Genomic DNA, 144,179 nt, shown 5'->3' on the forward strand with positions numbered 1-144,179 from the left:
TATGTTGCTCATTACACTATAATTTTTCAATTGTGTGTAAAACTGGAACATTTTTAAAAGTTCATTCCCTTTGAACGTAGCACCTTGTCCTATTCCCACCCCAAACTTTGGGACCCCATCCTGGACCCACTACCCTGTAATCTGAAAAACCCTTTTTAAATTTTTCATGACAAAATACCTGGGGTTTTCCCTTTTTAAATGTGAGTTCTTCCCTTTTTAAAATTTGTAATTCATTCCCTCTGTAACTTCTCAGCTATCAAAATTTTGGAGCCCAGCCCCTGGCCCAAATTTTTACCTCTTAATCTTTTACTACCCCACAGGATGGGTATAAAGTTTAAACATAAAACTTAAACCTCCATAAAAGCTATTTCTTTCCATTCCACTTTCCTTCTGTTCCTGGAGCCCCCCATTTCTTTGATTAAACCTAATTATCCCCATTTTCGGGCTATATCCCCCTTACGAGTCAATCTTTTCCCCTATAAATAAAACAGCAGTAATATTTACAAATCGCAGTTCTACAGACATCACGATCATTAAACACCAACTGGGAATTTCACGGGAAGATCGTCTCAAAATAAACCCCTTGAATAAGTCTTAGCTGGTCCGGGCTGTCAATTTTTACTAAATCACATTTTGGCCCCAAGGCATGTGTATCTGTTTAATTTATATAAAAAAATCCCATTTTTTTTTCCTTTATGGAGGAAATTTTCAAACAAGCTTTCATTGGGAAAATGATAAACTCTTATAGAACTTTGTCAGATCTTAAAGATAAAAATATACATGTATCACAGGATTTTATCCTGACGATTTAGCGCCTCCCATGACTTTTAAAATTAAATATTAAAATTTCCCCAGATCAGTAAATTTTCAAAAAAAACATTTTTTTTCTCTGGGATTATTATTATTTTATTTTTTATTTTTATTATTTTTTTTTAAATTATTATTATTATTATTATTATTATTATTATTATTTTTTTATAATTAATAAAAAGTCACGGGAAGGTCCGGATCAGAACCTTCCAAAAATATAAAGGCCCTCCCCCCCTTGATGGGTGAAAAGGGGAATGAACATGCAAATGAAACGAATATGGATGCAATTTGCGGGTCATGGGTGAGGGGGAGCGGAGGATGACTATCTTACCCGGGTTCCTGAGATCATCGCGTTGCTGGGCCGCCGCCTTTAGTTCAACGTCTTGCTCAGTCGGGCTGTTGGTGCTGGTGGCAAAAAGTCAACAGAGGGATGTTTTTGGCCCTTTTTTCCCCAAAAGACCATTTGGGTCCCGATTTCCCCAGGAAAATGTTCAATAAAAATACAAATAAACACTATTCCCCCTTCATCCAATTTTTGGTGTAAATTTTTTCAAACTTTTCTTCGTCCCCGCAGGATTCGAATCCCCCGGATCAATCACATACTTTCTCCGCAACCCAGATTCAGTCCCGTTGGGTAAAAATCTGTGTCTCTGACCCCCAGTTTTCAATCAATCCCCTAGACCAAAATAATTTTCTAAAAAATTTCCCCTTTTGCGAAATTTGATTGTTTGGGGTAAATTTTCTTTTGCTTTCACCAAGTTCAACTAAATTCAACAGACTGGAAGTTTTTAGAGAATTTGTGAATTTAATCTTAAGAAAAATGTAAAAGGGGTTAAATTTTTTACATAACTAAATGATGGGCTTGAAAAATCTTATATTTTTATGTAGAATTCTGTTATTAAACCTGATTTCATCTGTTTTTTTTTTTCACAACCCTGTCCTCCCCCTCCAGTGAGGTTATTTTATGAGATTTGTAAAAAACCCCCTAATACTAACCTTTGTTTACCATTTGTAATAATCCTCTAAATTTAAACCCTTTTTTTCTTCAAAGGAATCCTCTAATAATAACCTTTTTTTACCTGCATTTTTTAATCCCTCATTTAACCTTTTTTTACCTGCATTTTAATTCCCTCTAATATTAATTTGTTTACCTGCTTTTGAATCCCAATTTCCTTTGTTTCCCAGTAAGTAATCCCTCAATATTAACCTTTTTTACCTGCATTTTTTAATAACCCCCTTAACCTTTTTTCCCATTTTTAAGTAATCCCTCAATATTTAAACCCTTTTTTCCTGCATTTTAAAAAAATCCTCTAATATTTAAACCCTTTTTTACCTAGTAAGTAATCCCTTTAAAATTAACCTTTTTTTACCCGCATTTGTAAAAAAATCCCCCTAATATTAACCTTTTTTTACCAACGTCCAGGGGGTACGCGAGGTCTTCAGGGGCTACAATAAATTTTGGATCTTGAATTCATACTGTAAAAAAAAATTCTCTTCTTTTCCAGCCCTCTTTTAGTATACTTTGGAAGGGGTTCCGGTCAACCCCGCCGCCGCCCGTCCCTGCCGGGGTTTTTTTTTTGCAAAAAGGAAAATTAAAGTATAAACCACCGTGACTCGAACAATAAAAATTACCCGACTTTGACGACGTTGCGGCCCGGCGGGCCGAAACTGCGTATACCCAATATTAGTATTTGAAGGGTATGTCCTGGCGTCCCATTTTGTTTTGCGTCTTTTTTTTTTTTCGCAAAGGGGTTCCGATGCCGGTGATGGGGGGGGTTCTGATCCAAGGCGAAACCCTTCCCTTCCTTGAATCAAACCCCGATTTCCTCCCAAACTTCCCCCCCGGGCGCCCCCCACGGGTTTAGACTTCCCCATGAATGTAGTAGTAGTAATAACTGCAACAATAAAAGTTAAAGTGATAATTTCTTTTCAAGGGAAATGGACATAAAAAGAAAAGAATCTTAAACAACTTATAATGGATTAAACTGTATTACACGTTATAATAAAATTTGATATGCGCCGATGTCTTTTTGGGACTTGTCTCCATCCTATCATCCCACCGCCTTTCTGTCGGGCTTTCTCCAAGACCCATCTCCTAAAACTCTTTCTGCGGACTTGTCTCCGTACCTATCATCCCCCATTTTTTCTGTCGGACTTGTCTCCTCCTATCATCCCGCGCTCTTTTGCCGGACTTTTTCAGTACCTATCTCCTACGTAGCTCTTTTTCCCCCACTTTTTCCAGTTATCATCCTACGCAGCAAGTCTTTATCAGGGGCGTTGGGGGCTCGAACTGACCTGAAAATGGTGAACTTGGGGAAACTTGTTAAAGTCTTTTTTCTGCTGTAAATGTCTTTATATACAACCTTATTTTCCATCTCCCACTTTTAACAAAACAACATTTTTTTCCTTTTGGTTCAACTGCCCGGGGTTTCAACACCTGCAGGCTCATACAGCGCCTGGGGGGGAATGGGGGGAAAAACAACAATGCAGGAAAAACTCTCTAATTCCTTTAAACAAAAGCCCTCCTGCATCAAGGAACCCCCCCCTCCCCACCCCCTTGAAGGCAAAATCCCTAGGTTTTTCTCCTCTTAAAAGTAAAATTTTTTTTTCGTCTGGGTTGCTGCCTGAAGGGGGCAGGCCTCCTCCAAAAAGGCATTTTAAGGTCAGTAAATGTTTACATCAAGGGAAAAAGTGATTGTATATTATTTTGAAAAATTTTTTTAAAAAAATATATTTTTTATATAAACTCAGTTTCAAGACCTAAAAACTGTGGGTTTTTCTTTTGGTTATTTACAGGTAATGTACATCCCGTTCCCCGAAAGGGCAGAGAAGCTGGAAAATCATCTTTGAGATGGGGAGGGACAAAGGATGTTCATGATATCTAAAACCCCCGGTAAAAAAACCCCGGGAAAGCTGTACAAACTTGGAAGGGGTGGGGCCCGGGCGGAATTGCAACCACGGGGGCTGGGCCTGGGCCCCAAATTGGAAAGTTCGGGAAAAGGGAGTTTCCGTCGAGGTGGGAAAAAACCGGTGTAGGGGGTTTTTTCCGCCCAGATCATTTGGGACAGCCTTGGCGGACTGGGGAAAAAAAACCCCATGGAATCGATTTTCCCAGCAGTTTTCCCCGGGTGTCTTGTACAGGGGGGGTAAGCCCTCTGGAACAGCGAAGCAGGTCTGTTTTAAAACCCTGGGACGGCCACGGAGGAATACTGCTTCAGGAGGGGGCTCTCGGGAGGGGAAATTTCCCGGGGACTTCTTCGGGAGAATTTCTCGGGGGGTGACTTGAGGACCTTTCAGGGGAAAACCCCAGGGGGAATTTCGGGACTTTTCAGGATGGTATTTTGGGTACTTTTGGAGGAAAGCTCTCGGGGTGATTTCGGGACTTCTTCACGAGGTGGGGCCCCTCAGGGGGAGGACTTCGGGGACTTCTTCAGGATGGTGACTTCCTGGGCTTCTTCAGGGGGAAACCTCGGGGAGTGCCCCCGGGACTCTTCAGGGGGGTGCCGTGGGGATTTTTCAGGAGGAGTCCCCGGGGGATTTTCCCGGAGGTGGGGACCCTCGGATGGTGATTTCCCTGGGTGACTTCTTCGGAGGAAAACTCCGGAGAGTTTTGGGATTTCCCCAGGATGAGTGATTTCGGGTGACTTCTTCAGGGGGAAAGCCCAGGGGGGACCCGGGGATTTCCACGGTGGGGACCTGGGGGAGAATTTCGGGGACTTCTTCAGGATGAGGACCGGGGGATTCTTCGGGGAAGCCCCAGGAAGGATTTCCCCGGGGACTTCTTCAGGGGGGTGACTGTGGGGGATTTTTCAGGAGTCACTTGGGGGACTCTTCAGGGGGGGGGGGCCCCCGGGAGGAGGTTTGGGGAAATTCTTCAGGAGAGCAATTCCGGGGCTTCCCCCGGGTGGGGACTCTCAGGAGGGGGAAAATTTGGGGATTCTTCGGGAGGCGTGAATTGGGGGACTTCCGGGGTGACTTCCGGGGGGATTCCAAAAGTGGGCCCCTCAGGGGGAGAGACTTCAGGGGACTTCTTCGGATGATGATTTCCAGGGGGATTTCCCCAGGGAACCTTCCGGAGGACTTTTTAGGAGGAAGGCCCCGGGGGGATGACTTCGGGGACTTCTTCAGGGGGGTGACTTCCGTGGGGATTTTTTCAGGGGGAGTCATTTCCTGGGTTCTTCAGGGGGGGAAAGCCCAGGGAGTGACCCCGGGGACTTCTTCACGAGGGGGGGACCCTCAGGGGGAAGACTTCGGGAATTCTTCAGGGGGAGTAAATTTCGGGGGCTTCCCCACGGGTGGGGACTTCGGGAGGAGAGATTTCGGGGACTCTTGGGAGCGTGAAGGGGGGATTTTTCGGAGTGATTTCCCCGGGGACTTTTCACAAGGGGGACCCCAGGAGGAGAGATTTCCGGGGGATTTCCCAGGATGAGTGATTTTGAGGACTTCCAGAAGGTCACTTGGAGGTTTTCCGGGAGGAAGGCTCTCGGGGGATTTCCCGGGGGGACTTTTGGGGAGGAGTGATTTCCGGGGGGATTTTTGGGGGGTCACCCCGGGGGGATTTCTTCAGGGGGAAAACCCGCAGGGGGACCCCCGGGGGATTTCTTCAGGGGGGGGCCCCCTCAGGAGGAAAAACTTCCGGGGAATTTTTCGGGGGAGCAATTCCGGGGGCTTCTCCACGGGTGGGGACTCCAGGAGGAGAGATTTCGGGGACTTTTGGAGGCGTGTTCCGGGGCCCTTTTTCAGGAGTGACCCCCGGGGACTTCTTCACGGTGGGGACCCCGGGGAGGATTTCCAGGGGACTTTTCAGGATGGTATTCCCAGAGGCCTTTTTGGGGCTTCCCGGAGGACTTTTCGGGGGGGCCCCGGGGTGATTTTGGGGACTTCTTAGGAGGCCCCGGGGGGTTTTTTTTGGGGAGTCACTTGGGGGGACTTTCGGGGGAAAAGCCGCGGGGGGATTTTGGGGACTTCTTCACGGTGGGGCCCCTCAGGAGGAGAGACTTCGGGAATTCTTCGGGAGGAGCCCAATCCGGGGGGCTTTCCACAGGTGGGCCCCAGGGGGAGATTTTTCGGGGGACTTTTGGGGGGGCGTAAATTCGGATTTCAGGGGACTTCCGGGGGACTTTTTCCCAAAAGTGGGGCCCCTCAGGGGGAAAAATTTGGGGACTTCTTCAGGATGGTGACTTCCAGAGGACCTTCAGAAGGAGTCATTTCGGGGGGACTTCTCAGGGGAAGGCCTCGGGGAGTGCTTGGGGTTTCTTCGGGAGGTGCTTCCGTGGGACCAGGGGGTCATTTCCGGGGGGACTTTTCAGGGAAAGCTGCGGGGGGTGATTTCGGGGATTTCCCGGGGGGGGGACCCTCTGGGGGAGAATTTGGGGAATTTTCCCGGGAGGAGAAATTTCGGGGCTTCCACGGGGGGGGACTCTCAGGAGGAGAGTTTTCCCGGGGGATTTCTTCAGGAGGGGGAAATTTCGGGGGCCCTTTGGGAGTGACCGAGGGGATTTCCAAAAGTGGGGGACCCCAGGAAAAATTTCAGGGGATTTCTTCAGGATGAGTGACCCGAGGATTTCCCAGAAGGAGTCCCTTAAGGGTTCTTCGGGAAATTGGGGAGGACCCCCGGGGATTTTTCACGGGGGGACCCCGGGGGGGTGATTTGGGGATTTCTTTGGGGGAAAGCCGCGGGGAATGATTTCCCGGGGACTTTTCACCAGGTGGGGACCTCAGGGGGAAAATTTCCGGGAATTTTTGGGGGGTCACTTGGGGTTTCCCCCGGTGGGGACTCTCGGAGGAGAGATTTAGGGATTTCTTTGGGGTCATTTTCGGGGGATTTCTTCAGGAGGCTCTGGGGGGGACTTGGGGACTTCTTCAAGAGATAGGATTCAGGAATACGGGACTTCATCTTTGGGGAGAATTAGGGGATTTGGTATCTTCATCAGAAAGTGGGTAATCAGGGGGGTGGTTTTGGGGAGACCTTCTTCTAGGTGCTGAACTCTTGGGGAAACTTTGGGGGAACTTCTTCATTCAAATTCTCAAGAAAACTGGGAGCTTTTAGGTGGGAAACCCCAGGAGTATTTCAAAGAACTTAAAGGGGGGGGCTGCAGGAGGGTGTTTTAGGAATGGGCCTCTGGAGGAGTGATTTGGGAGGACTTTTTAGGATGTGACAAACCTCGGGAGTCACGTGGGATTTAATTGGTTCTCTCGGGGCAGGTCTTTTTCGGGGTTTTTTTGGGAGGAGATTATGAAAACTTTACGGTGGTTTTTTCGAGAAAAAGGGTTTCTAGCAGGCCTCAGCGGAATATCTGGGGGGGGCATTTCCCCCCTGGTTGGGGCGGTAAAAACCATTAATTTGGGGTTTCCACTTGTCTAGGGGAAAAAGGGGCACACCCCCAAAGAAGAAAAATTTAAAAACCAAAGGGGGCTTTTATTGCGGGAATGCTAGATATTGTAATTTTATATTTTAGACTGGACAAAAAAAAAATTTGGGAGGTTTTTGAATGTGTCTTAAAAAACTCGTTCTTTGGAGAATATGATTGGGGCAGATTCTTAAACTTTTAAGTGGGGAGAGGGATCTTGATTCTGGGGAAAACTCTTTATCGGGGTTGAAACCTTTTTACCTTCTAGTTAAAAGATGTTTCCCCCCCCGAAACCCCCCACGGGGGAACGTTCCTTGGTTAAAACAATAGAGGCTTGAATCCATTCTGTTGTTACCACAAAACCCTAAACAGGTGATACTAGAAGATTTCACCAAATTAAAGATATTTGTTACTCATTTTAGTGGTTTTAAACCAGGGCAAATATACATATTTGTATAATTTTTTGTATCTGTCACAGAGGCACAAATACCCTTCTTTTATTAAAAAAATTTTGGGATTTAATATTAATTTTATGGTATATGGCTGTAAAGTACAAAAGGCGCTCGATATCACCGTCATCTTCCAAAACGGACGCTTTAAAAATTACAATAATTAAATAAAAAAGACTTCAGCTTCTCCCCTTGCTTTAAAATTAATCAACGGGGGCTTTTTTACAAGAAAATTATTAATAACCTGATGATACCCTTTTTTAAAACTAAAGCCAATCGTGAAGTGGGAAAAACAAAACTTTATGATAAAATGATAATCTTTTCTTAAAAATTCAACAGGGGAATTCGTATCTAGTGTTTAATTTTGGCTCTATAAACTTGTTTAGTTCAATTTTTTGACTTTATCTTTATTCCTTTCCCTTTTCTAAGGGGGAAAAAAATGAAAAACGTTTTAACCACTCATATAACGTGATTAATAATAATAATAATAAAAATAAAAATAATAATAAAAAAAAAAAAAAAATAATAAATAAAAAATAAATAAACTACTAAATTTTTGAAACTCAAAATTATAGGGGAGGACTTACTTTATATAAATTTTGGAATGGGAGTGGACACAAATCGTCCAAAAGTGAAAAAAAAAAACCCCAAAAACATGAAACCCCCACACAAATCCACAAATCCCCCCTGCATTTAGATATAAATTCAAGCCACGAAAACGAGCCATGTGCATTTGTGGAAAAAACCATCCCCTCTATGTTGTTTTCTGCATAAATAACTTTTTTTTATTTTGCAAAACCAGGAACTCAACTTGGTATATACACAAAAATTTATACACAAAGTAGTTTATCACAGTATATACACTGAGTCGTCTAGCAAAGGTTATATACGTCTGTTACACGATATATGCACACAGTAGTCTATAATAGGGTATATGCACTGAGAGTCATCTATCAGAGAATATGTATACACAGGAGTTGTCCGTCACACAGTATATACGCAGTCGTCTTTCACATGTGTATATGGCTGAATTGTCTATAATATATATATATATATATATATATATATATATATATATATATATATATATATATATATATATATATATATATATATATATTTACGAGTCATCTAGCACAGGATATATACACCGAGTTATCAGGCACAGAATATATACACCATTGTTGAACATGAAGAACAAGCACCTCAGACGGTGAGTTCTGGGTATTTTGTGTGACTGTAGGCAGATAATCAGTCATGCAAAATAACTAAGAGCTGCTCACAGTGTAAATATATTGTCTATATTTAGACAATAAATACCTTGACTCAAATCCGATTAAATCCCAGTCCACAAGCACTATATGATTCCAGAGTTTAGCACTTGTGTATATAATTATAAGGTCACCGCTTCGTCTATCACAGAGCATATACAGAGAAAGCAATCTGTCTTAGACTATATACAACCGAGATTAGTCCATCACAGAGCATATTCACTGCGTCATCTGTCACAGGGTATAGTCACTGAGTCACCTATCACGAGGCATATTCACGGAGAAGTGCTTATTTATGGTATGTCAACTGTGACATTTCATTATTTCCTGCATTAGGAAGTACAGTTTTCATGATATTAAATATGAATTGTAGTAAGTCACGTGCACTCGACAGGCTTCAATCCTAACAAAAATAAAATATGTAGATTTTAAGATGAAGCTGAGAGAAAAGTTTGAAGTGACACTTACGAAGACCTCCATGTGTGGAGTTGTGGTGTGGGATGATGTGAAGAGAAGCTGCGCAGTCAGTTTAAATACCAGTAGGCTGGGGCGTCACCACACCACACCGCTGTCCAAGAAATTTTATAGCCTCCACTGCCCTCATGAAGACTTTTCGACCTCGCCGACGCCCGGGCGACGACCGAGGCACACCATATACGATACACAATTGCGTGTTGATATCATGTAACGCAAAGGCAGAATTTAAATCAAGCGTAATTTTGGAAAGAAGGTATCTGATGCAGACGGCCTCGGTAAGCAGGCGTGGCCAGTATTACTGGTTGCCAGTACAAGAGAGGGGCAGCTTGGGCCGTCTGCACACCGGTAGATTCCTGGAGGGTCACTTGGTCTGTGATCCGGGAGGAGGGTACATGAAGGTGCTGCGTTGGTTCCTGTATTATTTAAGCAAAAACTAGCTCAACTTACTACATGAGTAACTAGCTGATGGCGAGTTAAAAATTATGTAAGTTCCAGTATTATTATATATTATGAATAATAGATTAAGTATTTACTGTAATTAAAATATACATTAACTTATACTCATAGATATGTAAATATATACGTATGTATGCATCAAGACCACAGTAAACAGGTGATATCACAATATGCAAAACAAACACTGAAAAAAAATGGTAGGATCCCAGTGTTTCGTGATTTCTCACATTATCAAGGACACGTCACTGATAATGTGAAACTGAAATCACTGATTGTACTATTTTTCACGAGTGTTTTGCATACATATTATGCTTATCCATGTATAGCAAATTTTAAGAATTTTATAATAAAATTTAATATATGTATTTATTAAAACTAAGAAGTGAAGCATTTATTGAAAAACATAAAATTAATTTTAGTGGAAATTAAATGCATCATAGAGCAAGTGGAAGACAAGAACGAAGGAACACGTGCAGCAGGCCTACTGGCCCATACTAAGCACGTCTAATTCAACAATAACTTCCACTCGTGTACCCCTCAACCAATATTTGAAGCTACCCAGGTTCTCACCTCAATGACACTATCTGAAAACGTGCCCCATTTATTTAACTCTATTTCCAAACCAGTACTTCCCAATATCTTTTACATATAAATTTCTAAAACTTGAATTCGTTGCTGCGAGACCCTATCTTCGTTAGATAATTTCAACATGCTTCTCATGTCCCTTTATTTATTCCATTATTCCCATTAAACAAATAAAGGGAATTATATTATATTCTCTCGAGTTATACACATCTTGATGCATATATCCTTTGGAAAAGTAGGTTAGATCAAAATAACATGCACAATATTTGTGAACAAGCTAATGCTAAGAATTATGCAGAATTATTAATTTTTTTAGTACAAGTGTTACACAAAGTTTAAAGGATACGCTTCAACAATAAAGATACCTAACTGTTGCATGTGTATCTTAATCATCAACTTGTGTGTCTTAATCATCAACTTATACAACACACTGATCTGACTGGCTGAGATGAATCCATGGCTTGTCCTGTGTCATCACCTGAACAAAATCTGCTAGAAAGGACTTCTTTGTGCCTGCCAATGTGACATCATCCAGAAACCAGATGTTTAGTTCACTTGTTAATCTGACAGTCATTTTCTTAACTACTATGCAGAAGAAAATGACAGAGAGGATTTCCTTGACGGGCATCCTGCGATAAAATGATTTTATGCTCCCCAAATAGGAACATTGATTCCTTACTGTATCTAAGCTGAAGCAAAGGGAAAAGACTAGGGAAATGTTTTTGAACAGCTGTTAATATCACATCTCTTTTCAGAAGATTAAATGCGCTCTTGAAGTCATTTTATTACTGCATTGTCCTCAGGCAAGTTGTTGATATACACCCTCGTTGCATGAACCGCTGCTTCGCTGCCTTCAGAGATCCCAAAGTCAAGCTGGTTTAGTTGAAGCATCATGGAGAATAAAAGGCACAATACCATGGCTGGAACAATACACTGATAACCTGCAGTCTCCTGTGTGTTTTTTTTTTTTGTAATGAAGCATCATGGCCGCCTCTCTGCGAATACATTGGACAGTCACGGCAATTGGCTAATTTCTCCATCTTTCTTTTAAGAGGCCCCTCAGGAGGTTCCATGACCTGGTGAGGGCTCTTGATCAGAGGTGGATCTGTGCTTCAGTTCCCTGAATTGAGCCTGAATACCTTCCATCCCCCTCCTCCCCACGCGCTGTTTAATCCTACAGGTTTAGCTCTCCAAATAATAATAATATAATAATAATAATAATCTTTTAAGAGGCACAAAACGATGCGTCAAAGAAGAAAGGTTGAATTTTGTCAGGAATCAGACCAGGCAAGGAGTTGTTAACGAACATTGTGATCTCCGATAATAGTCTGAAATCTCCCAGAGAACTGGATTAACCCTCTCTTTTAAATGCTGGAGTTCTGTTCCAGTGTAGCCCCAGTACAGCTGACGTTTAAACGTCTGATTCTTGCACAGTGGTTCCACAGTGGGAAGAGTGGTGTTAGAACTGCTGGTTTTCCTGGCAGGATGCTTTTCTCAAAGTGTTGAGCAGTGTCAGCATCTCTGAGGAACTGTATCTTTGCTGGTGATTATCCTAATTACCAACACTGTTTGCCCTCTTCATTTTTTGTTCACCTGGACACTGATTTTCTTACTGTCAGTGGATCGATTAGGGATCTGCCTCTCCTGGCTGAAGATTTCGACCTACATATTTTAAACCATACCACGGGCGGGGGTAGGACCCGCGGGTTCTATCCCCGCCCGTGGTATGTTTGTTTACAATCGTGTCATTACGATTTCGTGAGTCATGCTACACATTTTAAATACGAAGGAACGACAGACTGCCATGAGTTATTCTGTGTTTTCACAGCAATGATTCGACTTTCCGTTTTCCAGAAGCGGAAGTGGATTTTGTGAGAGATAGTTGTTAGCTTTCATGGAAGTGCCCATTTACCCTTCCTTAATCCGTGATCTCACACCGTCTAGAGTACCTTGTTAGAGGTTAGGGAAAGTGTGTCTTTTTCTTCAAGCTCCTAGTAAACTGAAAGTTCTTGTGGAGAGAGTTTATCGGTACCTGATGTCGTGGAATACTTGACCTTTACTCTTTACTTACTGGTCTATATTCAAGTCTTGGAAAACAAGATCCTCCTTGAAGCACTCGGACAATTGATGGAGCTCTTGTTGTGGTCTCTGAGCCTTGGGGCTGAAGTATCAAGTTAATTAAGGCTAAATTTACATTGGTCTTTAAGTCTGCTCGTCGTGATTCCTGGTTCCGGTTAGAGTTTGCAAGAACTTCCTCAGTTTGGATCAGAGGCTGTCGCCACTGCTTTGGTACAACACTTAGTCTCTCAACAGGGAGGAATCTCTCTCTCTACACGACTCTGAACGCCACAGAAAGGAATATCTTAACAGATTTCAATTCTTGTATGGGTAAGCACTAGTATATGATGTAAGTCCTTGGTTGCAGGAAGCACTTTCGTCCTTTCAGGTCACATCTCCACGTCCTAATGGCTAACATTCCGTATGCCATGATATGTAGTCTCTCTTGTCTTACTGGAATTGTATCATGTGATACAAAGAACCTTCTCGACTCGATAAAGATCGTTACTGTATTTGCACTCCTTAATGAAAGGGAAAAATAATGTAATTCCTTGTTTTATTATTTATATTATACTCATAGAAACCACTAAACCTCCCTTATCTGTAATGCCAGTTCCATGGCTCAGACTTCTTGCTTTGCAGATCGTTGAAGAAAGTGACTAACGTCAGGCTGGTCTGGCCACCTTCAGCACTGTGGGTTTGTCTACTCTGATGGCGATTTCGGAATGTTTAGTGAAATTTCGTTTGTGCATAGAAAATCTCTTTGGATTTGACTTAGTTTTCCCAGTTTACTCTTATTTAATTCCTTTCACGAGATCATAGTTTGTCTCGCCATTACTAGACGCGGGTCTTAGTCATATGACGACCCACCGCTGGAATTTCGGTCACCTGACCAGGCCTTCCTGGCTTACTGATCCATCTCTTTAATAATTATGGTTATGATTATAACTATATTTGATTATACATGAAATAAATCTAGATGTGGAATTTAAAAAAATATTATATCGGATTCAGGATTTTTAGTGAAATTATGCTATGTAAAGATCCGTAATCAGGGTGCATAATTTATAGAAAAATGTAAATGTTTGCCAACTTTATTTGTAATACTAAGGAATAAAATTTAGATGTGAAATTTAAAAAAAAAAATACTGAACTTGCTTTAAAAAATTAGTGAATTTATACCGAGACAAGTGTGATATGAGAAGAAATAAGGGGAAGGGATGGACATAGATATTAGAAGCATTGGGAAATAGGAATGAGGTAAACAAGGAGCACAGGAATAAGAACACATGGATATGAGTGTGTGTTGTGAAGATGATAGAGGATGTGAGAGGTGTGGGTATCGGATAATCATCCCTCTGAGATGACTGGTAGGGGAACGCTAATTTTTGCGTCAAGCGTTACATCCTAGTGTGATCCAGCGTGTTGGAGCTTGCAATGAGGGTGATGTGATGGAGAGGGAACTCAATGTTGGGTTGTGTAGGTGGAGAGATGAGTCTTGGTCTTGTATGGACTCTAGACCCAGGGAAAGGGAGTCTGGTTGGTCTTGGAGTTGGAGTGCGATGGAGGGGGGGGATTGTAGCTACGTTATGGAAGGGGTTGATGGAGAGTAGGGGAGGGATGGTGGAGGATGGGTAATGGAGGGGATGGTGGAGGTGGGTAATGGGGGGGAGGGGTAGCATGATCTCTTGATCCAAAGAGTAGAGCATGTGTGGTCCTTAAGGTTAAGGGTAGATGAGGAGGGTAGAGGATATGGAGAGGAGTCTTGATCCAAGTGGTCCTGCAGGTTGAGGAAAGGTGTAGGTGGTGGGATGGAGAGGGTATGGAAGAGGAGTGGGTGATGCAGGTTTGGTCTTAGGTGTAGGAGGTGATGGAGGGATAAGACCTGATCCTGGTTGAGTCTTGATCCAACGCGTTGGAAATAGTATAGCAATTGGAGGTCGGGGGAGTTGAGCCGGGGAAGGGGCAGGGGTGGTCAACATTATAAATTATAAAAAAAAAAACGCGGTAAATAAATTCTTAAAAAAAAAACTGTGAAATAACCCCTGACTCAGCGCTTCCGCATTTCAGGTTCCCTCCCTCCCCAAAAAAAAACACCTTAGTGTGGCCCGTCATAAAAGCTGCCCCGTTTGGAGACCCAAAATTCCACTTAGTGTGATCCCCTCGATTATTATTATAATCAGAAAAGCGCTAAACCCGTAGGATTATACAGCGCCTGGGGGTGGGGATGTGGAAGGCATTTAGGCTTAATTCGGGAACTGGAGCACAGATCCAATTCCTAAATCAAACCCCTCACCAACATCAGGAACCTTCCTGAGAGTGTATCCCCCCCAACCCCAATCAATCTGAGAGGTTCCTCCCCTACCGAGTTGCACAAGTGAAAAAAGAAATTCATTGCCAGTTTAATTTCTAGGTGAACATGCCCAACGTTTCCATTCGTGCCGGGGATCGAGACTATGGACACTCAGTATGTGAGCCCAGTGCACTCCCTGACACCAAAATTTTTATCTCATAAATAATAAGCCAGTAAACATTTTTAAATAAGGAATAAAAAATAATAAACGCAAAATGTCAGTTGTATTTATGGCATTTATTATGAAAAGAATTAAAATATTTAATACCGAAAAACAGTTTAGTATCAGCGAAAGATTTTGTTTTTATTATGATAGCATTTACAGTATCAGTCTCATTTTCAAGAAGGCAGTCGTGTTCTACTCTTTGGATTTGGTCCCCTGGATGAAGGGATATCCTGGGAAGCTGTAAGCTCCGGGAAGCCTAAACACCAGGCAAGTTGTACACAGTTGGTAAGCTGTAGGTGTTAGCTAGACCAAGACCACTGTATGTCAGAGCTCCAGCAACTGGGCTTGCAGCAACCACTGGAGCGTGGAGACCATAGGCGCCGTATGGGAGAGGTTAGTGTAAAAGGGGAGAGAGTCGGCCGTCAACGCCGGAGGGGAAGCCGGTATAGGTAGAGATTTTGCCGCCCAGGTCGTAATCTGGTGCAGCCTCAGCGCGAGCTGCAGCAGCATCAAAAGCGGCCTGAACGTGGCTTTTGCGGCAGCGACTTCCGGGGTGTCGTCCACAGGAAGACGGCGCAGCGACCAAAGCTAAAACACCTGCAGACACAGAGAAACGTAATTTAATAACGCTGATGAAACTAAATTAGTCTGCTAGATAATTCAAAATTAATTTTACCTTGACACTAGCATCAGAATACTTGATGTTGTTGACCATTAGTGTTTAACACTTCCTTGTGAATATAACAATGATTAAGAATACTTTAGTATGTAAAACAGGATTAAATTAAGCTCTCGCATATTCACTGGGATACTCCTCTCAGTATATACACTGAAAATGAGATGCTGTAGCATTAAATGTTGATGTGGAATGGCCAAGTCGTTATGAATTATGACATTATGTCACAACTGTGGGAGAAATGGCATAAAATACAGAAACCATAGAAAGAAAGATAAATGCAATGTGATGAGATCTGCACCTCAAACCATACCAAGGATGGGGATCGAACTCGTGGCGAGTCGTAAAACTCCAGGCCAGGGTTTCTTTGTCTTAAAAAATATCCATTATGAGCCAAACATTTCCAGTAAGGATCTCATTACACTGCGTTTGTGTCTGTGTTTCCATGACAATATTATATTGGAGAATATTGTCATTGATTATCTTTATATTTTGATAAACAGTAGTTATAATCTAATGTTTGAATATTATTTTCCCGGGGTTTTAAAACTCTTGAGAAAATAGTACTCAACAGTTAAGAATATATCTGACAATAAAATGGTTTCAATCGTGATGTAATGGACCCCCTTGTGTTAAAAAACCTTTACCCAAACGTTTCGATAAAAGGGGGAGCTTTGTTCCCTTTTTTCGCAAAGGTGGACTTTCCCCAAGCTTTTGTTTAAAAAAGATCACTTGCGGGCAAACATCTAACCCCCCTCTGGTCAAAATGTCCCCCATAAATATGACCCCTTTTGCCCTCTATCCCCCCAAACTAAATGTGCCCCCTTTTTCTAAAATATTTTTCCCCGAAAAAAGCACAAATAACAGAAAAAATTTTTTCCCCCCAATGAAATACCCACAGTTTTTGGGAAGTAGATAAGATAGATTAACTGATAGTTTTTAGGAACTTGTTACCCAAAAAAGAGTTTCTTTTATTCAAAAATTTAAAGTAACCCAAGCCATTTTCAATTGAACACTGAATGCCCAAGTATCAAAATATATCAAAAATAATCAATTAGATTCGTTCCAAATTTCCCTAGAAATACCAAAAGTTTTTTTAACTCCAATCCCAAAGAGGCAATATTTTAATGGGCTTTGATATTTTTAACATAAGAACAAAGAACATAAGAAAAAGGGAATTTTTGAAGGCCTCGGGCCCCTGGGAGGGGCCCGTCTCCTCCGGCAAGCCAATCCCCAAACCCCTGGTCGGGTCAGGTCACTTTGCCCAAAGGGGGGAAACACGGCAACCACCTAGTGGCACAAGCTATCGGGTCTAACTCACCCCAACCCACATCCATATGTATTTATCAACCTATTTTTAAAGCTACACAACTTCTGGCCTCTAAAGGCGGGGTTTGTTCCACTCATCCAAAAACCTATTCCAAACCGGGTATTTTCCTATTCCCCGGGAAATCTTTTTTTTCCCAACTTAAAACCTTTTGTTTGGGAGCCCTTCTGGGCTGATATTTTCAGCCCTTTTTTACACCCCCTTTTTATTCCTGTCTTCCATTTATACACCCAACCCATACCCCCCCAAATTCCCCGTCTTTCTAGGGGTGCAGATTCAGGGCCTTTAGTCTATCCTCATGGGAAAGGGTTTTCCCGATCCCATGGGACCCCAACTTTGTCATCCTCCTTTGTACTTTTTCCAAAAAATTTATACCCCATTTTTGTAATGGTATTCCAAAACTGTAGCAAAATTTAAATAAAATTAACCAAGGATGAAAGGTTGAAGAAAAACCCTGAGGACTCCTATTATTTATGCTTCTTGATATAAACCCAAAAATTCTATTAGCTTTATTGCAAACTTATGCACTGTTGTCTTGGTTTAGTTCCCTTAACAGAACCCCTAAATCTTTTTCCCCAATCCTTAATATTAAATCCATTATTTAGTTTATAGGGGCATGGTTATTGCCCTGCCCAACATTTAGAACTTTGCTTTTGTCTATATTAAACTGCATCTCCCCTTCTCCGCCCCTGCACCCAGTCTTTAAAATCTTCCTGGGTGCTCAAAATGTCCTCTCGGGAATAAAATTCAGGCCCCTATTTTGGTGTCACCCAGCAAACTTGCCGATGTCCTCTATCCCCCTCATCTATTCTTTTTATGTAGATTGTTGGAACAGGGGGAAAACCTGCCCCCTGTGGAACCCCGCTCGTGACACTTCCCCCCGTTTCCCCCATTTTTTCCAAACTCTCTGCTGCCTTTTGTTCCAGCCATGCCTCTACCCAAAAAAAAATTTTTCTCCCCCTATTCCATGTGCTTTAATTTTCCCCCAATAGTCTCTGATGTGGGACCCCTTAAAAAGCCCCCCGGGAAGCCCCTTTACAAATATCATTTCATTCCATGATCTACCTCCTCAAATCCCTTAGTAAAAAAGTTAATAAATTTTAGGCGGGAACCCCCCTTTGTAAAACCATGCAGTTCGTTGTTTAAATTTTGTTTTTAAAGGGGGTTCCCGAACTGCCTCGGAAATTTTGATTCCAAAATTTTCCCCACTATGGATTAAAACTTTTGGTCTATGGTTTCAAGGTTTTGGGGACCTGCCCCTGTTTTGAAAATAGGTATAAATTTGCCTTTTCCATTATCTGGCACCATGCAGTTTGTAGTGATATGTTAAAAAGTTTGGGCCCAAAAGGTGTCTGGCTCCTCTTTCCCTTTCCTTTAAAACCCTTCCCTTCAGTTCATCGGGGCCTGGGGATTTGTTGGGTTTTTAAATTTATCTATTTCCCCAAAGGACCATTCACTTGGGGCCTAATAGTGAAAGTTTATTATCGCCCTTTTCCCCATAATTTATCATTCGGGAATACCCTTGGTACCCTCCTGTTTTAAAAACTGGGGAAATTGGGGAAAAAATTCTAAAATTTCCTTATCATTCATTAGGTGACCGGGGAACTTTTAGTGGGCTATCTTGCCCCTGATCTTACTTCTGTATCCTAAAAGAACCCTTTTTGGGTTATTTTCCCCGTTTCCCTCTTGCAACAACCTCATAATCTTTTTTTGTTTTTCTTTCCCTTTTTTTTCTCTTTTTTAACGAATATTGATTTCTAAATGCCCCTCTCCTTTTTTGGGTTTGCCTATTTTGCCTCTCTTTTAAAAAGAAAATTTTAATCTTTTTCCCATCCTTTTAGGATCTTTTTTGTTTGACCCTGTTTTCCCTTTTTGGGAAATAATTTGCCCGGGGAAAAAAATAGAACTATCCCGGGAAAAGCATCATATCGGAACCATCCCCCACCTCCCTGCCCCTTAGTCAGGTCATTCGTTCACCCCACCAAGAAATTTTTTCAGTCCTATGAAATAAAAGAAAAAAAGTCGGGGACGGAACTTGATTCCATTATTAAAATTTCCCATGATATATTAAAACTGGGTGATTTTGCCCATTTTCCCCAATCATCATTAACCTAAAGATTATTTAGTTTTTCCCTTTGGAAAGAACCAAGTCAAGGGGTTTTTCCCTAGTTGGCTCTGTCACAAACAAAAACAATCCTGGATCGTTGAAAGTCACCCGACTCTAAATTTCCTGTCCAAAATTTCTCCAGTTTCTTCATAGTTGAAATCTCCCATTAGCACCCCAAAATTTTCGTTTTAGATTCCCTTTAATTTCTCCCATGGGGGTTTACTGCACTCCTATCAAGATTTGGGGGGCCCGTAAATCCCCAAAATTTGTTTTCTCGGCCCCCGGAAACTGTAACCAAACAGTTCAGTGGTTTTACCTTCCCAATTTAATATCTTTGTCTAACACAACAATTTAAATTTTCTCTGACCTTTTCCTTCTCCACCACCTTTCCTGTTTACCCTGTCAGTGTGGGATAATTTTTTTATTATGTGACATTCAGGGCATTTTCTATCTTTCCCGATTAAGGGGTCTCTGTTATGGGAATAATATCTATGTTTTCCCGCACTTAATTAATCTTAGCTCATCTATCTTAAATCACCCTGCATTGGGGATTAAACCTTAGGAATGTCCTTGCTGCCCCCTGCTGTCCCCCTTTTTTTTTTGACCTGATCTATTGTCTTTTTTATAACTTCTGCTGAATGCCTTTTTTACATTTACTGTTTCCAACCCAATGTTGCCCCCTTTTTCCCACACACCCATACCTCTATCTTCCCTTTAGTTTTTTAAAAACTTTGGCATTTCCCTGGCCTTTAATCAGTCTGCAAATGCCCCCCCCAGCCCCCGAAAATGTACCCCCCTCCCCCTTCCCTACATATCTGTTTTTCCCTAAAAGTTTTTCAGTTGTCAATGAATGGGGTTCAAGTTCCTTTTTTGTATCTGTCTAGCCAGCAATTTTCAAGGCCCCAGACAACCATTCATTTTCCCCCCTTCTAGGCAAAATGCTACATTAATTGGGATCCCCTTGGGAAAAGGAAATCTATGGCCCCCCTGTACTTATCTGCGGGTCTTCTCTCCCCACCCTTCCCAATATTTATTTCCACCAGCACTAGGGCAGAAATTTGGGCCTTCCCATTACCTGACATGATATTATCCCCCTGTTGACAAAGTCCCCCAAAACCCGCACCAGGGGGGCACCTTCCCCTCTCTTTTTATTCCCCATTACCAAAAACACGGTCAATGTATCTTACCTGAGTCACCAACCACAGAATCCTTCCTCCTTTGGGGGCAATGGGACCCCCCCCACTGTGCAGGGGACATTCATCCCCGAAAAAAAAGGGAAACATTTCCTTCAGATCTTCCTCTTAACCTTTTCCCCTTACTCTGGGCCTTCCATTCTTGGGAAATTCTCGCCCCCTTGTGGGAGGTGCTGGGCTGCACCTCACTGCTGGGAACCCCTTTCCTCCCCCCAGCCTCCTTCCGCGAGAGCGGGGGGCCCCCCTCAGAAACCCCCATTCCCCCCAACTCCAGCCACCTCCTCTCTCCCAGACCCATTGGGGTGGACCTTAACCCCCTTCTCCTCCCGGGAGCCAAGACCTCCTCCCTTTAACTCTCCCCCTCAATTTTAAAACACTGCAGAAACCAACCATGCTTTGTAACCGTCCACACCCAATCCCAAAAGCTCAGGGTCTTTACCCCCATGACAGTCTTGGGGTCATGCAGGCACAGGAAGACAAAGGTTTCTCACCGACAAGCTGGAATCAGTCTTAAATATGAACTGTCATAAAATTTGGGGGGAATGTTAAACTGTCCCAAAAATTTAAAAAAAAAATTAAAGGGGTAAAACAAACTATTTGACCCGTTTTCCGTTTTGTATCACTACAGAATTAAGGGAACCTTCTTTCCAACTTAAATTTTTTTTTGGGAGTGACCCAAATCTATTATATGTCCCGTTTCAGTACATAAAATAATCTAGTATAAAATATAATAAATAGCATACGTATTATTATGTTATAGTCAGTAATAGCACATTCACCAACTCGCACTTAAGAGAGGAATCTTAATGGCTTGTCTTACCCTAGTTGCAACTTGATAATGATCCGTTGTGGATTATTATCAAGTTGCAACAAGGGTAAGACAAGCAGAGAAAACCTGAAAACAATACGGTAGTGATAGTAGACGTATAATGAGCGGCAGTGAAGGTGGTAGTAATAGTAGTAAGTAGAGTTAGCAGCGGTAGTAATGAGCCTACCAATGGCACAGCAAAATTAATATTATTACTCTGAAGATGCAACGGACAAAAAAATGGAGGGTTACTTACGAAGACCTTCATGTCTGGAGATGTGGTGTGAGCTGATGTGAAGAAGAGCTCTGTCGGCAGTTTAAATACCGACCAGCTGGGGCGTCACAACACGACACCGCTGCATCGTTTTGTCCATGAAAATTTCCAGCCTCTACTCCAAAACTCCTTTTCCATCCCCTTCTGCCCACTCCTGCAGTGAGGGCCTGATCCTCATACCACATACGTAACGCAAGTCCTAGTTTATTAAATGTAAAAAGGGTATTTTTTTTAATATGTCAAATGTAAGTTTGAGAAAATGGTATCTCATGCAGATGACCTCGAACGTTAGGCGTGGTCACTGATGGTCGCTATGGCTACAGGGAATCCTTGAGCATGGGATGATTGGCCGCCTGTAAACCGGGAGGATTCCCGTGCATCACTGTCCGTGCAGGTTAAATTTAGTCACCCGCCACAACAACACTGTTCATTAACAGTGGTAAGAATCATCATTTTGCCCCGAGGAGCGAGTTTATTGGGTAGTGTCACTCATTCTGTGAGTGAACATATCTCCATGAAAGTAGTGAATTAAAAACTAGATGTAATTCCGTCGCTGGGAGATCCAGTAGAGGTATCCTTGTATCCCACAAGCCTAGCCTCCTCCACCTCAGTGTACGCAAATGGAATAGCGTCGGGCGTTCAGGAAATCTGAATGTAGCAAAATAAAACAATATATGTGTGTGTGTAGGATTGCATGCACGTATATACACGTTTGTATATGTATGTGTATATATGTGTATGCATGTATGCGTGTTTATGTATTGAGTATACATGTACTCATGTACATTTGCGTATGTTTGCATGTATGTAGATGTGTCCATTCAAGTGTGTATGTATTCTCGTGTGCATATGTATGCATGTATAGATACATAATTTTTGCAAACGTATATATATATATATATATATATATATATATATATATATATATATATATATATATATATATATATATATATATATATATATATATATATATATCGTGCCGAATAGGCAGAACTTGCGATCTTGGCTTAAATAGCAACGCTCATCTTGCCATATAGGACAAGTGAAAATTTGTGTATGCAATAATTTCGCCAAAATCATTCTGAACCTAACGAAAAAAATATATTTCACTGTGTTTGTTTAGTATTAAATTATTGTAAACAAATCTAAAATATATTTAGTTGGGTTAGGCTAAAATAAATTGTTCTTGTTATAATAAGGTTAGGTAAGTTTTCTAAGTTCCTTTTGGTGCAAAATTATAAATTTTTACATCAACATTAATGAAAAAAATATATCTCAACGTATAAGAGAAAATTTTAGAAAGGACATAATTTTAGATGAGTTCTTGCTAATTGACCAGTTTTACATATTCGGCACGACATATATATATATATATATATATATATATATATATACATATATATATATATATATATATATATATATATATATATATATATATACATATATATATATATATATATATATATATATATATATATATATATATATATATATATATATATATATATATAAACACTGATCTCTGGCTGAAGGAGACTCGAACCTACGAACCTTAGAGATCAGTGTTTGTGTATATTTCGCATGCTCTCGCGAATTCCTTGCATATATATATATATATATATATATATATATATATATATATATATATATATATATATATATATATATATATATATATATATATATATATATATATATATAATTAAGTCTAGTGCCTCTCTTTACCCGAAATTAGAACAAATAAGTAAAAATGAAGACATAAGAGAGCTGACAATAACTCAAGGTCACATTACAGTTTCGTAAAATATTATCAACTAACATCAAGTCACTAAAATGAAATAAATAAATAAATTGCTTAAATGTAAGCAAAATAAGTAAAGTAATATATAATGGGCCAAAATTGAAGATCGAGTGTAAATTGAAAGAGATAAAGTTGTTGTGGGTTAATAACCCGGAATGAAGTGGAACCAAGAGTCAAGTAGTAGTTCCGGTGTCTTGACAGTAACGTAGCGTAGCAGAGGTGTGTGTGTGTGTCTTTCACCCGATATATACATTTGAAGGATCGTATCACACGGTATATACAGTGTACATACACCGAGAGGTGTGTATCTTTCACCCGATATATAGACTGGAAGGTTTGCATCTCGCACACATGGTACATGCACTGTGTATACACACCGAGAGGTATGTATCTTACCCCGATATATACATTTAAAGGTTCGTATTACACGGTATAAGCTGTGTACATACACTGAGAGGTACGTATCTTTCACCCGATTTATGCACTGAAATGTTCGTATCTCACACCGTGTATGCACAGTATATATACCGAGAGGTGTGTATCTTTCACCCAGTATACACAATGAGGTATGTATCTCGTAAGTGTATATGCCTTGGGTTTTCTTTTATCAGGAAAAACTGGAAAATGTCTTCTCCAAAGATCTCTTCGTTTTGAGAATTCAAATATTATTGTTATTATTGTCAAGGTAATGTCCTGCCTTGATGACTGTTTAGTCGATAGACCTTAAACCCAACAAAGTGAGGACACTGACAAGTACCGAGTGTGTGACAAAATAATTTAACTATGTAAATAACCAGTGAATGTCGTATTTCCTTGCTATATATATTAATATATTAACTTATTAAGTTATTATGTAGGTTAGTATGATGTATTGCTTTGAATATAATTGTGCTTAATGATATGCATTCCTTAAATACGTAATAATTCATACCCAGAATGATGAATAATTTAATTATAAGCATATACTCATAGTAGGTTCACTTGCAGGAAGTGTACATAAGGAAACTGACGACTTTTGTGTGTCTCCTCAGCACTGTAAGTTCAACTATTAACCATCGTTTTTGTATTAAATTCAGGTGAAGGGTTTTTGATCCAAGAAATTAGAGATAGCCCCCCCTTCCCTACCTTAAATCAAATTACCTCCCGTTTGTATACGATCCTTTATTGACGAGGTTTCGTCCATGTAGTCACATGGCGCCCACTTTGCAGGCGAAGCGTTGTCAATAAGAGATCACATTATATAGCATTTGTGTCTTGATCCATCGTGTCGGTAGTTTATGCCATTTCTTGCCAAATTTCCTCTCATTTCCCAGACGTTTACGGATTTAGCACTTCCCCATTAATAATTTTGCTTATTAAATAATATTCTGATGGCTTCTTGCTGACACTTCCGAAATCTAACTCCAACTACAACCTCATTCTGAAAAAGTACTTCCTATGAGAGAGCTGTGGTCGTATAATTTGAATAAACTTTCTAAATTTTACATTGGAAACTGTGGGGAAAATGAGTTGTATGGATCAAGGAGTGTATTTTGTGGGTGTGGGAGGGAGTTGTAGGGGCATGGGAGTGCGTCTGCAGGTAATGGGGGAGGTGAGGTGAAGGAGTGTGGGAGTGAGTTGTAAATGTTGGGATACTATTAATACCAGTCGCAGAAGATGGAACTCTACCCTGTGAAAGAGGTGAACAGGTCCAGAAAGTGGAGCTCAGCAGCATCTGGGCCATGAACTGCAAGTTCGGTGCTTTTAGGAGGCCCAGGAGCTCGAACTCAACAGATTTTTATTGCCAGATATTAGCTCTCCTCAAAGAGAGATGAGGGGCTCTTGATCCAAGGAATTGGACTCGTCCTTTCCCTTCCTTGGCTCGAACCTGAGTATCTCTTATTCTTCAATCGCTGTATCACCCCTACAGGTTTAGCGTTTTTCAAAGGAAATAAATATTTTACATAGACTAAGCTATGACCGTGGTAAAGTATACAGTGTGTAATTAAGACACACAATGCGGGTTATCGTGAAGGCGTTTTGTCCACGAGGAACTGTATGAACGAGACATTTTGACTGTATCTTTAGGGGCTAGAGAGAGAGAGAGAGAGAGAGAGAGAGAGAGAGAGAGAGAAATAGGGGGGGGAGTCTGAAGTGAAAAATTTGAGGCCATGAAGTCACATGTGATTAGCCCAGAGTAGCATGTGAGGTTAGGTTATCGCAGAATTATTGGTTGTCGGAAAAATAATCCTCGCTGAAACATGGAGATTCAGAATGATCCTGAGTTTTTATCGAGGTTGTGGTTGTGGCTGTTACTGCGGATTCTAATCATAAACTGCTGCGACGAGTTTTGCGACGGGTCTTACTTCTGGAAAGTTCATAAAGAGGCTTTCAGTGTTTCTGCGTCGAGTGCATACGTCTGTACCATACCATGTGGAGGCTGTGACAAAATTTATGTCGGTATAACATCTAGAGTTGTGGATGCTAGAGTCAAACGACGACACTGAGAGTACTAGATGTTCCAGACTATAAAGCTGAACTCTTATCTATAACTACAATAAAAATATCCAACTGTAACACATTATTTATATTAGCTTTCACAGAGAGGAGAGAATGCTGTTACACATCTATACACCGCATAATGCTCCTCAAGAGCGCATGCGCATTTATTTCTAATGAAATATGCTCGAGAAATTAGCAATGATTTAGTTCCTGTAGAAGGAGAAAAGAAAAATAATCAAACATATTTTAAAGTTTAATTAAGATAAATGTATTTCAGCAATATTTACACATTTTGCAGTAGTGTCGACATGGCTAAGTGGAAGTGATAACCTTCAGGTGTTTAGAAAATGTTCAGCAACAAATATTGCAAATTACCACAATTACAAAAAAGTGAAAACATCTTGTTGAGTGAAAGAAGATATATACCAAGTTAGGTTTCTATCTACACGTTCATTATTAGTACAGAAGAACAAAATACGATATCCACACACTGGGTCTTACACAAGGACATGTGATTCCACGCCACTGTGGTTATTTAATATGGCTGTGAGAAAGGTGATTGGTAGCAGTAGTGAGAGGTCTAGTCCTTTTAAGATAGTAAATCTCACATGAGGTGGGAGCTGTCACTATTTGCAGATGATACAGTGCTTTTTTTGGAAGATTCAGCATTGCGGAATATAGAAGCTAGACTGGAAACGGAGCTCGAGTGAGTATGCAACCCAAGAATGCAGAAAATTGCACAGTAGAGGTATAGGGAATTGATTTAGTGGCCTGAAGGCTCGGTCAGGGTATAGAGAGGGTGAAAACTTTGACGTGGACTGCAAGCCGATGGGATCTGTAAATTGATAAGAGAATGAAAATTTAAGTCTGTTAATGGAAGAAGAGAAAGAATATATCAAAGTATGAGTGTTTATCATTGTCTTAAAATGTCAAAATGTTGTAGCAAACAGAAGGATGGAGTGTGAGGAAATGCCTGAGATCAATGTATTGTGGGAATATTACGTAGAAAATAATGAAGAGATCAGAATGTTTTGGGGCGGGATGTACACTTAAGTGATCATATTTACAGCAGATTCCTTGTTTTTATTTCTAATTAGTATTTATAAGTCTCACAATGGCAATCCTAAACGAAGATTACTGGGCCTTGTTCAAGATTAGAGTAAACAACTGGACCCGGAGCACCCAATGGCGCAGCTACAGGGCCAGCGGCGACTACAGGACCAGGAGCGACTACAGGGCCAGGGGCGACTACAGGAGTTTGGACGCCGAAAGCTCCGTATGGGAATGTGTTAGTGTAGAGCGTGGAGAGAGCCCCATCTACAGCAGACAGGTAACCGGAATATGCGGAAAGTGAACCATCCAAGTCGTTGTCAGGGGCCGCCTCTGCAGCAGCGGCAGCAGCGTCGTAGGCAGCCTGGAAATCTGCTTTCGCTTTAGCAACCTCGGGAGTGTCCATCACTGGTATAGGAAGACCAGTTGAAGCTTCCTCCGCAGCTGGAGCCGCTTCCGCAGCTGGAGCCGCTTCTGCAGCTGGAGCCGCTTCTGCAGCTGGAGCTGCTTCCGCAGCTGGAGCCTCTTCTGCAGCTGGAGCAGCTTCTGCAGCTGGAGCAGCTTCTGCAGCTGGAGCCGCTTCTGCAGCTGGAGCCGCTTCTGCAGCTGGAGCCTCTTCTGCAGCTGGAGCCTCTTCCGCAGCTGGAGCTTCAGTGGGAGCCTCAGTAGCTGAAGCTGCAACAGCAGCGTTGTAGGCCTCCATGAACTCAGCTTTAGCAGCGGCGACTTCAGGCGTGTCCTGAACGGGTGCTGGTGCGACTAGAGCAGCTGCATCAGGCCCAACAGGCAAAGCATTGCTCCTCACTTGAAAGCCGTTGACACCGGCCGTGTACTCCACGTAGACCGGCTTGTTGTCAGCGCCGATGTAGGTGTAGACACCGGCCACATTCCCGAAGGCATCTCGCACCTCGTTCTTGGCCTGACCAGGCTCTGCAAAACCATAGTTGAATTGGCCTAGCTCGTCCTGGGCGTGGTACTGGCTGACGTAGGTGGCGGGGACCAAGGGCGCAGGCACGCCCACTACATCACCTGAGGTAGGTAACAGGTAAGAAGGCGCAGCGCAGGCGACGCCAACCACAACCAAAACCACCTGAGGCAGGAGAACCAATATCACTTCGTTATTTTATTAAGGTTCATTCCCAACAAGAATGTGCATAGAAATATTCCTTACTAACGTGTAGTACATACAGCATATCTAACATATATACATATACTCTATCACGAGAACTATATATTCCTTCAAGGCATCGGGGTAAGTACCTTGATGAAGGACTTTTAATACAATTGACTAGAGCTACCCCTCCTCTTCCTCGGATCAAACCTCATTACCTCCCATTCCCCAGAAGCTGTATGAGCCTTACAGGTTAATAATAATAATGAACCTCCTTAAATATATATATAATATTTGCTCGAGGTGGAGATATATGTTACGCTGCTTTAGAGGGGGAGGGGAGGGTTGCCTTCTGTTCCCCAGGCGCTGTGTAATTATTCGTGGTTACAAGAGCGAAAATGCTGGTGGTTGATAAATGCTGGTGATTGATAAATGCTGGTGGTTGATAAATGCTGGTGGTTGATAAATGCTGGTGGTTGATAAATGCTGGTGGTTGATAAATGCTGGTGGTTGATAAATGCTGGTGGTTGACAAATGCTTCCGAGAACGGACAGTGCTGGTGATGTCCCGTTTTTAAGCCAGCCACCATGAATATATTATTGTCATTAATGCTACTAATAATAATTATAATTAATAATAAATGACAATGACATGCGACAGAAATATCAGTCATTAATAAGAGATCACACATACATTTGACAGAAAATCAGAAGGAATAACATTTATGTGGTATTAGGATATATATTAAGGAGATAAAGCATCCGGTGGGAGAAACATCTTAATAAATGTCCAGTTACAGCAAATCTCTCACACTGTGTAAATCACCATTCACATAGAAAAGAACTGGAGCAATGCACAAATAACCGGCACATAGGACCAAGTCGGACCGAAACGTCGTCGTAAGCTCCTTTCTCCTATATACGGGTTATTTGTATACCATTCTTATCCTTGTTAATTAGTTGCAAAGTCTATCGAGACACGAGAATCATTGAATCTACGTCACCTGTTTACCACTAGTTAAGAATACTTTAATCCCAAGTATGGGCCTGTGAGATCAAAGTAAACTTTAAGTGTATATATATATATCAAGATATATATCCCCTCCATGTGTACATGCACTGTTACTCTCGGTACACATTCATCAAGGAAGGATATGTTCACCAGAATACATATGAGGTCTCACTGTTCCCTCTGAGTTGAACACGCTAAACTTACGAATGCCTTCATGATGCCAGTCCTAGGTGTGAGTGCATCCTCATATTCTGGTCAGTGTCTTATATACCCCTTTCTGTCTGGCACTCTGAGGTGCCACCTCTCGTAATTAAACCATAGAATACATAGATTTTTTTCTCTCAAAACCTGATGCGAAATTTAGTCTCTCTCGTTTTATCTCGCTGCTGTAAACGTTTACCACTAAGTTAGAGTAATCTGATATTGGTAATTTTCTGAGAGAGTAAAACAGTCCAGGAATGTATGGCAAGACGATAAAAAGTGACCTTTGTAGCAGGGTGTGGTTCATACCGCAGGTAGGAATGACAGAGGATGTCAGGATGGGTGGGGAAGGCTAGTAAGCTGGTAGTACGCAGCAGAGACTGACTAGTAATAGGTAGCATAGAGTAGCATAAGTGTGGAAAGTGGGCAAAATAGTGACATGGTGGGTCAGGTGGAGAGTAGACAGCACGGGGTGAAGGTACATCATGGTAGACCAGGTGGGGAGACAGTAACACGGGGTGGAGGGTTGGCATTGACGGTAGCAAGTCTTGCAGGAAGGGTTGAGTTGAAATTGAGGTCGCCTCTGTCCCATGCATTCTGAAGAGCTCCCTCACTTAATATTCTAACGACCGATGTTATTAATCACACCTTCACGTAACTTACTTCGTTTACCTCCCTCGTCTAATTAGGTACCCCTGGAGAGAGACGAACTTAAAGTCCTTGCTTGAATTTTTTACCCCTTTCTTCTTCAACTTTTCGTTTTTTTTTTCGTTCAGAACTCTCTGAAGCTTCATCCGATCGCCTTCGGATTTTTATTACATGTGTACGGTAACGTGGATCAAATTCTTTGAATAATTGGCTTATCCAGGTTCCCTATGAGTGAAGTTGGTGAACCCAGGATGATGGGAACAGCATCCTGGAATGGCTGGGTTGACTTCCTAAACCCTTAGTGGCGGCTTAAATGGTCAAAAAAAAAAAAAAAAAAAAAGATACTTCTTAATTCGATGACGCGGAGAGTGATATTCGAGTGTATAGGTGTAGATTTAACTATTTAATGTGGTTTAATAATTCAAATTTTCAACACTTAATATTTAACACCATTAGAAACTCACCCCGCGCACTGCGTTAATCCTTCTCGCGTTCATTGATGAATTGGGGTCATGCAGTACGGGGATACATACAGAATGGAAGAACGATGAAGCGCCCAGTTACAAATGGATATAATTATAACCTTAATTTTTAAAGAGGTGGAGGGGTAAGCTAGCGGAAGGCCTCTGTCAAATAACCGAGCTGGGGGTCATCATGTAACTAAGACCCGCGTCAGGAAACGCTCGTCCTGTTTCCTGACAAATCGTACCTAATGGAGAGCCCAGTCCACGATAAACCACTCCACTTGACCCACCCTCCCACAGGAGAAGCAGGGACGAAAAGCACGGAAATTTTGTGCTCGCTAGTCATTTTATTCCACACAACCTTATTTAATGGGGTTTTAAAGCCTATTACACGAGAGGTCATTAAGGCTGCATGAAACTTGTTCACGACCAGTCAAGACTTAATTCCTTAAGTAGAGATTAAAGTAAACTCTTGAGTGTGTATGTATACAATGAGAAACATACACCTCACGGTGTGTATATCCTGTGTTACTCATACAGTTTATCCCCCTACACCCCTATGGCTATACTCATACCCATATTTTTTAAAGGGGTGGACCGGTAAGCCAGCGAAAGGCCTCGGTCAGATGACCGAATGCTCCAGCTGTGGGTCATCATATGCTTAAGACCCGCGTCAGGAAACACTTGTCCTGTTTCCTGACAAACCTTACCTAACCTAACCTACAGGAAAGCTCAGACCTGTGGAACCGAATTGTCCTCAAACATTTGTTAAGTCATACCATGAATTAAGGAAAGATCCTGGACTTCACCTTACGAAAGCAGACAAAGCAAATGTGACGGTAATTATGGACAAGGTAGATTATAGTGGAAAGATGAACATGTTATTAGCAAACAGGGGAAACTCACCCACCCCTTAAGAGAAAGTCATAAGAAAAGTTTTATTCTCCAGGAAATGATATATTCTCAGTTTTAGATTGAACTTCTTCCACCTTCTGCAACCAAAAACCATCCAACAGAGCCTGCTGTACCTCACGCAGCAGTAGTCTGGCAACGAAGAAGCGAGTGCAAGAGACTGGAGCTGGCAGCCTTGGAATGATGTGCTGTGTCCAGTTAAGAGCGAAGGTGTTGTAGCACCTGGCCGGATATTACATAACGTCAGTTGCTGGTACACAAGTGGTTTTGCTAGAAGATGCAAGTTTTACATAGCAAGTTTATTTTGCACACCTATGTACCCATAATGTTTCTGGCAAACATGCACTTAACACAAAATCTTCCAGCGGATTTAAATGAAGAGCTTTGAACCTTCCATCTGGAAACACAGCTGCAAGACTTTAACCTCAAAACTTTAACCTTTCATAGAAGGATTTTTTGTTAAACATTATCAGAATATCACTGTTTTATGACTGATGTTTTATATCTTTATCTCAGTGCTACAGATTACTCTGTGCTTTATGTGGTGTATGGTAGAATGTAGCAACCATGCAATATATGGAGCAATAAAGTGTTAAAATTCAAATATCTTTACTTTAAGAGTATCATTATTGTATTCCGGTTTACTATCTGCCCTTCTGTTTTGTGACTTTAAAATATCGTCTTGAATTTCTGTCTTGCATATTTAATGAGCCTAAAAACACGTTGTACGGTCAATATTTAAGGATTGGTGCGCTGATTTGCCTTCATACATGAAATTTAGAACAGTTTGGGTTGATGTTAGTGACGGCTCGTACTGCTGTTTCTGTGGTGGATTAATAGAATTCACTGTTTTTTTCCAAAAGTGGCCATATATTCTGTATTCAGCATCTGAACTGCAGTAATAGTCAAATATGGCCAAATTCTACTTCCTTATGAACATAAATTCTTATTGGATTTATGATCATAAGGATACATCTTACTGTATTTCTGAAGATTTTACTAAATTCCTCGTGGTCAAAAAAAAAAAAAATGAGCTTAGTTTAGGCTAAGTAAGGTTCGTCGTCTTCTTGATACGCCAGTACTCTCCCGGCCCGGGTCTTTCCCAGATGGTAACCCGGTCTTGGCTCCCTGTCTTGGGAGTGTCTGAGACCTATGTCTGCCATGAGAGGAGGTACAAGTCCCTCCTCATCTTCTGGGACGAATTGTCCCCAGGTCTAGCCCCATTCATCGCCCTCACGGGGCTCGTAAGGAGCCCCGTGAGGGCTCCCATTCCCAAAAGTCCCAGGGAGGCTCCTGGGAATGGCAGTCTTGTGAGCTGCAGGTGGGTGGTAGCAAGCTCTGGCCATTATTAAGGTTCGTCAGGAAACAGGACAAGTATTTCCTGACGCGGGCCTTAGTCAGATGATGACCCACCGTTGGAGCTTCTGGTCATCTGACCGAAGCCTTCTGCTTAGACACCAAGAAGACCTTTATATTCGATGTAATAACAGAGACAGGGTAAAATATTTGGTGGACATGTGGACGGCGGCCATCTTGGAATAACTTAAAATTATTACCGCAGTTGGAACTCTGTGACTTTCCATCACTGACCTCAATAGCCGACCAGACCACCTAAAAAAAAATAAGCTTTCCTTATTTTTCCTATGACGTAAATTGTTTAAAAACCGACAAATTGAAGAATGAAACACTTTTCCAACATTTGGGAATCTCTGTTACGTAATGAACACTCCTAAAACTCACATTCTTTATTTTATCTTCGTTGACAATGTTCCTGGTCTAAATTCTCACCCATAGTAGGAAGAACCTAAACTTTTTCTCTTCGGAAGCAATTTTTGATAATATTTGTTGCTATTATGAACCATGTAAGTTATTTCAAACCTAAATGTATTTGGATATATTCACTCAAGAAATTAATTTATTAAGGAAAAGGATAACATAGGATAAAATAGTTTAAAATGATAAATAATGCTTCTTACCATAAAAATCAAAGTAGCAATTTGTGGGGAATTAGACACATGTTCCTCTAGGCTGAAGGACTGGTCATCTCATCTTCCACTGTCCGCTTATATCATCTCTGCACTGAACTGGAAAAGACACTAATGGGCGAAGCGTCTTCAAAGATACTCAGGTGTCGCACATGTGTCTACCTCTTCATCTTATGGGCAGTGTAGGCCATTATAGACAATTTATAGACAATCATTCTTTTAGACTCCTGTATAATAGAGAGCTAAGGAACAGTAAGCAGTTTAAAATTGCTTAATGCTTTATTGCACTTTTACAAAATGGAATATTCTCACAATGAAGTATTCTCACAGCAGGGTATTCCCACAACGAAATAGAGAAAATCAGAGTTTTATATAATGTTTGTAAATCAGTTGCAGGGTCAGGGGCTATTACAGGGCCATGGATGGCTACAAAGCCACGGGAGGTTACAAGATAAGGGGCGACTACAGGGTTTTGGCGGCTACAGGGCCAGGGGTGGATACAAGGCCAGGAGTAGCTACAGGGCCTGGGGTGGTTACAGGGCCTGGGGTGGTTACAGTGCTTGGGGTGGTTACTGGGCCATGGGTCACAATGGGGATAGGGGTGGCTGCTTTGCGTACGGCTGCCACAGGGCCTGGGGTGGTTACAGGGCCTGGGGTTGTTTTAGGGCCTGGGGTGGTTACAGGGCTTGGGGTGGTTACTGGGACAGGGGTGGTTACAGGGCTAGGAGTGGTTACAGGGCCAGAGGTGCTTGTGGCTACTACAGGACCATGGGCAACTACAGGGCCGTGGGCGACCACAGGGCCAGGGGCGACTATAGGGCCATGGGCGATTACAGGGCCAGGGGCGACTCTAGGGCCATGGGCGACTACAGGGCCGTGGGCGACCACAGGGCCAGGGGCGACTATAGGGCCATGGGCGACTACAGGGCTAGGGGCGAACACTGCAGGAACACTGCCGAAAGCTCTGTATGGGAAGGCGTTGGTGTAGACCGTGGAGAGAGCTCCATCTACAGCAGACAGATAACCGGAATATGTAGTAAGTGAACCATCCAAGTCGTTTTCGGGGGCCGCCTCTGCAGCAGCGGCAGCAGCGTCGTAGGCAGCCTTGAAATCTGCTTTCGCTTTAGCAACCTCGGGAGTGTCCATCACTGGTATAGGAGGAACAGCTGGAGTACCCACCTTTGGCTTGGCAGGAACAACCGGAGCGGTTTTGGGTAGTACCTCTGTAGCATTCTTAATAGGATCAGTGATTGCTCCTGGGGTGACGCTATCACTAACTGGAACTTCGATAGGAACCTCAGTAGCATTCGAAGCTGGCTCTGGATAAACGGGTGCAAAGGCAACAGGCAAAACAGGAAGAGTGTTACCGTTCACGCCTGTCGTGTATACAAAGTAATGGGGCTTGTTGGTGTAAACGCTGGCCACATTACCGAAGGCTTGTCCAGGGTGAGCAAAACCAGGGTTGAACTGGCCTAGCTTAACTTGTGCAGTGGCGGGGACCTGAGGCGCAGGCACCCCTACTAGTCCACCTGAGTAAGGTAACAGGTAACTGGGAGCAGCGCAGACGACGCTCACCAGAGCCAGAGCCACCTGCGGAAGGAAAATCCGTCTGACACAGTATAAAATATGGATAAATGTATTTTTAGCCCTGGCCCTGACGTATATACATACAACAGAGGATATATGAGGGGTTTCACAATAATTATGATTTGAGATCCCCTTGCTGGGTGAAGACAAAATCATTTTTGTTTCCTTTGGCCTTTCTAAATACGAAGTTACCCCGATTATCTCATGTCGTCAGTCAAGTGAGGTTTGTCGTGCTGGCAGTTCTATTGTGAAACCAATATCCTTATTGTTGTCATGTCATCATTTCTTTATTTGATAGTTAATAAAGCATCTCGCAAGAAATCGCAAGACTGGTGTGCATCAGACAAGGTCATCTCCCATCATTCATAAACAAAAGAAGGCGAAACAGTGAAGGCTATATGTTCATTCTGTTGCTTTTCTCTCTCAATCTTTTCTATGGTAAACTCGGTTGTTCTCAAATGTGCTTATCCAAAACATGGTAGACCTACGTGGAATATGCTCATGAATATGTTCAACCACTATCAACATAATTCACATTGTCCCGATAACATCTTGTTTTGTAAAGTGTCGAACAATACGCCTTGTTCCTGCCTCCGACAAAGGGACATATTCGTCGCTTTTCCTTAACTATTACATAAACATAATGGAGGAACACTGCAGCAGGTCTACTGGCCCATACTAGGCAAGTCCTTGTAATAAAGTTGGTAGAATTACCGACAATATGTAAAGTAAAAGGACACAAGTGCAACTACTGTGACATTTTTATTGTGGCAACGTTTCGTTCTCCAGGAGCTTTGTCGAACCCATGCCCACTAACAAAAATATTTGCCCAATTCCTTTTCGATGATACCTAATTAACTATTACATCGATGTGTAAACTTTTTAAGAGTCCATCAGGTAGTATATTACGTGTAGATAATTATAGAAATAAAGGCGACTTACAAACGTCTTCATGTCTCTGGTGCTCACTGTGGGTTAGTGTGTGCTCAGTCACGGTAAAGGGTATATATACCCAGTCTACCCTAGAATAATTATGCAATAATCACCGTAATTAATATGCCGATATTGCAAGACTAACCTTCTGATCCTCTTAAGGATTTCACTCACTTCTTGGCTCGTATTTTAATCTAATGGATTATAAAAACCCCCCCCGTGGTTTTTTAGGACACAAGAGCAAGCTTGAAATGGATTGTTTCGTCTGATGAGCTGATCAATCATGAGAAAGAGCTTAACCGCGTTGTTTTGCTGGGGTTTTGGGGTGGGGATGGACAACAACAGTTACCCCATGCTGAACGACATTGTTTATATGCATGAGTAAAACGGCGTTATGAGGGGAGCATTCAGCTGGTAGCTTTTTTTAACGGGCGCCCCCGGTACCACCAGCTGTTTGACGGGTATGGCCCTGTGGGTTTTAAGAACAAAGAACAGCACTGCAAAAGGCCAGGGCCCCATGCGGGGCAGGCCCGTTTTCCCCAACCAATGCCCAACCTAGTCAGGTCAGGTCACATTGATTTAAAGGGAGAAAGGAAAAACCGCCCCAGGGGTTCGGGTCAAACTCCACCCCCCCAAATCCATCTTAACCCAACCTTTTTTTAAAACAAAAGTTCGGGCCTCTATAACTAATTTGCCCCTCACCCAAAAATCTAACCAAAAAATATTTTCCTATACCCTTTCCCTGAATCTGAATTTTCCAATTTAAAAACCATTCCCAGAGTCCTGTCTAGGCTGATTTTTTCCCCAAACTATTTTCCCCCTTTATTTTTTCCCCTTCTTCCATTTATACCCAATCTATCCCCTAATTCTTTTTCCCTAGAGGTGCAGTTGGGCCCTTTACATCCTAAAGGGAAGGTTTTTGATACATGGGACAATTTTGTCATCCCCCTTTTGCTTTTTCCCAGAAATTTATATCCATTCTGTAAAAGGTGCCCAAAACTGTGCAGAAACTAAATTTTACCCAAAAATTTTAAGGTTGAAGAACAACCTGGGATTTATTATTTATTTTTGATATGAAGCCAAATTTTTTATTTTATTGCGAACCTTGCATTTGCTTGGTTTCCAGTTAAACCAGAAAAATTTTTTAACAATATTAGATTCTTTAATTTATAATGCAGATTTTGTCCGTCAACATTTAGAATTTTGATTTTCTTTTTAAAATTTTCGATTCCCCACCACTGATCATTATTAAATCTTTGGGTGCCGAATGCCCCCTGAAAAACCCCTTTTTTGGGTCGGCAACGCATGCCCCTTTTTCCCCATTTTGCGTTTTAGATTGTGAACAGACCCAACAACCCCTGGAACACCCCTCCCCTTCACCACCCCTTTTTATAAACCTCTTCCTTTTTTAAAACCTCACCCAAAAAAAATTTCTATTATTCTTTTTTTTTCCTCTTTTCTTTCCCCTGAAAACCTTATTTCCCATATCAATTCTATTTTTCCCCCTTACCTTAGGAAAAATTTTTGGAAAAAAATTTTTAAACCTCTGAGATTGTTGTTAATTTATGTTTTAAGGTGGTGCTGCCCCAATTATTGTTTCCCAAAAATTTTCCCAAAATTTGGGGGGTTACTTTTGGTCTATAGTTCCGGACCTGTCACCTTTTTTGAAAATAAACTTTGCCACCATATCTGGCACCACCTTTTTGGTGATATGTTGAAAGATTAAAAAGGTGTCAAGCCCTTTTTAAATTCCCTTAAAACCCCTCAAAAAAGTTCATCAGGCCTGGGGGATTTTTATTTAATTTTCTATTTCCAAAGGAATGTCATTGTGCCCCAATAGAACAGTTTATTATCGCCCTTTCATAATTTTCATTACGGGGAATTTCCCTTTTCCTCCTGAAAACGAGAGAAGTGGTTAAAAATTCTACAATTTCATCACTTCGTAGCTCCCAGGAATTTTTAGTGGGTATTTTGCCCCTGATCTTCTTCTGATACCTGAAAGAATTTTTTGGGTTAGTTTCGATTTTTTTCAACAACCCTCATAATCTCTTTTTTTTCAAATTTCCCCTTTATTTCTCTTTCTGAATATACGATTTCAATTCCCCCTCTCCTTTTGATTTGTTTATGCCTCTCTTTAAATCAGATATTTTAATCTTTGTTCATCCATTTGGGATCATTTTTTTAGTTTCCCCATTTGGGAAATAATTTGTGAAGCTAGAACATGCCCTGGAAAGCTCATATCGGCCATCACCACCACTGCCCCTTTGGGTCATTCCATTCAGCCCACCTAAGAAATTTTTTCAGTCCTTAAACCACCCGGAAAAAAGTCGGGAGGAGACTTGATTGCCTTTTTGGGGAATTTTCCATGATATTTTAAAAACTGGGATTTGTGATCATTTTCCCCAAGCTCATATTAACCTCAAGATTTTTAATTAGGTTTCCTACCAAAAACCCGTCAGGGGGTTTTTTCCCCAGTTGGTTGTCAAACTTTTTAAAAAACAACCGGGATGTATCAAGAAAGTCACCTGACTCTAAATTTCTGTAAATTTCCGTCAATCTTCTAGTTAAAATTTCCCCCAAAACCCCTTTTTTTCAGGATCCCTTTTAATTTTCCATAGAAGTTTATGCACTTATCAAGATTTGGGGCCCAAAATCACACCAAAAATTATTTTTTCTCCCTCAAACTTAACAAACAGTTAGTTGCCCTTTCAATTAATATCCTAAAAAAAATTAAAAATTTCTCTGACATACATCGCTCCCCACCCCCTTTTTGTTGACCCTGTCAGTGTGGAATAATTTATACCCTTTGATGTGACATTCAGAGGGCATCTTATCTTTAGTTGACCGGTCTCTGTTTGTAATATCTTTTCTCCTGCACTTCATTTAAACTTAGCTCATCTATCTTATTTTTAAACCCCGCTTTAGTATGAAACTAGGGGTGTCCTTGCCCCTCGTCCCCTTGTTTGCGACTATTTTGCTTTATTTATAATAGGGGTCCTTTTTTTACATTTATTTTCCAACCCAAGTTTTGCCTGCTTTTTTCCCCCCCCATACCTCTATCTTCCATCAGTTTAAAAAATTTGGCATTTCCCAAAAGGTTCAATCGAGTCTGCAAATGCCACCCACCCCAGAGAGATGACCCCCCCCCTTGCCCTATCATGTTGGATAAAGTTGTTCCCGTTGTCAATGAATGGTTGATGTTCCTTGCAGTATCTGTCTAGCCAGCAAATTTTCACCAAACCCAGAAACCATTCATTTCTCTCCCTTTTAGGGAAAATGCAAAGATTGGGGGCCCTCCTTGACAATAAATCTATAGCTGACCTGTACTTATCTAAGGTCTTCTCTCCCCCTTCCCAAAATTTAACCCCGATTGAGAAGATAGGGTGTCCCCTTACCTGGGCATGTTTATCCAGCCTGTTTAAAACTCCCCAAAACCAGCCCAGGGGAAGCCCCTTCTCATCCTTTTCCTTTAAAAGCGGTCTGTATCTTCCTGAGAGTCCCAAACAGAATCCCCCTCCATTGCGGGGGAGAACCCCTTACCACTGGCCATAAAAATTCATCCTGAAGAACAGAGGGATTTCCCCCAGATCTTCCCTCTTTCCTTACCGAGCCTTTCCCTTACGGGAAATTCCGCCACTTGGGGGTGCGGGCTGCACTCCCCTGGAGCCGTTCTGCCACCCCCAAATACAGCCCCCCGAGACAGACTGCAGTTAGTCCGTGACACATAGATACATGTTAGTCCGTGACACATAGATACATGTTAGTCCGTGACACATGTCACAAGTTAGTCCATGAAACACGGACACATGTTAGTCCTTGACACAGACATATGCACAGTGTACTATGTGTCATGGCTTTTAATTTCGCTGTGTCACTACATAAATACTCTCTGTGCCTGACTGGGTTGAGCTCCAGTTTCTGGCCCTCTGAAGGGTGTTGATTCACACTTCCTGGGCCTTTTTTAAGGGGTTCTAATCAACGGATGCATGACTTCTGTTGAGCTCAGGTGATTGGGTCTCTTCAAAGTGTTAGTATCCAGCTCATGGACCTCTTGGGAGCGTTGAGTTATAATAATATATTGTAGTCATATTGAAGATTAAAGCGCTAAACCCGTAAGGGAACGGGAGTAAACAAATTTCGTTAGGAAGGGGAAGATAACTCCATTTAATTGGATCAAAAGCTCTTTATCAGTATCAAAGCTCCCTTCTTGAAGGGTCTCCCGGATACTCGAAAATATAATTCAGTATCTGTGTCGCCCCATAAATGTGCTGACATTACACTGGAAATGACCCTCCGAACTTCAAGGCAAAGAAATAAGCAGAAAGAAAAAAAATAGTCGTATCAGTGGTATTCGCTGTCGAAAAAGTTCTTGGCTTGGCCATGAAGATCGGGCTCAGGGATGTTGTTAACCAGCAGTATGGTTCGGTGCCTCTTGTAGGCGTCCTGGTAGAGGAAGGTTTTACCCTATTGGCAGTGCTGCATGTCGAATTTGTTTAGCTTAACGATTACTTTTTCCTTCAGATGTGTACGGTTCACATTTTTTGCGTAATCGCAGCGATCGAGGAAAAGCTGTAGTTGCCTGTGATTGTTTTTGACGAGTTTAAGACCAAGGCCGACGAAAGGACTGGCTTCCTCCTCGTTTAACATGTCCTCTGTCTTCCACCTGTGTCCCATGAAGTCCCACAATGCATTATTTTCGGAGGCCACGCTGTACATGTAGTAAGTGTTGAAATTGATATATCTGTTAATATGAACATTACTAAGTTCTATGTCCGGAGAGAAGCGTCCTTGTCTGTACACTGCCAGGTGACTGTTTGTTCTCTCTATAGTGAACCACGTAAACACTTCCAGCGGGAAAGGATCGCAGGTCTTGTTGACCTTGGTGAAGTCTTCCACCACGAAGCGGGCCGTACACAGCACCATGCCGTTCGTTGACTCGGCGAGGGTAATCTCTACGTCGACGTATATGTCGAGCGCGTCGTGGAGGAAGAGAGTGGCCGATCCCTGAGTGCTCACTCCGAAAACATTGATGTTCGTCCCGTTCACCGTGCGGAGGTGCGCATCCTGGAAGAAGTACTGGTAAGACTGTGTGTTGCTGCCTGGGGTTGAGATCAGCTCTTCCGTCCTCAGCATGACGATATTCATGGCTTTATCAAGGGGCGGCTTCTTGTAGGCCAGAGTCCACCTGGCACATCCCACCGACAACAACAGCGCTAAAGAAATCGGAATTCCAAACATGGTTAGAAATAAAATAGAATTTTGAATTTTTGAAGATTATGGTATTCTCCTTAGTGTCTCTTATGGAAGTTGAGCTACAGCTCCTCTTAAACATTTGGATGTGCATGTGTTGTGGTACTGGATGATTTTCTAGCATCGCGCTGCGACCGAAACACATCTAGATCTTTAAGATGTATGCTTAACGCTGAGCAGTATTGTTCTAACGATGTGTAACTCAGTCGACTGTCTTTTTCATGAAGTATTTATTTCCAGTATCCTAGTGCTCAGTCAATGGAAATAGAGAACCCCAGTGGAATATTTACTGGGCTTCCACACTGGAACACATGCACCCTGGGATCCCTCAGAAGAGAGAGAGAGAGAGAGAGAGAGAGAGAGAGAGAGAGAGAGAGAGAGAGAGAGAGAGAGAGAGAGAGAGAGAGAGAGAGAGAGAGAGAGAGCACACACACACATTCGGAAAAACCAGTGGAACACACAAATATTCGGAGCCACCAATGGAACAAAAAAAAAAAAAACATCCGGAGCCACCAATGGAACACACAAATATTCGGAACCACCACGATTCATCAGAAGGCCATTGCCACCCTAGAGTTTGAGAATCCGTAACCTAGACTCCAGATTTGGTAAACACGGGACCACCTAGTGCCGTAGTGTGTTGATCTAATTCCGGGTGTTGAAGTCTTCACCGTATACCTTTCAGCTGACGTCCGCTTTTACTGGATTCTAGTCATCACTGAGACGCGAGGCAGGGAGGCTTGTGTTGATGCCCGAGACACGTCTGTCTCGCTCATCCATGCTTACTTAGCCTTGGCATACCTCGAGAGCATTTACATTACTACACAGCAGCGGGGCTGAGTTTCTGATCGGTCTTTCTGATCTATGTTTTGCGATGGTGTGCGCACCATGTTGTGTGTGGGTATAGAGTCTATGATATCGGTCACGACTCTTGACGTACAGTCAAGAGTCGTGACCAGTCGTTATTTTGCCTTTCGATATGGTGTATGGAGCATACCTCTCCCACTTTCAAATCTGACACGTTTCATTTATTTACCCCGTTGCTCATCTTTTATTTCCCTGTTTTTATCTATGCCTCCCATCTTAGTGTCAGCGGCCTTTATATCCAATTTCTTTATTCCCTTCACATATCTTGGAAAAGTATGTTTACAAGAACGGAACTAATTTGTAGTTTGAAGGACAGTTGTTGTGTTTGCTGCTACAATTCACACACAATATGTACAAAAAGAATTCCATGAGTGTAGCGTCAACTGCTCCTTAGCCTGGTTGTATCCAGAGTGCCCAGAACGACGTGGATCTCAGGGATACCGCATCGGATCACTTGTCTGATCACTGCTAGCTTTGTTTACGCATTAGATAGCTCATATACAAGAGGTTTACTACGAATCTTTGGACCATTACAAAAATGGTATAGAAAATGAGAAGATGAGGAATTAGACACATAAGCAATGCATTGGTGTCTTTATTTGAAGACGGTTCAATAACCATTGTTTATTTTTTATTTCAATACAAAGATGATGTACGAGGACAGGGAACGATGAGGCAGAACTATACGCAAAACTATACGCAGAGGACAGTGTCTTCATATACCATCTCTGCACTAACTGAAAGTCACTGGTTGGCGAAATGTCTCCAAATATAGATACCCAGCTATTGGATGTGTGTCTAATTCCTACCCTATGAACCTGACTTTGGACAAAAGACAAAGCTAAAAACCCAGTACAGCATGGGTAAGCCAGCGGTCGTAACTGCTGCTGTAGTCCAACACAGCCATATCATCAACTCCGCTCTCTTTGTATACCGTGACACAACAATGTTGTGTTTCCTAGCCACGGCGCCGGTACCATTGAACTGGTCATCTTGTGAATATATAAATTGACCAGCCCCATTTTAGACAGTTTTTACTCTGATATATAATTATGCAATATCGTGACTTGGTCTGTCAACAGTGTTTAAAAACAATGGCAGATTTTATTAATTAGTATTGTATCCAGTTTACAAAGTCCTTGATTTACGTTCGGATTTTAATCCACACTAGATTTTATGCAACTTGGCGCCAACATTTCGCTCAAAACTTGCTTTTTGAGTGCTCAGCATCCAAAAATTATTGTTTAAAGATTATTATCCGGCTAGTTTTGTGTATGTAGTAATATTTATCTCTTCCTTGTTAGCTGTCTGTGTTTCTCATAAGCTCCATAGGATTAAAAAGAAATGAATTTTAGACTTAGTTAAACGTTTTGGAGATTATCTTTGAGATCACTTGTTACTAATAGTTTAAGTCTCTCTCTCTCTCTCTCTCTCTCTCTCTCTCTCTCTCTCTCTCTCTCTCTCTCTCTCTCTCTCTCTCTCTCTCTCTCTCTCTCTCTCTCTCTCTCTCTCTCTTTCTCTTTGTAAACACACACACACACACACACACACACACACACACACACACACACACACACACACACACACACACACACTTAAAATAGCCGTCGTCCAAGCAAAACAAGAGGAGGATCTGTTTAAGATGAGGTCCACAAAAACTAGTACCAGTGGTTGGGTGGTGGAGGGTGTTGGTAACCCCTCCCTACCACAGTGTTGGTAACCCCTCCCTACCACAGTGTTGGTAACCCCCTCCCTACCACAGTGTTGGTAACCCCCTCCCTACCACAGTGCTTCTGACCCCCTCTTTTCCTTACTACAGTGTTGGTAACCCCCTCCATACCACAGTGTTGGTAACTCCCTCCCTACCACAGTGCTTCTGACCCCCTCTATTCCTTACCACAGTGTTGGTAACCCCCTCACTACCACAGTGTTGGTAACCCCCTCCCTACCACAGCGTTGGTAACCCCCTCCCTACCACAGCGCTGTTGGCCCCCTCTCTTCCCTACCACAGTGCTGCTAACCCCCTCTCTTCCCTACCACAGTGCTGCTAACCCCCTCTCCTTCCTCCCCACCACTGTGCTGCTGACCCCAATCCCGCACTATATATACCCTCGCGCACCATTTATACCCTCCCACACCATATATACCCTCCCACACTATATATACCCTCCCACACTATATATACCCTCCCACACCATATATACCCTCCCACACTATATATACCCTCCCACACTATGTATATACCCTCCCACACTATACATACCTTCCCACACTATATATACCCTTCCACACTATACATACCCTCCCACACCATATATACCCTCCCACACCATATATACCCTCCCACACCATGTATACCCTCCCACACTATACCCTCCCACACTATATATACCCTCCCACACTATATATACCCTCCCACACTATACCCTCCCACACTATACCCTCCCACACTATACCCTCCCACACCATATATACCCTCCCACACTATATATACCCTCCCGCACTATATATACCCTCCCACACTATATATACCCTCCCACACCATATATACCCTCCCACACCATATATACCCTCCCACACCATATATACCCTCCCACACCATATATACCCTCCCACACTATATATACCCTCCCACACTATATATATACCCTCCCACACTATATATACCCTCCCACACTATATAGACCCTCTCACACTATACCCTCCCACACTATATAGACCCTCCCACACTATACCCTCCCACACTATATATACCCTCCCACACTATATATACCCTTCCACACTATACCCTACCACACTATATATACCCTCTCACACCATATATCCCCTCCCTCACCATATATATACCCTCCCACACCATATACATGCCCTCCCACGCAATATGTACGCTTCTACTCGACATTAATTTCCCTTCTGCTAGAGGTGTGTGGAGCTGAATAGTCGCGAGTGGAGAGAACTGTGTGGATAATATGGATGCTGGAGAGGAGCTTGGTTAGAGGGGGACCTTGACGGAGAAGTGTCTAGGTAGAGATGAATGATGGTGAGCTGTTAGGATGTAGAAGGGAATTTGGGATCTAGAGAGATAAACAGAGAGAAAGAGAGAGGTGGAGATTGAAAAAATGTGAGTATTGACAAAAGCATGAATAAAATGAGCCGGGAATGAAAGATAAAGAAAGGAGGAAGGGCACAGAGAAAAAGTAATAAGGGTGTGGAAGGAAGGGTATAGAGGAAGGGTGTGGAGGGAAGGTGTTAATGGAAGGTGTTGAGGAAGGGAGTGGAGGGAGGGCGTGGATGAAGGACGTTTAGCAAGGGTGTGGTGTAAGGTAGACGAGTGTCTGCCTGTTGTGTGGGTAGAAACTCAGGGTCAAGCAGTCTGTGTGTGAGTCAGGCAGCATCCTCCCTCCTCCCTGAGAGAGAGAGAAAGAGAGAGAGAGAGAGAGAGAGAGAGAGAGAGAGAGAGAGAGAGAGAGAGAGAGAGAGAGAGAGAGAGAGAGAGAGAGAGAGAGAGAGAGAGTAAATAAAATTAAAAATGATCATTAATATTATCCTAAAAGAATGGTTTCCTTACATCCTTGCGGGGTGTTTTAGTTCCCTTAACCATTACCACAATCAACGGTGAGTAAAAAGATGCATTCAGCCAACGGAGAGGCTTCACTAAGTACTTAATTAAAGCCGAATGTCTTACGTCTTACTAATAATAATCGTATTTTCTTATGTCTTAACTACTTCTCGGCTGAGTTATATTTCAACTACGATCTGCAGGAGAGAATCTGGCGAATCACTTCTGGTGCTGGCAGTCATAAAATTACTCCCTTACACTTTCTAACAAACTTCTCGAGAGAAAAAGTGAACCCCTTCCCCTTGAAGGACGTCATAACATACAGGACACTGGAGGTTCATTTGAAGGCTTTGCAGGACTTACCTCACATCATCAAGCAGCTCAGTGGTACCTGTAAGACATGTTTTTACATTTAGTTCGTAATCTGGTCTTGAGGAGTCGAAGGCTGAAGATTAATCGTATGAGGGGACTAGCAAAGGGTGGCAGCCCTTGACTGCCTGATGCCTTGAGTGTGGTGCCTTAATGCCCTTGATCCAGTGAATTGGAGCTATCCTTTCCTTGGATCAAGCCTGATCACCTGCCATTTCCCAGGCGTATGGTCATATACATTGGTGTGCTCGGGTCGCTACGTGAGGCGAGAAAGGTATCCCCAGTTCCATGTACGTCAGTGTACGCAAGTCCCAGCAGCTGTTTCTCGTAAGTTTCAAGCGATCTAGAAGCCGTAGATCAACGCCTTCAAGAAGTCCATGAGCTCGAAGTCAACTCAAACACCGTAAAAATTTGAGAGATCTTACAAAGTTACGATAACCTGAACATGCCCATAAGGCCTAAGAGATTGTTTATTATTATTTTAAATCTACGAATCATATAATAAACACACAGATAACTGGGAGAGAGAGAGAGAGAGAGAGAGAGAGAGAGAGAGAGAGAGAGAGAGAGAGAGAGAGAGAGAGAGAGAGAAATTACTACATGTGGAAGAGAAACATAATATTGATTATGAACATAAAGTCAGTGGGCTGGAACATACAAAAAATAATTTCTGTAAGAAGTATACCAAGTTGTGTTAAAAAAAAGGTGTAAATTTGCGACTAACCAGACAACATTACGAAACTAGAGGCCCCAGACTTGTAGATCAACGCCTCGTTATGAGGCCCAGGAGCTGCAACTCAACGAGCCATGCACCGTAAAGCAGAAACCACTGTATTTCCATCACTCATCGACATTATGGAGTATTTTCCGTAGAGCTTTATATTTAGAAATTTCAACTTGGAGGGATGGAGTGAGAGAGTGAGTTTCGGTTTTCGAACGAACTTAGACTCGAAAATCAATAGATTTTTTATGAAACTCTCACCGATTATTTCACCGATTATTCCAAGTGAAACAATGTTTGAAGTGCTAAAACATCTCTTAAAACACCTCTAATGCTATAAGAAACTTGCATAAGAAACTATATATTTATTATTATTATTATTATTATTATCGGCTGTTTCCCTCCTAGGTAGGGTGGCCCCGAAAAAGAAAACTTTCACTATCATTCACTCCATGACTGTCTTGCCAGTGGCGCGCTTACTACAGAATGCAGACACTGTACTTCCCATCTCCAGGACTCAAGTCTGGCCTGCCGGTTTCCTTGAATCCCTTCATAAATGTTACTTTGTTCACACTCCAACAGCACATCAAGTCCTAAAATCCATTTGTCTCCATTCGTTCCTAACATGCTCACGCATGCTTGCTGGAAGTTTAAGCCCCTCGCACACAAAATCTCCTTTAAGCCCTCCCTCCAACCTATCCTTGGCCGACCCTTACCCTGCCTTCCTTCCACTACAGATTTATGCACTCTCAAAGTCATTCTATTTTGTTCCATCCTCTCTACATGTCCAAACAACTTCAAAAATCCCTCCTCAGCCCTCTGGATAATAGTTTTGCTAATCTCGTACCTCCTCCTAATTTCCAAACTACGAATTTTCTGAATTATACTCACACCACACATTCCCCTCAAACACGACATTTTCAGTGCCTCCAGCCTTCTCCTTGTTGCAACATTCACCACCCATGCTTCACACCCATATAAGAGCGTTGGTATAAATATACTTTTATACATTCTCCTCTTTGCTTCCATGGACAAATTTCTTTCTCTCCACAGACTCCTTAGTGCACCACTCACCTTTTTCCCGTCGTCAGTTCTGTGATTCACCTCATCTTTCATAGACTCATCTGCTGACATGTCCATTCCTAAATATCTCAATACATTCACCTCCTCCATACTCTCTCCCTCCAATCTGATATCCAATTTTTCGTTATGTACTATATACCTATTGGTAAAAAAAGTGAAAAGATAGAGTGGTAGGGGAAGTGGAATAGTCAAATGGGTTCAGGAAGAAATCCAAATATCCTTACTCCAAGCCTTTTTTATCCACTTCTCCGAGGCTGTGGGTCCCACCATTCGTATTAGAAGTGGACCCCATCTATATAAAAAAAACTAGCGTGTATTGCATTAAAAATTAACAAAAAATAACAGAAAAACATATCATAGCATCAATAAATTGTAAAATGTAAACTTGCGCGTTTACACCACTTTAAAATTTATTCTGGGGTGTGATATCCTGGTCTTAGACCGAGCCGCGGGGGCGTTGACCCCCGAAACCCTCTCCAGGTAAACTCCAGGTAAACCCGCAGGAAACTATGAAAGAATAGTCTGGCCACTTAAGGCTGTATGGCGTTGTTTAAATTCACAGAATTTTTGGTAATTAGTCAAAAAATATTGAGAGATGGAAATTATTTGCAAAGATAACAAGACTAACCTTAACATATATTATTTAGGCTTTTGCAAATGAAAGAAATATATTAGGCTTTGCAGTTGCTATTTTACTAATTCAAATATGTGTATAGTACCTGCCCTTCTGGATCAGATTGTTGGAATGAGCATTATACCTGTGTGGGACATTGTAGTGTTGGTGGCTCGTTCCTCCGTCTCCTAACCCGCGAGGGTAATTTTTTTTCCACAAGGACGGGTTCGTCTGCTATAACTGTGTGGGTCATTTAGTAAAAAACTTGTTAAGCTATATATATATATATATATATATATATATATATATATATATATATATATATATATATATATATATATATATATATATATATATATATATATAGTGAAGGGATTCAGGGAAACCGGTTATTTTCTTATAGTCGGACTTGAGTCCTGGAAATGGGAAGTACAATGCCTGCACTTTAAAGGAGGGGTTTGGGATATTGGCAGTTTGGAGGGATATGTTGTGTATCTTTATACGTATATGCTTCTAAACTGTTGTATTCTGAGCACCTCTGCAAAAGCAGTGATAATGTGTGAGTGTGGTGAAAGTGTTGAATGATGATGAAAGTATTTTCTTTTGGGGGATTTTCTTTCTTTTTTGGGTCACCCTGCCTCGGTGGGAGACGACCGACTTGTTGACAAAAAAAAAAAATATATATATATATATATATATATATATATATATATATATATATATATATATATATATGCAAAACAACCACTCTGAAAGAATAGAGAAATTCCAAGCACTTTCGTGACTACTCACATTATCAAGGCATAGTTCCTTGATAATGTGAGTAGTCACGAAAGCGCTTGGAATTTCTCTGTTCTTTCAGAGTGGTTGTTTTGCATATTCTGAAATCACCTGTTTACTGTGATCTTATTGCATATATATATATATTTATATATATATATATATATATATATATATATATATATATATATATATATATATATATATATATATATATATATTTTTTTTTTTTTTAACAAGTCGGCCGTCTTGGGTGTGTGTGTGTGTGTGTCTGTGTCGTCCCGAATAGGCAGAACTTGCGATCTTGGCTTAAATAGCAACGCTCATCTTGCCATATAGGACAAGTGAAAATTTGTGTATGCAATAATTTCGCCAAAATCATTCTGAACCTAACGATAAAAAAATATATTTGAATATGTTTGTTTAGTACTAAATTATTGTGAACGTATTTAAAATATATTTAGTTGGGTTAAGCTAAAATAAATTGCTCTTTTTATAAGAAGGTTAGGTAAGTTTTCTAAGATTTTTTTGGTCCGAAATTAAAAAATTTTACATTAACATTAATGAAACAAATACATCTTTAAACGTATAAGAGAAAATTTTGGAAAGGACTTCATTTTAAATGAGTTCTTGCTAACTGTCCAGTTTTACATATTCAGCACAACATATATATATATATATATATATATATATATATATATATATATATATATATATATATATATATATATATTATATCTACGTCCACAGCAGGACTCGAACCTGCAAACACACAAGATTAACCATGGTTGCCCGAAATGCCCTGCATGACCAGGGTTTTTCTATACAGTATATGTCAGCTAGGTCGGTGTAAGTTGTGTTATATATTTGTGAAAAACAGATTATTATTATATTTTTGTAATAGTATGTTTTATCATATCTTCTTGTAGAGGAGACCAACTACTGGGTCTCATAAAGTTCTTTTTGTGAGGTAAATGGCCACAGACGCAGCTAATGTGACATTTTATTGTAATCACAATAAAATGTCCCATTAGTTCCATCTGCGTCCATTTACTTAACATTTTGTCGGTAATTCTACCATTATTATTAAAGTTTTGTTTATTGGTTTCTGCACAGTGACGACGAGATCAACCAACCCTACTAACACTCTCAACTGAGTAGTTGAAATATATATGAAACACCTCGGAAAAGGCAACTTTCTTTCCTGTGATCACTCTATTTTTCAGCGTTTGATTTGGTTGAGCTGCAGCTCCTGGGAAACTTGAAGGTATTGATGTATGGTCCTGGGCACTTTGAGGATCATTCCTACATTATGGTGGTTCATGGTATACCTCTCTGGTACCTGGAGGGTATTCCGGAGATCAACGCCCCCGCGGCCCGGTCCACGACCAGGCCTCCCGGTAGTGAGGTGGTACAGGGTGTGGTGGGGCAGGGTGTGATGGGGCAGGGTGTGGTAGTACAGGCGTGGTGGTACAGGGTGTGGTGGTACAGGGTGTGGTGGTACAGGGTGTGGTAGAAGATTGAGACACTTATGCAACATATGGGAATCATTTATCACATCTGCCAGACACTGCATCATAATGGAATCTTGATACAAATAATTATTCAACCTTGTCCAACCTTTGGACGAAGACCTACTTCGACTAGTGGATGGTACCACTATGACCCCGCCGCCTCCTGCTTCGCCTCACCTGACTAAAGTATACAAGCCACGTCTACGGCCCTATGCTGTACTTTCTACAAAACTGATGGACTGAACACATCGACTCCAGGCTGAGGGATTGATTACCTAAAACTCCTCCTCTCCTTACACCCTTCTGATTTATACTGGACTGATGAAGCCACTGTGTGGCGAAACGTTTCCTCAATAAAGATTCCCATATGTTGCATAACTGTCTCAATCTTCTACTTGTCGGTGTTTTAAACAATTTATCACACAGGGTGTGGTGGTACAGGTGTGGTGGTACAGGTGTGGTGGTACAGGTGTGGTGGTACAGGTTATGCTGGTACAGGGTGTGGTGATACAAGGTGGGGTGGGGCAGGGTATAGGTAGATTGGACAGTGAGCTGTGGTAGCCTTGGGCTAGTCACTCAGTCCGGTTTGTGACCTTGCCTCAGGACTTGGGGGGGGAGTGGATGGTGGACGTCGCTGGGTTGGACTAGAAGGTTAGGTTTTTCCCTTATAATTTACCCTTCCCAGTCCAACACCCACTCTTGAATCCAACCCCTTCCCCAACCCCACCCTTTCTTTTTTATACTCTTGGATTTACAGGCTAAGAGATCATTTCAGGTCCATCCCCAAGGTATATTGCCGTGGCCTGATAGGCAACGCTCTCGCTTCACACACAGTGTCCGTGGTTCGATCCCTGGCAAGGGTGAAAACATTGGGCATGTTTCCTTACACCTACTGTCCCCATTCACCTAGCAAGTAAGTAGTTACTTGGGTGTTTAGTCGACTGGTGTGGGTGGCATCCTGGGGGACAAGACTGAGGACCCCAATGGAAATAAGACAGACAGTCCCTCGATGATATACTGCCAATCTTGGGTTCTCGTCGGTGGGTAACCCTCCGTGGTTAAAAATCCGAACAAAATCTTATTTTACCACCCCCTGAGATGCGACCCACAGCACTCAGCTAACACCCAGGTACCTACTTACTGCTAGGTGAACAGAGACAGCAGATGTAAAGAAACACCCAAAGTTTCCACCTGTACCGGGAATCGAACCACGGTCAATCAGTGTGTGAGATGAGTACAAACTTCCACCATTCCCACCTGTTCCTAACTCAATGGAATTAAGCCACAATGACTTTGTTGGGTTATCCCGGATTCCATTTCCAAAATTTGCCACCAGTATATGACTAAAAATAATTTGTTCCTTGTTGGAACATTTGTGTAATTGTTTTAAGACAAATTATGTAGATAATCTGAATGAAGCTTATTTCGTCTTGTTATATTCTCTCTCTTCTCGCCGTTGTCGTTGTCCTCTCCTGCCTCCTCCTCTTAATCCCTGACTCGAGGCCTCCTAGTTTTTCCCCAGGAATCATCTTCTCTGAGAAATATTTATACTCGCCACCAGTCTTAATTAACACAGTTTTTCACACCGTCTTCAGGTGTAAGCTGGACAAGACTTCAGCTGCTGCTGTTTTCTTTTCCTGGCATTACCTCTTAATATATTTACTGTTAAAATTGTTCGTTCCTGTATATCAATGGCATTATAGACCGACAAGTGTGTAAACAAGACACAGTATATGGTATTTTATTGAGAAGGCGTTTCACCCACTCTTTCGTAGACGAAACGTCTCCTCAGTAAGAAGCCATAAACTGTATATTGCGTCTTAATTACATTATTCTTTCATAGTTTCCTTTGCATGTTCGTATTTGTTCCTGAAGTTTTTATGATTTTTTTTCACTGTTTTCTCCTGCAGCTTGTGGCTGTCTTTTTTGGCAAACTATTTTGAGATTATAGAAGAAATTCGTAGCATCCTAGTTGCTCATGTTTTTTTTTTTTTCTTTTCGCTGTCGACCTCATCAGAGCCTCTCAGTATCTTGTACATCGTCACTACGTCGGATTTTTGGCTTAAAAAACCCTGCGGTCATATTGCCGAAGTAGAAGAGTGAAAATTTATGTGTGCGATAATATAATACTCATCAAGGGGGTCCAAATACGGGATCTTTATTTTTTGATCTGACGAGCGAGGGTTGAAAGCATAGACCAGCGTCCCTCCCTCATCTCTTGTGGGCATTGTACATCGTGCGTGAGGTTTCCTAAGCGTCCCCTGGTCCATTTCTTCCAGGGGTGGACGTCGTTGAGGCATTAGTCAGTGTGTCGTGTATGCCGCCATATATGGAACAGGTGCTGATTTGTTTGTATGCAGTAAATACGCGAAAATCAGCCTGAACATCACGAAAAAAAATATCACTGATGTTAACACTATATAAATTTAAGCTGACCTATGGTAAGTTTAGTAGGCTTATTCTAAATTTAATTGCGTTCGTTATGGCAAGGTTAGATGAGGTCTCTTAAGTTATATGCGTATTTGTGTGCGGCCAGGTTGATGAGTTTGTTCAGTTGCGAAATTAACAATTAGTATTTGGTTTGTTCATTGAGGTAAATATATCCGTCAAACCCAATTTTTTTTTTTTTACAAATAGCTCTATTTTTAATAATTTAATCGCTGTGTCTCACGAGGCAGCACAGTGTACTATGTGTATGTGCTTAGTGTGACATTCTGAAACAGACTAGGAGATAGCGTATGTACTCACGAAATCGTAATGACACGACCGCGGGTTCAATCCCGGCCGGGGTATGGTTTGGTTAGCGTATGTATATATATACATAAAGTATGCTTGTATATAAATCGGTGTATACACTTCCGGGAGAGGAGCATCAAGTACTGACGGCTGGGCGGTGCGAGGTCATTTGTGTTGCTTCATCCAGTTTTTTTTTTATCTAGATTGGGTACATCAGCGATGTGCTGCTGCCCTCTTCTATGTGATAGTTAAGTGATGGGAATAAAAGCTAACAGACCATGGTACTGATGGGGTTGAAGTCGCGGCAAGAGAGTCGTAAAATCCTTGGCCGCGAGTTAATGTCTGGGTCATAAGCAAGGTCACGTGTACATTGCAGAAGGTAAACAGTTACGACAAATGTATGAAAGAAAACATGTACAAAATATGGGAACTTTTATTTAAGAGATGTTGAGCTTACCAATAGCCTCCTCACAGAGAATGAACATATATTCCCTGGAAAACAAAGTTAATTTGTATCAGATATTTCCTACAACAAAAGAGCACTGAAATTAAATTATCTGCAAAGGATTAGAATGAGAAAAGAGGCGAATAAAGGATACAGTTATAAGACAGAGAGAAATAAAGAGGATTCAAATATGGTGCTAAAGTAACTCACTAAGACAGAATTCGCAGTAGTGAGCTAGGATATTGGAAAGCATCAGTTTGGCAAAGAAGTTATAAATAAATAGAACGAGCTGCTCAGTACTGTCATAAAAGTAAATATTTTAGGTGCTGAACAAGAGCCCTTGCAATGTTGTGTTCAGATGACCCAGAAAAAGTATTGTTGAACCAAGTTGTATTCTATAGATGGGGTTCGGCTTCGAAATGAGCTGAGAGATGACACAAGGAGATTCTACAAGCAAGTGGGAACAGGTTTATAATTTTTTTTAGCCTAATTATAACTAACAGGAGATTCGAACTTTGGATTAAATTAGTTGGCTGCTGTAGGAGTAAGATGACCACTACCCCACAGATACAATTTTGTGCACCCTACCGATTACAAGAAAATTATGGAAAAGTCGCTTTAGTTCCTTAGTCAAAGGAGAGCCCTAGTCCATGTTTTCACCTATTCCTTCATTTCTTTTTCCGTTGTTGCCGTTCTTGGTTTATTCGTAAGGAAAAAATTCCCCTTTCACTGGTCTATATTATGTGATGACCTCTTCAGTGGTGTCTAAAGGAAGGACACAGCAAGTAGCAACCACTGGCGTGTGACGGTCTACTGACACATTCTAGTGTAGTAATCGTTGACATTATTACAGCCCACACAGCAGAGCGACTCACTGGTGCGCAACTGCATACATAATTGCCAGAAAAAAGCAGTGTTGTGGGTAAGCTGCATCAACTCCCCATAGTTACCTATGCATGAGAGTGAAGAGGCTTCCTACTCATCCGAGATATTTGATTTTGGGTTAAGAAAAAGGAGTCTATTCCTTCATAAAGAGAATTACTAGCACACTACCTGCCTACCAACTGAAGGAAAATAACCCTCTCGTCAACCTCGACGGCAAGTTTGTGATGGGAAAGATTAAGTTCAGTACTTTCTCACCAAGGTTGCTTGGTTCCCTGCCCCTCACCTCGTCCTGCCCCGCCCTCACCAATGACCACATGTACAGTCGAGTAGAAGGTAGAAAAAATAATGAAAATAAAGCGCCTGCTGCTGCTTCTCCTACTTCTACAATTCTGCTGCTACTAATACTATTACTACTACCATTTCCACTAGCTGCTGCTGCTGCTGCTGCTGCTGCTGCTGCTGCTGCTGCTGCTGCTACTACTACTACTACTACTACTACTACTACTACTACTACTACTACTACTACTACTACTACTACTACTACTACTGTACTACTACTACTACTACTACACTACTACTACTACTACACTACTACTACTACTACTACTACTACTACTACTACTACTAATAATAATAATAATAATAATAATAATAATAATATTGAAACCAGCTCAGTATAACTCCCAGATTTATCACACCAACAAGTGACTCAAGGCCATCAAGATGGACACGGGCATTTGACGTCATATGGAACCTTTACCACATAAGCCTCTGCTTCTAGCCCCTGTCATCCACGTTCCTCCCTGCCTCCATCACCTTCCCTTCCCTCCTCACTCACCCTCCCAACCTATTACCCGTTACTCTCTTTCTTCATCCACCTGGAAGGTGGGTGCAACAAACCAGCGAAGTCACTGGAGAGGGTGGTCAAGTTAGGCGATGGTTATCCCGTGTAACCTTGTACAACTGCGTCTTGACGTAACTGTCCTAGCTATTTTTTTCTGTAATACAGAATAAATCGTGGTAAAGGCAGAGTTGCTCTGTCGTTAATGTATAGTCACAATTCAAGGGAGGGAAGCGGGAAAGGGGTGAGGAAGGGGGTTTCAAATGCTGGTTAAAAGTTCTTTGATTCAGAGGAACTAGAGCTACACTTCCATAGAAGAAACCTGTGTACTCCCCGACCCTTTATTTCCCCAGGTGCTGTATGACCCTGAAGGGTTTAGTGCCTCACAGTGGATATAATAATGTGGTATTATCTCCAGAGAAGGACACCATATATACCTTTTGAAAAACTAGAAAGGTGTTCAAGAATACTCACTGTATTATTATTATTATTCTGCACGTGTCTAATTTATCATTATTATTATTATTTTATTAACACATTAGCCGTCTTCCGCTAAGATAGGGTGACCCAAAAATTAAAAATCACAGTTATTATCACTCATTCCATCACTGTCTTGCCAGAGGCGCTCCGATATTACACTTCAAAACTGCAAATATCCCCACCCCTTCTTCAGAGTGCAGGTACTGTACTTGCCACCTCCAAGACTTAAGTCCGGCTAACCGGTTACCCTAAATCCCTTCATAAATGTTACTTTGCTCACACTCCAACAGCACGTTAAGCCATAAAAACCACTTACCTGGAGGTTACCTGGAGGTTATTCCGGGGATCAACGCCCCCGCGGCCCGGTCCATGACCAGGCCTCCCGATGGATCAGGACCTGATCAACTAGGCTGTTACTGCTGGCCGCACGCAGTCCAACGTACGAGCCACAGCCCTGCTGATCCGGCACTGACTTTAGGTATCTGTCCAGCTCTCTCTTGAAGGCAGCCAGGGGTTTATTGGCAATTCCCCTAATGCTTGATGGGAGGCTGTTAAACAGTTTTGGGCCCCGGACACTTATGGTGTTTTCCCTTAGTGTACCAATGGCGCCCCTACTTTTTATTGGGGGCATTTTGCATCGCCTGCCCAGTCTTTTACTTTCGTAGGGAGTGATTTCTGTGTGCAGATTTGGGACCATTCCTTTCAAGATTTTCCAAGTGTAGATTATGATATATCTCTCCCTCCTGCGTTCCAACGAGTACAAGTCAAGCGCTTCCAAGCGTTCCCAGTAGTTAAGGTGCTTGACAGAACTTATACGTGCAGTAAAGGATCTCTGTACACTCTCTAGATCTGCGATTTCACCTGCTTTGTATGGAGATGTTAATGTACAGCAGTATTCCAGCCTAGAGAGAACAAGTGATTTGAAAAGGATCATCATGGGCTTGGCATCTCTCGTTTTGAAAGTTCTCATTATCCATCCTATCATTTTCTTTGCACGTGCGATCGTGGCACTGTTGTGATCCTTGAAAGTGAGATCCTCAGACATTACTACTCCCAGGTCCCTTACATTATTTTTCCGCTCTATTGTATGGCCAGAGTCTGTAGTATACTCTGTTCTAGTTATTATCTCCTCCAGTTTTCCATAACAGAGTAGTTGGAATTTGTCCTCATTGAACATCCTATATTTAACACACATGCTTGCTGGATGCCCAAGCCCCTTGCACACAAAACCACCTATACCCCGCCTCCAACCTGTTATTATTATTATTATTATTATTATTATTATTATTATTATTATTATTATTATTATTATTATTATTATCACAGCTCGCCCTCATTTTCCAAAGTGTTCATTTCTCATCTCCCGTTGTTCGGGATCCTCCCGTGGAAAATAAGTTGTTCCTGTCGTTTTTATCTCTTCCGGAGAGTATTTCGTATGTTGTGGTCATATCACCTTTCATTTTTGGTCTAAAAGGACAAGGTGACGTAACGAGCTCCTTCTTTAATCTTAGCTCTCAACCTCCGCAGCAACAAAAAAAAAATAACAAATGCAAAAGCACTAAGATGCTAAGATATCCGTAGTAACTATATTGGTAAATACTTATTAACCATGACACAGTAAATAACATATAAAACGTGAATAATAACTGCAACAGTGTTGATAAATGCTCTACGGGGGCATCTCTCTCTCTCTGTCTCTAGCTCTCAGAGGTGCTTCACGGAACGTCTCGCTCTCAGAGGTGTTTCGCGGAACGTCTAGCTGTAAGAAAAGCTTAATTAGAACAACGTCTCGCTCTAAACAGAGCTCTGGTGAAACGTCTTGCTCTTAAATAGAGCTTTACTAGAACGTCTCGTTCTGAGTAGAGTTTTACCAGAACGTTTCGCTTTAAGTAGCAGACCACGACCCCTTCACGGCATCAAGACGAGTCCGCTGAAGGGATTAGCAATTACAACACCTGCATGACTAGTCAACAAAGGTTTTAGTTCACGCTTAAAAAACAGGTGTTTCTGATTACAGTAATTTTGACAAATCTGAGCTTAGTTTCGCTCCAACACGTACAGTTTCTGGGAAATAGAACCCGCCCTTACCCCGATATTTTCAACTGTACTGCTATCTGCTGGTGCTTGGCCATGTTATGAGAAATGATTTGTTTTGTATATGTGTGTTAGTGTGTGTGTGTGTGTGTGTGTGTGTGTTAGTGTGTGTGTGTGTTAGTGTGTGTGTGTGTGTGTGTGTTAGTGTGTGTGTGTGTGTGTGTGTGTATTAATGAGATTAGTTTATCATTAATGGATTCTACGCTGGAACAATACACAAATAACTCGCACATAGGAGAGACGAGCTTACGACTAATTTTCGGTACGACTTAGACCATTTACGTCGTCGTAAGCTTCTCTCTCTCCTGTGTGCTGGATATTTGTGTATCACACCTCTTGTGAAAGCAGCTTTTGGTGTGGAGGTCGGAGACTCAGGCAAGTTGCGAGCACCTCATCGATGTTTTGCGACTTGCTCTATCGTCTAAAATTACGTGTGTTTAGTAGTGGGGATCAATTATAACGCATCGGAGGCTTCTTAGTATGGAGCGATGAAGTGGAGACAACAGCGCCAACACCTTACATAAGTGGTTTTCTGGAAGAAACCAAAGAATCACGCCATGGACTGTTATTTCTATATCACAAGAGTGTGGGTATTTTCATAACAAAAAATCCAAAATAAATTTCCAGATCTTCCTTTAGTAATCAGATCGGCGGAATATCCGGAGGATCTCCTTGTTCCAGTACCACCATGATGTAAAGATATATTTCCTCTTGGATGATGGTGAAGAGGTCACTAGCTCAGATTCCGAGTTTAACCCGGGAGAGTCAACCACTAGCAACTATATCTAGTGACCCAAAGTTCAACACTGTAAGCTCTTGAAAAAGTGTTGGCTGCAACACGAAAGGCCTAGAGCCATCATTCAACTTCTCCTTGTGTGTGTATATATATATATATATATATATATATATATATATATATATATATATATATACATATACATACATATTCCCCTATATATATACTCTGCTGCTTTCACTGCATACACATCGGGAGATATGTACTCTTCAATATGATAAATTAGACACATGTGCAACTCTTGGGTATCTTTATTGAAGAAACGTTTCGCCACACAGTGGCTTCATCAGTCCATACAAAGGAGAATCTTGAAGAACAGGAGGAGAATGAGGTAATCAGTCCCTCAACCTCATTCTCCTCCTGTTCTTCAAGATTTTCCTTTGTATGGACTGATGAAGCCACTGTGTGGCGAAACGTTTTCTTCAATAAAGATACACAAGAGTTGCACATGTGTCTAATTTATCAACATGTCGGTTCTCTGAACCATTCATCTACAAACTCTTCAATATATATACACAATGCTGCTGTATAGCCCTTGTGGCTTAGCGCTTCTTTTTGATTATAATAATAATATACACAATGTTTAGGTTCATAAGTGCGTGTGATGAAATTTAAACTGCTGCTGTAATGTGCTACCATCGTGTGTAATGCTTATGAGCATCTGCAGTATTTGTAGTTAAACGAGCGGAGTTATGCTTGCCGTGTCCCTCTTCAGTGTTGTCATTTGAACTTTTATCAAAATGAAATGCGCAACTGTCGACTAACACCTTGGTACACTGGCCGAAGTGTTGTGCGTAACGTGGGCTTCGTGAAAACAATGTTGTAGTGTGTGCAGTGTAAATTAGATTTGATTTGAATGTAAAGTTATTACAGTCTGCTAACACCCTGGTACTAGTGTACTGTCAGGTGATCTGGGACACTCGACTAACACCCTCCTGGTATTTGTGTATTGTTAAATAAGTAAGTATATTAAGGTACAAGTACAAAGTAACATATATCATATCCAAAGTAACATATCATATCATATATACAAAGTAACATATGTGTAAATTACCCAGGATAACCCAAAAGAAGTCGGATAAAGTGATTTATTTCTATTCGGGTTCTTGTTGGGTATACCGATGCAGTCAGCTAATACCCAGAATCCTATTTACTGTTAACCCCTACAATATATTATATGTTCATTGAGACATATACACCTTTCGAATTTTCGGTATACATTAAATGTGCTTCCAGAGACGACGCCAGACAAGTGTTATTTTCGGTTTAACGTCTTTATTATGCACCTCATACCCATCCTGTGGGCAGTAATCAAAGGATTACAGAGGTACAAAATGGGTCCAGGGACTGGACCGCAGAGTTTTGATAGAAGAACAAGTTACAGTGGTAATGAACTATTTACAAGTGTATAACTTAGTAAAACTAATTTCTAATCATTTTCTTTCAGTCTTTGTACCATAGAAAACGATAAAGTTGAGAAGATATTAATGACTAACTTGTGTATATTGCAAATCCCCGTTACTTTACAAGGTAAATGACCCCTCAAAAGAAAACTTTCATTTGCGTAATACATATATACAGCAGTATATAAAAATCTTAAACTTGTACAAATTTATAAGATACAACCGATAACTAGATTTTTTTTTGGGGGGGATGGGGCAATTCGTTTATTACTTTAATAGGGTTTAAGATCACGGGTGTTGCAGTTCTTTGATGTACCAGGCAGTTTACTGACTAATGATGCAGCAGTTGTGTGGTAAGCAGTGAAATAATTGTTATTTTAGATGATTTGTGACATGCCTTGTTAGGTAAGGTTTATCAAGAAACAGGACAAAATGCCAATTATCATTATTAATTGAACGTCATTAATTAGTGGTATTAATATTGAATCTCTCTCTCTCTCTCTCTCTCTCTCTCTCTCTCTCTCTCTCTCTCTCTCTCTCTCTCTCTCTCTCTCTCTCTCTCTCTCTCTCTCTCTCTCTCTCTCTCTCTCATATGGGACTACATGGAAAAACGAGATAGTAATGGATTTGGAATTTCACGCCGAGACTGTCTGCTGAGAACTATGTTTATCTAGATTAAGGACTATCGTGTATTATCTAGGTGCCTGAAGCAAAGATAGTAAAGCAGAAGGCTCTCTCCCCACCCTCCACTCCCTTCGGCCACTGCCAGCATGAAAACATGGGGATAAATACATCATACCATGTTGAAAAAAAAATGGCAAACACCTTAACTACTGGGAGCGCCTGGAAGCACTTGTACTCACTAGAGCGCAGGCGAGAGAGATATATCATAATCTATACCTGGAAGATTCTGGAGGGACTGGTCCCTAATATGCACACAGCAATCACTCCATACGAAAGCAAAAGATTTGGTAGGCGATGCAATATACCCCCATTGAAAAGTCGGGGCGTCACTGGTACACTTCGAGAAAACGCAGTAAGTGTCTGGGGCACAAGACTGTTCAACAGCCTCCCAGCAGCAATAAGAGGTATTACGGGAAGACCCCTGGTTGTCTTCAAGAGGGAGCTGAACAGATACCTAAAGACGGTGCCGGATCAGCCGGGCTGTGGTTCGTACGTTGGATTGCGTGCTGCCAGCAGTAACAGCCTCGTTGATCAGGCCCTGGTCCACCGGGAGGCTTGGTCGTGGACCGGGCCGAGGGGGCGTTGATCCCCTGAATGCCCTCCAGGTAAACTCCAGGTAGGTAGAGAGATGGAAGCAGGTGGGTGAAAGGCGCGGGCTTCGGTTACCTTAACTACGTATATTAGTACTATATCAGTCTAAACTACTCGCCCTATTCCATTGTCAAAGAACTGTTTGTGCCAGTGGTTCTACTTAAATAAACCAACAGTTTTGCTATGACTAACACGACCATTTCTACTGTTGCCATTGCTACCAGGGTTAGTAGTAGTGTGTTGGTTGGCTCGTTGTCAGTTGGTCGTCCTGGACAAGTTTCAGGAATACGTTGATTTTGGTTTGCCCGAGAGTAGTATCTAGTTTAATGCCCCCATTTCATAGTTCTTGTACAGCTGGTTCTTACACTCTACTGTCTTCCCTCTTACAACCTCAACGGATAGTTAGTTCTTGTCTGCTATAATCCTGTTTGAGATCAAACTTTCTCACGTACTCGTATTTTATCTTCTGCCATTCAGTTTCGTGCTGTTGTTTAAAGTTATGGACTCAACACTTCAAACAGTTCTTCGTATTGGAGTGAGCCGAGCTAGAACCCAAACCAAAGTTTTCTAGAACTGCTTTGGTATCCTTCAAGTTTAGAACAAAAGTTTCTGCCTTGTAAAATTGATCGAACTCGGCAACATCCTGCGTGATTACCTTACACCTCATCAGTTGAGCTCTGAATTTGATCTACCTGGAGGGTATTCCGTGGATCAACGCCCCCGCGGCCCGGTCCACGACCAGGCCTCCCGGTGGATCAAGACCTGATCAACCAGGCTGTTACTGCTGGTATTGTCTAATGTGATGAATTTATCTGTAGTTCTGGAATATAAAAAAATGTGTTTAGAATGTGGGAAAAGGAGCTCCACAAAAGTTAATTGGCAATGACACTTTCTGAAGCTCTTCTTCCATGTTATCGACCCCTTATTTTATATCCCCAGACTACAAGTAAATATAACCTGCAATATAACCTGCATAACATTTAGCATTTCTCCAGTTATCCAGAGTTCATTTCTGATGTGTTTTTTTTTTTATCGTAATCTCTATATTTGATATTGTATCATCAATGTACTGACGGCAGTTCTATATATTGTTCTTTTCTGGTCATCATTTCCATTTAACTTGTTATTACAGTTTACAGTTTTGCAGTTTACGTATTAGTGCTTCGATCTCATTTTGATTGTTTTGTGCTGTCCTGTCTATTCTCTTAGCCGCGTTTTCCTGGTGCAATAAGTGAAGAGATGGTTACTGAGTCCTGTGGGAATTACCTGATGATTTCTGTTCATACTTTTTAATACTTCTCTGTGTATACACACTGGGATAAACACCTCTCGGTGTATATATCCTAAAAAATGCATACTTCTCAGTGTATATACACTGAAAGATACACACTTGAGGGTTTATGAGTATATATATACTGAAAGATACGCGCCACTCGGTGTATATACACTTAAGATGTACTGCTCTTTGTTTATATATACTGAGAGATCCACGTCACTCGGTTTATATATTCTATTCGTCGGCAACTTTTGATCGTTGCATTTGGGTATGTGGCACTGCAGTGACGGAAGCACAAGTTGCAATGCTGGTATTAGTGAGGAGGTATTGTGTGGGAGTTGGTTGCAAAGTAGGTAACCCGACACCAATACTTGAGGCAATGGAAGAAGTTCTGTTGAGGAACTAGGGTGTGTGTGTGTGTGTGTGTGTGTGTGTGTGTGTGTGTGTGTGTGTGTGTGTGTGTGTGTGTGTGTGTGTGTGTACGTACTCATAGTTATACTCGCCTAGTTGTGGTTGCAGGGGTCGATTCACAGCTCCTGGTCTGTGCGTGTGTACTCATCTATTTCTACTCACCTAGTTGTGGTTGCAGGGGTCGATTCATAACTCCTGGCCCTGCCTCTTAACTGATTGCTGCTAGATCCTCTCTCCCTGCTCCATGAGCTTTATCAAACCTTGTCTTAAACTATGTATGGTTCCTGCCTCTACTACGTCACTTTCTAAACTATTCCACTTCCTGACAACTCTGCGACTGAAGAAATACTTCCTAACATCCCTTTGACTCAGGAATCTTGAACTTACAATTGTGACCCCTTGTTTGTGTGTCCCATCTCTGGAACATCCTGTCTTTGTCCACCTTGTCAATTCCTCGCAGTATTTTATATGTCGTTATCATGCCTCCCCTGTGTGTGTGTGTGTGTGTGTGTGTGTGTGTGTGTGTGTGTGTGTGTGTGTGTGTGTGTGTGTGTGTGTGTGTGTGTGTGTGTGTGTACGCGTCTCCGTGGGGCATTACCGGAAGTCAGGTGCGCCCTCTATCCAAATGGCTGAAACAATATATTTCGAAGTCTCGGTAGTTGGAGCTGAAGGATTCGCCGGCAATTTCCTCTCTGCGTGTCTTGCGTTACCAGAGGTGTAAATCTCTAAAATCCTGGCGGGTGAAAGAGGGACACCCAGCTGGCTGTGAGGGTAGCAGGTGCCCTCGTGTGGGAACAGCCACCCGCCACCATTCTCACAGGGAGTCACGACCACCGGTACCTTATGTCTTCGCTCACTGTGTTATTCCCGTATGTCCTCCTTCCTAGACCCACTTTCTTAAAGCTCCTGTTCCTCCCAATTACCCAATTATTTACATGGAAAGTTAGCATATAGTCTGAGATGTTAGGTGTGGGTAGCAGGGAAGACTGGTGGTGCGTGGGTGTGTCGCGTGTGAGGCGAAGCAAAAAGGTGTGCGAGCACTAAGAAGAGGTCGGCTTGCCACAGTTTAACACAATGGCCACGACGTTGCCTGTACAGTTGCCGCCTGAGAGCTGCCGTGATCACACACGCCAGCCACCATGCCGACACACGCTCCACCTTCCCTCACCTCTTAATTTGCTTAATTGCCAATTCTTCTTCCCTTGCATCAAAAGCGGTATTAAACCTACCGTTTATTGCTGCATTCTAATACACACTTTTTTAGAGTGTAACTGTAAATACTGAAGAAATATATGTAGACAGGTACCTAGAACAACCCACCAAGTGGAAAGAAAACGGGGATTGGCAAGTTCCTTCCCTGCCTGACTTCCCCTCCAAGGATTTTTCAGCTCATTTTCTTTATTGCAGCTAAAATAATAATATAGATTTTATATCTCTATGTTTAAACCGCTCTGAGCACTATGTCTCCGGCTACTCTGGTGAATGCACAGCGAATTATGCGAAGCTTCCATTGGCGGAAGATTTGATGAGGAAACCGTACGTCAGTGACTGTGGTCACGGCGGCTGACCGCTCCGCAACGGCCAAGATGATCGTTGCTGACCACAGGAAGACACACTTTCCTCTCTTTCATCTCCATTCACTTTCTTCCCGATCTCTCCTCAAGGAAGGTTCCTTGATGCAGGTGAGGTGCTCTTCGTCCGAGAAATTAGACCTGACCTCCCTTTTCCTTGAGTCGAGCCTAATTGCATCCGATTCCTCCTCAGGTGCTGTATGATCTCGAGGGGTTTTGCGCTCATCTCCATGAATATAATAATAAAAATCCCCAACCTGTCTACTTTCTATCCAGGAGTCCCGTCATCCTGTGGCACTCTTCCCTTGAAGCCCCGTTTATTCTGAAGTATTTACCGAAGGACCTCGTAGCTAAGTGGTGGCTCATTCGTTCTCAACCGAAAGTATCCAGGTAGAACCCAGGGCGGGGAGAGACGTATGAGCAAGTTTCCTAACACGTTTCCCTCATAACATTAAATATATGTCTAAGAGTTAATCTAGGTAAACTCCAGGTATCGCTATGGGTCGCATCCAGGGCATGAACCATGAAAAAGAATCTCAAATGGAATAAGCCACACTGCTTGGCTTCCCTGGGTTATTAATTCAATTAAAATTTCCATATATTCTCCAGCACTCTTACCGGATCCGTCTGTCCTGTGTTCTTTTACTCTTTCCATAGCTTTCCCTGCGTCACGTTCCTAACCTGCATACCTGGAGGTTATTCCGGGGATCAACGCCCCCGCGGCCCGGTCCATGACCAGGCCTCCCGATGGATCAGGGCCTGATCAACTAGGCTGTTACTGCTGGCCGCACGCAGTCCAACGTACGAGCCACAGCCCGGCTGATCCGGCACTTTATTTTGACCGCTCCTCCCTGTGTTACACCAAGGTCGTCAGTGAAGCACGACTGACACTTTACCCAAATATGTTCACCCGTTGGTTCTTTAATTCACCCCCCAACCTCCTTCCTGATTTTCTCTCTTTCTCTTTCTAATCTAATTCTGTTTCTCTGTCTCTCTATATATATCTGTCTATTTCTCTATCTATTTGTCTGTCTTTCTGTCAATCTCTCTCTCTCTCTCTCTCTCTCTCTCTCTCTCTCTCTCTCTCTCTCTCTCTCTCTCTCTCTCTCTCTCTCTCTCTCTCTCTCTCTACTGTGGATCTTCCTTTCAACCCTGTAATATTTTCCTCTATGTAATATCATATTAACCACAGAAAATATTCAGCTTCACTTCATGTTTCTTGTCACAACAAATATTACACAGCTTGAATTAAAAGCGATTAGAAATGTTCTATAATTTAAATCTCAACGCCAGCATCCTTGGAGACTCCCGTGTGCTGATGTTTCTTCATGTGGGTGAAAAACACTATAGACACCTCTCACGGAGTAATACTAATTGTGATGTTCCTCTTTTCTTATGCTGATATATGAGGGAATTGGGTTGGGTTCTGAGAAGGGCCTTCCTAGCATGAACTGGGCTCATCGACTCCAGGCTGAGGGAATGGGTATCTCAAACTCCTCCTCCTCTTCCACCTTTCTCTGCATTGGACTGATGAAGCCACTAGCTGGAGAAACGCTTCTATAGTGAAGATATCCAAACGTTGCGCAAGTGTTTAAATTATCAGACTTGCTGCAATGCTATTGGGTAGGTAGGTAAGATTCGTCAGGAAACAGGACAAGTGTTTCCTGACGAATCTTAGTCATATGATGACCCGCCACTGGAGCTTTTGATCATTTGACCGAGGCCTTACACTGGCTTTGCACGTCCACCTCATTTAAAAACTAAGATTAATTACATTGTAAGTGATACTGTTTTATGTTCTTGTGTTCTGCGAGGTCGACTGGTAAGCCAGCGGAAGGTCTCAGTCAACTAACCATCATCGCATGACTGAGACCCTGGTAGCAAAGAATTTTCTCATTTCTCCTGACATTTAAATGCCTTCTTTCTCCTGTAACGTGAAACTGACGAGGTTCACGTGCTCGACTTTCAAGTGACATAATTTGCGGTCCCATAGTCATGATGGACAGTAACCAATTCACAGGATGGATAGGATTCGAACCCAGACCTTAAAACTGGTGGGCAAATGCTTTAAACACTACACAATGCCAGCCTAGCAAGATTCATCCAACTTGATGTGTGCTCTTTTTTTTATACCATAGGAATGTTAGCATGGGCCACCACTGCGACCACAATACACGTATTTGCAGACGAATATAGAAAATGGGAAGAGCCGAAAAGCGGAAATAAAGACGCTGATACGAGAGAATTCCTTAAAACAGGTTTCGCACAAGGCTAGGATGACAGCATAATTTACAGACGAATCTCACACGAACATGGCTGTGGTAAGCATTAACTCAAGGATATTTTCTCTAACCTAGAAAGAATTGAAAATTCAGCCTACTGGATCACAACTGCTTGCTGTTTTTTCCTTATTTATAGCATAGTAATCATGTATGTATGTTGAGGCCAGCGAAATTATACTTTTTCTTTGATATACCTTCGATGGATTTGAGAGTTTTTTCTACTCTCGCAAACCGGCCCTGGGCCAGGCTGTTGCTGCTAGCGGCCCACTGGCCATCATATATCATTACTCGTGACACACAATACCGACAGGTTGATGACTACGACTCATGTACAACACTTGGGTGAGACACATGTTGAACCAGTGTCTTATTCATCATATCTATTACAGCAAGGTTGGAAACAACCTTCACAAGTCCATTGGTTACAATGAGATTTATTATTATTATTATTATTATTATTATTATTATTATTATTATTATTATTATTATTATTTTGGTCAAACATAGCTACCTCCCTTTTCCTAAACACTGTGTGATCGATACGAATCTAGTGTTTCCGGTCAATGTATTAGCTGCAATATGCAACCAGCCATTAATATTAACTTATTTGCTTCAGTGACGTTGCATGTTAAGTTAGTGGTATGTTGCATGGTAAGTTCTTGGCATGTTGCATGGTAAGTTCCTGGTATGTTGCATGGTAAGTTCCTGGTATGATGCATGGTAGCTTGTTCCGCTCATCAACAACTCTGATGCCAAACCTACGCTTTCCTATTTACATTTGTATGAGAATTTATTTCTGATTGTTGGTCTAGGAACGAGCAGCGGAAGCGGAGTCGAACACTGGTATTGTTCAGTGTTTATCCTTTCTATGATATTTCAGCAGCTGACTGTTAGGCTGTGGTATACATCCTTGAATACTACTACTACTAACTTACGTTATATATAATGGTTAAAACTATAGTCTTAATTTTTAAAGGGGTGGACCGGTATGCCAGCGGAAGGCCTCAGGTGACCAAAAACTCCAGTTGTGGGTCATCATATGACTAAGACCCGCTTCAGGAAACACTTGTCCTGTTTCCTGACAAACCTTACCTAACCTTACCTACTACTACCATTACTACTACTATCACTACTACAACTACTACTACTGCTCTGATTACTGAGCTGGTCAATCAGGAGACTGTGCCACCATGTATACCTGGAGAGGGTTTCGGAGGTCAATGCCCCCCGCGGCCCGGTCTGAGACCAGACTTCGGTGGTGTGAATAAGACAATATGCCGGTGATAGAGTTTTATTACTTCTCGTCCACCAGGTACTATATCAATTCACAGGCGAATTGATAAAATCCCTAATGGACGAAACATCTCGATAAAATATCAGCCGCATAGTGTGCCTGGTTCGCATACTTATCGTTATACTCTACCGTTGGTATACAAGCTACTTATCAAGGCTCTCTGCAAGGCCATTATCTGACTCTGTGGTGGTAGACACCATCGTCTCTGGGATCGTCTGGTAGCGGTTGAATTTTTGCCGTCCCTCGTTCCTGGTCCAAAATGCGAAAAAGTGCTAATCCTTGATGGTCACTGAGCAGAACCATTGTGCGGGTCATCATTGAATTAAACATGACTTGTGGCTAGCTGGTCTAGTGGCTAGCGCGACGGGCTGGAGTTTTGAGACTCTATGACCGCGGGTTCAATCCCGGCCGGGGGTATGGTTTATTGAATTAAAGGTCAGCGTCAGGTGAAATTAGTTGACAACGATCTTAAAAGTCTTTATTAACACTAATATGATACCAAAACAAAATGTACACGATTTATAATTAAAAAAGCTGATAAAGTGCTTAGTCCCATACATACCTGTGATATACCTATGATCGGTTTCGATGATTCTATCATCGCAGCCCGACCCGAGGAACCAGGTTATTGCTGCTAGCGATCTGCAGGCGAACAACCAGCCACTTTCAGGAGACAGAGGTTTAGTTTTCCCCTTGTACACCTCAACTTGTGCTCTACAAGTTCACCGAAGCTCCGAATTATGCGGCGAAGTTCTCGACTCACTATCCCAGAATGAATAAAACTGCTCCAGTAAACGCAAACAAGGATGACAAAGTTTGCGAAATACACCGCAACAGAAATCTTTCCTACGAAGACAGATTAAGATCACTGAACTTATTCTCTTTGGAAAGCAGTAGAATGAAAGTGGTATATAATTGTGTGCGGTACCTCTATACCACAAGATTCCACTAAAATTAGTATATTTCTGGTTATAAAGCATTAGCATACAAGTGCAATACGCTCCTTCATGTAGTTCTGCAGAGCAAATTTAGCGCTTCCTAATAATAATAATAATAATAATAATAATAATATTTTATTTATTTTTTATTATCACACTGGCCGATTCCCACCAAGGCAGGGTGGCCCGAAAAAGAAAAACTTTCACCATCATTCACTCCATCACTGTCTTGCCAGAAGGGTGCTTTACACTACAGTTTTTAAACTGCAACATTAACACCCCTCCATTAACATCCTGCCAGATGACTGTGAAACAGAAACCTGTAACTGTTTTGCATGATGGTAGGATTGCTGGTTTCTTTTTCTGTCTCATAAACACGCTAGATAACAGGGATATCTTGCTACTCCTACTTACACTTTGGTCACACTTCACAGACACGCACATGCATATATATATAAACATACATCTAGGTTTTTCTCCTTTTTCTAAATAGCTCTTGTTCTTCTTTATTTCTTCTATTGTCCATGGGGAAGTGGAAAAGAATCTTTCCTCCGTAAGCCATGCGTGTCGTATGAGGCGACTAAAATGCCGGGAGCAATGGGCTAGTAACCCCTTCTCCTGTAGACATTTACTAAAAAAGAGAAGAAGAAAATAATAATAACAATGTCTAGGCTATGAAATCTTCGTTATTGGCAGACGGTTCTCGTTTCAGCCTTGCTAACTCTTTGTGAGTCGTTGGTGTATCCTATCCTCGACTGGCAGCCTTGATGCTAGTGAAGGATCTCTGATTCAAAGAATTGAAGCTGCTACTCCCTTCCTTGGATCAAATCTTTAATCAGTGTTTCAGGTAGGCTGGGTGGATCCGTCAGACACAGGTTTACATTTCTGAAGCTACTGTTCTTCCAGCCTCTCAAGGGAGGTTCCTTGACGCTGGTGAGGGGCTCTTGATCTAGGGAATTGGATCTGTGCTCCAGTTCCCTGTATAATCCTACGGGTTTAGCGCTTCCCTGTGATTATAATAATAATAATAATAATAATAATAATAATAGTGTTTCAGCACAAAGGTTTTTTACTAAACGTGTATTGAATATGTGAAAAATACGCATAAATTTAACTTTATTATGCTGAGGCATTTGTTCATTATCAACTTCTTTGGGGGTCATAAACCCAGCCACACAAAAACTGTCTGTATGCGTCCAAGGCTTTGTAGCTTTTTAAATCCGCTAAAGTATATGGATATGACGAGAAAATTAAATAGTTCACGAATCCTGGGAACAATGTTGCTCCATCTGAACGCAATGCCTCTCTTATTAGGCTTAACTTTTCTTCGTATCAAAAACATCCCGGTACTTTAAAGTTGCTTCTTTCATCTTTTCGGAAGATTTAATCTGTTTTTATAGTGCTTAACAGAATTTTTAGTCTCCGGTATCGCCATAATGGCCACTCGTCAGGATTACTGTGCTAATTGTGACATACCTGGAGTTTACCTGGAGAGAGTTCCGGGGGTCAACGCCCCCGCGGCCCGGTCTGTGACCAAACCTCCTGGTGGATCAGAGCCTGATCAACCAGGCTGTTACTGTTGGCTGCACGCAAACCAACGTATGAGCCACAGCCCGGCTGGTCAGGAACCGACTTTAGGTGCTTTTCCAGTGCCAGCTTGAAGACTGCCAGGGGTCTGTTGGTAATCCCCCTTATGTATGCTGGGAGGCAGTTGAACAGTCTCGGGCCCCTGACACTTATTGTATGGTCTCTTAACGTGCTAGTAACACCCCTGCTTTTCATTGGGGGATGTTGCATCGTCTACCAAGTCTTTTGCTTTCGTAGTGAGTGATTTTCGTGTGCAAGTTCGGCACTAGTCCTAGGATTTTCCAGGTGTATATAATCATGTATCTCTCCCGCCTGCGTTCCAGGGAATACAGGTTCAGGAACCTCAAGCGCTCCCAGTAATTGAGGTGTTTTATCTGCGTTATGCACGCCGTGAAGGTTCTCTGCACATTTTCTAGGTCAGCAATTTCACCTGCCTTGAAAGGTGCTGTTAGTGTGCAGCAATATTCCAGCCTAGATAGAACAAGTGACCTGAAGAGTGTCATCATGGGCTTGGCATCCCTAGTTTTGAAGGTTCTCATTATCCATCCTGTCATTTTTATAGCAGATGCGATTGATACAATGTTATGGTCCTTGAAGGTGAGATCCTCCGACATGATCACTCCCAGGTCTTTGACGTTGGTGTTTCGCTCTATTTTGTGGCCAGAATTTGTTTTGTACTCTGATGAAGATTTAATTTCCTCGTGTTTGCCATATCTGAGTAATTGAAATTTCTCATCGTTAAACTTCATATTGTTTTCTGCAGCCCACTGAAAGATTTGGTTGATGTCCGCCTGGAGCCTTGCAGTGTCTGCAATGGAAGACATTGTCATGCAGATTCGGGTGTCATCTGCAAAGGAAGACACGGTGCTGTGGCTGACATCCTTGTCTATGTCAGATATGAGGATGAGGAACAAGATGGGAGCAAGTACTGTGCCTTGTGGAACAGAGCTTTTCACCGTAGCTGCCTCGGACTTTACTCTGTTGACTACTACTCTCTGTGTTCTGTTAGTGAGGAAATTATAGATCCATCGACCGACTTTTCCCGTTATTCCTTTAGCGCGCATTTTGTGCGCTATTACGCCATGGTCACACTTGTCGAAGGCTTTTGCAAAGTCTGTATATATTACATCTGCATTCTTTTTGACTTCTTGTGCATTTAGGACCTTGTCGTAGTGATCCAATAGTTGAGACAGACAGGAGCGACCTGTTCTAAACCCATGTTGCCCTGGGTTGTGTAACTGATGGGTTTCTAGATAGGTGGTGATCTTGCTTCTTAGGACCCTTTCAAAGATTTTTATGTTATGGGATGTTAGTGTTATCGGTCTGTAGTTCTTTATTGTTGCTTTACTGCCTTACATATTTACTGCTTTACATATGTGCCAACACTGTCATATATTGACCTGTTAAATGGCTAAGTCATCCGCTGGCCTACCAGAGCAAGTTTTCAACACTCTTTTAAAACATAAAAACTCCCCAAATAAAAACACTGTCGATATGTGTTTTTGATACAGCGTAAATTTTATCGAGACTTTGTCATGTCTCTAGTTAGTTTTGGTGCAAAAAAAAAAACAGTATTCTCCTTGGGAGTGGTGGAAATCTTCTGGTAATTCTTTTATTTCCTTGACTGTTTTTTTCCTGTTCACTGCTACTCTACCTGAGCCTACCTGTTGAACCCGTCCTCGAATTATATATGACGACCTATTTACGACCTATTTCCACCTTTGGTGTCAAGGTTACCTTTTCGTTTAGGGGTCAGCAACCTAAACTAAAATAAATGAAATATAGGTGATGCAGAGTCAGTGAACACACACAGTAATGATGCCAGAATTCTCACATGACCAGTCTTCCAAGAAGTTTTCAAATACTATGAGGGAAGAAATGGTTATAACTATGAGCATAATTTTTTAACGGGTGGACCGGAAGCCAGTGGAAGGCCTCGGTCAGATGACCAAAAACTCCAACGGTGGGTCATCATTTGACTAAGACCCGCGTGAGGAAACGCTTGTCCTGTTTCCTGACGAATCTTACCTATCCCAACCTAACTTTGGGGAAGACAGGTTACAGTAAAGAAAAAGCTTTTACTGAGACTACGTTTTACTCTGTACAAGCTTTCTCAAGCTCTAAACAGAGCGAAACATTGTCCCAGTAAAAGAGCTTATTCTACATCGTACGCCTTTCCTTCACTAGTCGGCAATACGGCAATAGGATTCTACGACAGTCGCAGTAGAACGACGAATGTTCCTGAAAATGTGCATGAACTCGCCAACATTTAGTGAGTAGTAGGTTCGCCTGTGTAGTCCCCGCCCGGGTCTTTTCCAGATGGTGGCCCGGTCCTCAACATTGGCAGTGAAACCTTTTATACCGTCAGACAGTGTGCTGATGGACTGGCAACTCGAGTTTTGGCTAAAGTAGGTGGAGGTAGATGGTGGCTGCCCTCCTATCTGGTAGCTCTGTGGTCTGGTTTAGGAAATACAAGTATCTGGGAAGCTGGGATCGGCAGGGTGGCTTGGGTAGAAAGGGTAGCTGGGCGCGTGGCGGCCATAGCGTGTGAACCAGTGCTTATAATCGTACTTCCTGGTTTGGTCGGGTATTTTGTCCTTAAATAACTGGACTTGTGCATCCAGTTCTTCATGCCGCAACAGGAATTTCCACGGAGCATTCGCCTGTAGGACTGATGTCAGCAGTGTTCCCTCTTCTCGTTATATTTATTGATATTATTAAAGGGAAAGGAAAACGAACTACATCCGTCGTTGTTATACAACTCTGAAATATTGACGAATGATGAAGCATCCTTGTTACTTAAACAAAACAAAGGAATGAGCTCTTCATCCCTGGACTGTGCTTGTGAGAAAGTCAACGGAATCATTCTGGCTACATAAAGGTGATCCAACATAGGAGAGGCTAGCTGCTTACAGTTGACGTTAAGCAGAGTAACAATGTAAATTTGAAAAGGGAAAAGGAAATACTGAAAAAAATATTTGTGGAATGAGTACTGTAAATAAACAATATATGCAAATAAGTGAATATGTAGTAACTTCTTAAAACCTGTTAAGTGCTTTTATTAGGATGTTGAGGCTCAGGTTAGAATATGTAAACAAGGGACTTTGACGATGCTTGATGTCGCCGTTGCTGTGTTGAAAACTGAGGTTTAAAAGTAAGTTAAATGCTACAGTAATGGCGAGAGGTGTGGGCTTTAAAAAAAAAAAAAGATGAATGCCGTAAAGTGAAAAATGTCACAGTTGCACTTTGCTGATGACGCGGTGTATTTCAGAGACTCAGTGAACTGGCAAAAGTTGGTGAAGGAAGTTCCAAGGATGTATCAAAGGAGGAAGGTTGAAAGTGAACACACACACACACACACACACACACACACACACACACACACACACACACACACACACACACACACACACACACACACACACACACACACAAAACAAAGTAGATGAGAACTGATGAAGTTTTCAGATGTAGGGACTTGTGTATCCGACAGGCATGTGTAAGCACATGAGATGGGAGTGGAGACAAGTGATTTTTGTAATTTGACAAGATATTGTAGTGTAAAAGACGGATGGGCGATGTTACGATTCAACGAGTGATTGTGTGGATCGGTATGTCTACCTACCTGGAGTCTACCTGGAGGGAATTCCGGGGATCAACGTCCCCGCGGCCCGGTCCACGACCAGGCCTCCCGGTGGATCAGGGCCTGATCAACGAGGCTGTTACTGCTGGCCGCACGTAATCCAACGTACGAACCACAGCCCTGCTGATCCGGCACCGTCTTTAGGTATCTGTCCAGCTCCCTCTTGAAGACAACCAGGGGTCTTCCCGTAATGCCCCTTATTGCTGGTGGAAGGCTGTTGAACAGTCTAGGGCCCCGGACACTTATTGTGTTTTCTCTTAGTGTACCAGTGCCGCCCCTACTTTTCACTGGGGGTATGTTGCATCGCCTGCCAAGTCTTTTGCTTTCGTATGGAGTGATTGCTGTGTGCATATTATGGACCAGTCCCTCCAGAATCTTCCAGGTGTAGATTATGATATCTCTCTCTCGCCTGCGCTCTAGTGAGTACAAGTCAAGTGCTTCCAGGCGCTCCCAGTAGTTAAGGTGTTTGATGGAACTTATACGTGCAGTAAAGGTTCTCTGTACATTCTCTAGCTTTTAATGGGTCAACTTTTCCCTCTGTGTAGAGCTACATCAAGTCTTGACATGATGAATCTCTACACAAAGCTTTGTTTTTCCTTTCTTTTGTCTTTTCCTCACTATTACCGATAGTACGACATTTGGATCCATAATGTTATGGACGATGCTAAATTATTGAGGAAGGAGATTTTACATACAGATTGAGGCTTCACTAATACATGAACAGGTTGCCAACGTGTTCAGGAAAGCCACTGCGCACTGAATCCGTTAAGTGCAAAGTAACGAAAATAGAGGAGAGATGAAGAAGATTGGACACGGAATACAACTTACGAGCAGAGAAGCTGCACACAACAGGTAATGTTAAGAATCTGAAAGTAGACAACGCACCAAGCATATCACCAGAGATACATAAAAAAAAGACGTAAAATTTCAGCGGTATATGCCTAAAAACTACTTTCAGGAACATGAACAATATGCACAACATACGTTCATCCCATCTGTAAGTATGCAGCGCCAGCATGGAGCCCCAACATGATTAAACACACAAAACTAGAGTAGATCCAATGATTCGAAACAAGACTGATACTGGAACTGAAGGAAATGAACAATGAGGAGAGACTAAGAACGCAACCCAACACCAGAGACATACTCGTAACATGCAAAATTCTCAGCAAACTCAATAAAAAAATGGATAGGCACAGGCTTTTAAAAAGTAGTGAATTGAACATAGGTTTCCCCTTCCTCAATACTTAAATATGAAAGAGTTGGGACTAAAGAGGATGGAATTCTCCCTCTTCAATACACAAGTAGTGAAGGTGCTGAAGTAAAAGGGATGGAGTTCACCCTCCCTCTTTTTTTTAATACTTTTTCCATTTACATCCTTAAATACACGGATAACTTTCATTCAGCATCTGAATACTTCCAGCATGTACTGAAGTTTTCTCTGAATAACACCTGAAGGATTCTTCTGGGGGGTCAATGCCACCGCAGCTCAGTCCCAGAACAGGCCTCCTGAGCCTGATCAATCACGCTGTTACTGCAAGCCACACGCAGTCCAATGTATGAACCACAACAGGGCTGGTCAGGCTCTGAGGAACTTGTCCACGTCTCTCTTGAAGACCGCCAGAGGTTTGTTGGTAATTCCCTGTATGCACAGAGGGATGGCGTGTACTCGTCACGTCCCGGATTTGTATACCTGCACTTCTGGAAACACAATTAGGGATTGAGATTGGTGATTGTGTGTGTGTGTGTGTGTGTGTGTGTGTGTGTGTGTGTGTGTGTGTGTGTGTGTGTGTGTGTGTGTGTGTGTGTGTGTGTGTGATGGTATATTTAAATCTCACACTTAAACCCTGTTATGAAGCATAATCTATATGAGACGAAGTTTATATAGCAACGGCGAAATAAGTGGACCAGGACACTAGCCGAGTGATGTTACCTGGGGTTTACCTGGAGAGGGTTTCGGGGGTCAACGCCCCCGCGGCTCGGTCTGAGACCAGGTCTCATGGTGAATCAGGGTCTGATCAACCAGGTTGTTGCCTAAAGAATAAAAATTAGTAACTTTTTCGTGTGTCTTTTATGTTTTATTTACGAGACAAAGCATCGAGAGAAAGCTTTGCAACAAAACAATAATATTAGAGGCTTGGTCTTATATAAAAGTGTTCAATTTTTACTTCTCTCGGTCACTGGAGGAATCGTCTACAACTCTACATCAATATACTTGTAATATTTGACGTACCTGGTGTGTTCACCTTGCATAGCAATAAGTTACCAGCCATTTTTTAAGTAAATATCCTAAATCGACTTTCAGCATATTAACATGCATTGTAGATATACTGTATATCTTGACGTACTAATGTCAACATTTTCGGGGCTAATTCCTAGGCCTTTTGTGCATCAACATGCTGTTGTGCTACCGTCCTAAGGATGAATTGATTCGGGGGTCCACAATAAACTAATCGGTTCAGCGGCAATGAATAATTCTGTCAGTCACGATTGCTTTCTTAACAAAATTTGATTCAGGAATAGTGTGCTGCTATTCGATTTTCTATGGCAGCTTAACAGTGGGAGCAAAAGCTAGATACAAAATGCATCACTACTACAATTTATCACTCAGGGTGGAATTCATGCATAATATTATAATCTGTCAGTTTGATAGGGAAGACTTCAGCAAGATCGTTAAGATTTCGTTCCAGTAGAGCTCAGGTTATTGTTACTTGGGAGTTGCCATCTCTCAGGATGGCCCAGCCCATATGCAGAAGAACTGGAATTTTTGTGAAGATATCTGTCACAGAACGATGGAGCAAAAATTAAATATAGCAGAATCAAGGAAAGGATGGGGGAGAGAAATTTGGGCTACATTATATATCTACGAACACGATTAGAGGATGCAGGGTGGGGAAGGTTATGGCTGGACATCTGCTATATGGAAGGAGGGGTGATTGTTGGGGAGGGGCTGGCAGGTGGAGGAGGGGACATGCACCAGCATTGGCTCAGGCAAAAGAATGAGTATCGGGAGAAGGAACGGATGGGGGAGGGGCCGTAGGAAGGTAGGAATCGTGGGAGAGGGAGGGAGGTAGGGCAGTAAGGAGGGATGGGAGTTGGAGAATCCTAGGGGGGGATACATAGGAGGGGAAGTGGTTGGGAACTTCTCACTTACCGTTCACCCAGTGGCACACACCGACGCACGCACGCTCCGCACTGCCCTCAGTCGTTGCCGGAGGATGACGCAGGTGACAACCTCCACCCGACGCCCCACCTGACGGAGACACCGATCTCACGTGCGACTGGCGAGGTCTTCCACGAGTCGGTGCTCTCCTCCCGTGAATTTCCATCGTGATTTATCCCCGATTACAAAGTCTTGCGAACTTATTATACCCACCAGTGTGACCCTCAATGACCATAGTGTTGTGAACCTCGACCGAAGGATCACAAACAGCAGCTCTAACTCAGCCTTGAATAGTGTATATCTCTAGATTAGAGGACAAAGTTTGTGGTGTTTCTGCAAGGGTAGGAGTGGCAATTGGGGGAAAATCAAGAGGATGGAGTGACCCCAAAAGATAGTGGCACTTAAAAAACCTAAAAGAGGGAGTAAGACGAAGGTGCCACTCAGATAAAACACCAAGAGGAAGGAGTGGTACTTGAAGTGTCACCAAGGTGACACGTCTAGAGAGCCACACCAGGTGGTGGTGGTGATACGGAGGGAGAACAGGTGAAAGAAAAAAAAAGGGTGACAGGAGACGCGAGCGAAGATGCTGTCTGTACTGAGCATGACCGAGGGTCACTTGGAAGACGACGGGGACGACAACCCCCACATCCTCGATGACGACGACCAGCACCACGACACCTTACCCCTCTCTAAGGCTGAGCTCAGGAAGGTACGACCTCTTTGATTTCCTCTCTGCTTTTGTTGCTGTTTTTTATATACCGTAATTAAGACAGTAATTTATACTTTTACAGTTCAATTATATTTCAATTATATTTCAGTTATATTTCAATTATATTTCAGTTATATTTCAGTTATATTTCAATTATATTTTAATTATATTTCAGTTATATTTTAATTATATTTCAGTTACATATCAATTACATTTTACAAATATAACGTGAAGGAGCGTGATTAAAAACTTAGTTCTGAAGGTAATTACCCTCTAGACATGGGTGCAAGGAATAATTTCGAGAGGTATTTTTAAATTGTGATAAGTACTATTTAAATAGTGGTTGGTTGTATTTAAATAGTAAATAGTAGATGCTATTTAAATAGATCCATTTAAATAGTGGTAACTGTTGTTTAAACAGTAGGTAGATAGATAGGTAGCTAGATAGCTTCTCTCTCAAAAATAGTTGGGGCTATTTAAAAAGCTGTAGTCGCTATTTTAATGGTGTTAGGTTCTATTAGGTGACATTTAAAAAGTGGTCAGTGGCATTTCAAAATGGGTAGTAATATTTAAAAGTGGTAGATGCCATTTAAAAACGGCATAGTGCTATTTAGAAGTGGAAGGGGCTATTAAAAACTGGTAGGTGCGATTTAAAATATGATAATTTATATTTAAAAACATTAGATTTATATTACATGTATATAACATGAGGTGCAATTACAATAGCATTATATATGATTTATATTACAATATATACCTTTAAAATAGTTTAAATACTATTTAAATAACATTAGGTATATTTAAACAGTATAGATGCTGTGGAAAAAGACACTTATGTACAGTTCAGGACATTTATTAAAGGAAACGTTTCGCCACGAGTGGCTTCTTCAGTCCTAGGACTGAAGAAGCCACTCGTGGCGAAACGTTTCCTTTAATAAATGTCCTGAACTGTACATAAGTGTCTTTTTCCACATCTTGTCGGTATCACCATACCATTTCCTCAGTATAGATGCTATTTAAATAGTTTACGTGTATTTAAATAGCATTAGATGTTATTTAAATAGTTTACGTGTATTTAAATAGCATTAGATGTTATTTAAATAGTTTACGTGTATTTAAATAGCATTAGATGCTTTTTAAATATTATTAGGTACTGTTTCAGCAGTAACATATCCTAGTAAATAACTGACCCGACTAGAGGCAAGGCTTCCGAACCTTCAAAGGGGCTGAAGGGAGGGGAAGGTGAGGGGAGGGTGCCTAGATGTTAGTGAAGAGCTCTTAGTCCAAGGAATTGAAATTACCCATCCCTCACGTGACTACGTTTGATTCCCCATTTGTGCATGACCCTCTGTACCGGCTTAGATAGTTCCTCTCCCCCAGAGTAACAAACCCATCATGGAGAAGAGACGGAGAGCCAGGATCAACACTTGCCTCAACGAACTCAAGGCTTTGATTCTCGACGCCATGAAGAAAGACGTGAGTTTACTTCTCGATTACCTGAAGCTTGTAACGGAGATCATCTCTTTCTTCCAACATTTTCCCTACCCCCGGTTGTCCGGTCCCAGCCTCACTCAGGCCTGGTCCCATAAAGAACCAGGTCGCTTTAAAGTGAGCACCACTTAGCCTGGTGGGGCTCACTTTATGGCAACCATCGTAAGGAACGTAAGAAAGTAGGAACACTGCAGCAGGCCTGCTGGTCCATGCTAGGTACGTCTTTCTCAAACCCAAACCTACTAACAAAAATATTTGCTCAACTCATTTCCAGTGCTGCGCAAGGAATAAGCTTATTGATAACCCTATTAACTCATGAACACCTTTGTCATACGAACATAAGAATGAAGGAATACTGGGGTAGGCCTAGTGGTCCATGATAGGCAGGTACAATTCACACTCACCCACACTCAGTCATGAGTCCTTTCAAGTTCCCTCAAGTTCCCTCCTCAGTGAAGCGTTCATAGCAAAGGCATTGCTGAATAGGATATAAATAAAACATAATTATCAGACTAGTACCCCACTCAACAGCAGATTTAAAAAAAATCAGATTTATAAATAATAGTGGAGTTGCTGATTAGTGGAACAAATTGTCAAGTAACGTCATCAAAGCTAATTTTGAGCAGCTTAGAAAAAGGACTAGACAGATATACGAGTAGAAATGGTTGGGTGTAGGCAGAAATCTGCCTTCCATGGGCCAGTAGGCCTATGGCAGTGATTCTTTTGTTCTAATGTTCTTTACAAGATGGCTGCTGCTCCTTTTTATCAGGCCTCCATCCAGCACAATTTTTTCACACTTCTCTCTCTAAACCTGTTACGTATATATTTAATATTTGCCCCATATTTCATTTATTCTTTTGTTGTGTCTAAACACTACATTATTTTCGTCCCAAGAAAAATAAGACAATAAAGAACAACAGCTAAGAATATCTACCCTTAACTAGAAACTTATCTATATTCAGTTTACGCTTAGATATTCTTGTAGGGTAATAGACGCTTTATAAAGTACAAATATTTTTTTTCACTGATTAAAAAACCGTACATTGTACTCTGTTTTTTTTCGGGATAAACAAAAGAACATATATATAAGTTCAGAGGAACCTTCAGAAATGGAGGAAAGTTAAATGAGGACAGTTTGGCCCCAGGTGTGCAGTAACTGGCCCTTGTAATCACTATCTGGAACGTAACATGTTGACGTAACTGCTCCTTGTTTCCGGGTCCTCGAGGTCTGACCTCAGTATTGCTCCTCACAGGAGGATCTCATACTCGATTTGATTACGTATTCGACTTTTTCTCGCACTTTTTTTTGCCGTTTTTCATGAACAGTGAGATTCTTGATAGTGAGAGGGAATTTCTAGATGTAGATTCCTCTGTGACTGGACCAGACGATGTAGAGTCATCGTAACTGGGCCAGACGATGTAGAGTCCTCTGTGACTCTGGATCAGACGCAACGAGGGTAGGTTCTGAATTTATCTTCGCAGGAATAGACACCGGAATCTTTGTTGATATAGACAGGTGGTGGGATCTTCCTCCTTGATGAGGATACGTAGCGGGGCCTGTGACACCTCCCACGCCTCTTACACTTTCCACGCCTGTGTCACCTCCCAAGCTCGTGACACCTCCCACACCTGTTACATCTCACGCCCGTGACACCTCCCACGCCTGTGACACCTGAATCTCACGCTTGCTACCGACACCCTTTTCTTGCCCTGGGGATCTGGATGCTGCTACTGCTGCTGCACGCTCACAGTAGCGCGCGGGTTCACACACACACACACACACACACACACACACACACACACACACACACACACACACACACACACACACACACACACACACACACACACCACCTCTGAAAATTAACAGAATCTTAATAATTCCCGGAGTTATTTTTCATATTGAGATTTCATTAATATTTGCCCCTAAATTGCTGTTCAAAAAGAAAACTTAACGATATATAATACGTATTTTACAAACCACAACTTCAAATGGGTTATTCAGAAGCATAATATTCTAACAATTACAAATATCAAAAAATAATGCCTAGTAGTCAAGATCTCGACTTCAAAATTTATTGGTAAAGACATCTCAGGAGCAACGGGCGGAGGACCATGAGCCAGGCAGGACATCAGGCAAATCGCGGCAGACTGAATGAGGGAACGATGACCAGGAGAGTGTTCAGCGTAATATGGATCCTTGTTTATCGATGGATAAATACGCCGACAAGCATGTTAATGAAACGCAGTATGTGGTTTGTGACCGCATATTGAGACGTTTTGTCCGCTGTTGGTTGGTGCCTCGTAGTCGACAAGCACCAGTTGGCATAGACACCTTAATGCGGTCTTGGTAAACCAGGAGTGCGGGAGAGGGCGTGTGAACGACTGAATGAATTTACCCAACTACTCCGGTAGGGCGCTGTGCTGGGGCTCTGTCTCCCAGTCTTGTTTCAGAAAACTGTTTTGGGGAGAAGTCGCTGCGCAGTTGTTCCCGGGCGTGTGTACGTGTACGTGGTTGTGGGTAACAGCCCCGAGGCAGGGCCAGGAATCTGGTAACCAAGGCAGGAAGGTGTCTGGTGGGGGGCAGGACGTGGGTCCTTGTTGTTCGGAGGGGAGGCGTGGGAACGTAGGAGCCGGCTGGACGGATTCCTCCACACAGGTTATGGCCCCACACCTTTCCCCTCCCCTCTCTCTCCCCTCCCCTTCCCCTCTCTCCTCCACTTTCAAAACGTCCCCCCATCCCCACAGCCACCAGGCTTCCTATCCCCTTTCATTCACCCCCCCTCACAATCCATCACCACTACCACACAGTCACAACCATCACCACCACCACCACAGAACTTTAATACTTATAACGTGAATATCTATATCATGCGTAGATGTTGTATTGCATCGAGTAAGACTTAAGTCTTAGGCGGCGAAACAAACACTAGAATGCAAAGTCACATTGCAGCTGGAAAAATTGAAACCACGGGTGGAAATCGAACTCACGGCAAGTCAGTCGTAAAACTCCAGGCTAGTGCGTTAGGCACTGAGCCAGCTGGCTAAAATAAGATCCATCCAACTAGGTATATTTATACCTAAGTACATGAATGTTAATGTAGCCAGCTGGCCCAGTGGCTATTGGCCTGGGGTTTTACGACTCACTAGCCATGGGTTCTATCCCCACCCGTACCGTGGTTCGTTTGCAGTCGTTTCATTACGGTTTCATGAGTCATAGAACAATTCACCAATGACGTCGTCGCAACGTTCCTCCCCTAAGCAGGGATTTTGGTCACCTAGGAAGCTTAAACAATTATTTGGCTCAAATTTGGAGAAAGTGTACGGTGCTGAGCACTGAAAAATCGCTATGGCACAATATTCGTTTAAAGATTTAGATCCAGATTTGATATTTTCGGAATAATTTTTATGGGAATATAGTCATTTAAACCAATTGAAAATTATGTTGAAGTGTCAGGTTTACGGTGCCTCTGGTGGACAGTAGTCGAAATGCATATATGGATGCGAAAGAACATGAAAATAGAGGAGAACTGTAGTAAGCCTGTTGGCCTTGCAAGCTACGTCCTTTCACGAGACCTAAGAAACACCAAAGGTCTAGAGGAAGCCACTGGTTGGCGAAACGTTTCCTCATTCAAGATTCCCATGTCCTGCAAAAGTGTCCCAGTCTTCAACTCGTCGGTTTTCTAACCTATTTACATCACTTTAAAATAGGAAATCAAATATGTAGTTATTTTGGCTAAAATTCTAATATTTGTAATTATAACCATAATTTTTAAGGGGGTGGACCAGTAAGCCAGCGGAAGGCCTCGTTCAAATGACCGAAAGTGGGTCATCATATGATTAAGATCCGTCAGGAAACACTTGTCCTGTTTCCTGATTATTTCCTTCCTGTTGAATGTGTGTTAATGTTTCAGATTACCCTTATCCTCAGTATAAAGTTCACTCAGTATTCAAGTTTTTGTACGTAATAAAAGACTTTTATCAGCCTAAGGACACAATTGTGTGTCATCCACTCAAAACAAAACACATAGTAGGCCTACAGGTCCATCCTAGGCCACGTTTGGACAAAAGCCTCAACTAAAAGCTAATATCTCTCTAGGGCGTCACCGGCTTGCGGACAGGTGGTGGTGGTCGCCGCACCAGCAGCAACACAGGTGGTCAACACAAAGCAACCGTGGGAGCCTCAGCATTCCTAACGTACCTTTCTATTCCCGAAACCATTCCCACCGCATTCCAGCGCATAAGTCGGCGGGGGAAGAAAGAAGGGGATGGGGTGAGGGGGGCTGTGTTGAGAGGAGGGAGGCCATTGTTGTCGTGTGACGTAGCGGGTTAAGGTAATAGCAGCCATGGTGATGGTGCGAGTCAGGCGTGTGGTCTATCTTTTGTCCAACACTATTGATGTAAAGTGTTGTTGCTTGCGCACTGTCGCTCTGTTAAGAACTAAAATACAATATTGCTGTTGGGATAAGATAATTTTGAGGTGTTGTATTTGTAAATTCAAGGATGGTTTAGACACGCACTAGTACAGGAAGACGCTAGAAACGATGGTAGGCAATGAACCAACCTGGGACGGGTTTAGTATAGGAACAAACTGCAGAGAACCTTAGTACAGGAACAAGCTAGAGAGAACATTAGTACAGGAGCAAACTAGAGAGAACCTTAGTACAGGAACAAACTAGAGAATCTTAGTATAAGAACAGACTAGAGGAAACCTTAGTACAGGAACAAACTAGAAAGAACCTTATTACAGGAACAAACTAAGGGTAACTTCAATAAATGAACAATGTAGAATTAAGTTTCCTGCCCTACATCCGCTTCTGTTAATTATTCTTCAACCTCCTCTGGCTTCTTCACTTCCTTTCCGTCACCTGGGTTGCCGTCCCCTCCTCGCCCTTTCTCCTTCGCCTCTTGTCTCCTAAAAAACCCCTACCCCACCATCACCCCAACCCCAATCAAACCCCTCAATCCGTGCTCTGCATGCACCTTTTCTCTCTCTCTCTCTCTCTCTCTCTCTCTCTCTCTCTCTCCCTCTCTCTCTCTCTCTCTCTCTCTCTCTCTCTGATGCCACCTGCTACCACTCCCCTTCTCTCATTCTCCCAGGAGGAAACAGAGGAGAGAAGAGGATCTATTGAGACTAACCCTCCCTCCCTCCCTCCCTTTCTCCCTTCCATCCTCCCCAGCGGGGTATATACAACCTCCCTCCCACCCTCCTCAGCGGGGTATATACAGATTATTTCACGTCGTTATTTGTGCTCAGTCAGGGCGTACAGCATGGTATATAGGGATGTTGAGATACAGTATTTATGCCAGACTTTTCAGAGGTATCATTTACACACACACACACACACACACACACACACACACACACACACACACACACACACACACACACACACACACCGTGTATATATATAATAACAGTGCTATTGTTATTTGCCTAATAACCACTTTTTCGTGCATATGTATACATGCAGTGCAAGTTTTCTGAACATTCTGTAGGACTGCAGTTACGCTTGCCTGAAAAGGGACTTTTAATGTACAGCAATATTCCAACCTAAAGAACAAGTGAATTGAAGAAGGCCATTGTTGGCTTAGTGTTTCTGGTTTTGAAGGTTCTCGTTATCCACCATATCATTTTCCTTGTTGTTATAATGACACTGTTGTGAGCCTCGATAGTGAGATTCTATAACATTATCATTCGTAAGTTCTTCACATTTAGCATTTCTCTCTTTTGAGTGATCTGAACTGGTTTTATACTCGGTTCGAGTTTCCATTTCTATATTTTATTTTCATAACAGAGTATCTGAAATTGGTCCTTATTGAGAATCATATTGAGTATCATATTGCTTTCCATACATCACTTAAAGACTTGGTTTATATCTGCTTGAAGTGTCCTCAGTGGATTGCACTCTCATGCTGATACTAATATCGTCTTCAAAGGATGATAAGGTTCTGAGATTTGTCTCAGGCCTTCCTCTGGATCAGGGCCTCATCAACCAAGCTGTTACTGCCGGCCGCATGCAGTCCAGCGTACGAACCACAGCCCAGCTGGTCAGGAACTGACTTTAGGAACCTATCCAGTTTTCAGTTTCTGTTGGTAATCCTCTTACATATGATGAGAGGATGTAAAATAGTCTTGGGGCCCTAATATTTTGTGTTTCCTCTCACTATATTCACGGCTCCCCGGCTTTTTAATTGGGGTACATGTATGTTGCTCCGACTGCCCAGCCTTTCCCAGGGAGTAATTTCTGTGAGCAGAGACGAGTCTGGATTTTGCTGGTATTCCAGTGCATCCAATACCATGTCGTAATGGTCCAGTAGTTAGGAGAGGCAGGAGCGACCTACCCTAAACCCATAATGCCCTAGGTTGTGTAATTGTGGCTCCATATAGTTAGCGATCTCCTGCAAACTTTCAGAAAGATTATTATAACGAGAAACATCAGTACTGTTGGTTTATTGTTTTGCTGCCACCATTGAGGAGCTGGGCTATATCCGTTGTTTTTCTCCAGCTGTTGGGAAGACCCCATGTCTAGACTCCCTTGCTATAGAATATTTAAAGCACGAGATAGAAGATATATTGAAACTTTTGACGAACATGGAATTGATGAGTCTGGGCCTGTAATGCAGCGTGTGTGTGTGTGTGTGTGTGTGTGTGTGTGTGTGTGTGTGTGTTACCATTTTGTCCAAGGCACATGTGTGTGTGCGTGCGTGTGTGTGTGTGTGTTTTAGAGCCGTGGCTGGGAATCGCCTGCGGTCTGAGAAAGTTGTTGGTTCTGCGTTCAAGTAATCTTCTTAATTTGACTCCATTAACCACACGTTCTTCTCACCGTTACCCGAAGGTCAGGGTAAGTGTGGCTACCTCTTTCTCCTGCTGCTGCTGCTACTGCTGCTGCTGCCTCCTATCCTCATTTCCCATCCCCCCGTCCCGCCCCTCTTTTTCTTCCGTTTTCTAAATACATTTTTTGTTGCTACTGAATGAAGACAGCTTTTAAAATTTATAAGTGATAATTACTCCAGCTCTGCTGGAACGGAACCTTCGAAGCAATCGTAGCTGATGACCTTATTCTGGAAAAATGTGCTATATCCTCGTTGCCATTCTGAAGTCTCCCAACTCAGGCAGACACTACTGAAGTCTCCCAACTCAGGCAGACACTACTGAAGTCTCCCAACTCAGGCAGACACTACTGAAGTCTCCCAGCTCAGGCAGTCACTACTGAAGTCTCCCAACTCAGGCAGACACTACTAAAGTCTCCCAACTCAGGCAGACACTACTGAAGTCTCCCAACTCAGGCAGACACTACTGAAGTCTCCCAACTCAGGCAGACACTACTGAAGTCTCCCAACTCAGGCAGACACTACTGAAGTCTCCCAACTCAGGCAGACACTACTGAAGTCTCCCAACTCAGGCAGACACTACTAAAGTCTCCCAACTCAGGCAGTCACTACTGAAGTCTCCCAACTCAGGCAGACACTACTGAAGTCTCCCAGCTCAGGCAGACACTACTGAAGTCTCCCAACTCAGGCAGACACTACTGAAGTCTCCCAACTCAGGCAGACACTACTGAAGTCTCCCAACTCAGGCAGACACTACTGAAGTCTCCCAACTCAGGCTGACACTACTGAAGTCTCCCAACTCAGGCAGACACTACTGAAGTCTCCCAACTCAGGCAGACACTACTAAAGTCTCCCAACTCAGGCAGTCACTACTGAAGTCTCCCAACTCAGGCAGACACTACTGAAGTCTCCCAGCTCAGGCAGACACTACTGAAGTCTCCCAACTCAGGCAGACACTACTGAAGTCTCCCAACTCAGGCAGACACTACTGAAGTCTCCCAACTCAGGCAGACACTACTAAAGTCTCCCAACTCAGGCAGTCACTACTGAAGTCTCCCAACTCAGGCAGACACTACTGAAGTCTCCCAGCTCAGGCAGACACTACTGAAGTCTCCCAACTCAGGCAGACACTACTGAAGTCTCCCAACTCAGGCAGACACTACTGAAGTCTCCCAACTCAGGCAGACACTACTGAAGTCTCCCAACTCAGGCAGACACTACTGAAGTCTCCCAGCTCAGGCAGTCACTACTGAAGTCTCCCAACTCAGGCAGACACTACTGAAGTCTCCCAGCTCAGGCAGACACTACTGAAGTCTCCCAACTCAGGCTGACACTACTGAAGTCTCCCAACTCAGGCAGACACTACTGAAGTCTCCCAGCTCAGGCAGTCACTACTGAAGTCTCCCAACTCAGGCAGACACTACTGAAGTCTCCCAACTCAGGCAGACACTACTGAAGTCTGCCAGCTCATGCTGACACTGCTAATGTATCTAATTTTTGCTACCTAGAAATGACAGGGCAGAAAAAGGTCACTACCAGGCTGGGCAGGCAATGCAAAATACCCCCAATTAAAAGTAGGGGCGCTATTGGTACACTAAGAGAAAACAACATAAGTGTCCGGGGCCCAAGACTATTCAGTAGCCTCCCACCAAGCTTAAGGAAAATTACCAATAGGCCCCTGGCTGCCTTCAAGAGGGAGCTGGACAGATACCTAAAGTCAGTGCCGGATCAGCCGGGCTGTGGTTCGTACGTTGGACTACGTGCGGCCAGCAGTAACAGCCTGGTTGATCAGGCCCTGATCCACCGGGAGGCCTGGTCGTGGGCCTGGCCGCGGGGGCGTTGATCCCCGGAATAACCTCCAGGTAGACCGCCCCTCTGTACTATAACCACTACTACCAGTATCTTCCCTACCACTATTACTGCTTTTTCACCCTCAACCCCCCCCCATCCCCACTAACCCACACTATCTTTCCTACCACCATTACCTGAACTCCCGGTATTTTCCTTACCACCACCACAACTACCACCATCACCCCAACTACCACTATCACCATAACTACCACCCCACCACAACTACCACCCCAACTTCACCACAACTACCACCCCAACTTCACCACAACTACCACCCCAACATCCCAACAACTACCACCATCACAACTACCACCATCACTACCACCACAACTAACACCCACCATCACTACCACTATCACCACAACTACCACTGCCATTGTTCCTTTATTGTTCTCTAATATTTTTTATTACGCTTATATTTCTTTCTCTTTACTTTTTTTTTATTTAACAATGCTTTCTTAATTTTTATTTTTTTTAAATTTAATTCTCTTAATTTTCCGTTTCTCTTATTACTCCTTCCTTTTGTCTATTATTTTTTTCTTTATTATAACTGTTGAAGTTATATTTTATTTCTATTATTTTTATAGTTAATTTATTATGTATTTTAATTCATTATTATTATTATTATTATTATTATTATTATTATTATTATTATTATTATTACTACTACTAATTTAATTTTCTTAATTTTACATTTTTAAACAGTTATATTTCTTCCTTTTCTTGGTCTGAGTGACATGACCCGTGATCATGTCCGTGAGACACATCTGGGATGGGAAATATACCAGTCTCCCATCACGTCAGAGCTCCCCAAGAAGAAAAAACCCACATTTCCCATTGCTCGCGCCCTAGCACTCTTGTGAGCAGCACTCTGACACAATCAACCAGTGTCCCACCCATCCTCAGTGTACTCTCTCCCCCCCCCCCATCTTCGACAGTGGTGCCACTGTATTTCCCACCTCGATGATCAAGTCTCACTACCCATTTTCTATCAATCTGGAACAGCTGTTCCGCGTGGTAATACGTAGTTCTTTTCCCCATTTAAGTTGAAAACTTAATGTTATTATTCACACACACACACACACACACACACACACACACACACACACACACACACACACACACACACACATACATACATACATACATACACACACACACACACACACACACACACATACACATGCAAATATCACGAACAAGCGACACAAGATGCAGTGCGTCTATGAGTGCCTGTGTGTGTGTACTCGCCTATACATACCTATATATGGTTGCAGAGGTCGAGTCATAGCTCCTGGCCCCTCCTCTTCACTGGTCGATACTAGGTCCATTCTCCCTGCTTCAAGAGCTTTATCGCACCTCTTTAAGCTATGTGTAGATCTTGCCTCCTCTGCTTCACTCTCCGGATTGTTCCAATTCCTGACAACTCTAAGGCTGAATAAATACTTCCTGACATCCCTATGACTTATCTAATCTTTTTAACTTCCAGTTGTGTCCCCTTGTTTCTGTTTCATCTCTGAAACATTCTGGCCCTGTCCATCTTGTCAATTCCTCTCAGCATTTTATACCTCGTTATCATGTCACATACTCTGACCCCTCATCACGTACCATGACTTGCTGCTGCCCTCCTGTCAGGTATTCTCTGATCCATTGCAGTGCCTTCTCTGTTTACCTTCCTATTCCTCCAGCCTTTGCACTAGTCTCTTGCTTGGAACTGTGTCAAAAGCCTTCTTACATCTTATCCCTCTTGTCCTCTAGTGTCGTCAGATTGAGTTCCTTTAACCTCTTCTCATAAGACATACCTCTTAGCATTTGCTAGGCTTACTTACCTGAAGTCTACCTGGTGTGTTTTCTGAGGGTCAACGTCCCCGCGGCCCAGTCCTTGACCAGGCCTCTCGGTGAAATAGGATCTGATCAACTAGACTCTTATTGCTGGTAAACTTTTGCACTTTCTCCAATTTCTTGACGAGTTTGACCAGGTGTGGGTTCCACACTGTTGCTGCCTACTCCAATATGGACCTGACGTACACGGTGTACAGTGTCGTGAATGACTCCTTAGATGTCGAAACACTGTTCTTAGAATTGTGTGCGTGCATGTCCGTGTGCATGTGCATATGTGTGCATGTATGTGTCACAAGGATAATTAACGTGGAAGGATAATATTTAATGGGAAGCGAGAATGGAGAGAGAGAGAGAGAGAGAGAGAGAGAGAGAGAGGGGAAGAGGGGGGGGGGGTGGAAGGAAGACGTGAGAACATTCCCACACATCATCGGCAGCGTGTTGGACACACTTCACCCCCACCCTCCTCTCCCATCCCCATACCCCCTTTTTCCTCTTCCTCCGATGTTCCCCTCCTCCTCCACGTCTTCCTCTGTCAGTGCATCATTCTCTTCCTCTTAACCCACACTCTTCCCTCTACACCTGCTGTCCCTTCCCACGGCCTCTTTCCTTTCTCTCGTTCTTTTCCTCTGTATGTAAACAATCGCCATTTTCCGTTCTTCTAATTCCTCTTCGTTTTTCCCTGACATTTTCATATCTCTTCCATTTCATTATCGCTTTTTCTATTTAGCTCTCTTTCATCCTCTTCTCAGTTTCTATCATGTTGTTTTACCCTCTTCTTTACGTACACTCAGCGGCGAGCAACAGTCGCGTTGAACAGGCAAAAGAAAAGGAGCCTGGCCCTAGACCTGGCTGCGAGGGTGGAAAAAATCTCGAAACAGGTAACAGATATATCACAGGTGATATACCTGATAAACCAATATACCTGATATACCAATGGTATGGATGGTACCCATCCATACCATTGTTGTAAGGGATCCAAACACAAATTACTCGCACAGAGGAGAGGGAAGCTACGACCACGCTTTGGTCCGAAAAGTTGTCGTATGTGCGGGTTATTTGTGTATGGTTCTAGTCACGGTATTGTGCCTTTTTATTATTTCTTAGGGGTCCTGCACATATCAGAAGTGTTAAGTTTATTAAGGCCCAGGTACACAGAAGGTCAGTTGTCATACATAGTGCTCTATTATTATACTTAGTGCTCTATTATTATACATAGTGCTCTATTATTATACTTAGTGCTCTATTATTATACATAGTGCTCTATTATCATACATAGTGCTCTATTATTATACATAGTGCTCTATTATTATACATAGTGCTCTATTATCATACATAGTGCTCTATTATTATACATAGTGCTCTATTATTATACATAGTGCTCTATTATTATACATAGTGCTCTATTATTATACATAGTGCTCTATTATTATACATAGTGCTCTATTGTTATACATAGTGCTCTATTGTCATACATAGTGCTCTATTGTTATACATAGTGCTCTATTGTTATACATAGTGCTTTATTATTATACATAGTGCTCTATTATTATACATAGTGCTCTATTATTATACATAGTGCTCTATTATTATACATAGTGCTCTATTATCATACATAGTGCTCTATTATTATACATAGTGCTCTATTATTATACATAGTGCTCTATTATTATACATAGTGCTCTATTATTATACATAGTGCTCTATTATTATACATAGTGCTCTATTGTTATACATAGTGCTCTATTGTTATACATAGTGCTCTATTGTTATACATAGTGCTTTATTATTATACATAGTGCTCTATTATTATACATAGTGCTCTATTGTTATACATAGTGCTCTATTGTTATACATAGTGCTCTATTGTTATACATAGTGCTTTATTATTATACATAGTGCTCTATTATTATACATAGTGCTCTATTGTTATACATAGTGCTCTATTATTATACATAGTGCTCTATTATTATACATAGTGCTCTATTATTATACATAGTGCTCTATTATCATACATAGTGCTCTATTATCATACATAGTGCTCTATTATCATACATAGTGCTCTATTATCATACATAGTGCTCTATTATCATACTGCTCTTTTATCATACACAGTGTTCTATTATCATGCATAGTGTATTGTTATCATACATAGTGTTTTGTTATTATACATAGTGTTTTATTATACATAGTGCTCTGTTATCATACATAGTGTTCTGTTATACGTATCGTTCTGTTATCATACATAGTGTTCTGTTATACGTATCGTTCTGTTATCATACATAGTGTTCTGTTATACGTATCGTTCTGTTATCATACATATCGTTCTGTTATCATACATATCGTTCTGTTATCATACATATCGTTCTGTTATCATACGTATCGTTCTGTTATCATGCATAATGTTTTGTTGCATTCACCTTCACTGTTTTAATTTCCTACAGACAGTAAGCATGATCTAAAAGTAAATTATTATGTATTTTATCCCCTGCGTGTCAAAGAGTATAGATCAACGGACTCTGGTGTTTATAATAAATTAGGTACCTGGCTGAATTTGTACGAGCGGTGAACGTTCTCTGTCCACCGGCGGGTATCAATAGCCTAGTCGATCAGGCCAGCAACCAGGAGGCCTGATCTGGGACCTGGTCACGGTGAAGGGTTGGGAGGAGCAGTGACCTCCTCAACTCCCCAACAAGCGACATAAGTAACCTAAATGTGACCAGTTAACAACGTATTCCTCTGTTATATTTAATTCGGTCCGCGGGGAAAGGGGCGGCGACCCCCGAATCGTCTTCCCGTATCTCTTTTGAAGATGCGAGGTTTCAAGACCTTCTCCGTGTAAGTACACATACATGCAAATTTCCAAAATAAATACATACACACATAGTCATGTATGTATGTATTTATGTATGTATTTATACTGTATATAAAGAGAATTTGATAGTGAATAAAAGTATCAGAATTTTTTAAAGATATACATGGGATTTGAGCTCAGGAAATATGTACATACATACAGAACAAGCCACAGAGGGATAGAAATCTTTAGCTCTAGATCTTTCGCACTCTTGTGCGTCGTCAGGAGCTATGCAGTGTTGCAAGACAATATATAGGAGGGAAAATTCTCTGAGGCAAGGCAGAAGGTATCACTGGCAATCCATGTCATGGGTCGCCATTGATACCCTCTGCATTGCCTCAGAGAATTTCCCCTCCTATCTGTTTCCGCCTTGCAACACTGAACAGCTCCTGACGACACATGAGAGCGCGAAAGATCTAGAACTAAAGATCTGCATCCCGACGTGGCTTCTTCTGCGGTGTTAAGATCGCCTTTTAGCGATTGCATTACATACAGGCAAGTGCATGAATGCAAAAATTTAAATTCATACCTGCATGACGTACATGGGCTTCGAGGTGCAGTCGTATAAATGCATAAATTCATTAATGTGTAAATTCATGCGTGCATTCGTATACGCGTACAAATATATATTTATATATACAGTATGCATAAATTACAACTGCTCTATATTACATAAGATGCAGTATACGGAGCAGTGAGGAGGACCCTGGGAGACACTGCACTCGGGAAGACGTGTGTAGCGTGTTAAGTTGATCTGTATGCACGGGAGGCGAGGTTAGGTAGGTGTGGGAGTGTCTTAATGACGAAGGGTCGTGGGTGGCACCTTAAGCATCTTTGCTGTTGGGATGTAATTGCTGAGTTGTACTCACCCAGATATAGGTTTGCGGCCGTCGATTCTCAGCTCCCGCGCCTCGTTTCCCTCCTTTTAAACTACGATCGCCGGCATAATTGGTTCAAAGAATGAGTTTAACATATCTTTTCCGCTCTTTCTTTCGCTCCTCCTTTCTTTGGAAGGTGTTATGAATGCAGTCCTCATGATGTTATGCCTGCAACACACGTAGTGTCATTCCTGCAACACTGGTGATGCCATACCTGCAGTTCTGATTACACCAAGGACTTTTTCTGTTTTGCCTTCACACACCTCCCGGAAAACTGGAACCCCAGAGAAATATAATGATATATGATAGATAATAGTATTACCCTGGAAATAGTACCAAGCAGAAACATACCAGGGAACTCTAATGACTGCTAAAATTTTAAATTAAATCCACGGATAACAGAGAACAGAAGCGCACAATACCCCAACCCACTATCATCCAGACATGTCGTGCCGAATACGTAAAACTGGTCAGTTAGCAAGAACTCGTTTAAAATTAAGTCCTTTCTAAAATTTTCTCTTATACGTTTAAAGATGTATATTTTTTTCATTTATGTTAATGTAAAAATTAATGATTTTGTACCAGCAGAACCTTAGAAAACTTACCTAACCTTATTATAACAAGCGCAATTTAATTTAGCCTAATTCAACTAAATATATTTTAGATAAGTTTACAGTAATTTAATAATAAACAAACACAATGAAATATATTTTTTTCTTTAGGTTCAGAATGATTTTCGCGAAATTATTGCATACACAAATTTTCACTTGCCAAGAAGACCGTTGGTACTTAAGCCAAAATCACAAGCTTTACCTCTTCGGCATGAAGATTATGCCTGTCGTAACTGTTAGATTATTATGATAAAATCACTGAGAAATTAATCACTCGCCAAGGGTTCAAACTCCACCCATTCTGTGATTTTTTTCCAGTCGTATTACTACGATATCGTGAGACAAAGTTACTGAGGCTTTGGAAGACGTCAAAGTGCAGTTCCCGGGACATCGTAAGTGTGTTTCTAGGATGTCGCGAGCTTTCATGGGGTCGTGAGCGAACTTCCAGGGGGTCGTGAGCACGTTTCCAGGGAGATTGTGTACGTACTTCCACGGGTATCCTGTATGAACTTCCAGAAAAATCGTGAGTAGTTTCGGGTGAGTCATGAAGGAATTTCCAGGGGGTCGTGAGTGAGTGCCCAGGGAAAAATCGTAAAATGGCTCCATCAACACAATGTGTTTACCTTGGGAGGTACCAAGGTGTGTGAAGGTGTACAGATCGTCACTGTCAGCAAGTCTGTTCCTCTGACAACTTACGTCATTTACAGAGATGTTTTATTTGATATTTACAGAAGAGATGCTACATCTGGCATGCTCAAGAAACCACCCCGTATGACTCCTGTAGGTTTGGTGCTCCACGGTGAATGTATTGACAGTAATACAAGACAATCATATGAACATACCAGTTACATGAGTATAATAGTCACGAGTATGTTACTTGAATATATGTGGTATAAGGCACCACCAGAGAATTATGCCACCACCACCATGAGTCAACATCACACGCCAACACTGATGTTACTGTAGACCTGTACCACCACCACCACCACAACTACCACTACCATAACTCCAGTCACAATCACCACTATCACTACCACCAACACTACCACACCTAGCACCAACATTATCACCACACCTAGCACCACCATCACTAACACCACTCTGTCACAACTTCCACCACTATTACCACCTCCACTGCTGTCACAAACACTACCACAGCTACCTCTATCATCGCTGTCACTACCATCAACACTACCACAGCTACCACCAACACTACTATTACTATCACCAACACTACTATTACTATCACCAACACTACTATTACTATCACCAACACTACTATTACTACTCCCAACACTACGTCATCTACCACCACAACTACCACTGCTACCACTTTCACTATTATCAGCGTTACCACAATCACTACCAGTATCACTATCACCAACACTACCACAAACACCACTATCTCCTACACTACCACAACTGCCACCACCACCACTATCAAGAACACTACCACAACCATCACACCCACCACCATTAGAAAAAACACTTCCTAATGACCCTCACGGGAAGCCTGCTTCCTTGATCACATTCTCTAAAGCAGCCACTCAGAGCTTGCTAACGTAGTTATCGCTTCAGGGCTTGCTAGTTGTCACTCGAGGGCTTGCTAGTCGTCACTTGAGGGCTTGCTAGTTGTCACTCAAGGGCTTGCTAGTTGTCACTCGAGGACTTTCTAGTCGTCACTCGAAGGTTTACTAGTCGTCACTCGAGGGTTTACTAGTCGTTACTCCTTGCTGCTCTCTTATTAAATGACGTAATAATTGAACAGAGTGAATATAAAACAGTTTATTTTAACGTTGAATAACGTTCAATGCAAGGAGTCTAGAGGAGATTCGATCCTTCGTCTCCTAACTGCGGCTTGCTCTCCAGCCAGTCAGTTTGTTAACCTGTTGGCTCTGCTGGAACGAAACGTTTGAGGCTGCCGTAGATGCTGACCCTTAATGGAACACTTGACCATATCCACATTACCTTACTGAAGTTTCCCAGCTTAGGCTGACTGACACATTTCAACACCATGAATGTGACCCAACCTGCATGATGGAGTATGGCAGGGGAAACAAAGCTAGCTTTTATTCCCACTGTGTAGCTATCATGTAGAAGTAGCATCACACTGCTGGTGTATCCAGTTTTGCTAAATAAAAATGATCTTGATATATTATTTTGCCCTGTTTTTAGTTTTAATAATATCTTAGTTATCGTTTAATATCTTAATAAGGTCACGTTTTTTCTTGTACTAACGTTGAGTACGTCCTTCAGCCGGCGCGGCACAGCAAGCTGGAGAAGGCAGATATCCTGGAGATGACGGTGAAGCATCTTCAAGCAGTGCAGCGGCAGCAGCTGGCCCTCGCTGTCGCCCACGACCCAGCTGTTCTCACCAAGTTCCGCAGTGGCTTCACCGAGTGTGCCCAGGAGGTCACTAGGTGAGCATAGAGCCCAGGGACACAGGTGAACCCTTGCAGAGGTGAGAGGAAGGGAATAGGGGATGTCAGAAGTGAAGACTAGAGTACAAGTTAAGTTAAAGATGAAAGGAAGGGCACAGGTGAAGTTAGAGATAATGAGAAGGGCATGAGCAAGGTTAGAGGTGAATGGATAGACAGGCGAACTGATACAAGGGTAGAGCTGGGTTCATACACAAGAAAAGGAAAGAGATGGTTTAGCTCAATACGAATCCTTCAAGGGGATGTCTTTATTCTGGCGACGCATCGAGACAACTCTTTCATTCTTCCCATCCTCAGGTATAGCGTTTACGCAAAAAATGTAAATAATCTAATGCGCAGAACTCATAGACGATCGAGTACAAACCCTTACAACTTATTATCATTGTTGTTGTTGTTGTTTTCATGGGGAAACGCTAAATCTGTAATGGTATTACGAAATCGGATGTAAACAGGTTTGACCCGAAGATAGGGATTGGAGATAGCTGCAGAAATAATTAACGTATAGAATTCGGGAGTAAATTTAAGTGTTGAAGGGGAAAGTGTTGAGAAACCATAGTGGTGGAGAAGATATTTGTGTATATCTTAAAAGCTCAAACAGAAACAGCCCAAACAAAGGACGCGAGGAAGAGATGTTTAGAAAGATAAGTCACAGAAATAACAAAAAAAGGCACAATACCGTGACTGGAACGATACACAAATAACCCGCACATAGAAGAGAGGAGCTTACGACGACGTTTCGGTCCGACTTGGACCATTTACAAAGTCACACTAACGAGAAGTAGAACAGGACGGGTATATACAGGCAGGAAGAGGTAGTAGTGGTGGTGGTAGTAGTAGTAGTAGTAGTAGTAGTAGTAGTAGTAGTAGTGGGGAATAAGGTCAACTCGGACCCAAACGTCGTCGTAAGCTCCTCTCTTCTATGTGCGGGTTATTTGGTAAGTCACAATACCGTGGTTGATACGTAAGACACGTGTGCAACACCGAGTAACTGTATCATCAAAGTAGATATCGAGGTATGGCACATGTGTCTTATCAACTTGTCGTCACTGTATATTATTAATATAATAACACCGTTTGAGGTAATACCGTAGTCTACATACACGAAGGGTGTTCCGGGGGTTAATGTCCCTGAGGCCCGGGACCTGACCAAGCCTCAGAGGTGGAACACTTTATAAATAACACAAACATGTAGGAAAGGAACTTTTAAACGACATTGTGAGATGAGTTTGTATCGAGTTTCCTTTTCTCAGTGTAGGTTATCTCTGAGAGAAAGACTCGCAAGAGGAAGACGTAAGAGACAAGAAATAATTTGTGAAGTGTCTGGATGCTGGTAATAATTCTAGAGAGCATACACACTGGAAGACTTAAACCTGGGAATATTGACAGTGATTCTACAACTGACGTGTTTGTCGAAATAATCGAAGTTTGCCTCATTTGGTGTTTGTCTTTGTTATTTTCCATTGTTGTTGTGTTGGTCAGTAACTGCCCGAGGCTTCTAGCACCAGAAAAAGTCGTGTGGGGTATGTTTTCCTTTTTTTATGTATTTTATATGCATATATTAAGACTGTCAATTTTATTTTAATGAGTTTTGGATTGTTCATTGTCATGTCTGACTGCATAAAAATCCTGATAATTAAACAGTGTAATAATTATTATAATTGTTATTGTATTCACCGGGAAGCATTAAACCCTTAGGGATCGGCTAATATGTATATATATATATATATATATATATATATATATATATATATATATATATATATATATATATATATATATATATATTGTGTGTGTGAGTGTGTGTGTGGGGCAGAAACTGTAATTTGATGTAATTAACTACTAATCTACCAATAGGTACGTGTCAAGAATCGAGGGAGTGGACACAGCTGTTCGTCAGCGCCTTATGCAGCACCTGGGACAGTGTGTGTCTGGGTTGACTGCCATGACTCCCATGTCCTTCACTGCAATGGCTGGGTTGCCGATGCCTCTAGCCCACCTGCAGGGTAACGCCATGCACCCAGCACCTCCCCCAACACTTCACCAGAACCCCGGCGACATCAACAACAATCAGGCGAGGCTGATACATGGTCTCGTGGCAGCGAGACTTGCTGCTGCTGGGGACGCCGCTGGAGCAGCTCTTCTTCTTCATGGTGGGCTCTCTCTTCTTGCTCGCGCTGCACCACATGCACCAACAGCAACACAACCTACAGCACCTTCACTTCAAGGAACACCCACGGGTCCTTCGCCCCAGAATATAGCACAACCGTCCCAAGTACTTCAGCCGCAAGTAGTGAAGATAAACGATGGTGCCTCTTCATCCGGTGAACGCCCATTGCGACCCTCTGCATTTACGGCTGTGCGACGGGCGTCATCGCCTCTCAGAACACAGCATGATATACATACTCGCGCACCAGACACACACACTTCTACCCAGACGCAGCAGGTTGTGGCTCCGACAGCTAGAAGATATATAGGACCTCCTGAGACTCATCAAGAGACCGTGGTCCGGGCGCAAGTGGCCGTTCAGCCAGTAAACTTAACGATGTCTGCTCCCCAAGATGCTGATCTTCGTGCACCTCTGGACTATTCCTTCAGAAAGAGGTCTTTGACAAGACCAACGCCTACCCACCCCGCATCTCTGTCTACGACCACACATGCTAACCTCTCACACACCGAGGTCAAACACAGCTCATCCACACACTTAACACCTTCGCCATATCCTCCTGGCCTCATGCTTGCTAACAAATATCAAGTAACGCAAAGCTCACATTTGTCGCAGACATTAACCAATAAGAGGCCTTTAGAAGAGCAAGACAACTCTTGTGCTTGTCCACCAAAAATAATGAAAACAGAATACTCTTCTTCAGTGGGTCCATCCATCCCACTGCGCCTTACACCTCCTGGGCAGTCTTTAGACTCTTCACAAACATCTCCACACCTGACTCCTACCTCGCAACCACAAACATCTCCTTTGCACCTGACTCCTCCTACACATTCACACACATCTCCCTTACACTTGACTCCTACCTCACATACGTCCTCACATTCTCAAACATCTCCCTCATACCCAACGCCTCCATCACACACATCTCCCTCACACGTGGCCCCACCTTCGCACATATCTCCTTCAAATATGACTCCTCCTCCGTCACTGACATCCTTACACTCACACGCGTCTCCGGAGACGTCGCCGACTTCGCCAACGACGCCAAAAAAGGAGATGGCGTTGGACAATGCGTCTCCTGACAGACCCTCCACCTCCGCCACTCAGGAAGAAAAGGACATGTGGCGCCCTTGGTGACCTGCAACGACCACAAAGTAGCTGTCCCATCTTTTTAAGTCTTAAGTTAAGCACTACACCTGTGGGAGGGGGTGTCATTTAGCGCGAGTGGTAGAGGCTCAATCCTCCGTCCGCTAATCGCGGCGTAGTCTCTGACAAGTGAGGTCATTCAGTGACCGATAGTTGTTCATACAGAACCGGTAACTTGTTGCCATGCAAGGTTATGATCGTCCGAGGGTAGAACTAAAGGCCATTGCCATTTTACTACAACAAAAAAGGACTTGATCCTCCGTCCGCTAATCGCGGCTTAGTCTCTGATTAGTGAAGCTGACCAGGGAGAGTAATTTGCCAGGGACAGTAGCTGGCCAGGGACAGTAGCTGTCCCACATCCTGGTGAGGATTCTTTTATGACGAAGTCTTGTTATGAAGAATTACCTGGAGTCTACCTAGAGGTTATTCCGGGGGATCAACGCCCCCGCGGCCCGGTCCACGACCAGTTAAGAAAGTTGCAAATTTTCAGTTATATCCCGGTGGTTCTTCATGCAGAACCCGGTAACGTTTAGTCATGCAAGGTTATGTTCGTCCATCTGTAGATCTTAAGGCCAGTATCACTTTACTACTGCATACAAACTATATAAAATAAAAAATCACAATACCGCGGATGTAACAATATGCAAATAACCCTCACTTAGGAGAGGGAACTTACGACGACGTTTCTGTCCCTCTTGAACCATTATCAGGTTGTAACTTCAAAATGGCCCAGGAGGGACCGAAGCGTCGTCAAAATTTTCCTCCCCTAAGTACGAGATATTTGTATAGAGAAATTATTATGTTTAAATATAGCCTTCTGATTAGCTGGACTTGTGAGTCTTGGAGGTGGGAAGTACAATGTCTGTACTTTAAAGGAGGGGGTTGGGATACTGGCTGTTTGGAGTGACATCCAGATGGTGAAAGTGTTTCTTTTTTTTGGGTCACCCAGCCTCGGTGGGAGACGGCCAGCTTGTTAAAAAAAATATTTATCTGTTAGCCGGTCTTTCTCCAGTTGACAGTCATGTTCCAAGACCTCGCTGTCCCGATCTCAAAGACATTTATGTGTAATGTAGATCCCTGGCTGTCAGGGCCTCAGCTGACTTAGTGCAGTGGTAAAACTTGTTGGGATGTGTCGTTCAGTCCTGCGTGAAATGTTGTAATTAAGGATTGCCTTGTGAGTATGCGTTTCTCATCGTCTGTCGGCTTGCATCATCCGAAACTGTGCAGGCAATACCCACTCACCCACCAAAACTCACTCACCACCCACCAAAACCCACCCACCTACCACCACAAACACCCACTGCTAACAGCCGCCCATCCGTAACTACCCACCAACACTACTACTACCCCCACCACCAATAATAACACTACAACCACCATCAACTACACCACCAGTAGCACCACCAGCACCTCTACCTCCTGCCACCCCACTTGGAGAGTGTTCCAAGGGTCAACGCCCCCGAGGCCCAATCTCAAACCAAGTGGATGAAGGTCTGATCAACCAGGCTGTTACTGCTGGCCGCACGCAGTCCAAAGTAGGAACCACAGCCCGGCTGATCAGGAACTGTAGGAGCCAAAGAATGATTTCTATGTGTAGATTTGAGATCAGTCCTTCTAGGATTCTCCAGGTGAAAATTATGATGAATTTTCTTCGTCTTCACTTCAAGGAGTACAGGTCGAAGGATTTCAAATACCCCACTATCAACACCCCACTATCAACACCCCATCATCAACACCCCACTATCAACACCCCACTATCAACACCCCACTATCAACACCCCACTATCAACACCCCACTATCAACACCCCACTATCAACACCCCACTATCAACACCCCACTATCAACACCCCACTATCAACACCCCATAATCAACACCCCAAAATCAACACCCCACCATCAACACCCCAGTATCAACACCCCACTATCAACACCCCACTATCAACACCCCATCATCAACACCCCATCATCAACACCCCACTATCAACACCCCACTATCAACACCCCATCATCAACACCCCACTATCAACACCCCACTATCAACACCCCACCATCAACACCCCATAATCAACACCCCACTATCAACACCCCACTATCAACACCCCATCATCAACACCGCATCATCAACACCCCACTATCAACACCCCATCATCAACACCCCATCATCAACACCCCACTATCAACACCCCATCATCAACACCCCATCATCAACACCCCACTATCAACACCCCACTATCAACACCCCATCATCAACACCCCATCATCAACACCCCACTATCAACACCCCACTATCAACACCCCATCATCAACACCCCATCATCAACACCCCACTATCAACACCCCATCATCAACACCCCATCATCAACACCCCACTATCAACACCCCATCATCAACACCCCATCATCAACACCCCACTATCAACACCCCATCATCAACACCCCATCATCAACACCCCACTATCAACACCCCATCATCAACACCCCATCATCAACACCCCACTGTCAACACCCCATCATCAACACCCCACTGTCAACACCCCACCATCAACACCCCACTGTCAACACCCCACCATCAACACCCCACCATCAACACCCCACTGTCAACACCCCACCATCAACACCCCACTGTCAACACCCCACCATCAACACCCCACTGTCAACACCCCACCATCAACACCCCACTATCAACACCCCATCATCAACACCCCATCATCAACACCCCACTGTCAACACCCCATCATCAACACCCCACTGTCAGCACCCCACCATCAACACCCCACTGTCAACACCCCACCATCAACACCCCACTGTCAACACCCCACCATCAACACCCCACTGTCAACACCCCACCATCAACACCCCACTGTCAACACCCCACCATCAACACCCCATCATCAACACCCTACCATCGACACCCCATCATCAACACCCCATCATTAACACCCCACAATGAACACCCTACCATCAACACCCAGCCATCAACACCCTACCATCAACACCCAGCCATCAACACCCAGCCATCAACACCCAGCCATCAACACCCAGCCATCAACACCCAGCCATCCACACTCCTTCCACCACGACCACCCAAAAATCAACACCCCCCACCACACTCACCATACATTCACCACTACCATAAACAACACCACTAACACCCCCAACTCCATTACTTCACCCACACTACCCACTCCACTAACCCCTCTCCCCACCAAAATAAATCCCCACCGTCACCAACAACACGTTATCCCACCAAAATTCTCCGTTACTCTCCCTTCGTTATTGAACTTTGTTATTACTGTGTAAAACTGGGCTCACTAACGTCGAGTCTGTAACGTTACCCAATCCAATTTAACAGATGTTTTTGATCAAATTCCTCGTAAATCTGAAGTAAATGAAGAGATTTAGTATTGTTACGTCAAAAGACACAGGTACAGCTTTATCCCTGACCTGATAAAGCTCTCATTGGCTTGATAAAGCTCTCATTGGCCTGATAAAGCTCTCATTGGCCTGATAAAGCACAACGTTGACAAAACAAAAGCTTGCTCATTACCTATGTCTTTTCCGTATCACAGAATATATTCCATAAGCTTTATCGTAAGAATGTGTCCGAACTTTACATGCAGCCATTCAATTTTTTTTTCCTTTCGACACAACGTCTTGTAGACGCCAAATTTTTAGATAGAGATTACAGGAAAATACATAAGCACAAGCAGGACGATACCTAGAACACAAGAACCACCTCATGTAAACAGTGAATATTTGTCAAGTACAGTACAATAATAACTTATTAATGTGGTGTTCACTGTATTGCCTCTTAGTGATGCAGTGTTATAACTGTGCTTAAGGTTACAGTGTTATTACGACTGTGTTCTAGATTTCAAAGAAATTAGATTTATTTTAGTTTAATACAGTACCATATATGCCAAAAAAAAAATATTTATAAAAATACCAAAATAGATAAGCTATTAAAGCCAAAAAATATATATATAGTTTATATTGAGTATATTTTTTAAGGAGCAGGACAGTGAATTTTTTTTTTACCGACACTGTCTGTCTGTCTGTCTCTGTCTCTGTCTGTCTCTCTGTCTGTCTCTCTCTCTGTCTCTCTCTCTGTCTCTGTCTCTCTCTCTGTCTCTCTCTCTGTCTGTCTGTCTCTCTCTCTCTCTCTCTCTCTCTCTCTCTCTCTCTCTCTCTCTTCCCCAGACGAAGTGTCTATCGGTAAGTGCCTTTGATATCTGGTAACACACACACACACACACACACACACACACACACACACACACACACACACACACACACACACACAAAGAATAAAAGATATTTGTGTAACGAACGTTTAGGCATCTTTTCACGAAACGTTTCGCCCTTTTTCGAAACACTCGTTAACACTGGATCCAGGGCGAAAAGGTCATAGAAAAAAGGTCACAGAAAAAAAAGGTCAACCTAACCTAATGTGACCTTTTTTGTGTTGGCAAGATTTGCGTTTTCAAACACTATTTTCGATTGTTGATATCTGATGTTGTCATTATACGGAGTGTTGTCATTATACGGAATGTTGTCCTTATACGAAGTGTTGTCATTATATGGAGTGTTATTATATGGAGTGTTGTCATTATACGGAATGTTCTCATTATACGAAGTGTTCTCATATGGAGTGTGGTCATTATATGCAGTGTTGTCATTGTATGGAGTGTTGTCATTATATGCAGTGTTGTCATTATACGGAGTGTTGTCATTATACTGAGTGTTCTCATTATAGAGAGTGCTATCATTATACGGAGTGTTGTCATTATACTGAGTGTTCTCATTATATGGAGTGCTATCATTATACGGAGTGTTATTATATGGAGTGTTGTCATTATATGCAGCGTTGTCATTATATGGAGTGTTGTCATTATACAGAGTGTTGTCATTATACAGTGTTGTCATTATATGGAGTGTGATCATTATATGGAGTGTTGTCATCATACGGAGTGTTGTCATTATATGTCGTCATATGGAGTGTTGTCATTATACGGAGTGTCATATGGAATGCTCTCATTATATGGAGTGTTATCATTATACGGAGTGTTGTAATTATACGGAATGTTGTCATTATACGGAGTGTTGTCATTATATGGAGTGTTGGCATTGTATCAAGTGTTGTCATTATATGGAGTGTTCTCATTATATCATGTTGCCAAACCTGATGCTGTGGATATGAAGATATGAGCCAGCAGGCCTACTGCAGTGCTCCTTCCTTCTTGAGAGAGTTACTTTGACTTGTAAGAAAGTGTATTCAGGTATACACAAATACAGTTACATAGATTATCATACATAGCAGCATGTGTGTAGAGAACCTAGGATAGGTGTGTGTGTGTGTGTGTGTGTGTGTGTGTGTGTGTGTGTGTACTCACCTAATTGTACTCGCCTAATTGTGGTTGCAGGGGTCGAGACACAGCTCCTGGCCCCGCCAGTTCAGTGATCGCTACTAGGTCCTCTATCTGTTTCCAGAGCTTTGTCATACGTCGTCTTAAAGCTATGTATGGTTCCTGCCTCCACTACATCACTTGTTAGGCTATTCCACTTCCTGACGACGACTCTGTGACTGAAGAAATACTTTCTAACATCCCTATGACTCGTCTGAGTCTTCAGCTTCCAATTGTGACCCCCTTGTTTCTGTGTCCCCTCTCTGGAACAACCTGTCTCTGTCTACCTTATCTATTCCACGCAGTATTTCGTATATCGTTATCATGTCTCCCTTGACCCGCCTGTCCTCCAATGTCATCAGTCCTATTTCCCTCAACCTTTCTTCGTAGGACATACCCCTGAGCACCGGAACTAGCCTTGTTGCAAACCTTTGCACTTTCTCTAATTTCTTGACGTGTTTGCCCAGGTGTGGGTTCCAAACTGGAGCTGCATACTCCAGTATGGGCCTGATGTACAGTGTAGTGTCTTGAACGATTCCTTACTAAGGTATCGAACGCTATTCTCAGGTTTGCCAGGCGCCCGTATGCTGCAGCAGTTATCTGGTTGATGTGTGCCTCCGGAGACATGCTCGGTGTTATGGTCACCCCAAGATCTTTCTCCTTGAGCGAGGTTTGCAGTCCTTGGCCACCTAGTCTATACTCTGTCTGCAGTCTTCTTTGCCCTTCTCCGATCTTCATGACTTTGCACTTGGCAGGGTTAAATTCAAGAAGCCAGTTGTTGGACCAGGTGTCCAGCCTGTCCAGGTCTCTTTGAAGTCCTGCCTGGTTCTCATCTGATTTCATTCTCCTCATTAACTTCACATCATCTGCGAACAGGGACACCTTCCATCATGTCATTCACGTATACTAGAAATAGCACTGGTCCTAGGACCGACCCCTGTGGGACCCCGCTCGTCACAGGTGCCCACTGTGATACCTCATCCCGTACCATGACTCGTTGTTGCCTCCCTGTCAGGTATTCTCTGATCCATTGCAGTGCCCTTCCTGTTATACGCACCTGATCCTCTAGTTTCTGCACTAGTCTCCTGTGAGGAACTGTGTCGAAGGCCTTCTTGCAGTCCAAGAAAATGCAATCAACCCACCCCTCTCTCTCTCATGTCGCACTTCTGTAACTTTGTCATAAAATTTCAGAAGGTTTGTGACACAGGATTTGCCTTCCATGAATCCGTGCTGGTTATCGTTTATAATCTTGTTCCGTTCCAGGTGCTCCACCACTCTCCTCCTGATATTCTTCTCCATGACTTTACATACTATACAGGTCAGTGGCACTGGTCTGTAATTTAGTGCCTCTTTTCTGTCTCCTTTTTTAAAAATGGGAACTACATTTGCGGTTTTCCACACCTCAGGTAGTTGCCCAGTTTCAAGGGATGTGTTGAAGATTGTGGTTAATGGCACACACAGTATATCTGCTGTGTGTGTGTTTGTGTTTGTGTGTGTGTGTGTGTGTGTGTGTGTGTGTGTGTGTGTGTGTGTGTGTGTGTGTGTGTGTTTGTGTGTGTGTGTGTGTGTGTGGTGTGTGTGTGTGTGTGTGTGTGTGTGTGTGTGTGTGTGTGTGTGTGTGCGCATGTATGCGTGCGCTTGTGTGCCAAGTATCTCAATCAAGTGCCAAATTAATACGCTTCTCAGTGTCTTTGCCCTCTGGCACTAACCTGAAGAACAGCAGTGTGCCAGACAGTGCTTTCTTTACGATTGCATTCAGTTATAAATTATTATATTTATTATTTTGTTTCCATGAAGCGCTAAGCCCGTGTGGGCCATTTAGCACAAGAAGTGCTGGAGGATCGATCCTTCGTCCAGGCTTCCCCGTCAAGTCACTGATGAAAAAATCTATGACACCTCATGCGAAATATCTTATATGTTGTAGAATTGAATGTTGCATATGAGTGTGTAAGTGTGGTAGAAGAGGGTGAGAGTGAAGCGGGTGAGAGCGAAGTGGGTGAGAGCGAAGCGGGTGAGAGCGAAGCGGGTGAGAGTGAAGCGGGTGAGAGCGAAGCGGGTGAGAGCGAAGCGGGTGAGAGCGAAGCGGGTGAGAGTGAAGCGGGTGAGAGTGAAGCGGGTGTGGGGGATCAAGATCGGGTGAGTGTAGTACGAGTGTCTTCGTTATTTATATAAGAGAAGCGGAGTTGATATCTTTGTGTCTCTCCTCTTATGAAAGATTTTCGTAATTTCTGTGATATCTTATAAGGAAGAAATAGACTATAAAGTGTAAGACGGTGTTTCATTGACTTTTTTTCTTACCATATCATCCCTCAAGGGAGGTTCCTTGACGCTGGTGAGGGGCTCTTGATCTAGGGAATTGGATCTGTGCTCCGGTTCCCTGAATTGAGCCTGAATACCTTCCATCCCCCCACATGTGCTGTATAATCCTACGGGTTTAGCGCTCCCCATGATTATAATTATAATCTTACCATATCAACGTATACGATGAATGATTATTTTTGTATAGACATTTTGATCTTAAATTTTATTGCTAGATTATACAGATTATAGATTATAGCTTAGCGTCACGAAGCAGTTCGTGACGCTTAGCCTATTACTCCCTGCTGGTGAGGGCTCATGGTCCAAGGAAATGGAGTTTCTCTTCCTTTTCAAGGATCAAACATGGTAATCCTATCACTCTCCAGAAGCTGTACGGCTTTTGATACAAAGAATTGAACCTGATCTCCCACTGAAGCATACCTGATTGCCTATCATTGCTACTGGCGCTGTATGACCACTGTTGTATCAGACATTTTAAAAAGAATTACATGAACATGTAAAAAATAGTTCCCAAAGCAGTTACATGAATATTAAGTATTTACGATTTTTATTGGAATAAAGTCTTGTATGAATATTAAGTGAGGCGTCCAGTGGCTCGATTGGCAACGCACTCGCCTCACTGAGTGTCCGTGATTCAATTCCCGGTACCGGTGAAAACGTTGGTTATGTTTCCTTGCACCTGCTGTTCCTGTTCACCCCTCGAGGGAGGTTCCCTGATGCTGGTGAGGGGCTCTTGATCTAGGGAATTTTATCTGTTCTCCAGTTCCCTGAATTTAGCCTGAATACCTTCCACCCTCCTCACATGCGCTGTATAATCCTACAGGTTTAGTGCTCCCCATGATTATAATAATAATGTCCCTGTTCATCTAGCAGTAAGCAGGTACCTGTGTGTTAGTCGACTGGTGCGGGTCGCATCCTGGGGGACAAAATTAAGGACCCCAATGGAAATAAGACAGTCCCCGACGACACACCAACTTTCTTTAGTTTTCCTGGGTGGTTAACAAGAATTCGTTTTTCCTTTTCCACTACAACTTTTTCTTTCTCTCTTGGTCCCGTCCCTGTCCCCGTCATCTAAATATACTGGCTCCCTCACTCTTTTGTGTTAGTGCGACTTTGTAAATGGTTCAAGTCGGACCGGAACGTCGTCGTAAGCTTGTCTCTCCTATTTTCGGGTTATTTAAGTAAGTTTATTCATACATAACAGCATATGTGTAGATTACCTAGGATAACCCAAAAAAGTGTCAGTCAAAGTGAGTCGCATCCTGAGGTCTAAGTAAGTAAGTTTATTCAGGTATACACAAATACAGTTACATAGAATTATCATACATAGCAGCATATGTGTAGAGAACCTGGGATAACCCAAAAAAGTCAGACAGAGTGACTTATTTCCATTGGGGTCCTTTTACCTTATTATTATAATATAAAGGTTATAATATTTTCTTATTATTCTACAATGAAGATAACATCTTATTATCATACTAAAAAGACTATCTACTACACCAAGGTCATTAAGACTATCTACAATACGAGGGTCATTACTAGGAATAAGGTAAAATTTACACGTATGTTAGCTAAAAAATAGAAAATCATTCCCCTCCCTTTCTGTAGCTACATTCATCAGACACCTTTTGGCACTCTTCTTGAACTGGTTCATGCTATGACTGGCTTTGACATGTGCGGGCAGTCTGTTCCATTCCTTTATTGCTGTACAATAAAAGGTGTTTGAAGCCTGGCCAATGACTGTGGGTACTACAAAGTTGTGCTCTCTCCCCCTAGTACTATGATTGCTTTGGTTCCCAACCTTGACAAAATTGACAGCAAGATATTCTGGACATTGTTTGTGAGCAATTTTATAAACATGATTTAGCTTCAGTTGTTTTACTCTGTCTTCAACATTCAGCATATCCAACTGCTGTAATTCATCCTGGCCTACATGTTCTCTTGGTCCCAGCCCCAGGATGAATCTTACGATTTTGTTCTGGGTGATTTGCAGTCTATCTTTCAGTTTTTTTGTCAAGGCAGAGTACCAAGAAGAGCAAGCGTAATCCATATGGCATTGTATAAGGGCTAGACATAGGGTCCTGCGAGCCTCAGTAGGTAGACACTGTGCTTGTCTATACAGGAACTTCAGTCTGGCATTCGCTTTCTTTACTACACTGTTCCCTATCAATTCTCCTGACATGCATGGGTCAAAGGGGATTCCCAAATATTTTACTGATGAAACCAAAGTGATGGGCTCCCCATTACATTGAACATTAAAATTATTTACCCTTCTCAGTTTATGTTTCGTGCCAAAGAGAATGGCTTCAGTTTTCCCTAGGTGTAATGATAGTTTGTTGTCTACTAACCATTTGCTGCAGGACTCCAGTTCCAGTGTTAAAACATTAGCAATATCTTGTGGGTCTTTACCTGACACTAACAGAGCACTGTCATCTGCATACAGTAGGAGTTTGCACTTGACACTGATAGGCATATCATTGACATAACATAAGAATAATAAGGGACCCAGAATACTACCTTGGGGAACTCCACATGTTATCGGCAGGGGTTCTGATTCTGTTTTGTTGATTTTGACTATTTGTCTCCTGTTGCTAAGGTAGGACTTAAACCAGTCTACAGAACCTATACCGATAGCTTGAAGTTTATTACATAATATATTGTGGTTGACAGTATCGAAGGCCTTTTGCAGGTCTAAGGTTACCATACCTATGAGGTTCCCCTTTGACATTTCAGTTCTCAGGTAATCCATCAGATTAATAAGGGAGGTGTCGGTTGAGTAGGATCTTCTAAAGCCCGATTGATAGCTATGGAGAATGTTGTTGTCATTAAGGTACTTAACTACTTGAGAATACACCGCCCTCTCTAGAATTTTAGATATTATACTGAGTATACTAACAGGCCTATAGTTGCTTACATCAGACCTACTATTTTTCTTGAAGATAGGAGTAACTCTGGCCTCCTTGAACCCCTCCGGTACGGTATTAGTGGTGATTGATAGATTTATTATGTGAGCAATAGGGATTGACAGTTCAGAAGCACCATCTTTTAGGAACTTAGACGGGATGTTATCAGGGCCTGTGCTCTTAGTTGGGTTTAACCTGCTTAGTTCTTTTTGAATAAAGTCATGAGATACACTTACTAGTTGACAACTGTTTGGGGTTACCCCTTTATTGGTATAGTATGTTTGAAACTTATCAGAGTCTGTGTTAAAGGTATTTGATGCAGCTGGTAGTTTACTTACTAGTGTTGATGCAACAGATGTGTAGTATGAATTAAAGCAATTTGCCACCTTAGATGTTTCGTGGCATACCTCATTATCGATAGTGAGTACTATGTTAGACCTATCTACTGGCTTATGGCTATACCCCAACTGTTTTAGTTGTTGCCAGAGCTTTCTGGGGTTATGCTTATACTCTTCAATTTTTGAGCAGTAGTGCTTTGCCTTTGCTCCTTTTATAAGTCTCTGTACTCTGTTCCTCACCCTTTGGAATTCATTTAGTGCTGCAATATCCTGTCTGTTTGCTTTAAATCTTTTTAGCAGCTGGTCTCTGAATTTCATATTATCTAATATCTCAGTATTCATCCAGGGTTCAGTTCTTCGTTTAATCCTAACCTCTTTAACTGGTGCAATATTATCAAGGATGGTAGTGAACATTGTTTTGAATTTTTCCCAGGCATCGTTTACGTCCGTGCAACTTGTTATCTCTGTCCAGTCACAATTGTGTAGCCTATTTACCAGTGTTTCTTTACTGTAGTTTCTAGTTGACCTCATTTTTATTGTCCTGTGTAGGCCTATCCTATCCCTAGTGATTTTCCTGGTGCAGTAAATGATGAAATGATCACTAAGACCTGTGGTAATGACGCCTGACTGACTAATGTTCTCAGAGCGGTTACAAAGTATGTGGTCAATTAGGGTGGCTGAGAACTGTGTGATCCGGGTTGGAGTATTAATTAGTTGAGTGTAACTATTTAATCCTAGAATTTGCTTATACCTTTTGCATAGCCCGTTATTTTGCTGCTGAAAACAGATATTGAAGTCGCCCAGTATTATTGTCTCGCAATTGTTTTCAACTCCGGACAAGACTCTGGAAAAGTCTTCTAAGAACTGGTCCTGGGTAGGAGGGCGGTAACTAGTTCCTACTAAGATGGGTTTGGTCTTAGGAAGCAGCACTTCAAACCATAGAATCTCCAGTTTATTGTTATTTAAATCAGGTCTTGGGTTGTAAGCTAAGTCATTTCTAATGTAGGCACATACTCCACCACCCTTTCTGTTCCTATCTAAGCGTTTTATATTGTAACCATCTATTTTGACCTCGTCGTCAGTCACCGTATCATCCAACCAAGATTCAGAGATGGTTATAACTGCCGCCCTAATTTTGTTAGCTAGAATCCTAATCTCTGCCAATTTAGGAAGAAGTGATCTTGCATTGACATGAATAAAGTGAAGGCCTGTTTTCATAAAACAATCATAATCATCAATATATGGCAATGGGTCATTTGTATTAAAATTAGGTAAATCAATGTCATCACTGCTAAAGGGTAACTGTGCCAAAGTGCATTTGTTACACACAAAATGAATTCTGGCACCGTTGCTATAATTGTACATACATCCATCATGCACCCACCCCTTACACATTTTACATAAGGTGCCTTTTCTGTTTTTCATGCGTACTTTAGTACAGTGTATGCACCTGTTTGGTAGTGTTTGAGATAATAATGGCTGTATTGTCTCACATTGACCTATGTATGCATTACATATGGAGTTAAGGTTATCATTCCTAGCTACTAGACCGTCATTATCGCCGTCATTTATCTGTCTGTTTTGCCTCTGCACAATAGTTTGAGGTCCTGGATTAATTTGGATATCACCACTTAAGAGCGCTACAATAAGAGCTGTGTGCCACTGTTTTTGTTTGGGTATGCGGTGTTGCCATACCTTGCGGCGATAGTGATATTTACTTTTCTGGTAGGATGGCAACTGTTGGGCTTTTACTGTCCAGGGCGCTGTTACTCCATTCACCTTTTCCAGCCCCCATGACTGATTTCTTTCTTCATGGAATTGAAGAAGAAATATAAATATAATTATGGCAGCCTGTACCCCCCTAATGCCTGCCATTTTCACTCTTCGCTCTTTTACTCATATACAATAATATTTATTTCTCTTTTCCAGTCCCTAGTACACTTAGTATCTGCTTTAGCAATCACCACTGAATTACTAGTAAAATTTCCTCTTCAAAACCCTCTTCACTGCTCACTTTTCCCTTAACTTCACAAAACCCTTACAGTTAACCCCTTATTACACACTCCCCTTCCCATCTCACTTCACAGTCTGGCTTCACCAATTAACTTCTAACTCCTTTCCATTCTGGTAGATCAGAAAGGTTTAATCCATGGTTTTATCCTTCCAAATCCCCCTCAATTCCATTTATCGGGGGTTGTGTGGTGTTGTTGTCTCCTGACCTGTTCTGCTGACTCAGCCATTTTTAAAACACTGAGGGGAGTAACGCCACCTACAACCTGACTTTCCTTGAGTTTATAGATATATTTGGCGTTTTCTGCTATAATTCTCTCACTGTACACTGGTCAGCTGAATATAGGTCAGCTACTAAAACATTAACCTTGACTGTTTAACTATTCACTTCTTTCTCACGACTGGCACTGAGGGATATCCGACCTATAACCTTGGAGTTTTGTACTGTTGATTTGACGATGTCTCCTGTGTTTCCCTCTCGTTAGCACTGGTACAGGTGATATGATGGTGGTACAGATATGATGCTACTGTCAACAGATGAACGTCAGTAAAGATGAGAATTTCACTTCGCTAGTTGTACGTCTGGCAGTAGCGGCTGTTTGGATGCCGGTCAGCCATGTTTAAATGCTCAATTCTTTCCCTCGTTTGGCACTGAAGAAAAAAGTCCTACAGACCTGTCATTTCCTTGGAGATTTAGTTGATCAGGTTTTCTGCCATGTTGTCTTCCCGTTAAACACTGGTGCAGTTGATATGGAGGTCAGTTATTTCATTGTAGTGGAAAACGTCTCATGTCTGGTTCACGTCTGGCAGCAGGTCTGGTACTTGAATGCCGGTCCCTCTTTTGTCATATTTAGTCCATTTCGTTGTCGTCACCGTCAGTTTTTATGTCACTATAGGTTCCTTGCATGTTGTTGCAGCAGTACTTGCAAATTTGGCCATCACTGGAGTTCGGATAGGCCCAGGGGACGGCAAGATATAGGAGCAGCCTTGTTGACACAAAGTAAGTTTATTTAGGCACAGGTACACGTAAGTATAATTATCATACATAGTGTAATTTCCTTTGGGGTCCTTGTAATATCTTATTTAAACCATAAAATTAAGAACAACTAAGTAACTCAGCTGTGTTAATATGCTGCAGTCGGACCGAAACGTCGTCATAAGTTCCATTCACCTATGTGCGGGTTATTTGTGTATTGTTCCAGTCACAATGTTGTGCCCTGTTATTCGTTATGTTCACAAAGTTACAAATTGTACTCTTCTTCCCTACTCGTAGTGGTCCTGGAAACACTGCGAGAGAAATGATGTTCTTCCTTCACTTCATCTCTACGTTAGTTACCATTTAACTTAAGCTTTGAACTGGGTGATATTGCTGGTTTTAATGTGGTAAGATATGGCACTCAACTGGGCTTTCCGTGGTTAGTTCACTGTCGCCATAGGCCTGCTCACAGACTGGGCCGTGGGGGCGTTGACCCCCGGAACTCTCTCCAGGTAAAACTCTAGGTAAACAGGTAGTACGTACTTAACTAGCCATTGTCGGTGTGGGGTCTCGCCATTCCTTGAGTATATCGTTTATTTTAGTCACTAAGCCAGAAAATGGTTACCTAACACAATAGAGAATGATGTAAGGGTCATCACTCTTACTGATTATAGATAATACACTAATAATAGATATTTAGGTATCTGTATTGCTATATCCATATCCACCTGCATGAAAATTTATATCCATTCTGTTATACGGAATTCAAATCTACGCAGCACATTCTAAATGAGGCCTTGTCAGCGATGTACTGAGTTGTGATGTAACGCTGGGATGTCTAAGGAACTGATAAGTAAGAAACATGTGCAACAGTTAGGTATCTTCGGAATAAAGATACTTAACTACTCCACATGTGCCTTATCAACTTGTTGGCATCGTGTACCATTATCATATTCACGTCTAAGGAATTAAACATGTTACATATGGGTAACTTTATTTCGCCAGCCACCACTTTTTTCGATTCAATACAGAGATAGTATACGAAATCAGTAGAAAATGAGGTCATCAGTCCCTCATCTTGCAGCCAGAGTTCATAATCCTTGTCATGATTTCTATGACTTATACCTCCTGACGAACTTAAGCAGTCTAGCAGGTTTATTTCAAGCTTTCAAACAATACTCCATTGAAACCATACCACGGGCGGGATTTTTACCCGCGGTCAGAGAGTCTCAAGTGGCCAACGCGACGGTCTGGAGTTTTGAGACTCTCTGACCGCGGGTTCAAATCCCACCCGTGGTATGGTTTGCTTGCAATCGTGTCATTACGATTTCGTGAGTCAATACTCCATTGGCTTCAGACCCTAGTAATCAGTACTCCCCCAGTTTGATACACTTATGCGTTGTCTGCTAAGAGTCTCTTTTTTTTCCAGTATTTGTCATCTGTTTTGATGTTAAGGGGAAACATTCTTAATTTTGTACAATATTTCCTTGTTTACGTAGTTAATATAAATTACGAATAGCAAGGGACCCAAAATTTATCCCAGGGAACACCATATGTGACTGGTCACTATTCTGATGCCATCCCACTGTTGGGTATATGTGTATAGTATATATATAATGTCGTGTTTATAAGCCGAACTTTCAAAATAGGCCGAGCTCAAAAATTGGATTTCTCCAAATATTGTTAAGAGTGATAAAGAGTTACAAACCAGACTGTGATTGTAATGATTCTGGCAGTCGAAACGTCTTAATAATCCTAGCAGTCAATACGTCTTAATAATCTTAGCAGTCGATACGTCTTAATAATCTTAGCAAATCAAAAATCCTTAAGGAGCCTAGTAGTCGATGCGTCTTAATAATCTTAGCAATCAATACGTCTTAGTGATCATGGTAGAAAATACGTCTTAATTATCCTGGCAGTCGATACGTCTTAATGATCCTGGCAGTAGCTGCACCTTAATGATTTTGGTAGTCGATGTCTTAAGAATCCTGGTAATCGATACACCTTAATGCTCCTGGAGGTCGGATGGTCTTCAGCCTAAACACTATACCATGTCGAATTAGGAAGAGTAATGGAAAATTCACTCTCGACAAGTTGTGTGTGTGAGAGAGAGAGAGAGAGAGAGAGAGAGAGAGAGAGAGAGAGAGAGAGAGAGAGAGAGAGAGAGAGAGAGAGAGAGAGAGAGAGAGAGAAAGAGAGAAAAGCAATACCATTCACGAATTTGAATGCAACGTTATATTCGTTCTTGGTGTTAAATGCAGAATTGTCTTTAATGACCTTCGTTTGGTCGATGGTCATCTCTCGGTGTATTAAAGCTTAAGATTCTTTATTTCAGCATGATACAATGTTTGTACAGAGGTGGGTGACATTTAGGTGTGCATGCAGAAAGCCCCTTAGTATGCAGAGCATACTGTGTATCTCTGAGAGATACGTCTTTTAGTGTATATAAACTAAGAGATACACATCTTTTGGTGTATATACACTGAGAGATGCACACCTCTTGGTGTATATAAACTGAGAGATACACGTCTTTTAGTGTATATACACTGAGAGATACACATCTTTTGGTGTGTATACACTGAGAGATGCACACCTCTTGGTGTATATAAACTGAGAGATACACGTCTTTTCGTGTATATACACTGAGAGATACACATCTCTTGGTATATATACACTGGGAGATACAGGCTTCTCCGTGTATTTGCACTGAAAGATAAACACCTCTCCGTGTATATACACTGAGAGATACACTCTTCTCGGTGTATATACCACCTGTTCCACTACCTACGTTCAGCGTTGCCTCCCTCACCACAGAAGCCGCCACCCGCTACAACTGATGAAGTTCCTCTGGCAGTTTTATGACCCTTGATGATCTCTTGATTGTCCCAAGACCCATGGCCGCAGGACCACACCGCATGCGGGACACCTTACACCACAACCACACCGTATGCATTATTTTCATACTCAAAGATTTCACCGCCTGCGGGACGCCCTACATCAGGATTACACCGCATGCGGGGCACACCTGTAGGTTACCTATTGTTTTCCTGTAGTCGTTTCCGGGCGTCACCACACCAGGCTGTTCATAGGTGCCAGAATGCACCTATGAGGCCATTTGGCTGTTCTGTCGATTGAATATCTAGGCTTCCTCTTTTATGAGGCTAATTGTCAGGGAGAAAAGAAAACGCATGAGAGGTAATTAAGAAATAGCTTTATAATTTTTGAGGACACATCTTTACACCCTTGACACACCTTTGATGAGTTTCGAAAGTTTTTCTACTCCCGGAACCGAGCCCCTGGGCCAGGCTTGTCTGGTGTTTTCCTGGTCAGCAAGGCTGTTGTTGCTGGGGGCCCCATCACAGCCTGGTTAATCTGGCACTTGGTGGACGTACTTATCCAGTTTTCTTTTGAAGATTTCTACACTTCTACACTTGTCCCAGCAATGTTTCTGATATCTTCCGGTGAAGAGTCTTGGCCCACGGATGCTGATACAGTGTTCTCTTATTGTGCTAACTGCGCCTCTGATTTTCAGTATGTTTATTTTACACTTCCTCCCTTATTTCTCACTCCAGTATGTTGTTAAGGCAGTGTGTAGATTTTGGGCATGACCGTAATTTACTTTCCACGTATATATTATCAAGTATCTCTTTCTCTCATCCGCTACTTGGAATACATATTTTGGACTTCGAGGCGTTTCTGATAATTGAAATGCTTGATTGACTCTATGCGGTCCGTAAATGATCCCTGTATCTGCCACAGCTCTGATACCTCTGACGGTCCTGTGCTCCTGTAAATAAACATTATCACTGGAATCGAAATTTACGAACAGAGAAAGGATTTTGATCCGGTGTTTCCTGCTCTCATAAAGACAAACGTTGCTAGTTCATTTTGGGGAAAAAGTATGTATTTGAAAAATTACTGTATTTATTCATTAAGTAACTGTATATATCCCAAAGTTTAAGTTGTGAGTGTACACTCCAAGTCCCACACTTGTATTATATATTATTTTTTCTTTCACGCATAATGAAAACCCTAAATTCACCCTTCACTCACGTCAGTCATAACCCTACCGTCATGTCGGCTATCACGTCAGTCATAATCCTACTGTCATGTCAGCTGTCACGTCATAACCCTACCATCATGTTAGCCATCCCGTCATTCATAACCCTGCCGTCATGTCATCACATCAACCATCACGACAGCCATAACCCTACCATCACGTCAGTCATCACCCGGTTATCACCCTGTCATCACCTTAACCATCGCCCTCTCCAGCCCTCAGATGTAATCTCCCGAGAATGATGTTGACAAAGTGACGTCACCAGTAAGCAATAGATCACATCCTGGGTATTGTGGTGCTTCCTGCAGTAGTACCAACGACCCGCACCTTAACCAAACCTGCAAAATAAACCAAATATCCACGATTTCCTACTTATCACAAGAATGTTAAGTTTACACAGTTCATGTAGCTTTTCTTTCACCGTAGAGGTGTTCGAGAAATATAGCTAATAACACAGAAAGGAGTAAATAAACAAGGGATTAGAGGAAAAAATCCCGAGATTGATCCATGAGGCTATTTGAATATTCTACTTTTCCTACTACCCCATCTTATATATATATATATATATATATATATATATATATATATATATATATATATATATATATATATATATATATATATATACTTTATTATGTAAATTAATACACACGTTTTAAAGGATACATTGATGGTATAAGGATGAGACAATTATGAAATATGAGAGGTGTTTTGGCAGGGCTGTGGCGGGTGACGGGAGGTGGCATCACTGGTCTGGCAGACCAAGAACAGCCTACGCTCTATCTGATCGATGGCTTTTATTTTACCAGGAAGAAGAGGAGACACCGTCGATGGCAGATAAGATGCTGCTACAATGTGAGAGAAAAGGCTTTAACACTTTTAATGTCGTTGAAATAGTTTTTGTTTCCCCCCATCCCCATATTCTCGTTTCGTTTGTCCTCTCCTTATTTTCTGCTCTTCTCCCATCCGCGTTTTTCTTCTTTTTTTTCTTCTCCTTCTTAGCCTTCTTCTTCTCCTTTTTTCTTCTTTTTTTTAATTTTACCTCCATTTTCCCTTTGCAATTACTTCATTTCTTCACGTTCATTTTCAGGTATCCACTCTGGTGTATTCTTACAGTGGTTACCCGACTATTTCCATGTTAATACACAGTCAGAGTTTTCTTGTGTTGTTTTGACAATGTCTCACCGGACCGACTCGAAAACTTCGAAGGACAAACTAATATAACTTATGATAGCGAGCTCTTCCAGGGCTCTTGATTCCTTGATCAGGGGAGCGATGAGGCGGCGCCAGTACCGGACTCAAGTGGCTGGACTGCGGCTCTAGTGGATCATATATGTAAATAAATCATGCAATGCGGGTTACGGAATTTTGTTGTGTAGACTTTTCGCCCACCAGGGGCTGTATCAACTGATAAAGTTTCTGGCGAACCACGAAACGTCTTCACAACGAAATACCGTAACTCGCATTGTGTTTTATTTACACAGTCTGTATACCTAACCATAGTGTTACCGTGGTGGACCATCGCTAAGGGATCACGGTCTTATCTGTGGTTTAACATGTACCGAATTATGATAACTGTGTGTATGTTTATTTTTGTAAGGCGAGTTATTAAGATATGGTTAATATTTTGGCATAAAATAAATACCTGAGATTGTACATTTGCCATATAACAGTAGCGTTTCAGGGAGGATTTTTCAACTTTCAGACGAATCTGTGAAAACTTATGTACAAAAGTATCGTTTGATGTTTATGGTAATCTCAACCCACTCCCACACTCTCCCAGCTCTGGATCGGTAGGGAGGGGAAAGTAGTGGGGAAGGGGATGTTATGGGGAGGTGGAAGGGTGGGGATAGAGAGGGAGGCAAAGCCACAATTATATATAATATCCACTACCTATAATTATTATCTCCTGAGATATGCTAGGATAGAGGTAGGAGGTGCTGGGCCACGGGGACACGTTACGATATATGCTGGGATATAGGTAGGAGGTACTGAGGCGCAGGGATACCTCAGTATATCCTGTGGCGAGGATAGGATGTATTAGGGCGCTGGATACCTCTTTGTTGTAGATGATGACGTCTCAGATATTTTTTTACAATTAACGCTAATTTCATGACCAGTTTCCTTCAGGCCAACCCCCGGTCATCTAGTCAGGCGCTGCTCAGGTACCAGAGGCATCTCGTAGCCCTCTGGAAAAAACACATTAGCCTAGCGACCTCACGAGAATTATTATTAAAATATAATCTTGGACTGACCCTGCGGGCCACCGTCACTGATGTAAACAGGAGGTGTCCGCCTCCCTCTGCCTTTCCTTCATTTATAATGTATTCCCTCCTCCCCCTCCCTCGCACCGCTAAATTATCATCTTCCAGACACATCCTCGAGGTTTACGGTCAAGTTAATAGCTGTGAAATTGTTGCCTTATGCCTGAGTCTTGCAGTGAAGGGTCCTGGTGAGTTACTGTCGCTCGCATCTTCACGTCTCTCGGCGTGGCGAGTCGTTGCCTCTCTGTTCTACTCTTCAAGGGATCGCGTTTCCTTGATGTTGTTGAAGGGCTCTTGATCTGCGGAGTTGTCGGTGATTACTCTCCCCTTCCAGTTGGACCGATTCTTATTACCTTTTATTTCCCAGGCGCTGCGTGACCCCTACGGGCTTAGCGGTTCCCCCACTGAATGTAACAATGATCTTTCTGTTGGGAGAATAATTTTTGTACATAGATGAATTTGACGTCTTGTAAACCATTTGATACTTTTTTTCTAATTTGTTCTGACTGTTCAGGTCTATCCGGTTCTCACTTTCTAACAAAGATATACGAGCGCTTAGGGTTTGAAGCCGATCGTAAGAGTCATTTTGTAGTTATTGCAGAGTGAAACTTATTGTAGTGTGAAAATATGAAGACGATGACTGTCGAAAATTTTAACTATATAAAAAATAAGGAATATAATACTAAATCTACAACAACAGTTTTGTGGCCGTTTTTCTAAATGGTCTTCAAAATGTATCATGACATTTTTGAATCTGATTCGTGGCATAAATCTTGCTTAATTTACATTGAACTATTGTTGAAAATTTGAGGCCGATCAGGTATTAGTCGTAGTTCTAGCTCGGGTACTAGTCTAAGTGCCAGGTCAGGTACTAGTCTTAGTACCAGGTCAGGTACTAGTCTTAGTACCAAGTCAGGTACTAGTCTTAGTACCAGGTCAGGTACTAGTCTTAGTACCAAGTCAGGTACTAGCCTTAGTACCAGGTCAGGTACTAGTCTTAGTACTAGCTCAGGTACTAATCTAAGTACCAGGTCAGATACTAGTTTAAGTACCATCTCGGGTACTAGTCTAAGTACCAGTTCAGGTACGGGATAATTTGAGCGCTTATGGATCATTTTTTCTCAAGAGTCGGGCTGGTTATTATTGCCTAGTCTATACATCAGTCAGTCGACCATAATTGCATCAGACCCTGTAGCTATATTGTGTGTGTGTGTGTGTGTGTGTGTGTGTGTGTGTGTGTGTGTGTGTGTGTGTGTGTGTGTGTGTGTGTGTGTGTGTGTGTGTGTGTGTGTGTGTAAAAGTAACTTAGTGTGTACTCACTGTTTTCGTGGGGATAAGTTCCGTCATAGGCTGAGTGGCACTTCCAAGTAAATTTGTCCCAGGATGATAACCAGAACATTCCCGGTGGGGGCGAAAAAAAAATCACCTCTTTTTTTTTACGCAGACAAGAGCAGGAAGAGAAGGAGGAGGAGAAGAAGAAGGAGAAACAAGAACAGAAGGAAGAGGAGGTTGGGTGGATGAAGCGAAATTAGTATATGGTGGTTATGGCAATGGTAATGGTGATAGTGGCAGGGGTTGTGGTGATAATGGTGGTAGCGGTGGTGGTAGTGGTAGTATTGGTGGTGGTAGCAGTAGTGGTAGTGATGGTAGTGGTAGTAGTGGTAGTAGTGGTGGTGGTAGTGGTGGAAATAGTGGTGGTGGTAATGGTGGTAGTGATAGTAGTGGTGGTAGAAGCAGTAGTGGCAGTAGTGGTGGGGTAGTGGTGGTAGAGGCAGTGTGGTGATAGAGGCAGTAGTGGTGGTGGTGGTGGTGGTAGAGGCAGTAGTGGTGGTAGAGGCAGTAGTGGTAGAGGCAGTAGTGGTGGTAGAGGCAGTAGTGGTGGTAGAGGCAGTAGTGGTAGTAGAGGCAGTGTAGTGGTGGTAGAGGCAGTAGTGGTGGTAGAGGCAGTAGTGGTGGTAGAGGCAGTAGTGGTGGTAGAGGCAGTAGTGGTAGAGGCAGGTGGTAGAGGCAGTAGTGGTGGTAGAGGCAGTAGTGTAGTGGTAGAGGCAGTAGTGGTGGTAGAGGCAGTAGTGGTGGTAGAGGCAGTAGTGGTAGAGGCAGTAGTGGTGGTAGAGGCAGTAGTGGTGGTAGAGGCAGTAGTGGTGGTAGAGGCAGTAGTGGTAGAGGCAGTAGTGGTAGTAGAGGCAGTAGTGGTGGTAGAGGCAGTAGTGGTGGTAGAGGCAGTAGTGGTAGTAGAGGCAGTAGTGGTGGTAGAGGCAGTAGTGGTGGTAGAGGCAGTAGTGGTGGTAGAGGCAGTAGTGGTGGTAGAGGCAGTAGTGGTGGTAGAGGCAGTAGTGGTGGTAGAGGCAGTAGTGGTAGAGGCAGTAGTGGTGGTAGAGGCAGTAGTGGTGGTAGAGGCAGTAGTGGTAGAGGCAGTAGTGGTGGTAGAGGCAGTAGTGGTGGTAGAGGCAGTAGTGGTGGTAGAGGCAGTAGTGGTAGAGGCAGTAGTGGTGGTAGAGGCAGTAGTGGTAGTAGAGGCAGTAGTGGTGGTAGAGGCAGTAGTGGTGGTAGAGGCAGTAGTGGTGGTAGAGGCAGTAGTGGTAGTAGAGGCAGTAGTGGTGGTAGAGGCAGTAGTGGTGATAGAGGCAGTAGTGGTGGTAGAGGCAGTAGTGGTGGTAGAGGCAGTAGTGGTGGTAGAGGCAGTAGTGGTGGTAGAGGCAGTAGTGGTGGTAGAGGCAGGCGAGGCTCCTTGAGGGTCCACCTCCTCTTTCTTAGAGGATCACTGAAAATAGAGAAAAACCTCTGGAGATTGACAGCTGATAGGCCGGAACATTCAGCCGAGGAGAGGCGGTGAAGACAGTGCTTCCCAGACACATTTTTTCCCTACACAAATAACCCGCAAATAGAAGAGAGGAGCTTACGACGACGTTTCGGTCCGACTTGCACCAGTGTGACTTTGTAAATGGTCCAACTCGGACCGAAACGTCGTCGTAAGCTCCTCTCTTCCATTTGCTGGTTATTTGTGTATCGTTCTAGTCACGGTATTGCATTTTTTTGTTACATTTTCCCCTATCTTTCACGTGTGGTAATCTCCTCTAAACTGGAAGAAAACCTAGATGCAATTCGGTCTCCACGTTATCCAATAAACGTATCCCTGTATCCCGTAAGCCCAGCCCCATCTACCTCAATGCACGCAAAAGGAATGAAACAGAATCTAGCATAAGTTTCAAATGCAGTTAAATATCAGTATTAAAAAGATTTGAAGCCAGTAAAACCGTTAGTAAAACCGTTAGTAAAACCGTCAGTAAAACCGTCAGTAAAACCGTCAACTTAGCATCTGCGAAGTTTTAACCTTCCACTAAGTACGATACACCAACTTTGAAAGTTTACAGCGATAACTCACGAAACTGTAATAACACGGCTGCAAACAAACCACGTTACGGGTGGGGTTAGAACCCATGGCGAGTGAGTCGTAACACTCATCCAACTAGGTATAATTCTGTTCCATCGTGTTGTTATGATTTTGGGGGTCATTATGGCGGCTTTGAGGGGGTGTAAGCTAGAGTTCGCCATGGCCTCACTGGTGGGAGATTCATCTGTAAAAAACTCGCCTTTGTAGTGACAGTGGTGGCCCATGCTAACCTCCCTACAGTGTATACTTAAACCTAGTTGTATGACTCTTATTGTAGCCAGCTGGCCCAGTGGTTTACGCACTGGCCTGTAGTTTTACGACTCACTCTCCATGAGTTCTAACCCCACCCATTCCTTGTTTGTATTTTTACAGCCATCAGAAGAGGCATTTTGTAGTTATCCCACAGAATCCAGCAATTCCAAGTTAATGAGTTACGTTATTTATTCGTCCAAGTTGCATCTACATGACCCTTTTCACCAGGTGTTGCAGCCGGTCAAGAAGAGGCACATTCTAGCCTCTTCACGAGAAATAATACCATAATACTTAAAAACTGACAACGTTCTTTTAAGCTGGTTACACTAGTATACTTGTATGTTATATAAATTATGGTAAACTTGTTCTAAGTTTATATAATGTCATGTAGACAAGGGTAGACTTGTTCTAACCTTGTATAATGCCATGTAGACCAGGGTAGACTTGTTCTAACCTTGTATAATGTCATGTAGACAAGGGTAGACTTGTTCTAACCTTGTATAATGCCATGTAGACAAGGGTAGACTTGTTCTAACCTTGTATAATGCCATGTAGACCAGGGTAGACTTGTTCTAACCTTGTATAATGTCATGTAGACCAGGGTAGACTTGTTCTAACCTTGTATAATGTCATGTAGACAGGGTAGACTTGTTCTAACCTTGTATAATGTCATGTAGACCAGGGTAGACTTGTTCTAACCTTGTATAATGCCATGTAGACAAGGGTAGACTTGTTCTAACCTTGTATAATGCCATGTAGACAAGGGTAGACTTGTTCTAACCTTGTATAATGCCATGTAGACAAGGGTAGACTTGTTCTAACCTTGTATAATGCCATGTAGACCAGGGTAGACTTGTTCTAACCTTGTATAATGTCATGTAGACCAGGGTAGACTCGTTCTAACCTTGTATAACACATAAAGTAGGATACTTTTATTCAAACTTTGTATTGTGTCATGCGAATCATGGATGTCTACAATGAGTTGTACACAAATTTGACAACAAAATTATGAAAGGCATCTAAGGTATCAAAACTTTGACTGTAAGTTAGAAAAAAAAGACGAATTTAGTCTATAATAAGAAATTTATGAAACCAGCAACGCCAAAGTTTAAAATTTAAGTTATTTTAGCCTAAAAACCGAATAAAGAGTAAATTCATCTGAATGAAATTAAGAGAGTTTGAAATAGGCGAATGAAAACGTAAGATAGACACAAATTTTTAAATTGGAAAATAGGTGTAAAGAAAATGAATAAATCAGTGATTAAGTTTTTTAAGCAATTACTAGAAACCGAGAAAAAAAAATCCTTTAAAAGTGGAAAGATTAAAAATATTTAAAGAGAAGAACGGACACGAATTATGAAAACTGACGAATGGTGTGAAAACAGCAGAGAGGAAAAAAAAAGCGAGAGAGGAAGAATCATATTTCTGGAGGCTGTTAGCTGTGTCTCAAAGAAACGAAGAAGGAGAGCGGAAAGAGCGGATAAAGGAGGGTAGATAAGAGAACAATGGAGAGACATGTGTCAGTCAGAATGGGTAAGGGTTGTGTGTGTGTGTGTGTGTGTGTGTGTGTGTGTGTGTGTGTGTGTGTGTGTGTGTGTGTGTGTGTGTGTGTGTGTGTGTGTGTGTGTGTGGCAGCATTCCTTAATTTGCGTATTTATAAACCGAAGAGTCCAGGCTTCTTCCCGTGTGAACTTGCATATACATGCGCCATGCACACAGACCGCCGTGTCCGAGGTATTGCCTGCGGTCGTTGCTACCGTGACAGACCTCAGGGCCACGGTAGACTGATGTTCCGTACTCGAGCGACCACAACCATCCACTCTGGGACCTGTTCCCCAGTCTTCCAATGAAGCGAATCATCCCATGATTAAGACCCCTGTCAGAAGACACTCCTCTTTAAGACATGTGCAAGGGAAAACGTTTCGACCGTATACTTTCCATTAAACAAACTTTCCATTATCCATTTATCCATTTAAGCTATGTTAAATCTGTCCAGGGTAATACGTAAATATGTCCACAACATCTGTATGCCCTTGGATCTTTGTACAGATGTTCACTGTCTTGAAAACTATTTTAAACAAAAGTTGTCGAGACGAAAGAACAGACGAACAGTACAGTCATCTCACATGCAGACCTACGTGTTCATATGAACATTGAGAACTTCTGTGAAGTGTTCGTTTGTGCAATTATGATCCACATCTTTGTGTAACTATGTACGACGATTAGTAATGATGGTAGAATTACCAAGACTAAAGGACACGGGTGGAACTAATGTGACATTTTATTGAGGCAATGTTTCGCTCTTCAGGAACTTTGTTATGCTGGTTTGACAAAACTCCTGGAGACCGAAACGTTGCCGCAATAAAATCTCACAGTTGCATCTGCGTCCGTGTATCAAACATGTACGACGTTGTGTGTCTGCGCTCCACTTCCTCTCAAGTGTGGTTTGAATCATCTTCCATCAGTAAAACCGCACTTCGAGGAGGAACCTTATGGCGACGTTTCGGTCAGTCATACACCATTAACAGTGGTCCAGGACGGACCGAAACGTCGTCATATGTCGTCATAAGGTTCCTTTCCTGGTTTTTTAAGTTTCTTGTGTAACTGTGAGTGAATTAATTCAAGTTGAATACTTTTTTCCCAAGGAAATATCCATAATTCCTTTCCACGTCATTTTATTCATACCTGGAGTATACCTGGAGAGAGTTTCGGGGGTCAACGCCCCCGCGGCCCGGTCTGAGACCAGGCCTCATTGAGGAATAAATCCTGACATTTGTATACCATCAGTAATTTATTTGTCAGACGCAGTGATCATTTATTTTGATCCTTTTTTATTTAAGTAACTTTGGTCTTTTCTCGAGAAAGTGAATTTTTTGTACTGAACTTCTACAGGTATTTTTTTTTGTCAGTTTTGTAGTTCTTGTGTATAATCATTTTTGTAAAAAATGAAAATGGTTAACCTTTTTACCTGTTTTTTTTTTTTGTTAGTGAGCTGATTACATTTTTTTTTATAATCCGTTATCAGAGAGAGAGAGAGAGAGAGAGAGAGAGAGAGAGAGAGAGAGAGAGAGAGAGAGAAAGAGAGAGAGAATGAACTTTCACATTTCTGTGGCAATCCCAACACTATTCCACTGTCCTTTCTACCGCAAGAACCATCGGAGCTCAAAGGACCTCCTCCTCTTATTCCAACTCCCGGTCTGAAATATCTGACGTTGGAGTGTATGAAGGAGGGACGAGTCCAACTCCCTCTCTGAGTAATCCTACCAAGTTCCCAGCAGTGACCATGGCAGCGGTCAAGTCCTAGTTGTTGACAGTGTCAGGTCACGACCACTCGACGCATCCAATCACACCTTGCATTCCAGCAACACAAGTCTACCCTTCTTGCCCTGCTAAGGGCGAGAATCTTGTGAGTTACAGCGTTGGGATTGATCTTAGAGCAACTGGTCTGTTGGTCTGGCGTTTAGTTTCCATATTGAATTCTTCATGTGAGTGGGGGTGTGAAGGGACAATGCTCGTGGGAAACCAGTGACAATGAAAGACAATGAAAACGGAGACTGGGTGCATGGTAACTATAAGAGAGAGTGGGAAACTCTGGCTATTGGTTTCCAGTGGCACAATAACGTAATGTATGGCTTAAAGATCGGCTTCCAGCAAGTACCGAAGGAGAAATACTGAGCGAGAATAGAATAACGAAGAAGATTTAGGAAACAAACCTTAATCTTCTGTGAAACAATGCGTGGGAAAATTCTTTGGCTTTGCGAAATGGGTCAGTTTTGGGTCTAGGTCTCCCGTTGCTGGAGACGGACGGAGGGATGAGCGGCACTAGAGTAAGACACACGAGCAACATTTGGGAATCTTTGATTACGGAAACGATTCGCCAGCCAGCGGCTTCTTCAGTCCAATACAAAGAAGAATTGTGGAAGAAGAAGTGTTTGAGGTAATCAGTCCCTCAGCAAGGAATCGACGTATTCAGTCCATCAGTCTTGAGAAAAGTGCAGCATATGGGCGGAAAGATGTCTTATATACTACCCCTTCCCCCAACCTTTTCTAGGACGACCCCTACTCCTCCTTCCCTCCACTACACATACATCTTCCAAGTCATCCTATTTTTCTCTATCCTCTGTAAATGTCCAAACCAGTTCAACAGTCCCTCCTCAGCCCTCAAAAAAAGAAAACTAATATATATATATATATATATATATATATATATATATATATATATATATATATATATATATATATATATATATGTGTGTGTGTGTGTGTGTGTGTGTGTGTGTGTGTGTGTGTGTGTGTGTGTGTGTGTGTGTTCTCACCTAATTGTGGATGCAGGGGTCGATTCACAGCTGTTTGCCCCGCCTATTCACTGTGTGTGTGTGCGTGTGTGTGTGTGTGTATGTGTATGAAAAGGCACCCAGAGGTGTGTATATCTCAGTGTACATATAACGAGAAGTATAAATCAGTATTTTTGCACTGTGAGTTAGCTTTAATTCTAATTTTAAAGCATTTTTTTCTGCCAGTGTTAGGGTAAACAGCAGCCTTCATGACCCACCAGCAGTTGATATACTTTAAAACTAACAAACTGACTGAACACAGATTCGAATATTTTTCTCTGATGAGTAACTCCAAAACCCTGAACAACTTGCTTCATTGCGAATATTTTTCTCTGATGAGTAACTCCGGAACCCTGAACAACTTGCTTCATTACGAATATTTTTCTCTGATGAGTAACTCCAAAACCCTGAACAACTTGCTTCATTACGAATATTTTTCTCTGATGAGTGACTCCGGAACCCTGAACAACTTGCTTCATTGCGAATATTTTTCTCTGATGAGTAACTCCGGAACCCTGAACAACTTGCTTCATTGCTGGATGGACGTATCCAGCTCTGGGAAGATGGAATATTACTGAAGCCTATTTTATTTAATCCTTATTGTTTCGTAAGGTAATCGACCCGATGTCAGAAGTACAAAAAATAAAAAAACGAAATAGAAGAATGCAGAATGAGAACAACAGAGATATTCTCGAGGACGCAAGACGACATTCACGAGTGATTCATTAGTTCACCAACTACCCGAGAATGTAGTTGTCTCTGGTAGTTACAGACTGAAGCAGTTCTCTGGGCGGTGTTACAGCGGCAGGATGAAACGTTAGAGGGAGATAAACTGTGAATAGATTGATATATTTGAGTGGATTTGTGATCCGCGTAGTGTATAATTGTTAGCGGTCGAGAATTTGCCTCTGGTGGTGGAATAGTTTTTCAGTGGAGGTAAAGCTATTTTCACTTGCAGTATGGTTAACTGTGCTGTACATGACTTGACTCTTTCTACTGTTGCTACACTCTTATGAGAAGCAACACGCTGCAATATCTGGGAACGAATTCTTCGTACCTGCATTCCATATATGTTTCTTTACGATGAAGAAAACTGGTAAGTGGTCATCCTACGTTTTCTTAGTCAAAGTTATTATTTTTGTTAGAGCCGGGAACTGTAATTAGGTAGTTCGGAAGTCCCACAGCAGTTTTTTTTTTCAATCTAAACTACTTGAACGAATGTAGTCTAGGTTAATTATTCTGATTAAACCTAATTATGTATTACACTGCTTGTTCGTATATAACTCGTAAGTGATTTTTGCTACAATAAGTTGGCTTCAATATTTTATAAGAAATCAAACTCGGCAAACTTTACGAAAACCCGCTTACTAAGCTTATGTGAATTGGTTAATCTCAATAGTTACCTGGAGAAGGCTTTTTTTTTTTAAGGTTAAGTATTTTAGTAAATGTAATAAAATTATCTAGTTTGCAAATCTTTTTCTTGTGATTATATTACTGTGCTCGTATATTTCTGCTAGCTACTCAGTTCGTGTCTATTCTTCCTCGAGGAAATTTTTTATTAGTAATAAAAGTCTCTCTGCATGTGTTAAACTGCTATGCTCTTTCGAATTACTATGTTTAAATGTTTTGAGTCGGGGAAACTGGTTTAGCGTTTCCCCATTTCAGATAAATATTGCCAAACTTCATTGGCTGTGTGTCAGGTGCAACAACTAGGTCTTTATCGACTGTCTTCACAAAGCCAAATTGAAAAATTAATGAAATCAGTTGTGCGTAAATTTCAATGAAGATACCCAGGTGTTGCGCAAGTCTTGTTCATCTTGTCAGTATTGTGCCATTAATCTCGTGATACTTGTCGGACACAATACCATGGACTCTGTACACAGAATCTGTTCTAAAATTCCATTGCTAAAAGCTAGCCCACCTTATGGGCTTTAGCTAAGGGCCATCCACATTTGACTGTCTTAAACTGCTGGAACTCTCCACTTCAGTGGCTCCAATGTCTTTCTCGTCCTTCTGACTGCTAAATCCAGTTGTGCGGACGAAACGTCTTGAAACCCAGGTGCTGCACCAGTCTCGTCTGTATTATACTATTTATCTCGTGAATGGGCATTAGTCCAGTCGCGTAGCATTGAGGAAAGTTTGGACAATTGCGTGAATGATTCCTTGATAAGGACTTGCCTTGTATGGGCCAGTAGGGCTGCTGCAGTGATCCTTCATTCTTATGTTCTTAAGAGTAAATTAGTTGTTTATAGGAACTAATGTATACACCCTCTTGGTCATCCTCTTCATCCTTAGGCATTTAGAGGATTGAGTACAAAGGGATGGCAAAGCTATATAAATGAAAGGAAGGAAAGAGGGAGGGATAAGTCTTCTCAGAGAATGGTTGGAGGGAGGGAGGGAGGAGAGTGTTAAAGGTTGAGTGCAAGTAGGGACTTCAGCTGCAACAAGCTTGTACGAGCGTGTTAATCACAGTGCAATGAGAGATGTTTTGTGCCATGACATGCTGCTTGAGTGAGCAAGGTAACATTTCTGAAAGGGTTCAGGGAGACCAGTTAGCCTGGCTCGAGTTCTGAAGGGAAGTTCAGTGCCTGCACTCCGAAGGTGAAGGGTGGGAATGTGGCAGTTCGGAGGGTCGTACGAACTACCTGTCTGCACACTTTTGGCAACACGGCTATTAAAATAAATGATTAAGTTTTTCCTTTTTGGGTTGGCTCGGTGGGAGACAACCTAAAATAGTCCCAAAATAAAGTTTGAGGCTTGCTATCAGACTTCAGTAAATTTATAGTAATTTACTGATATTTCCTTCAGCATTAAGAGTTATTTACATTAAATAATTTTGATGCCGAAGAGATTTGATAATTGTGCTTCTCCAACCAGTCCTATCAGTTCAGCTAAGCATTGCATTTTCTGTAATGCCTAGATCGTTTATTCTATATACAGTGTAAGCATTAGTAATTACATTCCGTGGGAAAATGTCTATTTCTTCATTACCGTATTTCATACGAATGGTTTCAAAAACTCGTGAATTATTTTGCCACGAGACAATTTGGTAATGTCAATAAATGAACAAGAACTTGCTAGTGTTGAATGAAAGCTAGAAGAACTCTTAACTTTATCACGGAACAATAGTTTTGACGAACGTCCTTGCCAAACTAAGTTATATTTGATTGTTCACACGTGTTCAACGAGGCACAGACAAGTAGCTGTTACTGAACTAGGAATGTCAAGGTCCCGGGTAATGTACGAGCACAAGTAGAGGCTGGTACAGATTGCACTGTACGTTAGACTTCCTGGACTGTGTGACGTTGTGAAATGAGAATGTGATGGTTCTGATGGGATCTACAGACGTGCAGTGTACATGGTTTGGCAAGATGTAGATATCTGGCACTCTGCTTTCCAAGGGAATATTTACTTTACCATGTGATGCCTCCCACTGCTCATCAAAGGGCCTCTCCCACCCATCTCCCGATGCAGGAAATCCTACTATATGCAGCTTGTGACGTTGATACAGGTGAGTTAGGATGCTTAGGATTTGTTCCTAAAGAAATGTAGGTTATATTTTAGTGGAATCTTAGTGTGCAGATCTAATTTGTCAATAGATTTTTCTAGCATGTTAGTTTTCCCTTACTATATTTATTAAGATTTTGTCGAAGATTTGTAGTGCTGAAGGGCCTTTTGGTCCTAGGACTGCAAATGCAGGTCCCCTTACCTACTTAGGGTTGATAAGAGGGAAGTAGTAAATAGGGGTGAGTTTGATGTGCCAGCCTGTGAAAATACTTCAGATTTCCTTTCGTAGTCTTTAATTGTATGTAGTATTGACGGTCGGCAGACAAGTGGTTGCTTGTGTTGCTGGTAGTGGGCGGACTGTGGGCGGCGGAGGGCGGTGTGAGGACAATACACAACTCTCAAAGATTGACGAAAGAAAGAACAGAGCCTGAGGACTACGCAGATATTGAAAATGACAGCGGCGAAACTCTGCGTGAAGATCACGAAGGAGTCGTGTTGACCGATGGCGGCGGTGGACTTGGTGGAACGATGCTGGCCGACAGCGGAGCAAAGTCGGCCGAGAGTAGCTGGAAGAACTTAATAAATGTCAACAGTGAAGACTACAAAAGTGGCTTCCTAATGCAAAGTAAAAAGGTGAGTAGTCTGGACCAAAGAATCTGAGTTGTCTTGTTGCGACTTTCAGTAGGGAAGTAAAGTAACCTTTTTTAATCTAAAGGTGAAGATATTTTTTTTTTTTTTTTTTAATTTGAAAGGTGACCAGATGTAAATATAAGAGGGGTAGGGAACATGTCTGATGACTGAGGCAATACAAAGCAGAAAGGGGTAAGGTGAAGAGTAGGTTGAGGTAATCAGTCCCTCAGCCTGGAACCGATTTATTCAGTCAGTTACTTCAGTCAATCAACTGCATGTTTTCCATGATACAAGGAATTCAATACTTGTCCAACGTTTGGACAAAGACCTACTTACTCGCCAGACTACAGTATATAAGCTATTTCTCCGGCCATATGCTGTACTTTCTAAAAGTGATGGATTGAACGCATCGATTCCAGGCCTACTACTACTACTAGTACTACTACTAGTACTACTACTAGTACTGGTGGTTAACGCTCTCGCTTCACACTGTGAGGGCCTGGGTTCGATTCCCAGCCAGAGTAGAAACATTGGACGTGTTTCTTTCCACCTGTTGTCTATGTTCCCCATCAGTAAAATGGGTACCTGGGTGTTAGTCGACTGGTGTGGGTCGCATCCTGGGACACTGACCTAAGGAGGCCTGGTCACAGACCGGGCCGCGGGGGCGTTGACCCCCGGAACTCTCTCCAGATAAACTAGTACTACTACTAGTACTACTAGTACTAGTAGTACTAGTACTACTAGTACTACTAGTACTAGTACTACTACTAGTACTAGTACTACTAGTAGTACTAGTACTAGTACTACTAGTACTAGTACTAGTACTACTAGTACTAGTACTAGTACTACTAGTACTAGTACTACTAGTACTAGTACTACTAGTACTAGTACTACTAGTACTACTAGTACTAGTACTACTAGTACTAGTACTACTAGTACTAGTGCTACTAGTACTAGTGCTACTAGTACTAGTGCTACTAGTACTAGTGCTACTAGTACTAGTGCTACTAGTACTAGTGCTACTAGTACTAGTGCTACTAGTACTAGTGCTACTAGTACTAGTGCTACTAGTACTAGTACTACTAGTACTAGTACTACTAGTACTAGTACTACTAGTACTACTAGTACTAGTACTACTAGTACTACTAGTACTAGTACTACTAGTACTACTAGTACTAGTACTACTAGTACTACTAGTACTAGTACTACTAGTACTACTAGTACTACTAGTACTAGTACTACTAGTACTACTAGTACTAGTACTACTAGTACTAGTACTACTAGTACTACTAATACTAGTACTACTAGTACTAATACTACTAGTAATACCAGTACTACTAATACTACTAGTACTAATACTACTAGTACTACTAATACTAGTACTAATAGTAGTACTAATACTACTAGTACTAGTACTACTAGTACTAATACTACTAGTACTATTAATACTAGTACTAATACTACTAGTATTAGTAGTACTAGTACTAGTTCTTCTTCTTCTTGGCGAAACGTTTCCTCAATGAAGATTTTCATATGTTGCACAAGTCTCAATCTTTAACTTGTCCGTTTTCAAAACCGTTTATCACAACATGTCTTATGTTGTGTGGGGGGGGGGGTTAGGGGGATATGGCTGATGTGGGGAGGGGGGGGTAGATCCAGTAGGGGAGGGGTGAGAGACTATCAAGGTTAAAGGTGCATCATGAACTATAGTGGGGGGGGAGGGAAGGAGTCCTTGTTAGATGGCTTTAGGTAGTGTTAGTGGGAAAGCGCTAAACCCCAGGGAAAGGGAAGCATTCAGGTTTGATCAAAGGAAGGAGGTGGGTGAGGAACTGATTCTTTAGATCAAGAATCCTTCTAGGGCGCAGATGGTGAGAAACTATATTTTAAATATTAAATATACTAGTATAGAATTACAGCGCTATACTCAGTAGTTGATCCCAAAAAGGTTGAGCGTAGGTTTTACCTGATATATACTTGCATGAAACTCCCCTGAAGTTACTGACAAACACGTTTTTATAACCTATACATCTTCATGGAAGATAATCCAATATGAATTATACGAGCAGGTTCTTTAATTCCCTATATAACGAGTGTCGTTTTATGCTCATGCGCTGTTTTGTCCTGCAGGAGGCGCTGAGGAAGAAAGCACAGGATCAGCGTAATAAAACCCCGCTGAGACCGGACGAAGTGATTATCAGTATTTTCAGAAGGATGCTTGGTAAGATTACTTTTAATACTGTTCTATTTGCTGAGACGCCTGGAACTGTTAATTTCCCTTAGTTGTTTTTATACTGATGAGCGTTTTTCTTAAATTGAAGCCACCCTCCCTCCCCTTCTGATAACTCTTTGAGAAGTTTCCCATGGGTATAATGTTGATACTCTGGTACAGGCTTCGTAAACTGGTCATTAATGTGACTTTTCATTTTGCCGCAGAGCCGTTCGAGAAGGAGGACTGTCTTGAGATGATCCTGTGTCAGGTTGGCAAGGCTGCGAGTCACGTGATGATGCTGCGGGTGGGTCTGGGAATGATGACGCCCCACGTCCCTGAAGCTTACTACGTCTACGCTACTGCTCTCTTGAACGGTTTGGACAACCGCTGTCCTTACCACTGCACTTTACTGCACCCCAGAGATGAGCTCTGAGACTCTGCCAGGACCCCACCTTCCCTGTCAATGTGTGGTCTGGGATACATTTTTTTTTTCCCCCTTGGAGCGATGTGACGCTTTTAAACTATTGCAATTTTTTGGCTTAGGAAAGTTTTTTTTAATAAAATGTCAGAAAAAATTATTTAAAATCTAAGAATAAAATCTTTATCATGCTATTTCTTTTACTACAGTGGCCAACATCCTGAGAGATAAGGCGACTCTCAAAGAAAATAATTACCATTATTCAATAGCTGTCTTGCCAAAAGGTCACTGATAACGCAGTTCAAATCTCCCTCTCTGCTTAATTATGTGATTAACAGGTTTCTCTAAATTTCTTAATGTACGTTCCTCTCGTGCCAACATGGTAACCGTCACTGGTCTAGCACGCTCACACAACCCTGAATGCTGAAGTACCTTATACTGAGGCACCTCCACACTTGCTTCAGCCCTTCCTGGGAACACCCCTTACTTCTTTTCACCTGTTGTGTACATCGTTTGGTGATGGGCTTTTGAAAGGAATTGGCCTCGGCCTCCGGTTCCTAGGGTCCAACTTGATCGCCTCTTCATTTCCCAGGCAGGTTCGCCAGGTGGATCCTTGCCCGGGTCTTCACCATGCGATGACCCTAATTTCCCCAGGCGCTACATGAACCCTACGGGTTAAGCGCTTGGTCCTTGTGCTCCAAATTTTCTAAACTATCAAACCATGACTCTTCTTTGAATCTTGCTTCTAATACCTACTGTCAAATTCTGCATATATTCACTCCACCTCAAAACGGTGAAGGGGGGAGGGGGGTTTCTCGATCGAAGGAACCGGTTTTTTCCCTTGTATTGAGCTTGAGCGCCTCAGTCTCTTAAATAAAATTTATATTAAATATAGGGAGTGGTAGGAGAAATTTTCGAACAGCCTCAAGGAGAACCTTGAGTTTTCCCTGAAGCAAGTTTATTCTTTTCTGAGGATGAGGGTCCCCAGGACAGTTCCAGAGGTGATACCTTCAATAAGTGTGTGTGTGTGTGTGTGTGTGTGTGTATATGTATGTGTATATGTATGTGTATATGTATATGTATGTGTATATGTATATGTATGTGTATATGTATATGTATGTGTATATGTATATGTATGTGTATATGTATATGTATGTGTATATGTATGTATATGTATGTGTATATGTATGTATATGTATGTGTATATGTATGTATATGTATGTGTATATGTATGTATATGTATGTGTATATGTATGTGTATATGTATGTGTATATGTATGTGTATATGTATGTGTATATGTATGTGTATGTGTATGTGTATGTGTATATGTATGTGTATGTGTATGTGTATGTGTATGTGTGTGTGTGTATGTATGTGTATGTGTATGTGTATGTATGTGTATGTACGTGTATATGTACGTGTATGTGTGTATGTATATATGTATGTGTATACATGTGTATGTATACATGTATGTGTATACATGTGTATGTATACATGTATATGTATGTGTATGTATGTATGTGTATGTATGTATATGTATGTATGTGTATGTGTATGTGTATGTATATATATATAAATTATATTTTCCTAATATAATTTTCCTAATCCTACGGGTTTAGCGCTTCCCCCGGGACATTTAGTAATGAAGTCACTCGCTGGATAACTTCCCAACGAGTGACTGAAGTACTCATGTATTTCCATAGCTTGACGGTATCTCCTTACCATTACAACCAAGAATGACTAACTCTCGTCCACGCCCGGCACGAGCATGTGGAGTTCATTGATGCCCTGGACATAAACCAGAGGACACTGAAACCAAACTACTGACCTTTGTCTATGGGAGGCTGCTGGCTCAGCGGTATATGTGGATTACATGCATAGATATGCCCTTGAAGTTGCAAGTCCAATTGTGCGTTGGATATGACAATGGATTTTGGCCTTATTCACTGGAAAACACAACAATTTTCAGAGACTGAAGATACGTGCTGACTTGGGTAGTCTGAGTTGCTAGCAGAAGTGTATGAACAAGTTACTTCCAGCACTGTCTGGTTGTCACTAGTAGTGTGTGTGATCTCGTTGCTTTCGTAGCTAAAATTAGCGTATCAAAATGCTCACTTTAGATCATTCTAATTCCACTAGTCTAAATTATCTTTAGTGTTCATTTGATTAAGAGATCGAAGTCTCGAAATCCTTATTTGTTACTGCAAGCACAAGATAAATATTGGCTGTTACGTGCATCAAACCGGTCTTGAGGCGTCTCTCTACTTCGTCTCTTTCCATCCCAGTTCTGAGGAAGAAAGTACGAAGTTTTTTTCGTCTCCTCTGGTCACTCTCATGGCCACTTAGACGTATGGAAGTATATTCTTCCTGGTTAGCTGTGTGAATAGGTAGATGGTGTGTGTGTGTTCCCTTTGCCTCGGCGATCTTTGTAACTCCCAGAAACCGGTCCACTTGTAATTTTCGGGGTCGTTCTTTGGCTTTGTGGTGTTTACCCATTTCGTGTGGACTTTCTTAAATTCAAAAACTTGGGTCGATGTAGTGGTTGTGAGATGAATGGTGTTGCCATCATTACCAGTGGTGACACCATACCAGTCACACCACTGGTGTGGTGTGACTGCAACGATCACGACCAGAAAGGTTATACTTCCATTACAGCTAAAGAATTATTTGCAAATAAAAATTTCTTCAGAAGTAGGGTAGTATATCCTTTCGTGGTTATTTCCCACAAGGTGCCAGGTGTTTAGTTATTTCTTCTTCCTCTTTCTCCCGTCTTCACCTCGTCTCGTATATATACTGGCCCCCTTACCTTCGTGCTTCTGTGTGGCTAGTCAATGATCAAAGTTGGATCGAAACGTCGTAAGTTTTTTTTTTTTTATGTAGGGATTATTTGTTATATTAATGGACTTCAGGTATAAGGTTACTAACTAGATTCGTTGGTGTAGTGACATGTAATGGATAGTACGTACGTGGAATAAGTGAAGATATATACAGTAAGCACGGCAGTGTACATTACAGTCGTTTGCAGGTCTGTTAGTGTTGGTTGAAAGGCCACGGAGGTTCAGGTCAAGATGACCTGTCTACTCCGCCCACCAGGTCTCTTTCCCTTCTGTTTCCACCCTGCGCTCACCTCTTTTGGTCCCTGCTTTCAACCCTCTGTCTCTCCTGGTCTCTGCTTTCAACCCTCTCTCTCCTGGTCCCTGCTTTCACCCTTCTCTCTCCTGGTCCCTACTTTCACCCTTCTCTCTCTCTCTCTCTCTCTCTCTCTCTCTCTCTCTCTCTCTCATGGTCCCTGTTTTCACCCTTCTCTCTCTCCTGGTCCCTGCTTTCACCCTTTTCTCTCTCCTGGTCCCTGCTTGCACCCTTCTCTCTCTCCTGGTCCCTGCTTGCACCCTTCTCTCTCTCCTGGTCCCTGCTTTCACCCTTCTCTCTCCTGGTCCCTGCTTTCACCCTTCTCTCTCTCCTGGTCCCTGCTTTCACCCTTCTCTCCTGGTCCCTGCTTTCACCCTTCTCTCTCCTGGTCCCTGCTTTCACCTCTCTCTCTCTCTCTCTCTCTCTCTCTCTCTCTCTCTCTCTCTCTCTCTCTCTCCTGGTCCCTGTTTTCACCCTTCTCTCTCTCTCCTGGCCCTGTTTTCACCCTTCTCTCTCTCTCCTGGCCCTGTTTTCACCCTTCTCTCTCTCTCCTGGCACTGTTTTCACCCTTCTCTCTCTCTCCTGGCCCTGTTTTCACCCTTCTCTCTCTCTCCTGGTCCTGTTTTCACCCTTCTCTCTCTCTCCTGGCCCTGTTTTCACCCTTCTCTCTCTCTCCTGGTCCCTGCTTTCACCCTTCTCTCTCCTGGTCCCTGCTTTCACCCTTCTCTCTGTGCTGGTCCCTGCGGCCACCCCCCCTCTCCTTGTCCCTGTGGTCACCCCTCTCCTTGTCCGTGGCCACCCTCCCCTCCCCTCTCTTCTGGTCCCTGTGGCCACCCCCCCTCTCCCCTTGTCCCTGAGGTCACCCCTCTCTTCTGGTCCCTGGGGTCACCTCTTTAGGTCCCTGCGGTCACCCCTCTTGGTCCATTTGTACGTCCTCCCTCTTTTGCTTGAGTGTTCCTTGTTATTCTCGTCTCCCCTGTTATTCCTATGCCTGTCTTTGTCTTCCTCTCATTCTCTTGCTGTCCTCTTCCTCTTTTGTGTGTACGCTTTATCTATGCTTCTTTTCTCCCTCTTAACTCCCTATTCCACTCCGTCTTAGTACTGCCCTTCTCTCTCCCCTCTATTTATTCATTTCTCTTCCCCCTTCCTTCCCAATTATATCCATCATCTGTCTGCTGTTGATCCTTCAGAATAAACTTGCAGGAAAGCAAGCAGTTTTTTTTTTTGTTCTTTGTGGGTCCTTCAAGATTTTCCTTGTTAAGACTTAAAGTATGTTTAATGTATAATTATTGTCAGCATTTTACGTGTCATTTTCAATCATTTTAATTTTAGCATATCGCTGTTTTTTTGCTCGCTAAATTACTAAAGTAGTCACAGAGCTTGACTAAGAATGTCTAAAAGTGTAAACAGTCGTCTCGGATTACCTTCAGTTCTTGTCTTGTTAGTAAGTCAGGCAGGAAAACACGCCTCGGCGGGTGAACCTCTCAACCAGCGCTCAAACACCACGACTAGGGAAGGTAATGCCAATAACCCGCACAGTTAACACACCCCCACAGCCTCCAGGTAGGCCTATACACCGCCGTAAAGGGAAGAGACTAAAATAACCAGAAGGAAGATGTTATTAGCGAGGCTACGGAGGTAAACCAATACGATGTTCAAGTGGACTGAATGGTGACGATTAGTGGGGGAACTAGTGTAAATACCCTCCCCCCCCCCCCCTTTTTTTTTTTTAACCTGAGCTCAAGATGGCTTTAATTTTCTGTTCATTTTAAGTTTTAAATCTGCATACGTGGTTGTGTATATTTATATATATATATTATGTATTGATACACATTTAAATGTGAAATTGAGATATATTTGAATATATAACGAAGAAAAGTGTTTAAAGAGGATTTTAATATATTGTAGTGTTCTCGAACTCTTCAAGAAGTACCTTGATGCCAGGGAAGGGCTCTTGATAGTGGAAATGTGTAATACCTCCCCTAGGCTCAGGCCTGATTACCTTCCATTTCCCATCGAGACGCTGGATGACCCTTACGGATTCAGCGCTTTCCCCTATAAAACTAATTTATTGGCGAGGAATTTTGGCATCTCACCCGCTCGTAATTTTTCATCTCGTAACGTCACGGGTAAACGCTAATCGCCCACTATCCCCTTTTATGTCAAAGGGTTGGTCGGGGGCTCAGGACACTAGGTCTACCCCTTTTTTTTAGAGACCTCACCACAACAGCTGCAGATTGTGGGTAGAAGAGGCTGCCATTTAAGGACCTTTGGACAAATGTGTAATTATATGTTTAAACATTAGTTCTAGGCTGGTGCGTTCTTTAGTCTCGCTTGTTTGGGTCCACCTGATGATTGTTTGATATTTACGTACTGTTCGAGCTGTGATTGTTGGTGTAGTTAGAAGGAAACTAATGGTTGTTATGTAGGTGAGAAGTGTTGTAGTAAAATATTAATGGTATACAGTAGACACGATGAATAAGACCCATGTACAACACCTGGGTGGATGACACCTTGTGAGTCTTGTCCTTGTACATCCCATGGTCGCAAGTCGCGTTCTGAACCCGTCTTAGACTTTAAATCTTATCGATCTGGTATTTTACATATATTTCAAAGGCAAAGTTTCCTAAATTGTTTTAAACATGATTTAAACATGTATTATGTAGTAGCTAATAAAGCCGAAGGGAACTGCAGTTGACGAATATTAAAACACTTAAATTTCAATTGTAGATAAAGAAAATGGGAATCAGACAAGCATGTACTGTAAATAAAGATCCTTGGGCAGTATTAGAATATTTATTGAGTCGGTGGTTATTACATTTCGATCAGTTTCAAGAAGTTAGCTTAACAGTTTTATTGTGTAGCCCCATACCTATCCTGCAAGAATGTTTTAAAATGCCCAGAGTTTTTCACAAACACCGATAGGCAGAAGAGTTGCCAAGTTGGAATCAAAATAGATACCAGTCAAATATGACGTTTCACAGGGCGCAGTGACAGGGGCCCATTGTTGTCCGCAGTCCAGACAAAAATAAAATGATTTAATAGCTATCCTGAAGCCACAATTATGTAGGTTTCCAAATTACAGAATAGTCGTGAATGTTGGAAAACGAAGATGATAGAAATAATTCACTTGAACGGGAATGTTTCAGACGAGAATTGGAGAATATGAACCTATTTAGTGTAGTGAAAGCGCCAGAAGATCGCTGTGATTGTGGGTGGAAGATGAGTGTAAATAAAATAGTGTTTAAATAAGATGAGTGGCTAACGCGACGGTCTGGAGTTTTAAGACTGACCGCTGGTTCAAACCCCACCCGTGTTATGGTTTGTTTGCAATCATGTCATACGATTTCGTGAGTCAGTTCTAATGAGTTAGTCTGTGCCTGTTACCTACCTTGCTGTTTTATCTACCCGAGAGTTGTCTGGCTGTTTTGATCACCATCACCACACACTTGTAACCCCCCCTCGTGTCTGCTTATCACCTTGGATTCACCACTCCCCACATTCATCACCTGCTCCCCCTCCTCTGAGCACCTCACGACCTCTCCCTGTGTCACTAACCACTACTTCCCTCGGCCTTAATAGCCCACAACCACACCTCCACTACTAATCCTTTACCACCACCACACCTATACTCTAAACGCTTTCCTTGTCTTCTACTCCTTTCCCTCCCGCCCAGCCTAGGCTCCTCGAACTAGGTGTTCACCCAGTCTTTAGTTATCTGCTAAACAAAATATCTGGACACCTCTGTTTTCCACTTAATATCTCCCGTGATTATTAAAAGTAACACGGAAATAGTTATCGGGCTTACTGTGTGCCATAGAACGAAGTTAATCAGGTTATTTCTTCTACGATCACGAGTTGAGAGTCTGCGCAATATTCTCTTCCCTCCAGGGGAGACTTAAATAATCCCAGTTCGATGCTTTCTCCTTAAAATGAAACTATTTTTTCTACTACGAAAGAGTCGTGTAACTTGTGGACAACAGCTAAGATCATTTTAATCCCCAAGGGATTGAAATAAACGCCCACGATGTATATACACTTCCCAGGAGTGAAATAAAAACGAGAAAAACGTGGCTTTATGCTAACCACTCGAATATCCTACAGGAATATCGAGAAAAAATTACCAACTGAAGAATGAAATTGAATGAGGTAAACAGCGGCAGGGTGGAAAGTGGATCATACAAAAGATTTAAAAATGGGTATGACTGCTATTTCACATCAGTCATGACGGCGAGAGTCAGGTGCGTGAGCGCAGTCCCCCTTAAAATTCGGCCCCTCAAGGAAGGTTCCTTGATGCTGGTGAGGGGCTCTTGATCTAGGGAATTGGATCTGTGCTCCAGTTCCCCAAATTAAGCCTGAATACCTTTCACATCACCCCTACAGGCGCTGCATAATCCTATGGGTTTAGCGCTTGCTCCTTGATTATAATCTAAAAATTCGCATTTCTAATTATAAAAAGATATCATACATGTTTTTTAATATACTAAATATGGGGAAAACATTCATATAAGGAAGCCTGTAAATATACATCTCATATACCTGGAGGTTACCTGGAGGTTATTCCGGGGATCAACGCCCCCGCGGCCCGGTCCATGACCAGGCCTCCCGATGGATCAGGGCCTGATCAACTAGGCTGTTACTGCTGGCCGCACGCAGTCCAACGTACGAGCCACAGCCCGGCTGATCCGGCACTGACTTTAGGTATCTGTCCAGCTCTCTCTTGAAGGCAGCCAGGGGTTTATTGGCAATTCCCCTAATGCTTGATGGGAGGCTGTTGAGCAGTCTTGGGCCCCGGACACTTATGGTGTTTTCTCTTAGTGTACCAATGGCGCCCCTACTTTTTATTGGCGGCATTTTGCATCGCCTGCCCAGTCTTTTACTTTCGTAGGGAGTGATTTCTGTGTGCAGATTTGGGACCATTCCTTCCAAGATTTTCCAAGTGTAGATTATGATATATCTCTCCCTCCTGCGTTCCAACGAGTACAAGTCAAGTGCCTAGGAGGGCTTTTCTAATGTGGCCTAGGAGGGCTTTTCTGATGTGGCCTAGGAGGGCTTTTCTGATGTGGCCTAGGAGGGCTTTTCTGATGTGGCCTAGGAGGGCTTTTCTGATGTGGCCTAGGAGGGCTTTTCTGATGTGGCCTAGGAGGGCTTTTCTAATGTGGCCTAGGAGGGGTTTTCTAATGTGGCCTAGGAGGGCTTTTCTGATGTGGCCTAGGAGGGCTTTTCTGATGTGGCCTAGGAGGGCTTTTCTGATGTGGCCTAGGAGGGCTTTTCTGATGTGGCCTAGGAGGGCTTTTCTGATGTGGCCTAGGAGGGGTTTTCTAATGTGGCCTAGGAGGGGTTTTCTGATGTGGCCTAGGAGGGCTTTTCTGATGTGGCCTAGGAGGGCTTTTCTGATGTGGCCTAGGAGGGCTTTTCTGATGTGGCCTAGGAGGGCTTTTCTAATGTGGCCTAGGAGGGCTTTTCTAATGTGGCCTAGGAGGGCTTTTCTAATGTGGCCTAGGAGGGCTTTTCTGATGTGGCCTAGGAGGGCTTTTCTGATGTGGCCTAGGAGGGCTTTTCTGATGTGGCCTAGGAGGGCTTTTCTGATGTGGCCTAGGAGGGGTTTTCTAATGTGGCCTAGGAGGGGTTTTCTAATGTGGCCTAGGAGGGCTTTTCTAATGTGGCCTAGGAGGGCTTTTCTAATGTGGCCTAGGAGGGCTTTTCTAGGAGGGCTTTTCTAATGTGGCCTAGGAGGGCTTTTCTGATGTGGCCTAGGAGGGCTTTTCTAATGTGGCCTAGGAGGGTTTTTC

General features: G+C 42.4%; 3 protein-coding genes across 5 annotated transcripts; 2 read left to right on the plus strand and 1 right to left on the minus strand.

Annotated features, from left to right (window-relative positions):
* The first annotated feature begins 23,337 nt into the window (after nucleotides 1–23,337).
* LOC128696289 (protein deadpan-like) lies at nucleotides 23,338–102,023 on the plus strand. Of its 3 annotated transcripts, none has more exons than XM_070092296.1 (5): nucleotides 23,338–23,467; nucleotides 24,155–24,202; nucleotides 79,516–79,611; nucleotides 96,750–96,913; nucleotides 98,786–102,023. In XM_070092296.1, the coding sequence occupies exons 3-5, from the start codon at nucleotides 79,531–79,533 to the stop codon at nucleotides 100,230–100,232; spliced, it is 1,692 nt and encodes a 563-aa protein (XP_069948397.1). In that variant the 5' UTR covers nucleotides 23,338–23,467; nucleotides 24,155–24,202; nucleotides 79,516–79,530; the 3' UTR covers nucleotides 100,233–102,023. The 3 variants fall into 3 exon arrangements, with proteins under 3 accessions (XP_069948397.1, XP_053643440.2, XP_053643439.2); XM_053787465.2 differs by having other exon boundaries at nucleotides 23,363–23,550; XM_053787464.2 differs by lacking the exons at nucleotides 23,338–23,467; nucleotides 24,155–24,202 and adding an exon at nucleotides 77,406–78,135.
* Nucleotides 26,310–35,580, minus strand: LOC128696413 (mucin-5AC). The gene is made up of 5 exons (XM_070092234.1): nucleotides 35,560–35,580; nucleotides 33,494–34,620; nucleotides 31,775–31,938; nucleotides 29,025–29,071; nucleotides 26,310–27,788 (listed from the first exon to the last, which is right to left on the minus strand). The coding sequence occupies exons 1-5, from the start codon at nucleotides 35,569–35,571 to the stop codon at nucleotides 26,772–26,774; spliced, it is 2,367 nt and encodes a 788-aa protein (XP_069948335.1). The 5' UTR covers nucleotides 35,572–35,580; the 3' UTR covers nucleotides 26,310–26,771.
* A 27,185-nt stretch (nucleotides 102,024–129,208) lies between the features above and the next one.
* LOC128696293 (uncharacterized) lies at nucleotides 129,209–135,449 on the plus strand. Its single transcript, XM_053787470.2, has 4 exons — nucleotides 129,209–129,589; nucleotides 132,323–132,633; nucleotides 134,758–134,848; nucleotides 135,064–135,449. Exons 1-4 carry the CDS (start codon nucleotides 129,577–129,579, stop codon nucleotides 135,270–135,272), a joined length of 624 nt encoding a protein of 207 aa, XP_053643445.1. The 5' UTR covers nucleotides 129,209–129,576; the 3' UTR covers nucleotides 135,273–135,449.
* The last annotated feature ends 8,730 nt before the right edge of the window (nucleotides 135,450–144,179 follow it).

The sequence above is a fragment of the Cherax quadricarinatus genome, chromosome 39 (genome assembly GCF_038502225.1).
Source record: "Cherax quadricarinatus isolate ZL_2023a chromosome 39, ASM3850222v1, whole genome shotgun sequence".
NCBI classification, from domain to species: Eukaryota; Metazoa; Arthropoda; class Malacostraca; order Decapoda; family Parastacidae; genus Cherax; species Cherax quadricarinatus.

What these genes read in the sequence shown, in the direction of transcription:
- LOC128696293 (XM_053787470.2), top strand. An exon ending in TCCTAATGCAAAGTAAAAAG is followed by an intron (nt 132,634 to 134,757) that starts GTGAGTAGTCTG and finishes TTTGTCCTGCAG; the next exon opens with GAGGCGCTGAGGAAGAAAGC. An exon ending in TATTTTCAGAAGGATGCTTG is followed by an intron (nt 134,849 to 135,063) that starts GTAAGATTACTT and finishes ATTTTGCCGCAG; the next exon opens with AGCCGTTCGAGAAGGAGGAC.
- LOC128696413 (XM_070092234.1), bottom strand. An exon ending in GTAGCCGCCAAAACCCTGTA is followed by an intron (nt 31,939 to 33,493) that starts GTCGCCCCTTAT and finishes CTATTACTGCAG; the next exon opens with TTCAGATGCTGAATACAGAA. An exon ending in CCAATCCTTAAATATTGACC is followed by an intron (nt 29,072 to 31,774) that starts GTACAACGTGTT and finishes GACACTGACCAG; the next exon opens with AATATGAGGATGCACTCACA.
- LOC128696289 (XM_053787464.2), top strand. Translation starts at nt 78,010, where the DNA reads ATGCTGTCTGTACTGAGCATGACCGAGGGTCACTTGGAAGACGACGGG. An exon ending in CTAAGGCTGAGCTCAGGAAG is followed by an intron (nt 78,136 to 79,515) that starts GTACGACCTCTT and finishes CCTCTCCCCCAG; the next exon opens with AGTAACAAACCCATCATGGA. An exon ending in TGTGCCCAGGAGGTCACTAG is followed by an intron (nt 96,914 to 98,785) that starts GTGAGCATAGAG and finishes ATCTACCAATAG; the next exon opens with GTACGTGTCAAGAATCGAGG.